Raw genomic sequence first — 114,524 nt, 5'->3', positions numbered from 1 at the left:
CGCATGTTTGCGCAGACCCGGGGGCCAGCTGTGTGCCAGGGCATCCGTGCCGAGCGTGCCGCCGGTCAGGGAATAAAACCACTGGCAGAGGGCAGTTTCCGGGGAGGCAAACAGGACTACCTGGGCCTCGCCGAAACGCTGCCAAATCAGCTGGACCGCCTGGGGGTGGAGCCGCCACTCGCCCGCAAGTAGATGCTGCCGTGACAGCTCGTCGGCTGCACGGTTGAGCACACCTGAGACACGAGTGGCCCGAAGGGACCTCAGATCCTTCTGACTCCACAACAAGAGATGGCGGGCGAGTTGCGACATGCGACGGAAGCGTAGACCACCTTGACGGTCGATGTACGCAACGGCCGCAGTGCTGTGTGAGCGGACTAGAACGTGCTTGCCTGACAACAGCTTCTTGAAGCGGGCCAGCGCAAGACGAACCGCTAGCAACTCGAGGCAATTGATATGCCAATGCAGCTGAGGCCCCGTCCAAAGACCTGTCACTGCATGCCCGTTGTACGTGGCCCCCTATCCCGTGGCAGAGGCATCTGTGGAGACCACAGCGTGCCTGGACACTCGTTCGAGGGGTACTCCGGCCCGCAGGAACGAAGGGTCCGACCACCGGACAAGGGTGCGACGGCAGCTCGGTGTCACGGGGACACGGAGCGTGCCGCACTGCCACGCCCATCTCGGGACCCGGCCGCGGAGCCAGTGTTGAAGCGGTCTCATATGAAGCAATCCGAGCGGCGTTACCGCGGCTGCAGATGCCATATGCCCCAGGAGCCTCTGAAAATCTTTCAGTGGAGCCGCTGTCCTGCACTTGAGCGAGCTCAGGCAGTTCAACACCGACTGGACGCGCGCCTCTGTGAGACGCGCAGTCCGTGCGACCGAGTCTAGCTCGAGACCGAGACAAGAGATCCTCTACCCGGGGGCGAGTTTGCTCTTGTCCCAGTTGACCTGAAGACCCAACCGGCTGGGAGCTACAACCATGTCGGGTAGGACTTTGTACTGACATGCCCGACCCTCGAACGCAGACCGACCTAGGAAGGGTCTGTGTCGAGGCAGAATCGAGGCATGAAAGCACGTGTCCTTCAGGTCCATTGCTGCAAACCAATCCTGGGGACGGTCCAGGATTGGCCGTAGCCCACCGCCCTTTCTCGGTACAATGAAGCAGGGGCTGTAGAACCCCGACTTCATATCGGCTGGAGGGACCGGCTCGATTGTATCCTTCGCCAGGAGGACAGCAATCTCCGCCCGGAGAACAGGTGCATTGTCCAACGACACCTGAGTGAAGTGGACAGCCCTGAAGACCGGGGGACGCCGGGCGAACTAAATCGCATAGCCGAGTCTGATAGTACGAATGAGCCAACTGGACAGGCTGGGGAGCGTGATCCACGCTTCCAGACACTGAGCCAGCGGGACCAAAGGCACCACAGACGCACCGGGGGTGGGGCAGCAAGGCAGAGAGGGACCCGACCCGGACGGCTTGGGGGCGGCCCGGAGTGGGGTCGGACTCTGCGAGGCAGCAGTGTGCATGGGAGACAGCGCACGGGGCACGGTCTGCACCAACACACTGCCACCTGCTGGCGAATGGGGAGGGAGCTGTCAGCGGCGAGGCGGAGCCTGGCACACTGGCAGACACCCCTTGTTGTGACCTGGAGTTTGAGGAAACTGCTCTTTTTGTGAAAAAGTGGGTACCGCTGGACTCCGGAGAGCCAGCGGCGGTGGACAGACAAACACAAATTCCCCCCGGCCCTCCTCCGGGGGTGGGAGAGATGGTGGAAAACTCTCCCGAAGAGCAAGATCCTTCCCCTCCAGGTTGCCCGTCTCAGTGCCGTGTCTTGCTCTTACGTTTACCACCGGGCTTAGCGGAGACGGGCTGGGCACCACGCCCGCGACCGGCACCCTGCTGTCTGGCTGGTGTAGGCTGCTGCTTTGCCGTCTTAGCAGGGGCGGAGGACGATGCAGGCGGGCGCCCTCGGCGACGAGCGGGCTGAGGCTGAGCCACGGGCGGCTGGGTGGAGGCAGCAGCGGACCGCCGTGGCATGACGTGACTGATAGCCTCAGCCTGCTTCTGTGCAGCGGAGAACTGTTGGGCGAAGCTCTCCACCGCGTCGCCGAATAGGCCGACCGGGGACACGGGGGAGTTCAGGAACCGCTGCTTGTCGGCATCCCGCATGTCCGCGAGGGTCAGCCAGAGGTGGCGCTGCTGGACTACCAAGGTAGACATCGCGTGACCAACAGCGCGTGCTGTCACCTTCGTTGCCCGGAGGGCAAGGTCAGTGGCAGCGCGCAGCTCCCCCAGCAGCTGTTGGTCAGGACCTTCCTGGGGCATCTCCGACAGCGCCTTTGCTTGGTGAACCTGCAAGAGGGCCATCGCGTGCAGGGCGGAGGCAGCCTGCCCACAGGAACTGTAAGCTTTCTCAGTCAGACCGGCTGAGAACTTACAGGCCCGGGACGGGAGACGCGGCTCACCACGCCAGCCGGTGGCTGTTGGACACAACTGCATCGCAACCGAGCGCTCGACTGGCGGGATCCTCGCGTACCCCCTGGCTACCCCGCCGTCCAGGGAGGTGAAGGCGGACGGGGGGCCAGGCCTGGTACGGGCACTATACGGTGTCTGCCAAGACCTGGTCACCTCATCATGCACCTCCGGGAAGAAAGGCATTGGGGCGGGACGCTGGGGCTGCCCAGCGCGACCCCCCCCAAGTACCAATCATCCAGCCGAGATGGGCCGGGACAGGGTGGAGGGTTCCACTCGAGCCCGACGCACAAGGCTGCCCGAGAGAGCACAGCCGAGAGTTCGGGATCCGACTCGGCCACCGCTACCGTCCCGGAGGGCGGCAGCGCGTCCGGATCTTCCTCTCCCGAATTCTCAAACTCGCCTTCCGACGCAGCGACCGACATCTGATCCTCCGCCGGCGCACCGAAGGTAACGGCTGGACAGTCCGAAGAGGGCCCAGCGGAAACCAACGGGCGAAAGATGGGTTGCGGTGCTGGCGAGGGGGCAGGGGCCCGAGGAGCGTTTCCGCTCGGCGGGGGAGCCCTGACCGTTATCCTCAGGCCGCCCTCCCTATACAGCGCCGTACCGTCCTTCCGGTTCCCACCGGAAAAAACGGTCGTACGCGGCATAGGAGAGGGGACTCCCGCTTCCTGAGACTTCAGGAAGGAGAGCCTCGACCTCAGCACCGCGATGGTCATGTTCCCGCAATGGGAACATGAACCATCCACAAAAGCTGCCTCAGCGTGCTGAACGCCCAAACACGAGATGCAGCGATTGTGCCCATCAGCAGGGACCAGGGAACGACCGCACCCAGTAACGCACAGACGAAATGACATACTGTCAGGGTTCGTCTGTAAAGCTCTTTTAGAAGGGGAAGTCAACTCACTCGTGCTGAAGCACCCAGGGAGCGACGCGATGTGTCAGGTACACCACTCCCTGACACACCGAGGAACCGGCCCAAATCGCTCACACACACACTCTTTGTGTTGCCGTGAAAACAGCAGTTTTAGAGCTTATAGCTCAGCTCCTCGGACACTCGCGACCTCGCTGAACGTGCCCTCTTCACCAGCACTGAAGCTCGCTGTAATCCTCTTCTTGAGGCAATGTTTTAATTCAGAAAACAACGAAGAAGGAGTCTTCAAACAGGACACCAGTAAATGGCTCCGAAGCGAAAGACAGAGTGCGATTGCATCCGCTTCCTATTTATATACACCTGTCGGGGGCGGTGCGCATTATGCAAATATCGCACGCCAATTCCATTGGCTTGTTTTAGTTTACACGAAGATGATAGGGCTCTCTAAGCGATATCCCAATTCGTCGGTCACTACTGACGTACGTCGAACGTGACCGACTGAAAGGGAACAAGAAATTATTAACTTAAAAAAAGTAAAAAATAGAAATGTAACCAATATAAAATAATTTTAACTGTTTAATGGCAATAAAAAAATAAATAAAATATATTGAAAACAAAAGCACATAAAATTAATAAAAATTAAAATGAAAAGTTTATAAAAGTGAAAAAATATTAACAAATATGGTAATGCAATAAAACAGCAATTATTGAGCAACATTAACTTACAATGTTTTTATTATATTTTATTATATGTTTTATTATTAACAGTTTTTATTAATTTTTGTTAATGTTAGTTACTAAAAACAATCATTCATTGTTACACTGTAAAAAAATATATTTTCATGATTTGTTATCTCAACATTTTTTCTTTGTCAAATCACTTTAGATAATTAATGTGGTTCAGATAACATAATCGCCTTCATTGAATTAACTCAATTTTTTATTTCAATTAACTCAAAATTTTAAAGCAACCAGGTAACTTACAAGAAATCTTTTTTACAGTGTAGTACATGTCAGCTCAGGTGCATTAAATAATATTTTAATACTTTTGATTTTAATAAATTAGCTAAAATTAACGTTAACTATAAGATTCATAAATGCTTTCATTGACATGACAAATTGCATGACAAAAGTGTTACCAATACAGAGAGTGACGTGTTTACTGGTAATATAATGAAATACAGAAATGTATTGCAATGTGCTGAACAAAGTCTGGCAGGTAAAATGAACTGAAATCACAGCTTATTCATGCGGATTACTTGCATTAAGATCAGAAACGAGTTAAACCCTCTTGACAGCAATTATGAATCAATTAATAACGAACTATTGTGTTTCTCAGTTCATCCCGCACAATCCACAGAACATCCCATATTAAACAAGACATGACGTGTAGGTTTGATCTCCACTAATTACAGTGTAATTCTACAATTAAAGATCAAACGTTAATGAATAAAATATTCAAGACTCGCACTGTGTTCAGGAAGGGCTTGTTCCTTCTGTTTCTCTTTGATTAATCATTTCTGTGTTGGAAGCAACATTTTATTGTTTTCTAGCTCATTTCTTTTGTTTAATGTGTAATTTTGCAGGTCTACAACCCACTTTGTGTTGTTACAATGTTGGTAGTTGGCTATGTGTAAGTGAACAATGTTTACTTGTGTTACCTGGATCGAGAAATTCATGTTCATTTGTCAGCAAAAGTCAGCTGGATGATGCAAAACATGTCACTTCTGACAGCTCCAGGGTTTTTTTTAAAACTGCAGATTATACTTCCACATTGTTGTATCCCTGCTGACGGACAGTCTGATCGATGGAGGGTTATTAACAGAACAGTTCTTATAATAGTAGGTTTATCACTGAAAACTGTGTCATACTTCTTTAAACAGCATTGTGGTAAACATGGAACACCATGGCAACAGAATTCTTGCCTGCATGCGATGGCAGTTTCTTTCAGTTTCCTTCCTCTGTTTGGTATGAAAGCTTGTTTCCTTCATGAAATAAAAAATAAAAAAGGTATTTGTGACTTTTTATCTCACAATTCTGATTTTATGAGATATAAAGTCAGAATTGTGAGTTATAAAGTCAGAATTGTGAGTTATAAAGTCAGAATTGAGAGTTATAAAGTAAGAATTTCGAGTTATAAAGTCAAAATTGCATGTTACAAAGTCAGAATTGCGTTATAAAGTTAGAATTGCGAGTTACAAAGTCAGAATTGCGTTATAAAGTCAAAATTACGAGATATAAAGTCAGAATTGTGATATAAAGTCAGAATTATATAAAGTCAGAATTGCGAGATATAAAGTCAGAATTGTGATATAAAGTCAGAACTGCGAGTTATAAAGTCAGAATTGCAAGTTATAAAGTCAGAATTGCGAGATATAAAGTCAGAATTGCAAGTTATAAAGTCAGAATTGCAAGTTATAAAGTCAGAATTGCGATATAAAGTCAGAATTGCGAGATATAAAGTCAAAATTGCGAGATATAAAGTCAGAATTGCGTTATAAAGTTAGAATTGCGAGTTACAAAGTCAGAATTACGAGATATAAAGTCAGAATTTCATTATAAAGTCAGAATTGTGATATAAAGTCAGAATTGTGAGATATAAAGTCAGAATTGCGAGATATAAAGTCGGAATTGCTAGATATAAAGTCGGAATTGCGAGATATAAAGTTAGAATTGCGAGATACAAAGTCGGAATTGCGAGATATAAAGTCGGAATTGCGAGATACAAAGTCGGAATTGCGAGATACAAAGTCGGAATTGCGAGATACAAAGTCGGAATTGCGAGATATAAAGTCGGAATTGCGAGATACAAAGTCAGAATTGCGAGATATAAAGTCAGAATTGTGATATAAAGTCAGAACTGCGAGTTATAAAGTCAGAATTGCGAGATATAAAGTCGGAATTGCGAGATATAAAGTCGGAATTGCGAGATACAAAGTCGGAATTGCGAGATATAAAGTCGGAATTGCGAGATACAAAGTCGATATTGCGAGATACAAAGTCAGAATTGCGAGATACAAAGTCAGAATTGCGAGATATAAAGTCAGAATTGTGATATAAAGTCAGAACTGCGAGTTATAAAGTCAGAATTGCAAGTTATAAAGTCAGAATTGCAAGTTATAAAGTTAGAATTGTGATATAAAGTCAGAATTGTGAGATATAAAGTCAGAATTGCGAGATATAAAGTCAGAATTGCTAGATATAAAGTCGGAATTGCGAGATACAAAGTCAGAATTGCGAGATACAAAGTCGGAATTGCGAGATATAAAGTCGGAATTGCGAGATACAAAGTCGGAATTGCGAGATACAAAGTCGGAATTGCGAGATACAAAGTCGGAATTGCGAGATACAAAGTCGGAATTGCGAGATACAAAGTCGGAATTGCGAGATATAAAGTCAGAATTGTGATATAAAGTCAGAACTGCGAGTTATAAAGTCAGAATTGCGAGATATAAAGTCGGAATTGCGAGATATAAAGTCGGAATTGCGAGATACAAAGTCAGAATTGCGAGATATAAAGTCGGAATTGCGAGATACAAAGTCGATATTGCGAGATACAAAGTCAGAATTGCGAGATACAAAGTCAGAATTGCGAGATATAAAGTTAGAATTGTGATATAAAGTCAGAACTGCGAGTTATAAAGTCAGAATTGCAAGTTATAAAGTCAGAATTGCAAGTTATAAAGTTAGAATTGCGAGTTATAAAGCCAGAATTGAGAGTTATAAAGTAAGAATTTCGAGTTATAAAGTCAAAATTGCATGTTACAAAGTCAGAATTGCGTTATAAAGTTAGAATTGCGAGTTACAAAGTCAGAATTGTGTTATAAAGTCAGAATTATGAAATATAAAGTCAGAATTGCAAGTTATAAAGTCAGAATTGCGAGATATAAAGTCAGAATTGCGAGATGTAAAGTCGGAATTGCGAGATATAAAGTCGGAAATTGCGAGATACAAAGTCGATATTGCGAGATACAAAGTCAGAATTGCGAGATACAAAGTCAGAATTGCGAGATATAAAGTCAGAATTGTGATATAAAGTCAGAACTGCGAGTTATAAAGTCAGAATTGCAAGTTATAAAGTCAGAATTGCAAGTTATAAAGTTAGAATTGCGAGTTATAAAGCCAGAATTGAGAGTTATAAAGTAAGAATTTCGAGTTATAAAGTCAAAATTGCATGTTACAAAGTCAGAATTGCGTTATAAAGTTAGAATTGCGAGTTACAAAGTCAGAATTGTGTTATAAAGTCAGAATTATGAGATATAAAGTCAGAATTGCAAGTTATAAAGTCAGAATTGCGAGATATAAAGTCAGAATTGCGAGATGTAAAGTCGGAATTGCGAGATATAAAGTCGGAATTGCGAGATACAAAGTCGGAATTGCGAGATATAAAGTCGGAATTGCGAGATACAAAGTCGGAATTGCGAGATACAAAGTCAGAATTGCGAGATACAAAGTCAGAATTGCGAGATATAAAGTCGGAATTGCGAGATACAAAGTCAGAATTGTGAGATACAAAGTCAGAATTGCGAGATATAAAGTCAGAATTGTGATATAAAGTCAGAACTGCGAGTTATAAAGTCAGAATTGCAAGTTATAAAGTCAGAATTGCAAGTTATAAAGTTAGAATTGCGAGTTATAAAGCCAGAATTGAGAGTTATAAAGTAAGAATTTCGAGTTATAAAGTCAAAATTGCATGTTACAAAGTCAGAATTGCGTTATAAAGTTAGAATTGCGAGTTACAAAGTCAGAATTGCGTTATAAAGTCAGAATTATGAGATATAAAGTCAGAATTGCAAGTTATAAAGTCAGAATTGCAAGTTATAAAGTCAGAATTGCGAGATGTAAAGTCGGAATTGCGAGATATAAAGTCAGAATTGCGAAATATAAAGTCAGAATTGCGTGATATAAAGTCAGAATTGTGAGTTATAAAGTCAGAATCGCGAGATATAAAGTCAGAATTGCGAGATATAAAGTCAGAATTGGTGGGTGTGGCCTTGGATGGCAACATGCCCAGTGCATTATGGGTGTTGAAGTTTTCCTACCTAGGTGACAATAGCCTTTTATCTCTGTTTTCTCTAGTGTGGTAGCACTGATTTCATTTTGCCAGCAGTGAAAGGGTTAGTTCACCCAAGATGAAAATTCTGTCATTAATTACACACCCTCATGTCATTCTAAACCTGTAAGACCTGTAAGACCTTCATTCATCTTCGGAACATAAATGAAGATCTTTTTTTGATGAAATCCGAGAGATGTCTGACTGTCACTCCATTGACTGCATTTCAGGTCTTAGTATGGATAAAATATTAAACTGAATTTTAAATAATTTGGTTGGAGTGGATGTCCATGTCTCCGTTTGCTGCACTAACTTCCACAATGAAAAACCGTCTATTTAATATGAAATGTTTCAGGTGTTTCATCATTTTTTTTTTTCATCTAATCAAGCATGTTTTCTTGGAAATATTGATTTAGTTGGTTATTAATTTATAGGTTTTGCCAGGTCCTCAATATCACTTTCCATCATGTTAGTGTTTTGCAAAACCCCTTTAATTAACACAGGTTCCTTAATGACATCATCCTCCAGGAAGTGATGCCATTTTGGTGGGAAAACAACCACACAAGCAGTAGCAATGAATTACACCTCATGTAAACAATGTGTCAATCATTTACTCAGTAATTAAACTTCTTTTTTTCCTTTTTTTTGTCATTGTGTAAATAATCAAGTTAAAATGAATAAAGTTGAAGTGTCTCAACCAGTGTCCTCATTGTTAACTAAAACTATTACAAATCATTTTCATTATTTGAAATAAAGATTAAAAATATAAATATTAGATGAAAAATTAAAACAAAATAAAATGAAGTAAGTTTTGAAGTATTGAAGTGAAAATATTAACATATTAATATAAAAATATTAACAAACACTGTGGTAACACTTTCCAATAAGGGCCCATTAGTTAATATTACTTAATGCATTAAGTAACATTAACTAATTATGAGCAATACATTTGTTACAGTATTTATTAATCTTTGTTTATGTAATTCATATTTGTAATTTATCTTTGTCATTGTCTGAATATTCAAGATATAATGAATAAATTTGAAGTGTCTGAACCATCGTATTCATTATTAACTAAAACTATTAAAATCATTTTCATGAATTGAAATAAAGCAGAAAAAATAAATATTAGATGAAAAACTTAAACTTAAAAAAATCTTTAAAATTACAAATAATTAACTTAAAAAAATAATTGAACGAATTGGAATTTGCCTTGGCAACTAACCAAAATAAAATAAGTTATTTTTAATATCAAAATGACTAAAAAATAAATATATAATAAAAATAAAGGTTAATAGAAATATTTAAAAGTAATACAAATGACAAAAGTGTATAAAACATGACTAAAATGAACTAAAATTAAGTTAAAAACTGAAAGAATAAAAATAAAAGCTAATTTAAAATATAAATATATAAACTATATATATGTAGTTTATATATATATATATATATATATATATATATATATATATATATATATATATATACTTTAAATATACTATATATACTTATATATATACTATACTATATACTTTACAACAAACCATTTTTAAAGTTAAAGTTCAGTTTTGCATAACAGGCATGACTCTCTTTTTCATCCAAATTCAACTTTTGACCTTTTTACAATTGTCAGCTGATATATGAAAAAGCCAACAGTGCACTGCAGATGTTAATTAAAGTCCTATCTGTGCAAGCGAACAGGCCGATAAGGTAGAGACGTCACACCGGAGCAGGTGAGCGTCTCTCAGGCTGATTCTCGCTGGCTTCAGGGTCAGAGCGACTCCCACGCCACAGACCGGCTCGCTGATAGCAGCTTAATCAAAGTGTCTCTTTCAGCTCTGGGAAATCCTGTGGGAGAGAGAGAACAAGAATGAAAGAATGAGTGTTTGTGTGAAGGGAGGAGAACACCGAGATCCGCTGCACTGAAGTGTGTGAGGAGAAGGTCAGGTGGCTGGAACGGGACGGAGAGATGGATGACGGACGAGAGGTCAGAGAGGTCAGCCGCGTCTGTGATTGCAGCGACGCTTGACCGGATGCTTGTGCTGTCTCTCGTATGAAACCCCACACAACCCTAATGAACAGAACTTACACTGATCATGAATCACAGCTCTGGGGAATGTGGGGAGTTGACGTGAAAAAGTTTGGGGAAGTTGACAGCTTTATAGGCTACATGGAATAATTTGTACTTTGTCTACGGTCCATTTACTATGAACTACTGAAGGTGAAAATGGTGATTAAAATGGTTTAAACTTCAAAACTAATACATGTACATTCATATATGCTTCAACCTAAAATCTTGATGTTGATTAAAATGAGATGAAATGAGAATATTTTGTAACTATTATTTAAATCTGACTAATTTTCAAATTGTTTGTCATAAATCAACATCTCAGGAAATTGTTATGGTGATTCAAATCAGAATATGACTTTCTGTTATGAAACAGGAGATCGATTTCAAACGTCCACTGTGGACACCAGGACTTAAAGCATGCAAATCAGGCATTTTGGGAGACACAAGTGAATAAGGAAAGAAATTATACATCAATATTCCTATGAAATATTAGATATTCATAAGAAAATGTTGCCAATTATTACACTTATTTTTCATTACATGTTGCTCCAAGAACAAATTAATATGCAAATTTACAATGTATTAATGCACTGTGTAGGATGGAAAAACCTGCCTATGGCCATTTTACACACATATTGCATAAAGTAAAATAGTATATCAAATCATTCTGTTATGTTCTGAGTCCTGGAGTCCACTACAGTACAACACATGAATAAAATATCTTTTTTTCAGTAAATATATATATATACTGAAGGTGAAAATGGTGATTAAAATGGTTAAAACTTCAAAACTAATACATGTACATTCATATATGCTTGAACCTAAAATCTTGATGTTGATTATATATATATAATTGATTATATTTTTTTGAAAAAAGATATTTTATTCACCTTAAATAAAAGGTATATATATATATATATATATATATATATATATATATATATATATATATATATATATATATATATATATATATATATATATATATATATATATATATATATATATATATATATATATATATATATACACACTCCCGGTCAAAAGTTTGTAATAATTACGATTTTTTTTTTTATTGTTTTCAAAAACAATAAAAATAGTAATATTTTGAAATATTATTAAAATTTAAAAAAAAAAAAAAATGTATTTGAATATATCTTAATGGGTCATTTATTCTCGTGATCAAAGCTGAATTTTTTTGGATTTTTTTTAATTATTTGAAACTTTTGGCCAGTAGTGTGTGTGTGTGTGTGTGTGTGTGTGTGTATGTGTGTGTGTGTGTGTGTATGTGTGTGTGTGTGTGTGTACTAGTGGGTGCAGGACACTATAGTTCATTTATGTAAGTGAGGATAGGAAAATAAAGTAAACTGTGACACATTATACCCAAAAATTCTTCATACAGTGGACTAGCAGTAAAACTGATAAAAAAAATTGGAACAAAAAATTATTCAGACACTTTGACCTGACCATGTTTAACTCTGAGATCTTGTCATATTTTATTGCCATTTTTTTAAACTATAGTGAATAAACTGTATTAATGAATGAAATGTTCAAGGTGTCTGAATACATTTTGGTTTGACTGTATATATACATGTTCAAAACATCTTTCTTTTAAATCACTGAGTTCATCAATATAAAACTGTTATTTTGATGAAGACTTGCCTGTCCTAAAGGGTTAGTTCACCTAAAAATGAACATTCTGTCATTTATTACTCACCCTCATGTCGTTCCACACCCGTAAAACACAAAGTTCACGTTCAGACGTAGAACCTATTAAATATTTTACATAAAAAATATCTTAGTTTGTGTTCTGAAGATGAACAAAGGAAGGTCTTATAGGTTTGGAAGGACATGAGGGTGAGTATTTAATGGCAGAAATCTCTTTTTTGGGTGAACTAACCCTTTAAGGTTGTAGTTTGAAGGTTATACAGAAGCTTCAGACAGATAGACAGTTTAACATCTAATGCAATGACATTCAGATAGTTTTAAGTGTGATTTAAGTGTCTACTTTTTAGGTCTGCATTATCAAAAATATCGAAGCATCAAGTAAAGCAGCTCCCAATTAAAATCTGTTAAAAATAGCATGACAATTTGAGCATTATGCTGGAGCAGCTTTTAAAAGACTGAAGTAATGAAATGATTCCTGGGTCAGAATGACCTGCACAGAAACGCTCCCGTGTAAAAGAGGCATTTTCTAACAAAAAAACTGAAATTAATGTTGAAATGTTCAAGCATATAAAGCATGACTACAGTAGCTTTGACACACACCAAACAGGTACCAGTGAAGCATTCAGATTTCTGAAGGTCACTCTTCATTCAAGGTTATTGTTTGTGTTTGGCTGAAGGTAATGAGCTGTCAATCACAGCACACGGCGGTCACGGGGGGACGGCGTCCATCAGACCCTGTTTAAAACACTGAGTGGAGATGACAGCTGAAGGAGGCATGAAAACACACTGATCATCTCTGTCATCTGTCCTGGCATGTGAATCGTGACTCAGAGGACGTTTACTGTAACGCTGGCTAAAAGACGCGTCTGCTCTGGCATTTCTCTCCTGAACCACTCGTGACAAAAGGACGGATGAATGTAGACAGCGTCTCTTTTGTTGTTTTGTTTCATTTGAATAATGGTTAACCGAGGTGAGTGTCCTCTGACGGGCAGACACTGAGGTCACACTGTCTGTCAGCTGGGTACGGAGCGCCGCCTGCTGGCTGCCTGCTTCATCACTGCTTTGATGCAAAGTAGTACACTAATATTATGAGCATGCATATTGTGCAAATCATTTGTATGCATGAAAAGACGTGTCAGTAATCCATGGTTTTACATTGCACTGCACATACTGTATCCCACAATGCAATAAATGAAACAAAAGTGATATCAGCCCAAATTTAAAACATTTTGCCTCAACATGTGATCAGAATGTCAAATGTTCTTTTTCTCTGCAATCAGCTCACTGATAATAAGGTCACATGACCATAATGACATTTACTGTTGCATACTACTTTACTTACTACACTGAAAAAAAGTGGCAAATAACACGTCGGAGTCCTATTTCAATGATCAGAATCCACTTTTGCTAGTTTAACGGCAGAAAAAATGGTCCAAAAGGGTTGTCTCTATTTTCTTAATGAGTCATGGGAGTGTTTTGGGCGTAACGTGCAATCAGAATTTCATCTCCCATTCCTTTTAAAAGCCAGATGCGCTTGCACCATGGTGGATTCGCTATTTACGTGGTGGAATATAGACACCCACAACCTGACGAGTCAGTTTAAATACATGTGTGTATTGCCATGATTGGTCAAATAGTTAGCCAATTTCATTCGTCATTACTGCAAATAGATCATTATGATACACGCAATGACTATCCATTATGACATGTAGGCATTTTTTGTAGACTTTAGAGCAGGTTTTTGTTGGTCAGTGACGCAGTCGTTTTTAGTTGCTAACACGCCAACAATGCACCTGAACACACCTCGTTTTCAGACCAGCACACCCATGGGCGAACAGATGGGTGCGAGTGCATTTGCTATTTAAACAATGTGATGCTGGATGTGACAATGATAACTGCGTCGGGCTGAAACTAGCAAAAAACACTTGCGTCGCATTGCGCCGGGTGTATGATAGGGCCCATCGAATTAAATGTGGAATTTTGAAGCAGAAAGACTGAAATGTAAAACATACTCTAATAATATTTGTTTTATTTACAACTTCGAAACCACATTTCCCAGGAGTCATTTCATCTCTTCAGTCTTTTAAATGTTGCTCCACCATGATGCTCAAACATTTTTAATGGTATTTTTAACAGATGAACTGGGAGCTGTTCTGTTTGATATTTATATAGTATGCTTCGATAAAAACTATCTGGACACTTAAATCACACTTAAAAATATCTGAATAGCATTGCAGTAGATATCAAATTTATATATACTGTATTTAATATATATATATATATATATATATATATATATATATATATATATATATATATATATATATATATTACACACACACACACACACACACACACACACACACACACACACACACAGCCTTTTGCCTTCAGAACTGCCTTAATTCTTCATAGCATAGACTGAACAAAGTGCTGGAAACTTTCCTCAAAGATTTTGGTCCATATTGTCATGATATCATCATGCAGTTGCACTTTTTTGGGGCTTCAAAACATGTCCCCCGTTCACTACCATTATACAGCTTGTAAGAGCCAGGATAATTTTAATAACACCTTTCTTCCCCATTCTGATGCACACACATTTGTTTTATTCATTTATTCAACTACAAAATAATTTTTACAGTGTACGTTTTAAAAAATAGTAAATAGTGTGCTAGTATTCGATTTGGAACACATCCCAGCTCTTCATATCTCTTTTCCAGCTCCAGCCCGAGCAGGTGTTGCCATAGTGATCAGAGGAACATCAAACACGTTCATTCCTTCCTTCACTGCACATGCAGCACATGCAGCTCAGAGATCACAACGCAACTCTCTGCTACATCACCGTCTTTATCCGCTTTTCCAGGAAAAACATCTAAACAGCCTCAAAAGAAGTTCAATTTGCATAAGAAAAATTGCAAAAGATGTGACTTTTATGCTTGAGAGTAAAAAATGTGCATATACTAGAAGAAAAAACATTAGCCTTAATGAATGAATCTCACAACACATGTCCATTTATCACCGCAAAATCAAAAGAAAGTAGTAAGAAATTATAGTTCCATAAAGAAAAGGAAGCATACTTTTTTCCTTTGCATTTTGACATTGTTTTAATGACAACTGAAAATATTTACATGCAAAATTCTCATTACTTTATGTGCAGTATTTTGTTGTAATGCATTCCAGTAAAATACAACAATGCAATGATTAGATATAGGATAAATTAAAGTCAGAATTCATTCATTTCATTAAGTTATCATCAAATATTTTTTGCATTACACAAATAAGGCTTAGATGGTTAAATGTGCTTAATTGTCACAACGCAAAAAATGGCACATTCATCTAATTTTAAAAGCATTTAGATATCTTTACTGGACGCTGTCAGACAGGTTTGATCATCACAGCTGTGTGTTTATGAACGCACGCTTCATTAACACGTCAACATAAATGCATCATTTCAGCCTGTTAAACATCTGATGCATCCAACCGCCTCGCACACATAAACTCAGATGCATGCACGGATTCAATGCATCTGTGATGAATTATCTGTCTGCTTTCAGAAGCTCATGACTGAGATTTCTAACATTTTTTCAATCGATTCATAATATGCGGCTGAAGGCCACTGCTTCGTTCTGCAAAGCAAAAACGGCACAGGAAACAATATTCACCCTCCCTTCTTTGTTTCCTTTTAATTGACTTTTTAACAAGGTAACGAAGCGGCAAGGCAGATAGTGAATGAATGGAAGCATCCTCTACTTTATCACTCTGTCTGAGAGAGCAGCAGACGGCACAGAGACATTCATTAACTCACTTATTGTGTTTCTGTACATCCAGAGAGAAAGAGTGGAGGAAAACAATGCTTCTGAAGTGTGCACGAGTGCCTCGTCTTATGTGGAACGACACATGCATCCTAAAGAAATGAGAGGCAAACTGAGAATGGCACTGATTTAGTGCAGCATGCTTTTATTTGCTTACAGTTTTGTCTTCCCTTTTATGGGTCTTCAGATATGTGTGCAAGCATTCATTGATTTACTGCTGCAGCTGCATCATACATACAGTCGGTAAAGATGCACAGACACGTTTTACAATCAAAACATCTGACAAAAATAAGTTGCGAGGTTTGACCCAGCTAACAAATATATGCTCTGAAGAACATTTTGCTAACGTTATTTCTGAATGTTCTCTGAAGGTTTTTTTTTTTTTTAAACCCTCTGGGCCTCTTTGATCAAAAATGACCGAAAACTTTTACATTTTTTTTTTTTTTTTTTTTGCTTCATGGGATGAAACTTGGTGAATTTTGTCGCATTAGCTATGTGAACACAAAAAAATCATGGACATATATATGAACTAGCACAGAGCAAGCTTTTGGAAATGTGTGAAATAAAATCAATAATTCAGCCACAAAGCAGTAAAAAACAAACAGCAAGGAAGAAGTTACACTCCAAAACATCAAGAGTACAAAACAGACACACCCACTCAAACACACACGCAGACACGCAGACACACACACACACACACACACACACACACACACACACACACACACACACACACACACACACAAATGAACTGGTGTGGCTGTAACAACATGGTAAAATTAAGCCAAAAGACTAAAATAAGAGGTTGAAATCAGATCAGACTGATTTATCAGATTGATAAAACATACCTGTTCATTTTTTGTTACATTTTTATTGAATTTTGATGTTGTGTAACAAAATGTCCTCTGTGTTCATGTTTGACTGCAGTAAAAATGAATGCAAAATCTGACACTTCAAAACAACATTTTAAATAAAATGACAAAACCTTGACAAAAAGTAGTCTTTGAGAATGTCTACATATAAATGCAAATCCACAATATAAAAAAAAAATACATATTTATGTCTAAAATATTAAAAAATAATATTAGAAATAAAATGTGTATTATTTTCAATGGGGAAAAATAGCTAATAAAAATTGTATAAATATTGCAAAGTATCATAAAATACCCTCAAAATTCTACATAATAATAAAAAAATATTATTAAACATAAATATATTACATTGGTTTTCCTGAGGGGGGAAAAGTTACATTTTAAGGCTTCGGTCACTTTTGACTGTGAAGAAGCAAAGTGTGTCCCCTAAACAAAGAGGACCAGAGGGTTCTAAAAAGGTTTTTATGCAAACATTAAGAGAACATTCTATTTCATCATTCTTCAAACACTATGAGGACATTACTTTTGAAGTTCCTCTGAACATTCCGAAACAAGTAGTAACATTTAAAAAATGTTAGACGAACATTCTGAGAACGTTTTCTGTTAGCCGGGAAAATACAACAGATGCTTTGTGAGAAGCTTTGTGTCTCTTTGTACTTCAGGTTAATGTAATGAATCCACTGAAGATGAATTTACATACCTGCAAATGTGCTTTGCTCTTCGACAGCATCGATATATTGAGCTCCGTGAATCCTAAATGACATGACAGAATAGATTTAGCATCCCGAAGAAGAGAAGACTTGCCTTACAGTGTCCAAGTACTATTGGAGGTCACTGCGTGTCAATGCAAACTGGGTTAAAACACTTGTGGAATCAACTTCACACCTTTTATGATTCACAGATGTAGTTAGGAGGTTGTATATGAACTGTATTGTTGTGAACTGAATTATTTATGCAGACGCAGTACTGTAGTTCTGCCATTGCAGACAATAACAGCATATGAATGTGCTGCTGACTAAACGCATGGCTGAAGGAGGTTCATGCTAATAAATAGACCCAGAATCTGTGTACTTCTTTTTGTGCATTTTAGGAGTAAAATTTTGTGTGTCAAACGGAGCTCTCTAATTGAAAGCATCATCAAATGAAACAAAGTGGTGATGAATGTCTGCACAGGCTCAAAACACAAAAGGTAACAGCTATTAAACAAGCGTGCATGCAAACATAATCCATTAAGATTGCGTGAAGAGTTAACAGAATTAAAACTAATGGTTGTGAATCCACGCATGTGCAAAAGCGAGCGCCTGGAGCATCACATTTACATACCTGCAAACCTAAGTTATTCGTGCTTCTCTCCTTGACAGCATCGGAAACAGTGAGCTCGGTGAATCCTAAATGAACTGACAGGATGGATTTAGCATCCCGAAGTCAAGATACGCATCAGATATCATCATCATAATCATCAGCTCAATTACTGAGAGTGAAAAGCAGCCGACGGCAGAGATGGAGAATACGGTTACACTGGGAACGAGGGATGAGATAAGGAGAGAGATTATAAAGATAGAGAGAAACAGAGATGGAGAGACAGAGATGGAAAGATAACGGCCGGATACTGAGTGGAGTGTCCTATTTTCTTACACCTATCCTCTGATCTCCACATACTCTGAAGCGTTCTGAAGAAGAAAGAAGAAAAAACATATTTTCAGAGTGAATGTCAAAAAAGCTTGTCCATGTATCATTGAAGAATCAAAAGTAGCAAAAAATTATAATTTCTTAAAGAAAATGAAGCTGTATTTTATTCTTTGCATCATTTTGAAAAATGCAAAATGCAAAATTCTTTAATCAGTAGAAATACAATAATGCAATGATATTATAGGATGAATTAAAGCTAGAACAAAAACATATTATGATGATACATTAATTATTTTTTTTTATAAATTTTTTTTTTTTTTGCATTTTGACTTTATTTTGATGACAATTAAAAACATTTCCATGAAAATTCTCATTATTTTAATGCAGTATTTTTTTGTATTGTATTCCAGTAAAAATACAATAATGCAATGATTAGATACAGGATAAAAAAAATATTATCATGATGTATAAACACATCAATTACTAATTTATCATCAGTCCTTTTGTACTTTATTCCAGTAAAATACAATTAATGCAATGATTAATTAAAGTCTGGAAAAAATATCATAATGCATAAATACATTAATTAATATTTTATTAAGTTATCATCAGATTTTTTTTTAATGGTAATTAAGGACATTTCCATGCAAAATTCTCATTACTTTTTTTAAACTTTATTCCAGTAAAATACAATAATGCAATGATTAATTATAGGATGAATTAAAGCCAGAACAAAAATATAATGATGATATATAAATACATTAATTCATCATTTTATTGTTATCATCAGATTTTTATGTTTGCATTTTGATGTTATGTTGATGACAATTAAAAACATTTCCATGAAAAATTCTCATTTCTGTAATGTAATATTTTGTATTGTATTCCAGTAAAAATACAATAATGCAATGATTAGATACAGGATAAAATTAAAGCCACAACAACAACAAAATAATAATATCGTGATAAATAAATACATGAATAATTTCATTAAGTTACCATCAAATATTTTGCATTACACAAACAAGACTCATCAAGTGTCATCAAAATAAAATCTTATTTGTCCTTAAATAGGCTGCAGTGAATATGAGCTGAACCCTGATGTTTTATAGCACATTCATCTCATTTGAAAGGTGTTTAATTATCTTTACCTGACAACAAAACAAAGACACTGTCAAACAGGTTTGATGATCACAGCTGAGTGTCCTATTCTCTTAAGCCTTTATTAAACCTCCACACAGTCTGAAGAGTTAGCTGATGGTCTGTCTGTCAGGACACTTCTGGACTCATGATGTTCACATGCATCATTCATGTCTTCAGTTTGTTTACCTCAGAGAGTCTGTACACGAGTCTGTCAGAGCGTTAGTCAGACGTTTGAGTTTTTATTCAGGCCAAGAACCACCTGAATAGAGCCGAACCTCACATCTGACATGTAAAATGACCGATAAGAGTTCATTTCGTTTTTTATATGGGGTTTACATCGACTGAAACTGACACCACAATAATAGTCATGACATGGGAAAATGTTCATATCAATTCATCTGCGTGCAACTTAGCAATGCGTGTTGACACATCAATCAGACTTTCTCAGAAACAAAGTGCTTTTGGTACTAAATAAATGCCTCAGACTAAATTAATGCTTTTAACCTGGGAAACTGGCAAACCCAGTGATTACTACTTCATAATAGACTATTGATCCAGTGCTTTGAAAACAGGAGATGCAAGATAGAAACCAAGACTTCTTTCAGTGTTATTGTCGTTAACTAAATCGGAAATTTTTTTTTTTTGTTCATTTAAATGAAATAAAATATAAATATTAGTTGAAAAACTTAAAATAAACAAACATTAGAAATGTCGAAGCACTAAGATTGTTAACTGGAAATAAATAACAAAAATAAATATCAAAATCACTATTTAAAAAAACTAATAAAATGACAAAAGCACATGACCAAAAATGTAACCAAAATTAACATGAAAAATATTTATAGCTAATTTATAGCTATCGAAATATTATAAAATGGCCGCTGATTCTGATTGGTTGAGCCGCATATGAAGCAGTGTTGCCAAGTCCGTGATTTTCCTGCAGAATTGGGCTACTTTTTACACTGTTGCCGCTTGTTGTTTTTCATGTCGGGTTGAAACGAACCCAAATAACATGATATTTAGTTCCTGGAATGCAAATTTTACCAGGGGAACCCAGCCAAAAACTGAAGATTTTACACTCTGGAACGCGATTTTTAACAGGGGACCCACTTTAGCATTTTCCTTCAGGTCAGTCCTATGTTCATAATAAACAACCCATTTGAATGTCCACTGTGATCTTGTCCTTTTAACATTTAATGGGTTTTCCTGTGCCCTGCTGACAATGACAGCGCTAGTCAAAGCATTAGTCACTTGCTTAATTTAATTTTTTGTATTGTGTAGTAACTGTTTTATAAAAGCATAAAAATTTACAGCTCCACATCATGCTCCTTAGCTGTTATAAATTCAATGTAAACCACGTTTCTTGGGGCTTATAGCTTTGATAAAACTGTAATAAAACACAAAATAACCAAAAATTTCCCAAAGAATTTTTTAGTGATTTTCTTTGCATTTTTTCCCCACAGACTCGCTTGGTGTGATGAAAATTTTACCCATGCAAATGCAGTGAGATTAATTGAATCATTTTGGTCCTTAAATGTTTAAGGTACACTATGGGAATATAAATATTTATCAAACATTTTCTAAAAGCATTCGATTAAACAAGGATATCATGTGAATCATGCTGGAAAAGCTCCAGTTGTTTGGCATTTGTGTTTCACAGGATCAAATCTGAACACCCGGCCTGTTTTGAGCGCCAAATCAGTTCATTAAAAGTTAGCTTTTACTTTCAGATCCGGAAACGATTGCAGACAAATGTTTCCCTGAACCCAAGCTCTGGTTCCGCGGATCACATCAAAAGTCAGTCCTCTGCTGCGAGCTATAAAAAATAAATCAACAAACATGTTAATAATTAATGCAAACCAATGAAAAGCCCTTACTATGTAGAGCTCGGTGTTCACAGCATAAATTTGCTTGTAAGAATTTTAAAGCTTCCGAAGACTGAAGGAGAATACGACAGAAAGCTGAGGAAAGCAGACTAAATATCTCTGATCTTTCTAATGAACAGCATTAATGTGAGCAGGTCAGCGAGAGGTCCTCATTAAAATACACTAATGTTACAACAGCTCTTAATAAAACACACAAAATGAAAAATAATAAGAGCAACAGAGAAGAAGAAGAAGACAGTCGGTGCATTTTCCTTAAAGGTGTGAGGAGGAGGAGTGTGTGCTTTTGAAGGTCTTTAAATCACTATTAAGATGCGATTTGCTTTCTAAAATAATGATTGGCAGGATGTCTGAGACTTCATGCACTGATGAGGATGGGATTGAGAATGCTGCTGTTTTTGTGCGTAAGATTTATATACACACTACCGTTCAAAGGTTTGGGGTCTTTTGGAAAGAAATGAATACTTATATTCTGCAAGGACACATTAAATTGATCAAAAGTGACAGTATAAAGACATCTATAATGTTACAAAAGATTCTATTAAAAAAAAAAAACGCTGTTCTTTTGAACGTTCTATTCATCAAAGAATCCTGAAAAATCAAATGTATCACAGTTTCCACAAAAATATGACTGTTATCAACACTGATAATAATCAGAAATGTTTCTTGAGCATCAAATCATCATATTAGAATGATTTCTGAAGGATCATGTGACACTGAAGACTGGAGTAATGATGCTGAAAATTCAGCTTTTATCACAGGAATAAATTACATTTTACTATATATTCACATAGTGAATATATTCTAATACTATTTCACAATTTTTTGTGTATTTTATATCAAATAAATTCAGCATGGGTGAGCAAAAGAAACTTCTTTCAAAAACATTAAAAAATCTTACCATTCCCAAACTTTTGAATTAGTGTACACAAATTTAAATTTGTCATAACTTCTTTCTGTCAGTAATTTTTGTTTTATTCTTGGCAAAACTCACCAAGTACGTCATAAAATTGACTCTGAATATATATTATATTATACATATTACAGCTAGGCATCTAAATATAAAACTATTTAAAAAAAAATATTAAAAAATCATAACAGATGCATAAGAAAAATGAAAAAATATGATATAATCTTCTTTTTATGTTAGACAGGATACCAGCAACTGTTAATTTACATGGTTAAATAAAAAAAAGCGCAATATAGCTGCTCTTACTTTGTACGTTTTGCAGAGCTGTTCGATTCAGACACTCACAAAGAGTGTCTAAAACATCCTCAGTGAGAACTGGTCCTGTCCGAAAGAGCATGTTTGTGTCAATTAGCCTGTAAAAGCAGAGTGTTTGACCTGAGCACCGTCCCTCTCTGCTGCCGACGGCTGCGTTCACTTCCAGGTGAGTGATCGTGGAAACACACAGTGGAGCAGACAGGTCACGCCAGGGGTCACGAGGTCACTGCCGAAACCACAAACATGCACGAGAGCTGGGAGAAAGAAAGAGACAGAGACCTACTTTCAAACCGGAGCTTTCCAAGCTGCTTATCTGGTGCTGTAAGTGATATTTTTAACATGCAAGAAAATGTCACTATTACCTGACAGATATCACTCGAACAGATGTCCTGAGAGTCTCTGTGACAGCTGCAGACTCAAACACAGCAAACAGGATTGAATAGAATAGAATAGTAGTGCACTATATACACTGTATATTTAGGGGTCAAGCACTGAAGGTGCGTATATAGGCACCTATTGTATCTGTTAGCGTTCTTTTTCCTCTTCTGCTCTGGAAGTCTATGGCAGCCCATAGAACTGCTTGCGGGAAAGTTATAAAATTTGGCACACTTACAGTGGCCAGTCTGAACTGTCACCATGGCAAATTTAGAGTCTCTTACTCAATCCCTCTAGCGCCACCAACTGTCCAAACCTGCACTTATATTTGTGCTAATAATTTTTAACCATAAATGGGCTAACTTTTCCCGTTATTTTGAAGTTGCATCCCAAATGACGCACTATACACTATGCACTTATATACTATGTACTATGTATTCATCCATGTAGTGCACGAATTGTATAAGGTTATTTTGTCATTTAACATCGGAGTCTGATACCTTCTCCCCCTCCGCTACGTAATTAAAGCTGCGACAGTGAGTGCATGAAGTGTCCAACATTCCACACTTTGTTTTTTTCCGTTAATTTAGTGCATCATCCAGGTATTTAAAGTGTACTTTTTCTTTTTGGAATTTTCAATGTGAACAATCCATTTGTGCTATATTTAAAAATGTCACAGAATAGCGCACAAGTAAAGCGAATTGGGATTCACTTTTACTTTTTCGAACTCCTCCTAGGATGTTGCTCCGATTTTTACAAAAATTGAACCAGGTCATCTTCAGACCTTTGAAAAACGTGCGAATTAATTTTACGTAGCGGCTTGTGAAAATAGACGTAAGGCTGTATCTCCGCAACATTTTATCACATCGGTCCATGTCATCACAAGCATGACCTGAGGTTATGTACTGCGTTTCAGCACCACCTATATGAAAAATTATAACTTAAAACTTAATTAAAACCAAAGTCCCTTTAAGACAAGTCATTTCACTCGGCGGCCATCTTTGAAACGCCCCTTGGGCATCCTGGGCATCATGCAATCTCTTTGAATGGGGAAACATCAAATTCTCCAAAACTGTTTGCCAACCTTACGATTAAATTTCATATTTGAAATCACCAATGAAATCTAACAACAACCGGCTCATAAATTTAGTTTCTAAACGCTCGAATCATGACAAAAAAAAAAACTATTTTTCAGGCTGGATCAAGCTAATGCGCATGCGCAGACCTAAATGCGCGTCTGACTGTTTCTATAGAAACCGGTGATTCTGACTTTACCAGTCGGCGATTGGCTCTTATTTAGAAGGCGGGATTTATTCCACCATAGTGCGCATTACACTTTCTCCCATTCAAAACAATACGAGTGACACGTCTTGTGTTATTCTATAGTCTTTGCTAAAACTTATAACTTCTGAACACTTTGTCCAAAAATCATAAAAGTTGTCTCATTAGATTCAGGGCATCATGCCAAGTCGCCAACCAATTTTCCCATATCGGCCATTTTGGACATCGGCCATTGTAGTAAAATATTGTATTTTACGAACGCATGAATGTATCATTACGTAACTCGGTATGGTTCATCGGCACAATGCCCTGAAGGAGTCTGAGAAGTTCTGGTAATAAAAAATTATTTACATGCTTATAACTTTGGATGTGGTTGACTCATTTTCATGTTAGGTTTCACCTTATGGTTAGTGAAATTTTGTGATATAGCGTTTAACGTTATAACATTTGCGAATAACATAGAAACCGTTAGTATGATCGAGACGAAACCACCATAGGAAAATATGAAGCATAGGTGGTTGACTAAACTCTAATGGCCAAATGTCAAAATGTTGATAGTAAGTGGCAAAAAAATGCAAAGTCAGGTGTGGGTGTTCACACTATATTGCCATAAGTTTTGGGACGCCTGCCTTTACGTGCACATGAACTTTAATGACATCCCATTCTTAATCCGTAGGGTTTAATATGGACTTGGCACAATGCAGTCAGGCAAGTACCGTTATCCTGACAACCGCCAAACCCAGACTCGTCCATCGGATTGCCAGACAGAGAAGCGTGATTGGTCACTCCAGAGAACACGTCTCCAGTGCTCTAGAGTCCAGTGGTGCCGTGCTTTACAGCACTGTATCCGACGCTTTGCATTACACTTGGTGATGTAAGGCTTGGATGCAGCTGCTCGACCATGGAATCCCATTCTATGAAGCTCTCTACACACTGTTCTTGAGCTAATCTGAAGGCTATAGGAAGTGTGGAGGTCTGTAGCTATTGACTCTGCAGAAAGTTGGCAATTTCGCTCTGTGATTTTACGTGGCCTACCATTTCGTGGCTGAGTTGCTGTTGTTCCCAATTGCTTCCACTTTGTTATGATACCACTAACAGTTGACTGTAGAATATTTAGTAGTGAGGAAATTTCACGAATGGACTTATTGCACAGGTGGCAACCTATCACGGTACCACGCTTGAATTCACTGAGCTCCTGAGAGCGACCAATTCTTTCACAAATGTTTGTAGAAGCAGTCTGCATGCCTAGGTGCTTGATTTTATACACCTGTGGCCATGGAAGTGACTGAACACCTGAATTCAATTATTTGGAGGGGTGTCCCAATACTTTTGGCAATATAGTGTATAAATGTCAACAAAATGAAATATTTTCACCAGATTTGACGCTTATGTATGGGGCACTCTGAGGACACACAAAAAGCGGTGGGACTGCACCACTTGGTGGCACTACAATTGAACAAAACAAGAAATTGGCTCTAACTACAGCACCGCTTCAAAATTGACATGCAGTGTGTCTCAGTTGCTATCATGGTCCATAATGACATTGTTAGTCTGCTGCTAGCTTCCTTGTTTGCAGCTTAATTGCTGCTTGTAGCTATATTCCAAAATATTTTTGTATGCACAGTGTGAAATACTAAGCAGTATGAAGTGATAAATGTTTCAGCTATAGTAGGGTACAACGTTGTCACACAGCATAATCCCAGTGCATATTTGATTAAACTACTTATAGTTTGGGGTTGGTAAGATTTTTTAATGTTTTTTAGTGTTTTTGAAAGAAGTCTCTTCTGCTTTTCAAGGCTGCATTTATTTGATCAAAACTACAGTAAAAATTGTGAAATATTATTACAATTTAAAAATAGCTGTGTTCTATGTGCATATATTGTGAAATGTAATTTATTCCTGCGATCAAAAGCTGAATTTTCAGCATCATTACTCCAGTCTTCAGTGTCACATGATCTTTCAGAAATCAATACACAGTTCATGTGGATTGTATGTGAAATGCTAGTGTTGTGAAAACAGCTGAATAAATCTGTAGAAACACTGCTTTTAGTTAGTTTGTTACTCACGCAACACCACAAACTAAGGCTGTTTTTATTCCTGAAGATGAGATACTGTACACCATTTTAGAAAACACACAGAGCAACACTTTTAAGACAAACCTTCAAAGCCTGTAAAGCTCAAGAGAACATATTAAAGTTCGGAATTGACAGTGTTTTAGGGATCAGTGCGTGTTTGGAATCGCTTTGTCTCTCTGAATAGGAATATGATCCTTTCTAATCTGCATTTTTTAACACGCACATTACAATCACAGTTATTCATAATTTATAATTTGGCAACTAACTGAAATAAGTGTAAGTTGATACCATAATTATGATATTTCAGCATGTAAAAAGCATAAACATCCCCATATAGGTCGTAATTACTCCTACTTGTACCACCTGACCTGATAGATTAATTTAGGTGTTAATAGTGTTGCCATAGAACACAGAGATATGGATGCTTGTCAGAATTGTGATATAAACCTGAAATTGTAAGAAAAAAGTCAGAATTGTGAGAAAATTGCAAGATAAACTCACAATTACATAGATATGGAAGCTTGCTTCCACCACTGAATTAAAAAAAGGTACTTGCGACCTATCTGAGATAATATATATATATATATATATATATATATATATATATATATATATATATAAAGTCGCAACTGCCTGTTTTAAACAGATATAAACCTTAAATTGTGAGAAAAAAAGAGTCAGAATTGCGAGAAAAAGTAAGAATTCCGAGAAAAAACTCAGAATTGTGAGATATAAACTTGGAATTATGAATAAAAGTTGCAAGAAATTGCAAGAAAAAAGTCAGAATTGTGAGAAAAGGTCAGAATTATGAGATATAAACTTGTAATTGCGAGAAAAAAGTCGGAATTGAGAGAAAAAAGTCAGAATTGCGAGATATAAACTCTCAATTGCAAGTAAAAAGTCAGAATTGCAAGAAAAAAAGGCAAAATTTTGTCTTTAAAAATTATCTTTTCATTTTTTTTATTTTTTATTCCATAGCGGAAACCAGCTTCCATACATAGAAGAGTGATCATGGCATGAACACGGTAAAATTAAAAACTGAAGTAAAGCTAAAACTGAAAAAAAAAAAAAAAAAAAAAATGAAAACCATTTAAAAATATTTTTAAGAACCAAAAAATAATAAACATGAAAAAAGCATGTGAAATTCTGTTCAAGATGAACATTCAAAGCCTTTAAAGCTCAGCGTGTTTAAAAGCTCGTGTTTGGCTTCATCTCTCTGCAATGTTAACGCTGCGCTCTTAACATTCACTTCACAATCACGATTATTCATGAATATCTGCGGGTAGAAATATCAACGAAGCCACGCTGACGTCAGCAGCGCGTTCAGATGAGAGGTTTGATGTGACGTGAAGAGTTCAGAAGGCCACGTGTTCTGAACCGCAGGATTTGTCAGTGTCTCGAGTCATTAGTGAGTTCAGCATCAGCGCATAACTCTCACACTCAACCCAGAGCACCTTTTATAATCCCAATCACTCTTTAACAGAAACAGACACATGCTGAACTGCTGCACAGGCACACACATGCTAAACAGCAGGTTTCAAAAATCGTGAAAATGGGGAAAATGATGAGTTAGAAGGAAGTGGAGATTGAAATCAGCGATAGGATGTTAGAGGAGAAGGGGAAATAGATGGCGAAGATAACGAGCGGACGCTATTTTCTTACTCCAATATCCTGACCTCTCCAATACTGGTAATCCAGTCTGAATCTTCAGTTTAACTGCTGGCTGTCAGGACAATGCTAGTTTCAGACTCGGGTGCATATTGCGTGCAAAAATGAAATGAAAAGTGCTGCTGAAATTGTTGCAATTATTAGTACATCAGATGATTCTAGAGATTCGAGATCAGAACAGTTATGTGGGTGAAAATTATCAGTACCTTTTACTTTTGGGCAACAAAAATTCTGATCACAATATATTCTGCACTGCAAGGGTATTTTTCCAAGATCTAATATATATATATATATATATGTATATTGTATGACACTTAACTGCATAATTGACCATTAATGTGTCATATCATTTTACGCTCTTTCTTCTTACATAATAAAATAATTTCAACTGAAATCAACATTTTATGTGCATTGATTTGGCAAGTACAGCCATGCAATAAGGATCATTTACATTTAGACCGTCTCTGTCACAAAATAAACCTTTTCAAGGTTTTTACCTCTTGTTTACCTCACATTTAGACCTTGTACTGACTATCTTAATGCATGTTTAAAAAAGCAGAGCTGAAGAAACGGACAAGATATTCAGGGCCTATTTTTGGAAGCAGAACCATTTATTATCAAGTACAAGAATATCAAACAAACAGAGAAAAAGAGAAAAAAAAAAAATGATTCAGTGTTCACCAGATTTGTCTCAGGTAACTTAGTTACGACAAAGACACTTGACAGCAAAGATCCTCTCACAGTCACTGTTTTAATATCATACTCGTCAGATTGAAAACGTGATTGTTCTGAAGTCAGTTTGTACGGTCCATCAGCTATCAATCAGCCACTCAGCTGGGCTGTGATTGGTCAGAATGCGTGTTCCAGACCCTCCCACTACTGCCAGTTAAAGGTACGTCCTATAAGCCGGTAGAAGTTCCGATTGTGTTGGCGCAAGTACAAGCGCAGCTGACGCAGCACGGTGCTGTTAACAGGAGGGTGCGGACGTCCTTTTGACTCATGCAGGCATCTCTCGTGGCCATCACTGCGAATGCAGTAGAAGCCTTTGGTCTGGTTAAAATAGAAGTTGGACGCCACGATCCGAGGCGGCAGATCCAAGAAGCGTTCGACTCGCTGGAGCTCCGGTAGGGGGTCGTGGATCAGCGTGTCCCCGTCCACAATGTGGATCTGCTCCAGTGGAAAGTGCTGGAGCCAGTTCCTCATGTGGACATCATAAAGACTGCGTTGGATCGCCTTGTAGCGTGTGTTCAGCGCGCCGTTCTTGACCAGCATGTTCTCGATGGCCTGCACGGGCTTGTGGTTCTCCAGACGGTTGAAGTAGACTTGTGTGTAGTCCGAGATGACCCTCTCCGTAGGGTCTCTCAAGATCAGCAAGAGTCTGATGGAAGAGTTCATAGCGTGAATCCGCGCAGGCGCAACGGCAGACGTGAAATACCCCGGCGTCTTTTCCACGGTGATCTGATTAGGGTACGAATACGGCATTTGCTCGCGGTACCACTCGAAGCCTTTGGCGTAATTCTCGTCCCAGTCGAAGAAGTGAACTTCGGTGGCGGCCGCCGCCACTTCGGGATGGATATCCAGCATCTCGAGCAACGCTCTTGTGCCTCCTTTTCGGACGCCGATGATGATGCTGTGAGGCTTGTGCTTGCTGGTTCCTGGAGGAGGGACCAAAGAAGGGGTGACCGTCTCGTTGTCCGCATCTCCCGGGGCCGGCGTCGACCCGCCGGGCCACACTTGGATGTACTCTGGCGGGGCGGCGTACGTCCGGAGCACCAGGAACAGCACATAGCTCAGGAGGTTGGCCATGAAGAGGGTTGCAAGAGACAGAAAGGATAAACGGCGGTCGATTGCGGGTTAGTGTCGAAGAGGCTACGGTTTCTGTTTAGTCACAATGGCGAGTCAAGCATTGGCGGCCTCTTCGAGTTGGGCGTTCAAGGACGAGGTGTGGCCACCAGTCCAAAGCGCATCTGGAAAACACAACAGAGAAGACAGGCTGCGTGAGATTCTCCAGCTTTGTTGTTGTTGAGCTGTTAAAGCTCCGCCCTCTTCTGGAAAGGGGGCGGGAGCAGCAGCTCATTTGCATTTAAAGGGACACACACAAAAACGGCGTGTTTTTGCTCACACCCGCAAATTTGACAAGCTATAATAGATGATCTGTGGGGTGTTTTGAGCTGAAACTTCACAGACACATTCTGGGGACACCAGAGACTTACATCTTGAGAAGGGGGCATTATAGGTCCTCTTTAAAACAGCTTGTGAGTCCACCTGCTTCTTAGACCGGCGCACAAACACGCGCTCAACTCAAGGTGGCGCTATATGCAGCTAATTTATATGCATTTATATGTATTTAATTATTTCTTATCTAGTGAAAGGCATATACATATCATATCTGGCATCTAACATGCTCATGTTGTCAACTTCTCCAAGAGTTTCTCAGTGTCAGCGAGTCTGAGATGTTTCAAATGTCAAGAAGTTGTTTCTCTCACGGTCTGACATTTTGGACAGATAAATAGAAACAGAAACAGAAAGTGAATCTATTTGGTTAGCTATGTTTCCATCCAACTATTTTTTATGGCATTTTGGGATATTGCATTAAAAAGCTCTGGATGGAAACGGCAATTCTAAGAATGCACATTAAAAACTTGTGCGTTCAATTGAGGCCAATATTTTTTTTTATCCAAAAAGACATGCGCATAAACTAAATCCCTCGATTCACAACAATAAACTCATGTGACTTTGCCTCAGCAGAGAATGTGATCGGATAACTGGACTAACCAGCAGACCAATCGCATTACAGCATCTCAAATGTTGGTTTGATGGTTCTGAAATGCCTGAGCCAAAGGCTGTCATCAGAATGATTTGGTTTAATTCCCTCCCAGAAGCGTCTCACATTGCGTTCTCAAACACCAGCATCCGAACTCAAGAGAACATGACAGGGTTTACTGCACTTTGTCTGAGACACAACTCATTTATGATGGAGGAAAAAAGAGCCAGATTGCAGCAACTTCCGTTTTTATTACTGACATTTTGTTCCAATTTTCTAGGAAGTGATGATTTTGTTTGCTTGAACATATGAGATGGAAACACTGCTTTATTCACAAATGTTTTATGCGCTATTCCAATTTTGCACATAAGTTAAAACGGAAACATAGCTAATGTCTGCAATGGATCTGTTGAAGTTTTCAATGTTTCCATCATTTCGCATTTTTGAATTTCCCAGTTAAATCTGCTTTTTCAATCTCATCCTAGGCCGCCGATCCACAAAGATGGGCATAAACCATCTAAAGACCCTCCTGAGAAAATGTGACCAAAATTATTCAGATTCCTCCAAATAGATCCCATATTCAAGCCAGTTAAATTGGTTTTATGTGTGGCCAATTTGATTTGCAACTTAGTTCACACGGACACTCTGAGCATGCATGCAATATTACTGAATCCCAGTCATAATGGCTGCTATAACTAACAAAAGAAAGCCCTCAAAATGTATATGGAAAGTGTTACAATGTTTATTAAAATGCATCGCAATTCTAAAACACTTGGCATAAGATTACCCGGCATTGCACAATCAGTTCTAGTGTAGCTCAAGAGCAGATCAATCCTCTGTCTTCTCTTTAACAGGTAACAGACCTTTCTCAGATCACATTTGAAAGCTAGAATGCTACACGGTTAGTGTTATAGGAGACTGAACAAGGTTGAACAAGCACTTACTATACAATACTAACTGAATGTCCCTGTGTAGATGCATAGACGTGTATCTTTTCACTTTTATCGCTTCAGCGAACTTAAAGAAGACCCAAGGTCAAAATCACAGGAAAGCAGTGAAACGAGGAGGAATATGAGAGTGAAACAAGGCAGAATGAAGAAAAAAAATCCTCTAAAGGACTCGCTGATTGAGTTCAAAGGATCTTTCAAGTATCCCATGCAAATGTGCGAATTCGCAAACATCTTCTGACCTTTACGCTTCATCAAATTCCAAAGCGTAGCAAACAGAGACACAGTTAACAGACCCTCTTACACAGACCAAACAGCCAAAGCCTCCAGTCAAAATATTCCGAAAGTAAAAGGTCACTTCCATGGCATTTACCCACCGCACTCAAAACTGATTAAACCTTATGACTCTATTACAGATTACAGGCATCTGCACTCTTTCATGGAGACACGATTACATGACTTGATTTCAGCTCTGAGAACACTTTATCCAAACTCCACTTGGGTCAAGTCAAGTAGATATTAATCACATGTTAATCATTGTTTTTTTATGAATTGCCACTTCAAACCGCTATCACTGATTGAGTCCTTGGACGCTCACTGGTCAAGCCGGTTCACTTTCATATCTGACCTGCAGCGGTTACAACAAACCCTTTAAATGAAGAAAACCCTTCGATAATTAAAACAAGGGGTTTCTAGGGCCCTACAATGTGGAAAATGCAAACCGAATCACAGAATCCAATCATAAAAATGGAATTTACTGTATGATGTCATGGAAGTTTGGATGAGTAAATCAAAAGTAGTGCATCAGAAGATTCACAAACCCAAAGCTCTTCACGACAACCCGCAAAAAAGTAAAAGTTCAGTTTAACTTGAAATTGCGACAGAAATACTATTGTCTCAAAGTAATAATAACATTAATAATACAGTTTATTAAAACATAATTTTAAGGAATATCACACATTTTTTCATCTATTTTTCAAATTAACAGTAATCTATTTTGCAGCACTTTCTTAGTTATTACATTTTTTAGGATTAAATTGTTAGATTTATGGATTCATATGATTTCATTAAGATTTAGATTTGTATTAAATCATAACAAAGAATTTTTGAAAAAATAAAACATCTCTTAGAGGCCAATTTTTAGTAAATTATTAATTTAATAATTTGATAGGACATCCTTTTTGATTATTAAAATTGAATTAATTCATAACGGAATGCAGAAAAATGAAAAGAGAAAACATGGAATGTGGAAAAAAAAATAAAACACATTTCATAGAGCTCTATTAATGTTAAAATTTAATAAATTATTAAATTGTTAAGTTGCATGAATTCAATTGATTAGACATCCTTTTTGGAGATTAAAATTTAATGAAATCATTAAAAATAGACTCCAGAAAAACTAAAACAGTAAATATGGAATTTGGGAAAATAAAATTACATTTCATAGCGCTCTATTATTGCTAAAAAAAAAAAAAAAAAAAAATGAATTATTAAATTGTTAAAGTTGTATGAATTCAATTGATTAGACATCATTTTTGATCATTAACATTTAATTAAACCATTAAAAATGGAATCCAGAAAAAAGAAAACAAAAAATCATGGAATTGTGGAAAAAAATGAAACTGTCTTCATAGGTTTCTTGGCTTAAGGTGTTTGTTGCAATGTTTTCATGACTTTCACCCTCCTGTGCAAAAGTAGCTCAACTGTACGGCAGTGAAAACTTTATTTCCTCCTTCCACAAACTGCTTCCCATTTCTCTCTCTTTCTTATTCACATCTTCTTCTCGCAAGCTCAGAGAGTGACACTTGTTTGTGTCTCTGGCTGTAATCTGTGAGCGGGGACGGAGGGGCGCCCGCAGGCAGATGGGATGGATGGACAGATGAGGAGCGGAGGGGAGTGAAGGTGCTTCAGTGTTCGGCTGAGAAGAACTGAAGTAGCTGATGCGCTGTGACGTTTCTGTCTGCCTGTCAGCGGTGTAACAGTAGAGGAGCTGCCAGGCCTGATGCTAACAGCAAGACGCAAGGCCAAGATTACTGTCTAAACCAATCCAGCTCACAGGAGCACTGCATGCAACAAACCACTAAAACCAGCCCGTGATCTCTCGGATAGTTTCTGGGTGGTTCAGCAGCAAAGCACCAAAATTACTCTTACACGTGTCTGAATGTCATTGCATTAGAAGATACCAAAGCAAGTGGCATATGCAAAGAAAAACAACTTGCAACAAATCAACTTTTCGTTGCAATAATGTTTCTTTCAAGTTCACCCAGGTGATTTACCTTTACTTTCAATGCAAATACCTTCCCCGGCCATGCATGAACTGATAAAATGAGAAGCTTCAATGCAATGTAAGTCGCTTTGGATAAAAGCATCCGTCAAATGTATGTACATTATAGAAGTATGTCACTGGTGTTGCATGGACATTTGTGACCCTGGACCACAAAACCAGTCATAAGTCACACAGGTATATTCGTAGCAATAGCCAACAATACATTGTATTGGTCAAAATGATCGATTTTTCTTTTATGCCAAAAATCATTAGGATATTAAGTAAAGATCGTGTTCCATGAAGATATTTTTTAAAATTTCCTACCGTAAATATATCAAAAATGTATTTTTGTGAGTGGATATGCATTGCTAAGGGCTTAATTTGGACAATTTTAAAGGCGATTTTCTCAATATTTTGATTTTTTTGCACCCTCAGATTCCAGATTTTCAAATAGTTGTATGTCGGTCAAATATTGTCCTAGCCTAACAAACCACACATCAATGGAAAGCTTATTTATTCAGTATAAATCTCAATTTAAAAAAATGACCCTTGTGACTGGTATTATTTTCCTGAGACACATTTGCAAAAAGGTTCAAAATTTTATACATAATATTACAACTATGTATACATATAGTTAGAACTAAATGAGACAAATAAATAAATAAATAAATACATCACCAATTGACTATCATGTAATGGTCAGCAGAATATAAAAATAATTAATAGCTATAAAATAATTTTAAAAAATCAAAAGCTGATTATCATATTATGGTCATGAATATATTATAAATAAAATTCATAGCCCACCCTGAAAAAATAAACAAATAAATAAATAAATATACAAATAAATAACATCACAATCTGACTTTCATTGCTGAATGTCAATGGTCAGAAGTATATAGCAAATAAATAAATAAATAAATTAACAGTTGACTCTCATGTAATGGTCTGAAGAATATAAAAATAATGAATAGGTATATAAATAAATAAAATAATTTAAAAAAATTATCATATTATAGTCATGAGTATATAATAATTAAAATTCATAGCTCACCCTAAAAAAAAAAAAAAATCATTACTGTTCGTATCTGTGTAAAAAGCGCTGAGGAAGAGCTGAAATTCAGATGCTAATGGGTGTTTGATTTCTGACCAATCACAGCAGACTGGGCCGTCTGACCAATCAGAGCAGAGGAGGCTGTCAGACAGGCGGGGTTTAGAGAGACTGAATCCTTAACTGGACCTTTTGGCCCTGTTTCCACCTGGTATTAAGATGCATTTTGGTCGATCGGATCACAAGTAGACAATGGAGACACATTCCCGTTTACACCTGGTGTTTTAATCCGTCTCTTTTATCCACTTTCAACCACTTCTGCCCTGATTTCTTCGAGGGAGGGTCTATGGGTGGGTATGTGTTTTTTTTCAGATGTTTCAATCTAATGGACAAAATCTCACGCAATTTACATATGAACGCTACCGGAGACGACGGAAAAACATACGGAGAGCATCAGCTTTCATTTCTGCTCTGACAGCCGCAAGTCCGGCCGAACGCAGTGAAGTGGTGAGAATGGTTGTGCTTGGTACATTTTTCGTCTTTAAACCAAACTTGTGTCTTCAGCTAAGAAAGTTTAAGTCCCATCTGGCTAGCGTGCTTGATAACAGATGGAAACAGGGCCTTTCTGACACTGAGAAAAGAGCTGATGCTTCAATGTATATTATGAGAAAAAGAGTTTTTGACCTTGGATGCATGTAAACCTGTTGTAGGAGACTCCAAAACAAAATTAGGAACCTTTAAAATAGAATAACAGGGGCACTTTAAATTTTCATTACAATTACATTTACAGATATTTAGTGTTAAACATATATAATATAATATAATATAACACAATTCCTATCCTTTTTCACAGTTGTACACGTGTCTGCTTCTGTCAGCTGGATCTATTTACAGAAGCAATCTGTTAGCAGTTTTTGATATATTCCTCTGTCTACACACACTATGAGTCTCTGACTAAAGTTCAGTCATGATAAATGCGTCGGTTCACGCATGCACTTGGTGTGTTGAGCTACAGGTCTCTCCACGGGACACAAAGAGCCACTATTTCATTCTTCTTCTTTCTTCAAGACTAGATGAACACAGCAGGCAGTGTGATGCTTAGCAGAGCCTCATTTGAGAGCGATTAGCATAAAACAATAATTAATCCAATGAAGCCTGATATTATAGTGCTCTTTTCTCACAATATCACAACTGTTTTTACAGCCGTTAACGAGGATTTGTGGAGATGAGCGGGCGCGAATTGCAATCAGAGTGCGAGAACACAATGACGCACACCGAGACGAGGTGAAACATTTCAGTTCTCAGACTAGAGGATAAAGCAGGTGAGGAAAATGTGACAGTCTAATGGGAAGCAGAAGGAACAATTCCACTAATCATGTCATTTGGAAGATTTTGCACCTTTAAAAATAAAGGTTCCGAAGAACCTTTAATATCCATGGAATCTTTCCATCACACGAAAGGTTCTTTAGAGTGGACAAAGTTCTTTAGATTATTAAAATGCTCTTTATATAGGGCCCTATGAAATCAGTTTTATTTTTTTCCAAATTCCATTTTATTTTTTTCCCCAAATTTTGTTTTTTGTTCTAATTTTTCTGAATTAAATGTTTTTTCCCCATTAAATTTTAGTAGCCTAATTAATTGAAATCATGAAACAATTTAACATCAATTTATTAACATTTTATTGAACAGAAATTGCATTTTTAACAGCCCTATATGTTTTATTTATTTATTTATTTTTTGTCACAAATTTTAATTTTCCCTGAATTCTGTTTTCTGCTGCAATTTCTAACGGTTTGCTTAAATTTTAAAAATTAAAATGCACATCTGATCTATTGAATTCACAGAACCTTAACAATTTAATATTGTATTACATTAACAGTAATAGGGCATTATGAAATGTTTTATTTTTTAAGAAATCCTTTTTCTGGATTTATTTACTGTTAAAATTAAAACACTGTGATAGTCATTGACAAGTTTCTCATTTATTATATATGAATGCATAATAATTTATTTTTATTATTATTATAACATTTTGTGGATTAAAGGTGCAGTAAGATTTGAGATCACCAAAACAAACACACCCCTACCCAAAAAGATCACACCCCTATCTGGATAGCCCCGCCCCCAAATTTACCACCACACTATGCAACACAGGCACCTCCCCCCTAATGAGTACGCCCCTTTCTGCTGATTGGCTACAAGTGTGTTTTGGTGCTCGGTCCGAACAGCATTTCTCAGAAATCACTTACTGCACCTTTAATATTCATCCATATTTGCCAAATTCTGTGACATTCCACATTATACAGTAAATTCCATTTTTAAGGTTGGATTCCATGATTCTGTCCGTGTTTCCCACATCCATCCAACCTTCCAAGGTTCTTTATGGTGGAAAAAGATTCTTTAGATTAGGGTTATTAAAATGTTTTTCACACTAAGAAAAAGTCACCAAAAGGTTCTTTGTGGAACCAAAAATGGCGTCATTGCGAAGCCCTTTTTTGGAACCTCTATTTTTAAGGGTGAGAAGACACTCAAAGTATCACAGTTGCTGAAGACCTTTAACATCAGTCATTTTATTCCAAACTGGACTGCTTCTCGATTCTCAACCCGACTGGCGTGTTTAAAAGTGCATGTTCGCTCTCACACCAGCTGTAAACTAAACACACAGTTTTATGACACACGTGCGCTGGATGCCCTGCGGCAAGGCTGCTGGGGTTCGTTACTTCAGCCGTATGAGAAAGAGGTGAAAGATACAGGCATGGGATGCTGGGAGGATAAAATCCTGCCAGAACAGAGGGAAGGAGGTGTGGATACGGCGCTAGATTACCCGGCCACTGGAGTTCCGCCTGTCTGCAGTGATGCAGTGTATTAATCCTGATCAGAAGGGATGATGGGATATCCTCTCCCGGGTCAGGCCTCTGTGAAATCAATCCTCACATGTACTCTCTCTCCTGCTCTCTTTTCTCTTTGTAAAGCCCTTTCCCCTCTCTGCTCCCTGTTTACTCATGCACTCTTTCTGTCAGTCACACTAACAGAGCGCTTCTTATATTCTTACACTTTTTCTTAACATTTCTGGTCACATTTTTAGGTCACATTTCACCTAAAAACAAAAGAAAAAGATATTGAATAGTAACAAAAGGAATTTTTGCTCTTATGCTCTTCAATATACACACACGCTCTAAAAATGCTGGGTTAAACAGTTGGACAAACAGTTGATTGGGTTGTTTAATTGGGTTGTTGTAATAAATGTTAATTTCCAACATATTTTGGGTCATTTTAAGCAAGCAATACAGTAATTTTTAAACAATAGTTGAGTTAAATAAAACTACCCAGCAGGTTGGTCAAACATTTAACCCAACCATTGGGTTAAAACAACCCAATGGCAGGGTTTGTCCATTTTTAACCCAGCTTGGGTTGTTTTTAACCCAGCATTTTTTATAGTGTATATATACATGTGAATTGTTTTATCCCTTCTGATCTGTGTTTTTGTGTGTGTGTTTGTTAATCATGATTGATTAGGCTTGGCAGTAGATTTTGGAACTGACTATTCTGAGGCAATTTCTGAGGCAATACTTGTATATGTCGTCTCAATCGTGTATTTATTGTTTTGAAAAGTGTTTATCTGGATGTTAAAGCCATGGTTAGCGAGCTCTAGAAGACATGCCGTTAGTTCCTGGTCCCTGTTCTTCTTTAGATGAATTTGTGGACTAAAAATGCACAGCACGCCCTCCGGCTGCAAGTATGAATTGAAAACACAATATCCAGCGCTCACAGTGATGACAATAAATATTGAATAAATATTACTCCTCTGTATAGAAAATTGACATAAACATATGAGAAGACACTTTGCATCACAGAAATACATTATATTTTAAAGTATTTAATAGAATACCATTATTTTAAATTGTAATAACATTTCACAGTATTGCTGTTTTTTCTGTATGTTTGATTTACACCATCATGAGCTTTGAGACATGATCACAGAGGGTTTTTTCACAGCCTATCTGACTGAAAGAGCTCATTATTTATGCAGCTCATTAGAGCTCTTTATGCGATTCTTTTGTCTTCTCAGGTGAGAATCACCCATTATTCATGATGATTCACGCCTCCACGCATACTGTGTTTCTTGACCAAAGATGTTTTAGAAAATTTAAATCTCTCTATTGTTTTATATGAACAAGCAGGCAGCATAATTTTAACTCATTTTGAAGCAAAAACTCTAGTCTACAACCTCCAATACCCAGAATCCTTGTGAAGACAGATTTAATATACTTTTTTTGGCCTTATTTCAGTGACTTAAGTTTTTTGTTTTTTCAACAACCACACATAAACGTTATTTCTTCAAAAACACAAACATGTACATACATGTTCCTCACATATTATTGTAGCCTAGTTTGTGCTGAATACAGTGTAATGACACTTTTTCCATTAATATGTTTATGAACAACTGAGGGTTAAAAACAACCCAAGTTGGGTTGTTTTAAGGCAGTGGTTGGGTTAAATGTTTGCCCAACCTGTTGGTTAGTTTTAATTAACTATTATTATTTACTAACCCAAAATATGTTGGAAATTGACATTTATTAATAAGTTTAATTAATAATAATTAAACATTTATTAAATTGCTTATTAATAAATGTTCACCTTTTGATTATTATTGTTGCCTCAAGTAATTATGTGTCTGATTATTAATTTCCAACCTATTTTGAGCCAGCCATATAGTAATTTTTAAACAATAGTAAAACTGCCCAGCATGTTGGGCAAACATTTAACCCAACCGCTGGGTTTGTCCATTTTCAACCCAACTTGTGTTGTTTTTAACACAGCATTTTTTAGAGTGTAGTGTACCTTTAATATGAAAATAATTTCACAACTAAAAAAGATCTTAATGGTTCATAAAAAACATTTTTTGACTGAAAACTTTTGTCATATTGCTTTAAAAGTCACTTTATTTTAAATACTCAAGACCAATTTTTAAGGGAGGAATATGTTTTTCTTTTGCCAGTTTGTGTAATTTCAAAGTTGTTTTTAATTTATGAAATAAAACTAATACTTTTGGCAATGCTTGACGCTTTTTAGTCATTCAAATAATACATAATTTTACAATGCATATGTTTTTTGTTTTGTTTTTTAAAATCTTGTAACAACTTAAGAACTGTAATCCCTGTAGGCTACCATTCCTTTTCTTTATGCAAAAAAAAACAAAACAGCAGCTTCCTTCTTTGATTTCGGGGTGAATATGACACGGACACGTTCTTGGCAAGCTTTGTGAGATTCACACACATACATTTTTACTCTATTCTTTGTCTTTTTGGACAGTTATAGTTCACACTTTCACAGCCTTCAAACGCTGTAACGATTCCCATAGTGCATCTTTCCCTCAAAAGACAATGTGTTTCTCTCCTTCTCACTCGTTTTCGAGGATCACAGCAGGGCAGAAATTTTCAACCAAAACAGAAAGCCAGTTAGAGAATGTAATGAAACCTTACAAATATCTGACCACATGAAATCATCATCGCAATTCACAACAGAATGATAAAAAGACGTTTCCTAATGCAGCTGAAGTGTTTGTAGGTTACCTGCGAGAGTACTGCACCCATGTTGGTTCGTTTGAGGAAGAAAACAATGCTTTGGGGAAACACTCTTTCAAACAATCCCCAAAGACACACCTACAGTAAACATCCAGAGGCTGAGGGTGCTTTTAGTACGGCGGGACAAAGACTAGAGCTTTGATTCAAAACCTCACAATAAACAACACCAACAGCGCTCATGAAGTTCAAGGGAGACTCCACTTACTATTGCTTCCAAAAGAGCTTGAGTATGCTGCAAAGATGCATAGCACACAAATAATGTTAATAATGTAGTAAAATAGTCCTTATGTAATTAAACAATTTCATAGATATATATATATATTTTGTACTAAATGATGACTTGTCCATTATTGTAATGCATTTTCTTAACCACAAAAGATAAATGAGATGCTGCCTTAAAGAGGACATATCAGAAAAATCTGACTTTTTCCATGTTTAAGTGCTATAATCGGGTCACTCGTGCATCTACCAACCCAGAAAATGTGGAAAAGGACAACCCAGTAAGCCTTTTTTTGTAAGCCTTTCTCTGCAGGAATGTTAAATAATGAGTTGCTCAGATTTTGCTCCCCTTTTGACGTAGGAAGGGGATCTTATTATAATATTACCGGCCCTTAATCTGCACGTTTCCAACCACGACGCCGCTATTTTGTTTTCACAAGCATCAATGGTGTATCAGTTCTAACGCCATTGCAAAAAATCAAGCAAAGCATGCTAACTGTTCTGTCCTGAGTCTCTCCATCAGTGTCGACTCCGGTTTGAACAATGTAAGGCTGAACACCGTTACTGACAATCCTCATTTTGGCTGCGTGAGATTCTCCAGCTTTGTTGTTGTTGAGATGTTAAAGCTCCGCCCTCTTCTGGAAAGGAGGACGGGAGCAGCAGCTCATTTGCATTTAAAGGGACACACACAAAAACGGCGTGTTTTTGCTCACACCCAAATAGAGATTAGCAGGGAATGCATTAATATTATAATAATTTATATAATTGTTTGCTAAATGCATGTATGTAAATGCATACTTAAGGTAATTCCAACACAATAACAATAAATGTAAATCCAGCATTACAATTCGGCCACAAACAAGCTACATAACGTTGCTGCCTACCTTTTGCAAACAGCCTTCATGTTGGAAACACACATATTATTCCTGTAAACTCTTAATTTCAATCAGAGCAGTTGCAACAGTCCAGCATCTTAGAGCTTCGCAAGGAAACTGTGTGTACAAGAGAAAACGGAAATCTTTTTACAGGGAAAAGCTTCACTTAGGCGGCAAACCTGCCAAATGAATTTGCATTTTTTATTAGGCTTTGCATTATTTTTCAGCAGCTCATGTAATTGGTTTTCCCTCTGCTGAAATGGTTTGAGGGTGAATATAAAACACTGCTCAGTGTTGAAAATAGCATTTTTCATTTGAATTGCAAACCGTCTATTCTGCATTGCCTCACTTGGGAGGGACGAAACGTATTAAAATGTGCTGAAGTGTGTGTGGCTCGGGAGAATGTGAGACCTGTTAGCAAGTTTCACAAGAACGTTTTCATCTCCAGACGCTCGTAATTCCTGCCATTGTAACGCCCCCAGGTGGCGGAGGGGTTCAAGCCAAAATATTACACATAATATTATAAAGAAATGTCTCGCATGCCACCCAAAAAGATTTATGCACCTGCTGAGACAATATATGTGCATTTATATGAGCCACATATATGAAACTCGTTGTACCGACGTTCATGTTTTTTAGGAGGCAAATCAATTACTTTTGAATTCGGAAAAAGAAAGAGCGATGTGTCAGAACAATACAAAAAGTGTGTCATTTCACAAAAGCAGTTATCAGGCTCTCGTGGGCTCCTGGCCAAATAACACGTTTAAAAAAAGAAACGCAAAATAGATCTGCGAGTAATAAGGCAATTTCTGCTCTCGATGAGTCTGCGAGCGCTGATGAAGTAACATGCAGGTATGGAGCCAGAAAATGTGTGAAAGTTAGCGATGGGGAACAGAGATGGATATTAAGCTATTTTAGGAATGAGTGAGTAAAAAGACACAAGATCCAAACACAGCAAACACCTTCATTATTTGATAGAGGACAAAATATGAAGGAAATAAAATGAGATTCCACCAGCTTGCTAAACACTTAAAAAGTCTCTTGAACTGTTTTTGTGGCTTGTTTGTTATCTGTAAGCTTTAAATGCATCAAAATAGACCTATTACTTTCTTAATTCATATTCCTGAAACTACTGTAGTGTTAATTATTTTTCTATTATGGTATGAAACACGCAAACAATCAAAATAGCTTTCGGAAACACAATAAATTTGAAATTTGAAACCGAAATTTGGTTTATCACTACTTTAAAATCAGGGTCCAAAATTATCAATTTTTCCCACACCTACCAATGGCAGATGAAATAGGGGAAAAAAATACTGAGCATAAATATTTATTACAGACCATGAAATAGTATTTTGCAAATGTATTATTATAATTGTATTATTATTGTATTATTATTGTAATTATTATTTATTTTAAATTAACAATAATCAATATATATTTATTGCTGACCATAAAACTGTAGTGTTTGTTTGTTTGTTTATTTATTTATCATTTTTAAATAAATTAATTAATAAATAGTGCTGGCCATTAATATTTATACTAGTCATGAAGCTATATTTGTTGTTGTTTTTAATTCCATTTAAACAAACACGCATAAACAAACAAATAAAATAAAACTGGCCATAAATATTTGTTACTGACCATGAACTGCATTTTGCATATTTATTATTATTATTTTTAATATTATTATTATTATATTATTTATTTATTTATTTTTAAATAAATAAATAAATAGTACTGGCCATAAATATTTATACCGGTCATGAAGCTGTATTTGTTGTTGTTGTTTTATTCATTTTAAACAAACAAACAAAACAGGCCATAAATATGTATTACTGACCACAAACTGCATTTTGCATATTTATTATTATTAGTAGTAGTAGTAGTAGTAGTAGTAGTAGTATTAATTGTTTATTCATTTATTAACATATTTATTTTCGAATGAATGAATAGTACTGGCCATAAATATTTATATTTGGCATGAAGCTATATTTTACATATTTATTATTGTTGTTGTTGTTTTTAATTTATTTTAAATAAATAACGCTGCCCATAAATATTTATTACTGACCATAAAACTGTATTTTGCATATCATCATCATCATCATCATTATTATTTTAAATAAATTAATAAATAAATTCTGGCCATACATATTTATTACTCACCATGAAACTTTTTGTGCATAATAATAATATTTTTTTTTTTTTTGTTATTTATATAATTAACTATGCATTTTAATTCATTAAAATACATATATTTTTGTCCTTGTGACAAATTATTTTTTAGTTAGTTCTTTTTCATTAAAATTAGTTTTTAAATTTTCGGGGTTTTTTTTACTTGCATGTGGCCAGTGTTAATTTTGGCCCCTGCTTGTAATGTTTCTGACCGGTTCAAACCAAATCTCTACTCCCCATTTCGGTTAATAAAGACACTAGCTGTGTTTTGCTGGTTTATCACCAGACCTGAACATGAGGGCAGCTCTTCTTAATTAAGCAGACGTTCACACCTCCCTCTGCGACTCCAGCAGCGCAACAACACAATGTATGTTCACAGGGCAGATGAGCGGATCTTCTGTATCACTGTGTCTTGTGACAGTCATCAACCCTGCAGGGCTCATACACTGAGGATGTGGCTTAACATAATCTGGAAACTTCAGCGTTAAAATCTTCCGCTGTGAGGGACTAGAAGGTTATGTGTCAGAATCTCTAAATGCGCATATGCAACTGTAAAACTAATGTGATGTAGACTATCAAAACCCAGTGAGCTCCCAACCTAGACAGCACTTCAAGGCATCATAGGTGCACTCCTGATACAAAGACTGTTCAGATGCCTTCTAAGATACCCAGCAAACAAAAATATGTTCTAAGATCATTTTGCAAACACACATTAAGTTATGAAAATGTTTATAGGTGTTTTAAATCAGATGCTTATGAGGTTCCATTTCGGTTACAATATACTAATACACTAATTCTAATTAATATTATAAAATGTTATATAATATTTAGGATGCCGCCTATGAAGGTGGCAGACAGTGAGGAAGCTCACTAGGTTTGGGAACAGAACTATTCCATCACTTCAGCGTGATTTCCGACACACCGCACATGAGGCTAATCTTGAGCGACGGCCCGTTTTCCCACAGGGAAGTAAAGTGAAAACACCCAAACAAAACACCTTGAGATACGCGCAATCAACTGTGCCATGGACGAAGTGACGTTTACACACAGCCCATCAGAAAGCCAGAGAAATCAATTAAACTGTCTGTGGCCGTAACATTTCCATATCCGAAAAGAAGAATCCTCCACATATTACTGCTCATTTAAAAGAATCTCTGCTCTGACAAACAGCAGCTTTCTGCTGGAAAACCTTGAGAGCCAAACAATTATCTGCAAGAGGAAAAACAAATGCCAGCGACTGCAAACATCATTTCATCCCAAACAGAAAATGCCTCTGTGCTCTTTGCTTTACGATTAAAACCTCTCTCTTACAGATGACCTGCTCAGTGGTCAATATCTCGAAGCGATGATGTTTCTCTGTCTTTTAATTACCTCAAGTGCACTAGGAAATGACACCAGTATGCAAACCTCAGTACGCAAACATCACTATTGCTCATGGTCAAAAAACAAAAACTTTAGAGAAAAATAGGATAAAAAAATGCATAAATAAATAAACACATTTGTAGCCGTGCGATATGGCTGTATATGAGCATGGCTGTGATTCGGCCGTAGGCAATCGCACGGCTACGAGTGTGATATTGCATTTATAAAACAGTTCAATGGCACAAGTGTGTAAATAAATAACAATGAAAAATAACAACGGCGTGTCTTTAAAACCCTCTTTTGTGCAGAACTACTTCCTTCCGCCACGGATTCAAATCTCAAGTTCACAGTTTGACCAAGCCTCCGTTACTAATTCTAAAACATCACTTTAGAACTATAGGAATGTTGAGTCCCTCCATTGAAACTCATATTTTGTACAGTATTAGAGAGAGAGAGAGAGAGAGAGAGAGATAACCTGAGTGAGCATTACCTGTGTCTGATATAACATTCATTCTTCAGGTAGATGTCCACAATATTATATCCATTATAAAAATCTGTTTGAATGTCTGCTGAGAAAATAGATCTTGTCCTTTTTACAGTTTACAGCACTAAAACAATGTCCTTTGTTTACAAAAGTCCCTTTCAATTTAAAGTCTCTTGTGACTAGGGTTGGGAATTTTGACAAATTTTCCGGTTCCGGTTCCGGTTCCGGTTCCAGTTCCGGTTCCGGTTCCATTAAAATAATTAAACAACTAATAAAAAATAGCAGTAAGGGAAAAATGCACAATACTCGACTCAAACAGTCCTTTTTGTGTTTATTATTCTTGTAAAATGAATTTAACAGACTGTTAATCTCAACAAATTCGCTAACACTTTACAGTAAGAATCATTAGGTAACATTATTTAACTACATTAACATGATCTAATAATGAACTTCACTTCTACAGTACAGCATTTATTAATCTTTACTAATGTTAATTTCAACATTTACTAATACATTATTAAAATCAAGAGTTGTATTTGTTAACATTAGTTAATGCACTGTGAAGTAACATGAAAAAACTATGAACGGATTTATTTTAACAAATAGATTAACAAATACAGTAACAAATGGTTAGTTCATAAATGAACCTTATTGTAAAGTGTTAGGCCTACCAAAAATTAGATAAGATGCTTGAACACACATGTAAGATTCAGACAGATGAAACAGTATATTTTTGTAAGTTGGATTCATAAAGACTTATTTCTGAAAGAATGATTCAGTGATAGACACATTTTTAAACAGTAAATTTGTTGCCACCTAGTGGCGTAACAATGCAATCGATACAGTCGTCACTTTCAGAACAGAAGGTAATCTATTATACATAAACATCAGCGTTTCTATCTGAATAGTAAACTTTTGTATACTTCTGTTATAATTGGAATAGGCCTATTTGTCACACTGAAATAATGATACTGTGCATTTGAAAAGATTGTTTGTGAAGTTGTTTATATCTACACATGACAACTCTCTTCAGATCAACGGCAGCGCGAACGCAGATTTTATTTTTGTCAAAGGTTTCATATACACGGGTGAATCATTGTCATTTAGGAATTAGATCATGTGGGTCATGAAATCGAGAGTGAGATCTTTTAAAGATTAATCGTTTTAAAGATTCGAACCGTTTTCGGAACCGAAACTTAGAAATCTTGCACGGTTCCGGTTCTTTTAAAAAAACACTACCGGTTCCGGATGAGAACCGGTTCTCGGTTCCCATCAGTGATGCGCGGGTTGATCCAAAATGAGCGGGTGCCTGCGGTTACGAGTCATCCAAAAATATTTTTAATGATATTCGGGTCGCGGCCGGTCGGGTCGTTTGAAATAAAGATGCCAATTAACCTTTGTAATTTATATAGTACTAGACACAATTTTCTATTAAATACATAGGCCTAGACTTTATTGGCTGAATAACTTGCGCGAAGATGACGCACGAGCTCAGTCTGCAGGTAGAGATGGAAGCGGCAAGAGAAAAGGTGAAGACTGGGGAGTGGAAGCTCCACAAATACACAAATAGAAAGAGCAAAGTGTGGGAGACATTTGCCGAAAGAATGAAATAGTAACATTATTAATGTTGAGCGTTATTGACTTTTGAATAAATGCTGACGCGGGACAAAATGCCCGATTTCCCAACACGTTGAACTGAGAAATGCCATTGCACCATTTTAATAGGCTACTTTTAAACGCATATAGCTCAGTAATGTCAGTTTTATGTATTTTCTGAGAGGGGGCAGGATTTTTGTTGGGAAAGTCGGGGGAGAGACGCACACTTCGATTAGACTGGATAAACACATGCAGCATCTTAATTGTTAAGAAAATGAAACGAAATAAATGAATAAATCAAGCCTTTATTACATAACACTATGCTATATCATACAGCATTCAGAAGAACAGTTTGCGCTCCTAAGGGCTGTCGTACGTTTCCAAATATGGCCCAATGACGCTACGATGAGCATTTACTAGCCTACTTTTAAAAAATGCGGGTAAGGAAGCGGGTACAATATTTTCTTTCTTTTTTTTGCGGTCCGAGTTGCGGGCGGGTTAGTTGAAAACGTCGGTCGGGTGCGGGTTGTTTATACATTGATCCGTGCATCACTGGTTCCCATCCCTACTTGTGACTGATTGACTCATTCACTCGTAAAGTTTGCCGCCATCTAATGGCGTATTAATGTAACTTTCACTCAATCCATATTATGCACTAATGGACCCTTTCTCAATACCAAATACAACATTTTATATAAAATAATATTTATTGAACAACAGTATTTAAATGAACAACAATAGCCATTATAAATAACAAATTGATTTAATAATAAAGCAACCATTATGGTAGAGCTCTGGATGAAACCAGTAGCACTTCTGAAATGTTCATTTTAGTTTGTTACGTCACAGGATTAAAGAGGAAGCATTAATTGCATGATTATTTGAATGTCAATTTAAATGAAAACCATTTATTTAAGTTAAACTAAAACCATTCATTCAAGTTAAATGAACACCATTGATTCTAGTTGTACATAGTTGATTCTGTTTGGTTTTACTTGTTTCAATCACATGGAACCACTGTCCATGATTGAATCACGTTCAGCCAAAGAGCTATTTTTATTCAATTTGCTCAGAAACAAGCAATAGATTAATAAGACCAAAGATTGCCCATTTTATGTACCCAAAATGAATTATATCTCATGTTTAACAGCAGCAAATCCCCGAAGCACTGGCCGAGATGAAGCTGTTCTCGGCGGGTACTCGAGCACTGAATGGCTTGCATTTGCAAAAGCATCAAAACAAATAGTAAAAAAGGCGCTATGATTAAATATGAGTCACATATTTCAGGTCTAAACAACTACATTCTCTTAAAACTGCAGTATTTGTAAAAAAATACAGTGGATTTTCTCATCTGCCATGACAGTCGCTTCAAGCGGAGTGATACAAACGGTGAAAAGGCAGAAGTGCTGTTATCACTAGAATATCACACTGCTATCAGCCAATGAGATTCAAGAACCATAAAGAATGATGTATGTATAAATATATAAAACGATAATCATTTTAAAAACATTATTAATGTAATTATTAAAATAAACAACCTAAAATTAGCCTGATAATAGATAAATGGTAAATGCTTTAACTGATATATTTTTATATAATTTTATATATTCACACTTTTCTATTATCTGTGGAGAGTTTTTCTTAGGCAAGTGCTGTTCGCATAATCTTCAGAAAAGGAAAAAATACAGTTCGTCTTTGAATTAGCTCGAGTTTTGAAGAAAACGATTAGTGCTGTTCAGGTTTTACGTAATTGCACATTTAGCATCTCACAGTCTTTGAGACGCCACCGCATTCTCATCAACTCTTCAAACAGACGTTTCTTATCATTCAACTTCATTTTGTCACTCAACTCTTCTTCATTCAGTCTGAGTTTCTCTTTCTCATTCAGCCCGAGACGCATACATACATACATAATGAATGAATGACTTAATTGAATGAAAACTAGAGCTTCTTCAGATAGATGGCTGTGAGGGTGTAAATGTTTGATGAGGCCCATCAGATCATTAATGAGGGTGATAATACACAGACTTAATGACAAAAGACAGAGAAACAAGTTTTCGGCAGATATCGTGACGAGAAGACGTGCCGTGTTTACGTTCACCGTCAGGTCTCCTGCTGCCAAAGTCAATTGCACATTAAAAGTGTAAAATTTCAACTGGCAAATGAAGTCGTATAAACGTGTAAAATATTTGCTCAGAGGACACAATTACACTTAACTGAACACACAGTATTAGGAGAGGTTGAATGCGTTTTCGCTGTGTGTTGCTTCAAGAGCAGCCGAGTCCCCGTGAGACGTGATTGTTTGATATTGTGCACATCTCTGCAGCTGGGATCACACAGATATAGGCATTAATGTGTCACTAATCCAGTTTCTGCCTCCTGTGTTTGTTCAGGCGTCCTGCGCCAGGCTTCACAAACCCACCTCTATTCTACCAGGAGTTGCGTGCTCGTAAATATGTACTTAGTAAATGCTACAGATAAGGCTGGGCAGAGACAGAGCCGTCTGTGTGGGGATGCTGACTGCCAAGCGATGGGACGGATCCATCACTAAAGCTGGGAGGAGACACTCTGAATTTATCAGGGCTGCAAACAAAGATTTACCTTGGAGGAAAAGAGAGGGGATATATTCAATATTTGAGCTGTGAAGGAGAGCAAAGACCAAATTAAGTTTGTTACACCTGCAAGTGGTGACAGAATCTATACGCTATAAATGGTTCATGCCACAAAACTGTATTTTGCATTATTTTTATTGAAAAATATTACATACAATATATTATAAAATTCTTATTTGTAATATAAAATGTAATATAAAATATATACAATAGTAATAATAAATACACATATTTTTGTATATATATATATATATATATATATATATATATATATATATAAGAATAACAATGATGATGATAAATTTATGATTATATATATATATATATATATATATATATATATATATATATATATTTTTTTTTTTAAATATATATTTAAATATATATAATATATATTTTTAGAAAATAATATACTATTCTTTATATTATAAAACAATATACAAAGCATGATTTGTGTGCTTCATCATGGTTTCACCCTGGTTTCACCGCGGGGTTGGCAGATGATGTTCACGTCGCGTAATTACATCACTTCATAAGGTTCCCATGGAAATAGGGGGAAAATAATGGCGCTTTACTTGTGTGAAGTAAATGCAACATTTTTCAACTTTCTGCTAGATATATGTGACTTTTTTGCAACGAAAATACAGGGATTATGAAATCATGCTAGCCCCGCATATTTTGCTTGCTGAAATCGGCAATTTATGCGGCGAAAGTGCGGCATATTTGAAAAAATGCGAACCCTGCATAAATATGCGGACTTTGGCTGATTATGCATTAAATCAGGCGATCGCATAATCACGTTTTTCTGGAGGGACTGATATATATATATATATATATATATATATATATATATATATATATATATATATATATATATATATATATATTAGGGCTGCACGATATATCGCATGAGATTGTCACGCGCATTTCGTCAGTAAAGCCGGTTCCCTGATTACCGCTAAATGATATATATACATATACACACACACACAATAAAATATAACATAAGTATCTTAATAATAATGCTTCAGGAAGCATCGGAGCATAATGAATCAGCGTGTTGAATCTGCTGTTCGGAGTGCCAAAGTCACGTGATTTCAGCCATTGGCAGATTGACACGCGATCCGAATCATGATTCGACACGCTGATTCATTATGCTCCGAAGCTTCATGAAGCAGTGTTTTGAAATCAGCCATCACTAAATAAGTCTTTATTTTGTTTGTTTTTTGGTGCACCAAAAATATTCTCGTCGTTTTATAATATTAATACTGAACTACTGTGAACTGATTTAAATATGTTTTTAGTACATGAATGGATCTTGAGAGAGGAAATGTCATTGCTCCCTCTGCAGGCCTCACGGAGCCATCGGATTTCAACTAAAATAGCTTAATTTGTGTTCTGAAGATGAACGAAGGTCTTACGGGTGTGGAATGGCATGAGGGCGAGTAATAAATGACAGAATTTTCATTTTTGGGTGAACTAACCCTTTAAGTGCATGACAAAAGGATATCAAAAACAGTCTTTATTAAATCCACATAGAAAACTCATGAGATCACAGGAGGAAACAATAAACACAACCACTTTTAACACTGACGATACTGGACAAAGGAACTACAGGGCTTAAATACACGAGGAGCGTAACCAATATCAATGTTATGAGGATACAAATGTGTATAATAACATGGGTATTATAACGTAATTACACTTCCTGTGTCCTCGTAAACCTAATGAAAAAACATGCTTAAAAAACATGCTTTTTGAAATTCAAAAAATGCAGATAGTTTCCTGTGATGGGTAAGTTTAGGGGTAGAGGTAGTGTAGGGGGAGAGAATATACAGTTTGTACAGTATAAAAACCATTATGTCTATGAAGAGTCCCCATAAACCATATATACAAGTGTGTGTGTATGTGTGTGGAGGTAAGAGGGAATTTTTAAGTAGCAGCAACACCAAAATCTAAGTGATACTGAGCGCTGTTTACCGGGACACCTCATGTCCCGAGAGAGCGAGCCATCAGAGCGGTAACTAACCTTCACGTGACTTCACTGTAATTTTACGCCTGTGAGCGAAGCAGATCTCAGCCAGCAGCCTTATCTATAATGACGATCTGGGATGCTGCACTTCTGCTTCTTGGTGGAGGTGATATTGAGGTTATGAAGAATGAGAGAGAGAGACAGAGAGACAGAGAGAGAGCAAGAAAAGTGATGTTAGAATGTTGTGAGAATATTGTTACTATAGGTTCCTGTGGTGTTCTGAGTGGATCTTAGCATGTTGCTAGGGTATTATGGGTTGTTGTCAGGATGATGCAATGGTGTGCTGTAGAGCTGCTCGATTAATCATTAAAGGAACATTGATTATGATTTGACTTTAGTTAGTGTGTAATGTTGTTGTTTGAGCATAAACAACATCTGCAAAGTTACAACACTCAAAGTTCAATGCAAAGGGAGATATTTTCTTTTACAGAAATCGCTTTTTAAGGACTACAACAAATGACTGGTAGGGACTACAACAAGCTTCTTCCTGGGTTTCATTCTAAAAGTTGTAAAAAAGTTGTAAAAGTCTCTCCATCAGTGTCGACTCCGGTTTGAACAATGTAAGGCTGAACACCGTTACTGACAATCCTCATTTTGGCTGCGTGAGATTCTCCAGTTTTGTTGTTGTTGAGCTGTTAAAGCTCCGCCCTTTTCTGGAAAGGGGGCCGGGAGCAGCAGCTCATTTGTATTTAAAGTGACACACACAAAATCTGTGTTTGTGTTCACACCCAAATAGGGACAAATTTGACAAGCTATAATAAATGATCTGTGGGGGATTTTGAGCTGAAACTTCACAAACACATTCTGGGGATACCAGAGGCTTATATTACATCTTGTAAAAGGGGCATTATTGGTACCATCTAAAATATTGCTATCTTGATTCAAAAACCCACGCAATCTTATTCCTGAATGTCAGTGGATATAAACACTGATGTCTACGGTAGCGATCAAAATAGAGTAAATCACCTTTTTCAAAATTGACTCTTGAAATAAAGATTGTATCGTTGCAAGTCACTTTTAAAAAATGTATTTGTCATCAAATCATTCATTCATGAGATTCGTTCAAAAATGCTGATTCATCCAGTGATGAAACGAGTGAAGTCTTTATGAGTGAGTCATTGAATCATTCACTCAACCAATTTTTTTTTTTTTATTAAATTAAATATAAAATATTTATTTATTTATTTATTTATTTTATATTTAATTTAATTAAAACAAAAACAAATTGGTTGAGTGAATGATTCAATGACTCACTCATAAAGACTTCACTTGTTTCATTTATTTATTATATATATATTAAATATTTATTTATTTAATATATATAATAAATAAATATAAATAAAATATATTAAATATTTTAAATTAGACATTTGTTAAGTTGTATATTCAGAATTGGTTGCCGTGGTTGCCAGGGTGTTGGTATGTGGTTGCTAGGGTGTTGATATGTGGTTGTCAAGTGTTATGAGTAGTTTCTTGGTGATTTCTTTCTACCCCACGTGAAAAGCATCTCTTTCACTCCAGCACACCCTCAAGTCTCTGTGATCTTTTGGTCTCTAGGTCGCTCCTGCAATGCTAGAGCGTGGGATTTTTTCTACCTGTTTTATTTTATAATCTCCTCAACAAGCCTCATGATTTGAGGTATCCTGCATGTCTGTAGCACAAACTGTGTGGGATTAGTTACACACTGAAGTTTAATACTTACAGTAAGGGTTTTAAAATATCCCTTTAGTATGAGCAACAGTCAGCGTGATGCATGCCTAAGCAAACACAGCTAATAAAGAACGGAATAAGGCCAGATGGAGAATATGAGAGTGAAGGAAAAGCAGAAAATCTAAAAGAAGCTGACAAAACGAGAGAGAAAGAGAGAGCGACAGTATGAGGAGGTGTGTCGAGTACAGTCTGCTGTGGCTGTTGCACATTTGCATAAATGCCTGGAAAGCATCAGCGACGTCCCTTGACGAAAAGAGATTTGAGAGAGTCAGGCCGTTGATCCTCACAGAGATGAAGATCTCTCAGCAAAACACACCCACTCCAAAACGACTCTCTTACTCGCACTCACAAAGCCTGCTGATGCCAATATGTGTCCAACACTTTACATTCAAATTCATCATGGCAGAATTCAAATAAGATTCAAATCGACAATGAAGTTTCTATTCAAAATCAAACTGGAAGAAAAGCATGTGTTCATTCATCACTATATGAATGACAGAGATCATGAGCCTATCTCACGAAAACATTACATATTTCAGTATAAAAATATTATACTATATATACAGATACATACATAAAGCCTATACACACACATCATATATTTCTTATTATATAAATCATACAATAATGTAATAAATATATTTATAAATATTATATAAAATATATTTCATTATAACATTATAGTTTTAATAATTTTACTTAATCAACAAAATAAATGAATATATAATAAATGCTAATAAATACATTTATTAGTATAGATAGATAAATCTGTTATAGAAAACATAAAAATGGTGTAACAAATCAATTAAATAATAGAAATTATATATATATATTTTTTTTTTTTTTTATATATTTATATAATATGTATAAGAAAATATATATATATATATATATATATATATATATATTTATATATATATTTTCTTATACATTATGTTTAATAAACCATATTCCCCCATATTTACACCACATTCACAATCAATTCACATTGACTTCATTTATCATGTTTTCACATTATGGCCATGACAAATGAGCAAAAGTGGTTTAATTGTCATGAAAAAGCAAAACACAATTAAAAAGATCTTAATGGTCCTGAAAAAAAAAAACATGCTTCATTATCTTTGTGCAAAACATAATTTCGTATTTCCTCCTTTGGATTTTGGAGTGAAATATGAGTCAGGCATGTTCTGGAGCGATTCACCTCGTGAGACTCATATCATTATCGCGTTTTACTAGGCGAGCAAAATAAAGCTCATTCATTTACCACCGAAGAGCTAAAAGCAAAAACTCTGCAGAAATAATTCAGCTCCACCTACATCGAAACGATATCATGACAACAGAGTGAAATGGACCGCGAACCGCGAAATGGACCGTGCAGGAAGTGCCGATGGCTTTTCAACTTTAAAAAGGCAAAAAGAAAAGAGGCCTTATCACCATAACAAGGGCTTATCAGACAACAAACTTCTCTTCCCATGACTTTCATCTTCTGCACTTGTTCCACTGATCTTATGAATAAATCATAAAGGCCGTACCCCCTTCGGCTCGGAGCAGCGTGTGCTGCCTCCCCGGCCCTGTAAAACACAGAGAAGTGTTTATGGGAGATAAGAGCCAGAGAGGTTGCCTTCCCAATAACGCTTTTTATCACTCCTTGTCCTCCCCGAGCATCGACTTTTACGACGCACACCCACAGCAGCAGAATGGATAATTAGGGGAGTTTGTGGAGTCGACATTTCGGCCATGATAGAAGAGCCCAAACAAAGCCATCTGCTGAACCGCATTCCTCCGGTTGTGCTCACTGCGTCACGGTGTCATCCAGGGAGACATTAACGCTTAATACCTGCCGCTAAACACTGCAGTTGTGTTAAATATAAATGAGCGCTTTCTGATGGGCTTGATTTCATCCTATCTGATGAGGTTTTCGTCAGGACCGAGGCAGAGAGCAGAAGGGGAGCAGAAACTTAAAACCCCACAATTGATCTGGCAGAACGTATTGATCATTTCCTGTCAGACTCAGACGATCGATAGACCAAATGATCTCAGGATAGTTTCCTTCTTGACCGCTGGACCTCAAACAAAAGTGACATGAACCGACACACTAAAACCGACACTTTTTTTGTTCGCAGAACACAAACACGGTTCACAAGACGTGAGCTCAGATTTAAAGGAACACTCTGGGAACATTTGTGTTGTTATTGTTAACTTAAAATAAAACCAAAACTATTAATTGTAATTGTAACAAAGCAGGAATGTCATAAAAACTTAAACATAAAATTTTTTAAATTAGAACTATTTACAACTAACTGAAATAAGAGTTGAATTACTAAAACTGCTAAAAATGAAAAAAATAATAATAATAATAAATAAATAAATAAATAAATAAAATAAAAATAAAACAAAAAATTTTATAATTCATATTTTTATATTGTAGTTTTAATATTCTTAATTATTAAACAAAAAACATTTTTACAATAAATTATATAATAATATTTATATACATATAAAACTTTAAAAGTTGTAATATTTTCTTTAAAAAAAATTATATATATATATAAACTTAATTAATAAAAAGTAAAATTAATTAATAGTTAATAAAAGTTATAAATATGATATATTTTAATATTAATATTTTATATTGTAGTTGTAATATTTGTAATTATTAAACAAAACATTTTTTATAATAAATTATATAATAATTATATATAGCTATTATATGCAGTTGTGGTCAGAATTATTAGTACCTTTGGTAAATATGATCAAAGATGACTGTAAAAATAAATCTGCATTGTTTATCCTTTTGATCTTTAATTCATAAAATTGGCAAAAATCTAACCTTTCATTGAAGGAAAATAATTGAAAATGGGGGGAAATCTCATTATGAAATAAATGTTTTTCTCCCAAACATGTTGGCCAAAATGATTGGCACCCCTAGAATTTTTTATGAGTAAAATATCTCTGAAGTATATTCCCATTCATATTAACATTTTTTTTTAGCACACCAGGGTGATTATGAATATGAAATTGTCCAGCCATGACTTCCTGTTCCACAGGAGAATAAACATGAGGAAACACAAAAGCCCAAATTCCCTTAATAATTGATCACAATGAGAAAAACCAAAGAATATAGTTCTGATGTGCAGCAAAAGATTGTTGAGCTTCACAGAATAGAAAATGGCTATAAGAAAATAGCTAAAGCATTGAAAATCCCCATTTCCACTATCAGGACAATAATTAAGAAGTTCCAATCAACTAAAGATGTTACAAATCTGCCTGGAAGAGGACGTGTGTCTAAATCGTCCTAATGTGAAGTGAGGAGGAGCGTTTGAGTGGACAAAGACTCTCCAAGCATCACAGCTGGAGAATTGCAGAGATTAGTTGAGTCTTGAGTCTCAGAAAGCCTAAAAAAAATTATCAAACAACACCTACATCCCCACAAGTTGTTTGGGAGGGTTTCAAGAAAAATCCTCTGCTCTCATCCAGAAACAATCTCCAGCATATTCAGTTGTCAGACAAGACTAAAACTTCAAACTGGACTGGCTTCTATGGTCAGATGAAACTAAAACAAGAGCTTTTTGGCAGCAAACCCACCAGATGGGTTTGGTACACACATGGATAAAAAGTACCCCATGTCCACGGTTAAATATACTGCTGGATCTTTAATGTTGTGGGAATATTTTTCTGCTGGAGGTCCTGGACATCTTGTTCAGATACACGGTATCATGGATTCTATCAAAAAAAAAAAAAAAAAAAAAAAAAATCAAAACCTGACCGCTATACCCATCCAATAATGGGCCATGGCTGGATCTTCCATCAGGACAATGATCCAAATCAAACTTCAAAACCAACACGGAGCACCAGCATGGAGCTGGAATCTGAAGGATCTGGAGAGATCTGTTGATCAACAGAATCAACATAATGTGATTTTCCCCCTACTTTCCATTCTTTTCCTTCAATGAAAGGTTAGAATTAAAGTTCAAAATGATAAACAATGCAGATTTATTTTTACAGTCATCTTTGATCATATTTACCAAGTGTGCTAATAATTAAAAGTTATTATAAAATTATTATTATACAATATTTTTTATACAATATTTTTATATTGCAGTTTTAATATTTTTAATTATTAAACAAATTTGTTTTATAATATAAGATGCATTATATCATTAAGACATATATCTGAAATACACCACATTGAGTAAATATAAAATTAAATTAATAAATACTATAATAGTGCATAAACAATAGTAAAACAACACTGTCTGGGATAAAAACAAGTCCACTTTGAAAACGAAAGTGCATTACTTGAAAACATGATGATCTTTGCTTGTTTTTACAAAATGAGGAAGGAGACAAAACTATTTATGCTAAGAACAGCATATCACATATTCCAAACATTTGGTTTAAGTCGTTTTAAACACAAAACATTCCTTCAAAACCCCAAATCATGAAAAGCAATGCTGATTCGCTCGAGTGGCTCATCGACTCGGATGTGAAGTAACCTGGACTGCTTTTAATTAGCCGTAGAAACAATTTTCAACAATCACTAATAAGTCCACTAACTACAGACACAGAAAGAAACACAGATAGAGAGTCTGGGAATGAACAGAGCGGAGAAGTGCTCATTAATTCCTCATTTTTTAGCGATGGAGGGAAGTTGCGGTCTGTGATTGACTAGACTGACCTCCAAAACCCAAATACCGTAATCATCCCGACTCAGCTGTCGCAAATTAGCGGCGGTGGATTCTGGGTCTTTACTGATTGCTGTAGAGAGGACACGTTTCAAGCCAGACATCTGCTGCGAATACACCACAATGACACTTTCCATCAAACTGCCAATAGCTGTATTATAGACAAACAACCTCTTGTTATCTTGGACCACTTCAGATGTGGAGTGACTCATTGTGTTGTTCTATAGAAGCCCTTGGGTTTGAGATGATGTACTATAGCCATCCCATTTGCGGTGGCCTTAAAGACGATGACATTTAGCTTTACTCATAGCTCCTTCCTCAAAAAACGTCTTCATTTGTTTTTCTATTCTCAGTGATGACCTTTAAAAGTAGTGTGCAACTCTAATTCAGAGGTGAAGTATTGGTGTCATATCACAACCCAATACAGAACATGCATTGCTATTTAAACAGCACCAGAAATGTCTGATAAGAAGGCCTGAGATCTGAAACACTTGTATTTTCCTCCATGTGTTAAATAAAATAACATAAGATTTAGTAAATCATGAGGAGACACACAAACAGCACTATTTCCAGCGAAAGCCCCATGTATGATTCTGACATTTAAGTATGATATACAGTAAAAGCACCGCTGCGCAAAGAAATGACTGTAACCTTTAATCCACAAAGAGGAGCTATAACTGTAAAGACACTGACGTCTTTAGGTAGAGCTGGAGAAGTAAAGAGAGACAGAGACACAAACCCATTAGCAATAATCTTGAGTGAATCAGAGAACAGACTGGACTTCTATTATTTGCTGTGCTCTACAGGAACAGCAGGTACATAAAAATGACAAAGTTGAGTGATTAGGATTCAGGACTGGACCGATACGAGTCACTGACCCGCTACTCCCATCAGTGCGCTTTCACCGAGACCGACAGAACCTCGATATTTCATTTATCTGTCAAAGCTGAAGCTAAAGAATCAAAACCAAAGACAAATCTTCAACATCTTAACCACATAGACATATAAGAGTGCATGCAATCATCTAAGTCCACAAATGATCATGCAATTCAAGACCTCTTGAGACCTAATTACGACAACATTAAAGGGAGAATTCAATATGTAGAATTTAGACATCCTTGTCATTATCGACACCGGTGGCCGTTAAGTGAACTGCAGCTAGCAACTTACTGCTTGTGCTCGTACTCGTGCATATTTAACGTACAACTGAATGCGATTCAATGCCTCGATATACACAAGTTGGAAATACCTTTGCAGTGATATACTTTTAATGAACATCCCAACATAGTCCACGCTGCTGAGAGTGACGTTTCGATGAATATGTAAATAAATATGTGATGTGTGCTTTCCTCTCAATAACAAAGTAAACGCACAACAAAAATGACAGCGGTGAGAAAAAAAGAGTAAATCACCTTCTTAAAATAACTTGACGCTTCATATAACGACTGTATCGATTACATCGTTAGGTGTATTTGTATTTGTATTTGTCATTGAATAACTCATTCAAAAGATTTGTTAAAAAATGGTTATTCATCCAGTAATAAAACAAGTGAAATATTTGAGCGAGTCATTGAATCATTCATTTAAGAGATTCGCTCAAAAACCCTGATTCATCTAGTAATGAAAAAAGTAAAGTATTTATGAGTGAGTCATTGAATCATTCATTCAAGAGATTCATTCAAAAACCCTATTCATCCTGTAATGAAACAAGATGCTTGTTCGAGATGCATCGGCGCTGCGCAGACCAATCGGCGTATGACGTCAAAGTACCAAAGTTGATGTCATATGCCGATCGGTCTGCACAGCGCCGATGCATCTCGAACAAGCCTAGGTATTTATGAGTGAGTCACTGAATCATTCATTCAAGAGATTTGTTCATAAACAATGATTCATCCAGTAATGAAACAAGTGAAGTATATATAAGTGAGTCACTGAATCATTCATTCAAGAGATTCGTTCAAAAACCCTGATTCATCCATTAATTAAACAAGTGATGTATGAGTGAGTCATTGAATCATTAATTCAAGAGATTTGTTCAAAAACCCTGATTCATCCAGTAATGAAACAAGTGAAGTATTTATAAGTGAGTCACTGAATCATTCATTCAAGAGATTCGTTCAAAAACCCTGATTCATCCATTAATTAAACAAGTGATGTATGAGTGAGTCATTGAATCATTAATTCAAGAGATTTGTTCAAAAACCCTGATTCATCCATTAATTAAACAAGTGAAGTATGTATTAGTGAGTCATTGAATCACTTATTCAAGAGATTTGTTCAAAAACCCTGATTCATCCAGTAATGAAACAAGTGAAGTATTTATAAGTGAGTCACTGAATCATTCATTCAAGAGATTCGTTCAAAAACCCTGATTCATCCATTAATTAAACAAGTGATGTATGAGTGAGTCATTGAATCATTAATTCAAGAGATTTGTTCAAAAACGCTGATTCATCCAGTAATGAAACAAGTGAAGTATTTATAAGTGAGTCACTGAATCATTCATTCAAGAGATTCGTTCAAAAACTCTGATTCATCCATTAATTAAACAAGTGAAGTATGTATTAGTGAGTCATTGAATCATTCATTCAAGAGATTTGTTCAAAAACCCTGATTCATCCAGTAATGAAACAAGTGAAGTATTTATAAGTGAGTCACTGAATCATTCATTCAAGAGATTCGTTCAAAAACCCTGATTTATCCATTAATTAAACAAGTGAAGTATGTATTAGTGAGTCATTGAATCATTCATTCAAGAGATTTGTTCAAAAACCCTGATTCAGCGAGTCATTGAATCATTCATTCAAGAGATTGGTTCAAAAACGCTGATTCATCCAGTAATGAAACAAGTGAAGTATTCATGAGTGAGTCATTGAATTATTCATTCAATCCAATTTTTAAAAATTAATTAAACATTTTAAATAGACTGCAGCAATTAACATTTTGTCAGAATCTCTAGTAAATTAGCATACATGTTATTTTGATTAGTAGTCCGTTCAGAATCATTGGAGAATCATGATCTCTATTTGAAACAAAAAAATCGTGACTCTCAATTTATCCTGAATCGTGCAGCTCTACACCAGCATCATTTCGACAGATGAGGTATTTAAAAATACACTGTTATGATAATTTGATTATAAGTATATTTGAGACTTTAGACTATATAGATCTAACTACGTGAGACTATACTTTGAATTAATCTCTAGTCTTTGCACGACACATTGATATTACAGTACAGAATGGCTCTTTCGGCATTATCCTTAACATTGTACAGGCATTCATTTCATGTGTCATAGAACAGAAGAGAGGCTTTCTTTTTGATTTTTCCATCAAAAACGTCTCGAGCCCTTCACATAAAAATCAGTCTAGTCTTTCATATATGGGCAACCTAGGAAGTCTTTTTTAAGCATTTTTTTAAGCATTTTTAAAGTTTCGTTAAAATCTGTTCACACATAAAAAGTGATTAATGCATGGAAATTCTTACATATAGCCCCTTTAATCAATCAACTTCAAAACATTTCCCAATGATCAAAACCCATCTACATGCAAACCAACGTGCCAAAAACAGCACCCATTTTTTAAAATCCTGTAGTTAAGCATTTTGCACGAGGGCCGGCAGTGATCGAGCAGGTGATTTTGATCTCAGGAGCTCTCCAGTTCCCGGGTCACCCGTCCATGGAATTAAACCGGCAACCTCTGCGACAGCAGCTCACTTTCTGAACTATTAGACTCGGAGAAGCAGCAGTTCCACCCAAAGACTTCATCAGTCAGACTCTGACAGGATAAATAGGCCAGCGCACACATCTCAGTTCAAATATCATTATACTGCAGGCACTTCAAACACAACATGGATCCATTGTGCCAAATGCCACTGCTTACTGCACCAGGCTAGCTTCAAAATGAATACACTTCAATTTAGTCACTTTAGTAGAGGTTTCGAATGGAATAGATATGAGAATGACAACGTGCAAAGTCGTGTTAACACCTTAAATGCTTTTCTTTCATCAGGGAAAGGACATAAACAGTTTAAACGAATCCTACCGCTAGATGTTACCCCAATTTCGCTGTGCATATAAACACCTTGATCAGCTTTCTGTTTACGTTCCGATTTCAAGGTCCAGGATGTGCAAATGTATGCTAGACAGCGATTAGACACGCATGGACGGAGCTCAACAGAACGGAATCTGGTTTATTTATTTATCATTTAACACTATATCAGCATCAAACTATATTCAGCATGGCAAACTCAAGAGCAATAAAATTTTAAATAATCATAATAATAATAATATTTCAATTAATTGTATACATTCAACATTATTTAACAATATTATCTCCATAAACTAAACAAAAATATAAAATTAATAATAATAATAATAATAACAGTTAGATATTTGATATAAATTCTAATATTTTCCCAGGTGTAACCTTTTAAAAATGTCCATTAATGTACTTTGTGAATAAAAACATTGCCTAATATCATTTAAAGCAGGACATACCAATAAAATATGACTTACAGTCAAGACTTACAAAAATCACAGAAAGGCAAATCTTCCCCTTACAATTTCAATAAATATGCATGGGTTAGTCTTGTGTGACAAATTCGACATCTCATATATGCAGTCTGGTCATTTCTATTTTCAAAATGAAAACAATGCTTAGGTACTGGATTAAACATAATCTGGTCTTTTTTAAAGTTGTTGTGGTGTTTTTAAAAGTTGAAACTATATTTCATTTGACACAATGTCTTTACCTTTAAATTCAGAAGAAATCTGGCAAATGTTTATTATGTGATATTTGTGCTTTATATTTTGCTTGCAAAAAATGTTATTCGGTCAGAATACAGGACTACTTTTAAATGGCCATCAAAGTAAAAAGATGCAATTTTCTCCCAAATAGTTATATTACTGCATCTACCAGAACACATTTTCTGAAAATGTAAAAATAAATGTAAAAATATCTGCCAAAGGGGTCAGAAAAATAAGTTTAAACTTGGTTTAAACATGCATTATGTAAGAATCTTTCAGTAAAATATCCAAAAATCACTAGGCCAGTGTTATATATTTTGTTCAGTTGAGTACTTACAATATCCCAAATGTTTGCAACTATTTGTAAATCGTGAAAAAATGGCAATTTTAACCAAGGCTCCGGGACGTGTGAGGAGTCGCCTGTCAATTGCGTCATACCCGCGTTACCCTCGGTCTCCGCTTTTATTTTGTAGAAACTATGGAAACACCAAAGACACTTTAATATTTACATGTTTTAATAGACAAGGGAACAACTGTTTTGATGTATTTATAGACAGAAAACTAATTATTGTTATATAGCTCAAAATGTTTAGTCTTATTGTTTAAATCTAATTTTCTTGATTTTTTGCGAGTACCATGCTTTACCATGCCACAGAAAAAAAAACTATTTTGTGAAGTAGCTAACATTGCATAATCAGATGCAGCTTTATTTTTAGTAACAGTAATACAGCATTTTCTCCATCATACAATAAGGTTTAATTAATTCATTTAAAAATTAATTGCATCCCATTAATCAACACAAGCCATCCAGCATTTAACATGATATTCTAAAATCGATCTATCTTACTGCACTGTGAATGCACAGAGTAACGTTATAACATTTTCAACACGCTCAAATGTATCTAATATGATAAAAAGAGCTGTGTTACCTCATACTCATAACCGGAAATGCAGAAGCAGCGCCGGCGACTGTGGCATAAAAAAAGTCCCGTTGCTCGTGGCGTGTTGATCAATCACTCCAGCTCCTCGTTCAGCTCCACAACACTCGCTCCTGCTCTGCTTCATACTACAGTAACGTTAATAATCGCATCCATGAACATGATTTCTTCCCGAGTCCTATCCCAATTCTATTCCACCGTCCGTTGAGGTGAAGAACACATGTCCCAAAATTCCGCGCTCAAACTTGGCATCATCAAGCCTTTGTTTTGAATAGGCCTCTAGAGACCTCTAGCAGACAGAAAATATTACATATTGCATCTTTAAGTTTAAACTCCCTTAATTTTGATTTATTTTATAGAAAAAAAACAGACAGTATCTTATGCCATTTTGCATCTCAAGTTGCCTTGAAAAACGAGGAAGAACATCACTTGCACTTTGCATCCTTAATTAACCTGCTAAACCTTTGCTTTATTAGTAATATCGTGAATAAACAATAACTAAACCAACTAGAAAGCAATACGAGGAAAGACAATCGCTGTGACCAACAATGCATGGCATAAAACAAAGCTCTACTTCACCTGAATTAGAATTATCTAGAAAGCGACACTGTGCCACACACATACTTACTTCAAAAGCTCTTCTCAAGTGCCTTGCTGAGAGCCACGCTGTGGAAAATGTGACTGAAAATCACTGTAAGAGGTCTTGTGCGAAGATCGGGCTCAGCAAAGGAAGACGGGCGGCAAACAGCTGCATCCACTTTCCATAAGGCTCTTTGATAAAATGGTTCAGACTCTTATGTAATGAACACAGGTGCTCATGTGCAAAGCAAACGTCTGCCTCCAGCTGAGGTCTCTTCATAATGCTAACTCTGACACTGACATCCATCAGATTAAACCACTACATTTCCATGAGTAAGCGCTTACATTGGCCACTTTGTGCGGACTGAGGAAATGAAACGCAAAGCAGATGATGATGTGAAACTATTTACAGGCAGCATTCTGGAGATGCATTGAGGCTTTGTAGCGTATGACTGGACACAAAATATATGTTATTCATAAGAGCACGGCACTAATGTCAAGGTCATGGGTTTGATTCACAGAAAACACACATACTGATCAAATGTGAAGACTGAATGCACCACGAGTCACAGTGGAGGAAATAAATGTAAAGCACATTCCCTGTTGAAAAGAACACCATGTGTTCTCAATCATCACTGACAAGCAATTCACACTGGTCTAAGCCGGTCTTTTCAGTAGAGTTTTCTGAAGATAATGTGATGATGTTCATTGTCACCATGTTGCTAGGGTGCTGCTATGTGGTTGATATGTAGTTACAAAGGAATTCTGAGTGGTGTTCAAATTGTTGAACTAAGCTGTCTAGGGTAGTGTTTAGAACGTTGCTATGTGGTTGCTATGCATTGCTGGGCTTTTCAGTTACTAAGATCTCCTGAGTGGTGTTTAGAACATTGCCATGTGGTTGCTATGGTGTTGCCATGGCTTACCGATTCAGTTACTAAGCTGTCCTGAGTGGTGTTTAGAACATTGCTATGGTGTTGCCAAGGCTTTTCAGTTACTAAGTTCTCCTGAGTGGTGTTTAAAACATTGCTATGTGGTTGCTATGGTGTTGCCAGGGCTTTTATCTTCAGTTACTAAGCTGTCCTGAGTGGTGTTTAGAATGTTGCTATGTGGTTGCTATGGTGTTGCCAGGGCTTACCGATTCAGTTACTGAGCTGTCCTAAGTGGTGTTTAGAACATTGCTAAGTGGTTGCTATGGTGTTGCCAAGGCTTTTCAGTTATTAAGATCTCCTGAGTGGTGTTTAGAACATTGCTATGTGGTTGCTATGGTGTTGCCAGGGCTTTCATCTTCAGTTACTAAGCTCTCCTGAGTGGTGTTTAGAATGGTATGTGGTTGTTATGGTGTTGCCAGGGCTTACCTCTTCAGTTACTAAGATGCCCTGAGTGGTGTTTAGAATGCTGCTGTGTGGTTGCTATGGTGTTGCCAGGGCTTATCAGTTACTAAGCTGTCCTGAGTAGTGTTTAGAATGTTGCTATGTGGTTGATATGGTGTTGCCAGGGCTTTCATCTTTAGTTACTAAGCTGTCCTGAGTGCTGTTTAGAATGTTGCTATGCGGTTTCTATGGTGTTGCCAGGGCTTTTCAGTTAATAGGATCTCCTGAGTAGTGTTTAGAATGTTGCTATGCGGTTGCTATGCATTGCCAGGGCTTACCTCTTCAGTTACTAAGATGTCCTGAGAGGTGATTAAAACATAGCTATGTTGTTACTACAGTGTTGCCAGGGCCTATCTCTAAGATGTTCTGAGTGGTGTTTAGAATGCTGCTGTGTGGTTGCTATGGTGTTGCCAGGGCTTATCAGTTACTAAGCTGTCCTGAGTAGTGTTTAGAATGTTGCTATGTGGTTGATATGGTGTTGCCAGGGCTTTCATCTTTAGTTACTAAGCTGTCCTGAGTGGTGTTTAGAATGTTGCTATGTGGTAGCTATGGTGTTGCCAGGGCTTACCGATTCAGTTACTGAGCTGTCCTAAGTGGTGTTTAGAACGTTGCTAAGTGGTTGCTATGGTGTTGCCAAGGCTTTTCAGTTACTAAGATCTCCTGAGTGGTGTTTAGAACATTGCTAAGTGGTTGCTATGGTGTTGCCAGGGCTTTCATCTTCAGTTACTAAGCTGCCCTGAGTGGTGTTTAGAATGTTATGTGGTTGTTATGGTGTTGCCAGGGCTTACCTCTTTAGTTACTAAGATGTCCTGAGTGGTGTTTAGAATGCTGCTGTGTGGTTGCTATGGTGTTGCCAGGGCTTATCAGTTACTAAGCTGTCTTGAGTAGTGTTTAGAATGTTGCTATGCGGTTTTTATGGTGTTGCCAGGGCTTTTCAGTTAATAGGATCTCCTGAGTAGTGTTTAGAATGTTGCTATGCGGTTGCTATGCATTGCCAGGGCTTACCTCTTCAGTTACTAAGATGTCCTGAGAGGTGATTAAAACATAGCTATGTTGTTACTACAGTGTTGCCAGGGCCTATCTCTAAGATGTTCTGTGTGGTGTTTAGAACGTCGCTATGTGGTTACTATGGTGTTGCCATTGCTATGTGGTTACTATGGTGTTGCCAGGGTTTATCTCTAAGATGTTCTGAGTGATGTTTAGAACGTTGCTATATGGTTACTATAGTATTCCCAGGGCTTATCTCTAAGATGCTCTGAGTGGTGTTGACAGCAAACACCACCAACAAGAAACTCACATAAGAGCACCAGAAAATAGTAAATAACACAATCTAAGAACGGGATAACATTTATGCAGTTCATTAAACTAAACCTGAATAATGGCTTTAGTAATAGTGGTTATCATCTTCAAGAATCTAAGATTCAATCCCACTGTGCTGCTCTCTCTCCAAGGCTACTACAGAATTCACTAGAGTTCTTCCTGTCGGAGCAAAACGCGATCAATACGGCCCAGTGACTCGTGATTGCTCTGTGTATTTTCAATGATCCAACAGAGATGTGTTTAAGCCATCAAACACCTTCTAATCATCATGCAACAGGGACTTCAATTTAGACTGGACTGTGTGTTCTCAGCCAGGTCGATTATATCTGTTCCATCTACCGGCAGCTTCAATTCTGTTTCGAGTAGTCTTGCTACTATTTGGGCATAATAAGCCTCAAATTGATGATTAACCTTTGTAATCCAGCGAGCACATGGAAGACGGTGTGCTCTTGTCATCCGAGTGGCTGCAAGAAAGATGCTGCATTATCGTCTGTGGGAAAATTGAGGGGTTTGTGAGCAAATGAGGCAGCGTTATCTGCACGAAGCCTGCTCGAGTATAATGAAGACGCATCTCGAGAAAGAAGAGTCTTTTAATAACAAAACAGACTGTATTGTGCACGCTTTAATAAAAAACTGTCCACGTCTGCGTACGTTAAGCGCCTATCCGTGAAGATAGAGGCTGTTATCTCGGGAATGCAAGGTGAATTAGCATCTGGTGCAGAGTGTTGGCCATTGTTTATGGCACTCTATTATTTGGTAATCAGACATTAAATGAGTCATTTCTCTACATTTAACTCCAGCCGGTGAGCTAATGGCTTAATCTGACCAACGTGGATGATTTACCTCTTGTTTACTCTGAATCACCATTAGACATACTATTTGTGACTGCAAATGAAGCAGGGAACAATTTCTAAAAACGTGCACTCTGACTCCTGAAAGGATGGCCAATCATATGCATCAATATGCTTTCACCACCCTGTGATATTTGCAGCGTGTTTTGACGGTTGTTTCGTAAGGGCAATGGTTATAAAAGGCTTGAGGCTCCTTTATCAGAGGCCTTCATCAGTTGGTATTTCATATCTATCATATTTGTGAGCGCAGACTGTCCTTTACACATCACCTTGTCAAAGCGCCAGACAAGCAACCTCCTTCATTATCTTAAAATCTCTAAGGACAAAAAATAAGATCTTTGTGCGGAGTCTCATTTCAATGAAATAAATTTAAATTAAAATAAGGTCCTAAATTAAAGCTTAATATATTCCACTCTGGGGGACAGAGACAGAATCAGGGCATACTTCAAAAACATGACAAAATCAAAAGTAAACTTTTAAAGTTTAGAAACGTTTATTTGTCAAAGGGTAAAGGCTCACTGTTATGCCTACGCCAGTCTAAGTTAGGAGTAAGTAAGTAACATTAAATGAATGTGGCTCAAATATTCAAGATAAAAAACAAAAGATGCAACAATTTTTAACAAATGTATGGAAGTTAGCTTCAGGAATGGGCAAGGCCAAAACAACAAACAACATTTAAAAAAACAACAACAGGATGAACATCCAATTAATATGTTTCAAGATGATGAACGATGTATAAATAATTGGGGTGTAACGGTACACGTATTTGTACCGAACCGTTTCGGTACAGGGCTTTCGGTACGGTGCACGTGTGTACCGAAGCATTACATTGCAACCAATATTCACCACCAATAACCGCAATAAGCTCTGCGTTTTGTTACTTTCGATAAGAAACAAAGTGTCATCCTTCAAATTCTGTCCACGAAATCATGAAGTTTAAACAGAAAATGCCACAGATCACTGTACAGGCGCCTCAGTTCAACCGGCAGCGCGAGCGCGGAGCGCAAGTGAATGTGTTCATCTCTTCCTCCTTAATACTAGTTACAGAATAAACATGAAAGAACATCTGAAGGTATGTTGCAAGATTCAGTACAACTTACTGAAACGGTCATATCTCATGTAATCGCTCATTCAGTGTTTCAACGGTGGAAAGACATCAATGAAAGCTTCCGTATTCAACAATATGTCATGATGCATTTACCTCAGAAAAGCCATTCAGTGTTCACAGCTTGTTAGTTCGCTAGAGAAATGAACTCTTTCGCTTAATATATGCACTGTATTAGCCAATATATTCATTATTTTACTTAACCTTTTAGTGATATCCTGATTAGGCTATTTAATGTATGTTTAAATAAATCTGATGTTAAAATAACAGCCACTGTGTAGAAATGATTATATTTCAACAACGAATTGGAGTAAAAACATTTAGAAGTTAATGCAAAAACTGCCTTAGGTGCAGCTTACAGGTTTGCATACAATTTGTTATTTGAGTGTTGATTATTTTGTCTAAAAATAAAAAGCAATTGAATTTAGGCTAATAGTTTGGGCTTCTTTCAAGTTAGGGCTCCCTACATAGTTTATAGCATTAGCAGAGATCATTTTTTTTATCCTTAAGAAACTTTTAGTTTTAATTTAATTTAATATATTTAAAGACAAAAACACAATTTGTTCAGTAAACCTCTGTTTAATAATAAAAAAAAGCAATTTTATGTTTAGTTTTCTCTCCACCTGCTGTACCGAAAACTGTACCGAACCGTGACTTCAAAACCGAGGTACGTACCGAACCGTGAGTTTTGTGTACCGTTACACCCCTAATAAATAATGTTTTTTTTTTTTTTTTGTGCTAATGCTATGAGAACATTATTAAAGACCTGGGGTCTCATTTATAAAACTTTCCGTAGATTTTATCCTAAAAGTGTACGTACGCACAAAAGCTAGATTCTGCAAAAGTTTTCAGATTTATAAAACCATGTGTTCGCCAGAACCTGTGCAAAAATCCCTTTATAAATCCCAGTCAGCGGAAGATTGTGCGTACGTGCATCTCCACCCCTAAATGACCATATATGGAGCTTACAACGCCCAGTTTTACTATGCATAACCTCATCTGCATATCATTTCCATGCATATTTCCATCCACGTGACACCATCAGAGGTACAAGACATTGGAAAATATTGATGCCATAAATGCCATTTGTGCCATACACATTACATTGCTAAAAATCAAATAATCTTTGTTATGTTTTAGAATAAATATATCAATATATCCATAAAAACCAAATTGTATAAAATACTTGTCAGATAACATTTTTAGAATAGAATAGAATTGATTCATTCATTTCCACTGGCCAAATAGTATTTTAATTGTTTTAAACAATTCAAATCAAATCATATTTATGCATTTATCTTTTAGGAAGTTTATAGGCTATTTTTAGTGGAAACAGATCGGCCTTTGTATTTATTCTAGTGTAAATACAATTGTCTGACTCGGCGCGTCCCTAACAAAGAATTTTAAAAAGGAAATGTGCACGTTTTCTTCAAGTTGTATCCTTCAAATCCAGTGGTATTTTTCATAATTGTTTAAAGATGCCTTTACGCAACATCAGCACCTCCGTGCAGCTGCGGTTGTACAGTAATTATCATTTGACCTATTCAACCTGGACAATGGACCGTTCGACCACCGAATCCAGCAGTGTCTGTTGAAGTAAGTGTGCATCACTGATCATCATTCTCACTAAAAATACTTTGTCATAACATGAGATCTGCAGTTTAGTTTAAAGAGGAATTATTGTGCTCCTATCACTCCTCGCTGTCATTAAAACAGCGGATCACAGGAAAAACGATCAAAAGTAGCACACCAGCTATCCAAATTCATATCATTTTTGTGTAACTTCTGTGTAATGACTTTATGTAAATTCAGTGCTTATCACCATTAAAGGGTCAATTCACCCAAAAATGAAAGTTATGTTAATAATTACTCACCCTCATGTCGTTCTACACCCGTAAGACCTTTGTTCATCTTCAGAACACAAATTAAGATATTTTTGATGAAATCCGATGGCTCAGTGAGGCCTCTATTGCCAGCAATGTCACCGATCCAGAAAGGCACTCAAAAAATATTTAAAACAGTTCATGTGACTACAGTGGTTCTACCGTAATATTATAAAGCGGCAAAAAAAAATAAAGTAACGACTTTATTCAACAATATCTAGTGATGGGCGATTTCAAAACACTGCTTCATGAAGCTTTGAAGCTTTACGAATCTTTTGTGTCAGTTGTTCAGAGTGCCAAAGTCACATGATTTCAGCAGTTTGGCAGTTTGATACGCGATCCGAATCACTGATTCGATACAAACGATCCGTAAAGCTTCAAAGCAGTGTTTTGAAATTGGCCATCACTAGATATTGTTGAAAAGTATTCTCGTCACTTTATAATATTAAGGTAGAACCACTGTACTCACATGAACTGTTATATTTTGAGTACATTTCTGGATCTTGAGAGGTTCGGTGACATTGCTGGCCTCACTGAGCCATCGGATTTCATCAAAAATATCTTCATTTGTGTTCTGAACAAAGGTCTTACGGGTGTAGAGTAACATGAGGGTGAGTAATAAATTACATTATTTTCATTTTGGGGTGAACTAACCCTTTAATGAAAGTGGAATATTAATGTAAATGTGTATATCAAAATGAAAACAGTTTAAAATCTCTAGCAAAAGAGTTTGTACACATGGTCTGGAGTTTCTGTACGGTGTGCACATATTTACGGCAAATTTATTTTTTATAAATCCTGATGTGTGCATGGAAAATGCCATAATGCAAAATATCAGTTTTATGGTTTTTCTAAGCACTGTGTCAGTGATCAGTAGTCAGTTTGTTGTTGTAATGATAGCAAGAAAGCACAACGGGATCATGGGTGATTCAAGTTGATTGTTTGCTTGAACAACTAGTCAAATAATCATCTAATAATGTTTAGGAAGCTCTGTATAGGCTGGTTTAGAGTTTGTCTGACCCGATCAGACGCAGTTATTAGAGGGTGTTCACATATAATATGTTCTTGTGTTAAAAAACAGAGGAAAAAAAGCACAACAAAATAGAACAGAATCTTAAATAGCAACGTTTAAAAACACAAAAACAGCATGTAGTGAAAACGGATCGGTACAAGAATGAATAGCACATTACAAAAATGTAATACTTTGGTTGAAGGGTTTTTTTCAGATCTCTCTAATCCCAAAGTATAAGTACCACTAATAAAAACTTGACCTTTATGCTGCTGTTCAAGCACAACCTCATTAGTTTTTACTTGAGTACTTAAAGTATTCTCTCGAGCGAAACACCTTTACTCCTACTGAGGCAGAGGAAAAAAACTACTTTTGTTTTGCTAGACTCTTCCAGCTTTACTTTCTCCACTGTTCCATGAAACAAAAAACCTTTTATGAAAGCCTGAAAACAAAAAATAATAAATAATAAATCCAGTAACACAGAATGGAAAATCTAAGACGTGCAGCATAATAAAGTAAGCTGCAAAATCAAATGACTGCTGTTTCTATGAGCTTTAATCTCTGGATAATTTCATTTCACACTACACAGTACTAAACACCGCAACACTAGAACAATATTTTGGCTCCTTCCTCTTGCAGGTATTTGAGAAACAGAGCCATTAAACACACATCTATTGTCTAATTGAGTAGCTGAATAACAACACGTGGAGCTGCCGCTGCAGCGCTTGTAAGGTGAAATAAAGAGCAACACAACATGCGGTAAAGGAGGCTTTCTCTCTGATCCGAAGAGAACGAAAGCCATGAATAAATGTCTTTTCGCTCATCAAGTGGAATGATAAATTCACCCCATAATGCATCTGCCTCAGAATTCGTGATGAAAAAATATTTTAAATTAGGTGTCAAAAGCCTCATACTCAACAACTCCCTCTCAAACTGCACTCCAAACGCGCTACCGTCCAATTATTTGAAAATGACAGCAAATTGAACAGAAGAAAGTACAAAGCCGTCATTCAGAGGCTCACATCCAGGAAGCCTCATCGGAATACATATACCATTAATGAGTCTGTCCCATCAGCGCGGCTCATGTGAGATCATCTGATGCTGCTATGCGAGTTTAAGGGGGGTTATGCGAAGGAACACAATCAATACACTTATCCAGATGCACTGCACAGCCATCGTAAGACTAGGGATGGGAATCGTTAGGAATTTAATGATTCTGGTTCCGATTTCAGTTCACCCAAAAATAAACATTCCAACATCATTTACTCACCCTCATGTCATTCTAAACCCATATGACTTTATTTCTTCCCAAGGAGATGTTAAGCAGAATGTTCGCGCTGCTCTTTAACATTCAATGACCAGCAGCTCCAAAATAGCTTTGAATTAACAACAGACCACAACTTTGAATCAATATTCATTTATATTTTTGCTCTCCACGGGAACTTAACCTGGGGAATTTTGGAAATATTCCAATTTGGAAACTTAACAGGAATTTATGGGAATTTATGGGAATTAACTGGAAATTTTGGGAAATTTATACAGATTTATAATATTTATATTATATAAAATGTATCATATAAAAACAAATATAAACATTTTATTTGGTCATAACATGAAATAACAGTTATTTATTTTTCGCATTCAATTAATTCTAATTTAGTAAATATGTAAATTAAATATATTTTTATTGCAGCAATTGTTATGCGTTATTTCAGGGTCACATGATCCTTCAGAAATCAGTCTAATTTTGCTGATTTGATACTTATTTGTTATTATCATTGTTGGAAACAGTTGTGTTAGCATGTTAGAATGATTTCTGAAGGATCATGTGACACTGAAGACTGGAGAATTGATGCTGAAAATTCAGCTTTGATCAAAGGAATACATTTTTATGTGTATCAATTATTATACCATCATTTTAAATTGTAGTTATATTTAACAATATTACAGTTTTTTTTCTGTATTTTTGATCAGATGTTGATGTTATGGAGTGGGGGAATGCAGAGTGCATGCAGGGGGTGTGGCCTCAATAGCCCTGCAGTAAGTAGTGTGCTGTGTGAGGAATGTGCAGGGTAAAAATAACAAAAACAACTAAAATTGCATTAAATATGGTTGTTTTAACCAAAATTATGTTGCAAGATGTTTTTTTCCAACTACATTTAAGTACCCTGTTATAGGCTAACCTGCAATTTTGCAAATTCCCTGTTTATTCCCGTTAATTCCCATATATTCCCGTTAATTCCCATGGAAAGTTTCCAGCTTTGAAAATTCCCGAAATTTTGCAACCCTATCTCCAATCATATTCATGTTTGCACATATTCAAATACACTTTATTTTCGATAGTCCACTTTAGACATTCTACTAACTGTGAGTAACTTTGCAACTACATGTAAACTAGCAGTCATTCAAGGGCCAGATTTACTAGCAGCTTGCGCCAGCGCAAACCCTCTTTTGGAGTGCAAAAGTACTGAGTTGTTTTTGCGGGCTGACCTTATTACATATGCATTTGTAGGAGTTTCCCTTTCAGACGCAAAATTTATGGGAGGAGAGTATTTAAATGAATCACGCAACGTGATTTACTAATGTTTGTGCTCATCAATTTACTGGTTTTTGCACCATTATTTAACACCTTAAAAAAAGCATGTCTTAACCTATTTTGCGACATTGCAAAAATATTTTTTCACTCATATTAATTTCTTTGGAATGACAGAGGAAGACGTTATCTGAACATATAGTTTGCCAAGCCATGTTATATATATATACAGGCCTGTATGTGTACGTGTTTGTCAGATTACATGTAACAAGTTGCGCCTGTGGCGACCCGCACCTGATGAGAGCATCAGCTCTGCTTATTTGCGACCCAATGCTAATTTGTGCTGCTCTTATTAGATTGCATTGGTCATTATGTAAATTATTGTGACTGCGTCTGTGTTCTTTAATTTGCGCGTCAGCAGTAGATCGCGCACAAAACTTGGCACTCCCATCGGCGTATTTGTGGAATTGTGCTCACGCTAATTTGCCCCGTTTAGTAAATCTGGCCCCAAGTATTAATAGACTGTCTGCTTAACCCTCTTGTACTGTTTTTTTTATTTTTTTTACTTATTCTGAATGGTATGAAACTTGATAAAGGTTTTGGCACTTGCTCTGTGAACACACACACACACACACACACACACACACACATAAAACATGGGCATGACTTGAAAAGGTTAAATGGTCCTGAAAAACATTAGTCATACTTGTATTGTTCTTGGTCAAAAACGAGCACATTGGAAATGAATGGGAGATGAATTTCATCTATTGGAAACGTTTGGTACTGCGCCCAAACAAAATCTTACTGAAAGCTCATTTTTTGAGATATCAAGTTCAAATTTGGAACATAGCTTGTTTAGATTTATAGCTTTGATTTTCTCACAGTCTTAGAGTAAAATGTGTTTTGGAAAATATATATTTCATATGGAAATTGAAAATGGTACTTTTGTGCATTTTTTATAATAATAAATGTAAAATTGTATCACTTTTTTCAAGTTCACTTTTTAAAACTTTTTTCACTTCAGCAATAATCTGCCATGTGTCATCTTAAAAAAAAAAAGACCAAACTAAAGTCTGTGCTCCAAAGAATTCAAGCTTTATGAGAGTTTAAGTTGGAAATTTCATTTTCAGGTCCATGCTTTAAAAAGTGAATAAATAGATTATAACTACTGCATAAATATAATTTAGTAGCACAAAATCCCCTAAAAATACAAAATATTAATTCAAAAACATTATCAAACTAAAATATAGTACAATCATTTCATTGAAATAAAAAAATCTGTCATTTTTTTATTTTGATGCTCGCCAACAGATGTTCTACTGACTATGTACACTTTGAATAATGACTACATGTCAACTTATTCTAATAACCCAAAACTCTCACACCTAACCCTAACCTAACAGGCTACAGTCTACTAATATTCTAATAAATGTCTAAAGTGGACCATCGTAATAAAGTGTAACCTATGAATATGCACATTATACAGTAGATTTTCATTAAGTAACAACTTAAATTTGGGTCTGTTCCATAGTCAAAGATAGTGAACAGCTTCAGAAGACTGGTATATATATATATATATATATATATATATATATATATATATATATATATACACGCAAGTCTTTTTGACCAATTCATTGCAAAACGACCAGCTAATAAGAGTGGGACAGTGGAACATTGCAAAAGACAGATGCGTTTTTGTCTTGGTACAGTATTGCTTTTCTCTTTTACCACATTCAATCTAGTCTGAAAACTCACTCACACATAATTTTTTAGCACAAGATATTCAAGAACCATTTACGAAACTGAAACATCAAAATAATTCACTTTTGGTATTTTAAAAAACTCTACTTACAAAGGTAAAGGTGGTAAAGAAAAGACCCCTGTACTCTCATGAATAATGCAGTTAGTCTCAAATATGCAAATCTATGTATTAGCCTAGTTATGCTCCATACCGTCACTTACAGCAAGTTATCTATTATATATGAACGAGACTTGGAATGGACGACTCATTGGCAGCTAACTTCAACCTCGCAGTGCTAAAGGACTGGATAACTTGTGATCCAGCTCCAAAATGCTAATGTCTACTTGACTAATAAATGACATCCTGTGAGAATTAGCTAGTAGTACGCGGATATGTCTTGCAGCTATTAAAGACAATGATGTCGTTAGGTTTGGGAGGCTTGTGAGATGGACTGAGGCGAAGCACAGCGCTGTAGCTAATCCTTCTATTTTCCCTAAAGGGCTAATCAGGAATCTGCTCCGACTGATCCCATCCATCTACATCTGAGGCAATTTAACAGAAAGAGTTCACGAGGAGTCTCAGCGGGCACCAAATGAGCCGAATCTAGGCCAAACTTTTAAAGACATGTATGGCTAAGTTAATATGTGGGCTGGGGAGGAAAAGGGTTTAACATGCAAAAGCAAGAAAATTTTCATGAGCAGAGTGTTCAGAGTTTCATGAAAGTCCCCAACAGAGAAGTACTGGCTGCTGAGAGCATGAAGCCACCAAAGTTCGAAAGATATTTACTGTAGAAACTAAATTGTTAATAATTGTGCATATTATTGAGCATATGCAGTCCATAGTAATATTAATGCATTCCAATGTTTGCATGTTGTAATGGTGTTGCAATGGTAAAATTTGCATTTCAAAGCACTGTAACTCTGTAACTTCAAGAAACACTAGTAATCCATAGTAGATCGCACATCTTTATTTAGACCAGGTGATCTAGAAGTAGCCCAACCACAACATAAGACAATGCGTCGATCACGGAGTGACACTGACATGCTGCTTGGCTAAAGCTATAGCACTTCCGGAATCGACGCAGTGTTTTGCAAAGTCATTTGAAAGTTCAACCAATGGAAACTGGATCTCTGTAAATAGTTAGTCATTTTCCAAAAAATAATGAAATGAAATAAAAATAATTTCATTATTTCATTAAAGGGTTAGTTCACCCAAAAATGAAAATTATGTCATTAATGAATCACCCTCATCTTCGGAACACAGTTTAAGATATTTTAGATTTAGTCCGAGAGCTTTCTGTCCCTCCATTGAAAATGTATGTATGGTATACTGTCCATGTCCAGAAAGGTAATAAAAACATCATTAAAGTAGTCCATGTGACATCAGTGGGTTAGTTAGAATTTGTTGAAGCATCGAAAATACATTTTGGTCCAAAAATAACAAAAACTACGACTTTATTCAGCATTGTCTTCTCTTCCAGAATCCTTTCCATTGAATTGATTCCATTGAATCCTTTCATCTGTCGGCGTTGGTAATGCACTTTTACGTCATTGTTTTTGGCGATTAGGACATCCACGACATGCACACTTATGCACAATTTTAAAAAATATAGCAATACTAAAATACAAACAATGTAGAATAGCTTGAATACAGCGTGCGTCTCTCTCAGACTGTAAACGAAGCTCAGGCGCACCGGATAACACGTCAGCAGCGTCTTACATCAGCAGCGTCACTGCAGAGTCGTGAACCACACTCCGGAGCAGAAGGGGGCGGTAATGCACCAATAAGCTGGATGCCAACCGCCGTAAAACAGGAAAGGAGAAGAAGAAGAAGTGGAGTCGTGAACGCGGATTGACAACAGACCCAGAAGAGAAGACAATGCTGAATAAAGTCGTAGTTTTTGTTATTTTTGGACCAAAATGTATTTTCGATGCTTCAAAATGTTGCGGATGTCCTAATCGCCAAAAAACAACCACGGCGACGTAAAAGTGCATTACCAACGCCGACAGATGAAAGGATTCAATGGAATCAATTCAACGGAATCAATTCGATGGAAAGGATTCTGGAAGAGAAGACAATGCTGAATAAAGTCGTAGTTTTTGTTATTTTTGGACCAAAATGTATTTTCGATGCTTCAACAAATTCTAACTAACCCATTGATGTCACATGGACTACTTTGATGATGTTTTTATTACCTTTTGTGGACATGGACAGTATACCGTACATACATTTTCAATGGAGGGACAGAAAGCTCTCGGATTAAATCTAAAATATCTTAAACTGTGTTCCGAAGATGAGGGTGATTCATTAATGACATAATTTTCATTTTTGGGTGAACTAACCCTTTAATGAAATGAAATAATTTGTAATAATCATAATAAACGTCTTATCACACTTATATAACTTTATTTAATTAGTTAAAAGAATGATTAATTGCATGGTCAATTGCAGACATTTTCATAGTTTTCACTCTTCGCATTTCACACACTTGGTCAGTTTCTATGTCTGTCTGTTGGTTTTGCAAATATTTAATTAAAACTTGTAACTCCATTGGCTCCTCAAACTGTCAGTCAAACCTCATAATTCCACCTTTCTCTACCATGGATTAAGTATTGCACACATTTTGGAGCATCTCTGCTTGTTTACAACATATGGGTAAATGAACTGTTTCTTTGAATAAGTACAGCGTTTTCTTTACTCAAGAAACACTATATATATATAAAAGCTGATGTTTTTTTGTATTTGAGGAGCAGAGAAGAGTGTAGCATTTGTCGTCAAATCATAGCCAGAATGAAACTGAGTGCCAACATAGCTACAATATACTTTATAACCTGTGAGATGATGAAAAACTAATGTGATGCACTTACTGCCTCAGATACAGGCGTTATATGACTGACAAAACATGCATCTTTGATGTTCTTCGAAATTCGCTAGTCAAAAACCTCATAAATCCTGTTTGAGCTTGAGTTTGGTAAAATGTGAATAATAGGCTATAATGACACACGCTAGTGTCTGACCATATATAAAGACATAATTTAAACTGTGACTTAAACTTTTTCAGTGATTCATTGTTTTTAAAATAGTGTTTTTCCATCTCCTGAAAGGTTTTTGGAGATACAAGGTTTATGTCCGACAGCGACGATATAATATTTTGTACTGTTGTTCTTGTCATTTTGTCATTCATTGATTCATTCGTTCATTAATTCAGGTTGTTTCATTCGGCCATCGATACGTTTGATTGATTAGATTATTATCAATCGTCGATTAATAGTTAGCATCCCTAGGTGTTGGGTATATTTGCCATGATTGATTAACCATTGCCCCGAAAAGTCGTTGCAGCATTTATTGTTCATAAAACAGCAAGGTGCACAAAATGCAATGCCATCTGTACCCGAAACTGTATGCTTAGCTTCTTCTGGATTTCGAAAAGGCCCATAAGTCAGAGAATTGGGCTCAGACAAAGACTGCCTTTAAGCACTGTTAGATCTGAGAGGAAAAGCAAAGAGCATCCCTCAGGGGCTAATCTGTATTTGCCCAGTTCAGCATTAACCATATAAAAGAGAGTTCAATAAGTCGCAGAACAAAACTCAGCTGAGAGCCCTGACGTGTCTGGCCTGAGGGCGTCGCATGAGTTACACATCGCCAGCAGCAAGCAGCTCACACGTCCATGACAAATGACTCCTCTAGTCATGGCATATTACCATGCTCTGTGCCCGTCTCTGTAGAATCCTTCTAGAAGCCTGCCAGGTGCGAGAACATCTCATTCTTTTAGCACTGGAATATTTTGATGTATCGTTCATTTAGGGTGTAGTCCCTCTCATTGCAATGCAAAATGAGCTAAATGAGGCGAATCTCATGAAACCTGTCACAAACACGTCTAGATCATATTTCACCCCCGAATCAAAAGAAGAAATGTGAAATTATATTATGCACAAAGAAAATGAAGGGTATTTTACAATCATATTTTTTGCATTGTGATATTTTGTGATTTGCATGCCAATCCAGCACATTTTATGAAATATATTATGGACAAATTGCTGAAATGCAAACAAAATAATGATTTATTATTTCAAATAAAAAATATTGATCCATCATGCCTTGAATTTCTTTTATGGGCAACATTTTACAATAAGGTTCCATTTGTTAACATTGAGCATTAACAATGTAAAGTACTTCTAAAATTTCAAAATTTGCTGATACATTATTAAAATCAAAAGTTGTTTCTGTTAATATTATTTAATGGACCTGAGCTGACATAAACTAACAATAGACAGAATTAACTAACATTAACAAAGATTAATAAATACTATAACAAATATATTGCTCATTGTTAGTTAATGCATTAAAGGATTAGTTCACTTCAGAATTATAATTTCCTGATAATTTACTCACCCCCATGTCATCCAAGATGTTTATGTCTTTCTTTCTTCAGTTGAAAAGAAATTAAGGTTTTTGAGGAAAACATTCCAGGATTTTTCTCCATATAGTGGACTTCAGTGGTTACCAAGGTCCAAATGTCAGTTTCAGTGCAGATTCAAAGGGCTCGACACGATCCCAGACGAGGAATAAGGGTCGTATCTAGCGAAACAATCGGTCATTTTCTAAAAAATAAAAATGATATACTGTTTAACCACAAATGCTCATCTTGTTCTGCTCTGCGATGTGCCATGCATGACGTAATCATGATAGAAAGGTCACACTTGACGTAGGCAGAAGTACCTCGGTAGGGCGAAAAACTCCATCTCATTTTCTCCTCCATCTTCAAAATTGTCTGACATCGTTGTTATAGCTTTTTTTTTAAAGGCAATTTGACTTAGTCTTTGCACGTTCGTTTTGTAAACACTGGATCGGTATTTCCTCCTATGTCATGTGTGACTTTTCCAACGTGATGATCGCAGGGCTAGTGCAAGAAGAGCATTTGTGGTTAAAAAGTATATAAATTTTTATTTTTTTAGAAAATGACCGATTGTTTGGGATCATGTAGAGCTCTTTGAAGCTCCATTGAAACTGCAATTTGGACCTTCAACCTGTTGGTAACCGTTGAAGTCCACTATATGGTGACAAATCCTGGAAACTTTAATACATAAAAGTTGGAAGATATGGGGGTGAGTAAATTATCAGGAAATTCTGAAGTGAACTAATCCTTTATTGACATTATTGTAAAGTCTTACCCATCCATGCTCAAACAAGCTTAATTTTCATAAAATTCCTATTGTTTTCTTTTGATTTTGGGATGAAACAAGACCAGGACATTTCATTGTGAGATTCCCCCAAGAAGAGAGATACGAGCTAAAACAGCAGAAATAATACAAATTGGCTGGTAAACCCGAAGACATCTGGACTGCAAACTCCCCAACACCCTCCAAACACAATCTGCTCCTATAACAACTGTACGTCTGTACGTCCCAACTCCAGCAGGAGAATATTAATTATCAGCAGACATTAAGGCCTGCAGATTGAATCTGGCACGCATTAAAGTCGAGCGTGTTACCACGATAGCTCGTGGACCTCCTGAGGGGAAAGACGTCTAGATTTTCTCTCCCAAAAAGAGCAGAATACATTTACATGCTTAACAATGTGCCATTCCCTCAGCTAGCAATTTTCCTCCTTTAATTCAACTAACACAATCTCATCAAATATTAATATCGCTCTCGAGTCGTCTCTGACGGAACGCAAGAGAAAATGAGAGGCGATTATGGAGAAATAAAACAAATAACTAAAAACGCCTCTGTTCGAATGAATCTAAAAGAGCAGAACATGATTCACAAGGATTGTTATTTGTTCTTATCAAGGACGCGGTGCTTCGCATCTTTATGTTCGGTCTGGTATTATTAATGCAATTTTGCTCTCCTAATCATGTCTTACAGAAAAATACATTTGATGCAGTTTTCAATTCAGGGCTGCATGTTCTTTTAAACGCAGCAAATTTCTTTCTGTAATTAGGTAATTAGCTGTTCTAATCTCTAAACTTTTAATCTAATAAAGGAAATGCTTGCGTTCCAATGTGATTCATTTTTCCCCAATGTCAATTCTGGCACTCTTTCTTTCTTTCTATAATGATGGCAAGTAAACAAAACATAAGAGACACTGGTTTTTTTTTGGGTTTTTTTTTGTTTTTTTACAAAACTGTGAAGCATTTACAGCACTCGGTGAAGTATGAAAATAATGAGTAAAGTTTACTCTTTCCCTGCTTGAACTCCAGTCTTGGCCCTGTGTTCAGAAATCCATAATAATCCGGCCAAATTTTAATCTAATGCAAGTGATGCTTCAATATAACAAATGGTGTAAACCGCAACAGCCTTTATGTTCTCACAGGTCTAGTTTAGTCAAATCAGCAGCTGTCTGTGATGATGAACCATGACTTTGTAGAGCAGCCATGTCTGCTTTCTTTGTGCCAAAGTATCGGACATCTGAAACATGCTACGGCATTCACGACAGCTGCGTGCATTAAGCATTTAGTCAACTCGTGGACATCTCAGCGCTCGCGCGTACCGCTGGGACACGAGTCTTATTTTAACGGTTCCCCTGGAGACGGATCAAATCCAATACTTTCATTTACAAATGAATCATATGTGGCACAGTCAGGAATCTTTACATTTACTTTTAAAACAGAATGAGCCATATGTCGCATTACTGTCACCTGATCAGAATGGCAGTCTGAACTAAAACATTTGCACTTAATTGAAAGCCTGCTTCAGTAAAATTGTAGGAGCCGCCAGCCTTCCCAAGACAAGCCACAGGGAATCCAAAAATAAACAGCCACTCATTCTTTTAATTAAAGGTGAATCAGTTGGCCTGTGGCAAAATGCTCCCAACCAAACTCCAAACAAATCAGCCTTTCTTAAACAGCTCAATACAAGATGACAGCGGGTTACAGGGCAGGAAAGGAGTCTTGGGATCTCTGGAAGAGATTATTGAATGGCTCGTCCATACCGTCTGTTCCTGTTCTCTCAATACCCTTGCCGCTAACTGTTAAACTTCATGGGTCCTGTCACATCTCAGCCCATCTAATCGGGTTGGACTTAAACAATGAGACAGGGCTAAACCGAATGCACCTGCAAATGAGAATTGATGTAGTGCATATTGCCTCTACCTGTGTGATGAATGGGTCTGAGTAAACTATTGGATGTGCTCAGAAGCATGGACGGCTGGTGAGGGATTGACACGGGAATACTGTGTCTGCTCATTCCCGTTTTCCTGTTAAGCCTTAAATAGCAGGCCGAGACAAAGCACCACAGCAATCCAGGTTTCAATTACATGCTGATGAGTTCCTGAGACATTAATAAGGAGAATTAAGCAAAAAATCTAAACATGCACTTGAACCTACTGAATATGAAGGTTCAATGACTCATGATATCTGATAATAATTTGCAAAAGTTTCAAGCATACAAATTCTACTTTATGAAGCATTTTTGCCTCACTAACGGGTTTGCTGAACTGGCATATAAGAAATCCCTTAAGTGCCCTATACTGCATCTACAGGCAAGACAAAATATCAATTGATTACCAGCAAATACATGCATATATGAATACATGCATGAATACATCCTAATTTAAATAAGGAAGTCGATGTTTGTTCCTTAATATGTTTACTTGAATTATAAAGAAATACAAAGAGTGATAGCGATAGAAACTTTTTAACGCAATTAATATGCAAACACTGTGAAGCAATGTTAGCATAATAATCAGTCTTCTTCACTATCAAATGTAATACCATATTTTTTGGAGTAGCACTATGGCGCTTTCTGTATTAGTCTGGAGTAGCATGACACATAAATATGACAATCATTATACATCAAAATACTATTTTACACAATCAGTGTACTATGATATTGCCAAAGCATGTTTTCTAAGAGGAATATAAACAAATCATGAGAAAACAATAATTGATTATGGCTGTTTTGGACATGGTACCATGGTAATACTGTGTTTTACTGGACATGTATTCATTTAAGTAGCCTACTTTGGATCACCATGCAAATACCATAGTATATGAATTTATTAATCATAAAGTGCCATGGTATTACCATCACTGTATAGCTGCATTAATACAGAAAAATCATGACCTCAGCAAGAAATCGATTTACAATGGTTTTCGGATACTGAACCATGGTTTTATATAGTATGCAGTATTTCCTTACATATATTGGAAGATCATTCAAATATCATGGTATATAAATATGTTAATCATTCAGTACCATGGTATTATTACCATCACTGTACTATAGTACTGGTACATTACTTATAAGTATTAATAAGTAAAAAAGCAATCATGACCTCCTCAGCAAGTAAGCATTTTTAACAGTGTTTTTGGATACTGTACCATCATTGCATACATTGGAGTACCATGCAAATAAAAAGGTAAATGAATATGATAATCATATCAAAGTGCTATGATGCTGCTATAGGCTTCTACTTTCTTTTTAAGTATTAATACAAAACAATCATGACCTTAGCCAAAAAAAAAAAAAAAAAAAAAAAATTACAGTATTGGTAGTACCATGGTATATCTTTACGTACATTTAAGTACCATGCAAATACAATGGTACATCATCATTCAGTACCTTAATGCATAACTAAGAGCCACAAAATTACGATGTCATCACTGTATTATGGTATAGTACTTTTAAAACGCTCGTTCTAGTATAAACATTTAAAGCAATTATTTACCGTAAAGCATGAGACTAAAAGCCCGCACACGTCTGTATATAATGAATGTTCTGCAGGTGACAGAAACGCACCTGTGTTTCCTCGCGAGCGCTGAGCTGAGGAATCCATCGCTCCGCGTCCGGCGCGTGTCTCGCGCACACGGGAACTGTTCTGATCGACAGCTCGGTTCGGTTCTCTCACTGTCGTGTCTCCTCTCGAAGTGTTGGTTCCTCTTAAAGAAGAGCAGAACTAAATCACATCACTCCTTCAGGTCCAGCGCTCCTGTTTCTCCACACGCGCTGAGCGCGAGACTGACGAGAGAGCCGCGCGCGGAGTTCACTGAGAATGTGCGTGCCTGCGAGCGTGTGTGTGTGTGTGAATCTGAGGGAGGAGTCGTTTTGATGCGCACAGCTCAAACAATCTCAGTATGTAAACTATAATATATTTCACTAGAGTTTATATCCCAGTTCATATAATTGGGGCTTACATTGTTTTTGTTTTTTTTGTTTGTTTGTTTGCCCAAAATTAAGATAATTGCAAAAAGCATATACAAATCTTAATCAAGCCACTGGTTACACAATTTGCGTAAATTACACAAAATACCATCTACTCTAATGTACTACAGTAAGGAAAAATGAACTGTATGATAATTTTCAGACTAGTGACTGATGTAACCATGACAAAAAATGGTACATTTTATTATAATATTCATGAAAATACATTTACAAATTCAATTTGACAGAATAGTTCATAATCTGATGATATTAGAATATATCAGAATGATATTAGATGTTAATGAGATATTTTTACAGTCAATGAAGTCAAATTACATGATATGAATTTACAGACTGAATCTGCAGCTCACAAAATAATTCACGATAATCTGACAGATGGATGGCGACATTGAATCTGTGTGTGTTAATTTAGTCTTGTAAGTGTTTTATTACTGGTGAATTATCCATGCTGTACTCGGACAGTAATGCATCACATGATGTGATAACGGATGTTATTGCCTTCTATCTACACTATATTCACTAACCCAACCACTTATGTTCTAATTTTTGATGCAAACTATTAAAATTATCTGGTTAATCACCAGGGCTGATATTCTGAGTTCCTTGCTTTTTGTCCCCCACACTTATCCAAATGACTCCCTAAATGGGGGAAATTGAACTAGCCTGATTTCTTGCATCTCGATGAAAGAGTTCACTCTTAAAACACAATGTGTTTCATGCTTTGAATTATCTCGAGACCATGAATCATGTAAATTCAAGCTATAAGACCATGTTAAACTAAAACGGTCCTGTGCAGTCTATTTCATGTCAATCATTTTGCTTTTAATTGAGCCTAAGCAGTTTTCTGGTAATATTACAAAGTTCTGTCATGAAACTCTAGATGGTGCAGGCTGATAGGTCCTCAACCTGCTTGCAATCACATCATTCTCTATAGGACACAGCTGACTGGTTCCTGCTGTATCAGTAGCCAATGAGCTCGCTGCTCAACCTTCAAATACTTGGTCAGCTTTTGCTGTAGCAGTTGCAGCATGCTTTCAGAAACCCCCCACCTTCCCCAGCTCCACCTGTATAGATATGCTAGAGGCAATTAATGTATGCTTGTACAGCAGCAGCATGTCTTACTTACTCACAGCAGCGTGTTGTGTATGTATTGGCAGTAGAAAGTCCAGAACTTCCTCTGCAGCAGTAGCAATAACAACAGCAGCAATTACCAACAGCAGCAGCAATAAACAGCAGCAGCAATAACCAACAACAGCAGCAACAGCAGCAGCAGCAATATCCAACAGCAGCAGGAATAACTATAGCAGCAGCAATAACAACACAAATAGTAGCAGCAATAACAGTAGCTGCAATAACAGCAGCAGCAGCAGCAATAACAGCAGTAGTAGCAGCAATAACTAACAGCAACAGCAGCAATAACTACAGCAGAAGCAGCAATAACAACAGTAGCAGCAATAACTAACAGCAGCAGCAATAACAACAACAGTAGCATCAATAACTAACAGCAGCAGCAATAACAGCAGCAGTAGCAGCAATAACTAACAGCAACAGCAGCAATAACTACAGCAGAAGCAGCAGCAATAACAACAGTAGCAGCATTAACTAACAGCAGCAACAACAACAACAGTAGCAGCAATAACTAACAGCAGCAGCAATAACTAACAGCAGAAGCAATAACTACAGCAGCAGCAATAACAGCAGCAGCAACAACACTAATATCCAACAGCAGCAACAGCAGCAATAACTACAGCAGCAGCAATAACAGCAGCAGCAACAATAACTAACAGCAGCAGCAATAACTACAGCAGCAGCAATAACAGCAGCAGCAACAACACTAATGTCCAACAGCAGCGACAGCAGCAATAACTACAGCAGCAGCAATAACAGCAGCAGCAACAATAACTAACAGCAGCAGCAATAACTACAGCAGCAGCAACAATAACTAACAGCAGCAGCAATAACTACAGCAGCAGCAATAACAGCAGCAGCAACAATAACTACAGCAGCAGCAATAACTACAGCAGCAGCAACAATAACTAACAGCAGCAGCAATAACTACAGCAACAGCAATAAATAACAGTGGCCGCAATAACTAACAGCAGCAGCAATAACAGAATCAGCAATAACAGCAGCAGCAGCAGCAATAACTACAGCAGCAGCAATAACTAACAGATGCAGCAATAACTACAGCAGCAGCAATAACTAACAGCGGCAGCAATAACTAACAGCAGCAGCAATAACTACAGCAGCAGCAATAACAGCAGCAGCAGCAGCAATAACAACAGCAGCAGCAATAACAGCAGCAGCAGCAACAACAGCAGCAGCAGCAATAACCACAGCAGCAGCAACAACAGCAGCAGCAACAACAGCAGCAGCAACAACAACAGCAGCAGCAGCAGCAGCAGCAATAACAGCAGCAGCAGCAATAACAGCAGCAGCAATAACAGCATCAGCAGCAGCAGCAATAACAACAGCAGCAGCAATAACAGCAGCAGCAGCAACAACAGCAGCAGCAGCAATAACCACAGCAGCAGCAACAACAGCAGCAGCAACAACAGCAGCAGCAGCAGCAGCAATAACAGCAGCAGCAGCAACAACAGCAGCAGCAATAACAGCAGCAGCAATAACTACAGCAGCAGCAATATCTAACAGTGGCAGCAATAACTAACAGCAGCAGCAATAACAGAAGCAGCAAAAACTACAGCAGCAGCAATAACTAACAGATGCAGCAATAACTAAAGCAGCATCAATAACTAAAGCAGCATCAATAACTAACAGCACAGCAATAACTAAAGTAGCAGCAATAACTACAGCAGCAGCAATAACAGAAGCAGCAATAACTAACAGCACAGCAATAACTAAAGTAGCAGCAATAACTACAGCAGCAGCAATAACTAAAGCAGCATCAATAACTAACAGCACAGCAATAACTAAAGTAGCAGCAATAACTACAGCAGCAGCAATAACAGCAGCAGCAGCAATAACTACAGCAGCAGCAATAACTAACAGATGCAGCAATAACTACAGCAGCAGCAATAACTAACAGCGGCAGCAATAACTAACAGCAGCAGCAATAACTACAGCAGCAGCAATAACAGCAGCAGCAGCAATAACAACAGCAGCAGCAGCAGCAGCAGCAATAACAGCAACAACAGCAGCAGCAGCAGCAATAACCACAGCAGCAGCAACAACAGCAGCAGCAACAACAACAGCAGCAGCAGCAATAACAGCAGCAGCAGCAGCAATAACCACAGCAGCAGCAACAACAGCAGCAGCAACAACAACAGCAGCAATAACAGCAGCAGCAGCAATAACAGCAGCAGCAATAACTACAGCAGCAGCAATATCTAACAGTGGCAGCAATAACTAACAGCAGCAGCAATAACAGAAGCAGCAATAACTACAGCAGCAGCAATAACTAACAGATGCAGCAATAACTAAAGCAGCATCAATAACTAACAGCACAGCAATAACTAAAGTAGCAGCAATAACTACAGCAGCAGCAATAACAGAAGCAGCAATAACTAACAGCACAGCAATAACTAAAGTAGCAGCAATAACTACAGCAGCAGCAATAACAGCAGCAGCAGCAATAACAACAGCAGCAGCAGCAATAACAGCAGCAGCAGCAACAACAGCAGCAGCAGCAGCAATAACTACAGCAGCAGCAACAATAACTAAAGCAGGAGCAATAACTAAAGTAGCAGCAATAACTACAGCAGCAGCAATAACATCAGCAGCAGCAGCAATAACTAACAGCAGAAGCAATAATTACAGCATCAGCAGCAGTAATAAATACAGCAGCATAGGATATCAATTCCACCAAGACTAAACATATCAACATTGTCATATCATTATCATTCCAGACACTCTGAGAGTTGTCATGACAGAAATAAATGTCAATGTCTCACTCAAATGTCATATGTCATACTTCTCATACTCACACTGAAAAGTGTGGAACATATAAAGTATAAAATGTTAATTTAGTGGCAGTGATAGCAAACCAAAGAGAATATACTGTAGCAGATGGAAATAACATGCATTAACACATCAATGTGATGCATAACTGTCCGCTGTACAGCCTGTGCTCTGCTCCTCCTAATACAGACAAATCATTCACCAGTAATTTAAACTATCGATTTAAGAAATAAACACTTAAAATAAACACTAGACTTGTGCGTAGATACACACACATATTCACTGTCATCATCATCCATAAGTCAGATTATCGTGAATCATTCTGTGAGCTGCAGATTGAATCTGTAAATTCATTTCATGGATGGTTTGTAATTTGTAAAGCAGTTGTGAGATACACAGGCCTCATTGACTGTAAAAATAGATAAACAAGATTCAGTATCTCATTTAACATCCGTGGAATATAAAATGCTCAAACTTTATGTGTATATCAAAATGAATCAATATGGCTGATCAATATCTTTCCTGTCCAATTTAGACACCATCACAAATCCTTTTTGTATCTCCCTCAGCATAGATCATAACAAACAAGTGCAAGCAAAGTAACTGTTTGTCTTTCTTTCTTTCTTTCTTTCTTTCTTTCTTTCTTTCTTTCTTTCTTTCTTTCTTTCTTTCTTTCTTTCTTTCTTTCCTTCAGCTGTAGTTTTATTCATTTATTCAATAACAGTAAAACCATCTCAGGGTTTTTTATCCACTGTAAATGCCCTCTGGAAGGACAGGAAAGATATTCTATGGGATGAATGCATTTGTAGTCATCCCTTTTAAAAAAAAAAACATGAATAAAGCTTTCAAATGGGGTCAAATGCACCCAGGAGTGATCTCATAATATATTCCATCTTTCTTGTCTTCTAGCCCAACTGTTTGCTGCCGTACTGCCCATCCTCAGCCTCAGTCCCAGTGTTAGCAGGAATATGTGTCATAAAACACGGCGGCTTGTTCGTCTGCGGTGAATGGCAAAGAGAGGGCAAGTAGAGGCCACATTCATTTTTCATCACATCGCCACTGTCACAAGGGAAGTAACATCACAAAGATTTTGATTGGTTCAAATTGTACGCGGTTTGTAAAGCTGCGGATGGTCGTGCGGCCAGAGCAATGGGAGAAAATTTTGGCAGTTATAATTGTCAGTTCAGAGCTGTGACTGAGAGGAGAATACAAATTAAAAATATATTAGGGGTAAGATAAATGTTGTAAGAGTGCTTTTTAAGACAGAAATGAGTGCTATAGAGAAACGATGTTCCATATAAAGAAGCAAATGTGACAATATTTCTATTGTATCTTCATATACTGGGCACTTTTATGCTCTAAATCAGGGGTTCCCAAACCTTTTGTTCCCATTAGATATAAAATATTGACTTGAAAGTAGCCCATTAAAATTTAAAAGTTAAAAGTTAATATTTAATTTAACAACACATTTGGCCAAAAATTTATATTGCAAATATTTTGTCATATATTGTGAATGCAACAATATTTATTTATATATTTTATTTTTAATTCTATGTCCTACTGGGCACTTTTATACTGTAAAAGAGGTTCTCAAACATTCACATGTTCACAGATCTCTGGTGTTAGTTAATGGTCAAATGACATGCAGGTAAAATTTTCAGTAAGTGTTGCATTTTATTTTATGTTTTTTTATCACAACTTGGACAAAAATTATATTGCAATTGTTTTGTCTATTTTAACTGATATTTTATCGCATATAAAATCGTCTCATAATGCTGCTTCTGAAACTAATTAAGGTCCTTATTACTATTATTATTAGATTTAACTCTAATTATAAAAATGAAGACATAAATGTATTACTGTTGTAAATTACAGTTGTATTGTAAAAATAACAATTTAGAGTTGATGCACATTTCTTTTAGATTTGCTTTGGATTTGTTCTACTTTTATGGTATTCTTATGAAGTTTGTTCTTTTACAGCTTGACAGCTCTTGGTCACTGTGACACAGTTGAATGTAAAGGAGCAGCGTAAACATTCAGCTAAACATCTCCTTTTGTGTTCCATAGAAGAAAGTCAAATGTTTTTGTGAATGATGATGGAAATTTCATTTCATAATATATCAGTATTCTGAGATAATCAAGATTTGGCTGTTGTATTTCATACAAACTCTATGAACTGCAACATTGAAGGCTTCATAAATACTCGACGCAGCAGCTGCACAGTGGCCTGTATGCATTAGGAACCCCCCAGATAACCATAATAGCCTCACACATCAGACAGCAGCGCTGAGGGCAGATAACACGCTTCTTTCCATCCCTCAGGCTGTTGTCAGAGATATCGGTGATGAAATGCAACGGCCGTACTGCGCACGTGTGAGTGATTCAGATGGATTGGTGACCATAATCTTGCGTGGCGCAGCGATCGCAGCAGGAGGATTTGCCCTGTCTTGAGCGATAGCCGCTCACTCCGCACAGCTCTTCTCAATTTTTCATTGAAAAGACAGCCAGGCAAGAGTTTGGCAATACCTTCGGGAATGCATTTGCTCATACTAATGGCTGTTTCTTGGAAATACTGACGGAAAAACATCAAGAAAAAGTGAAAGGGAGGTCCACCTGTTTGTGCAAGAGCATTTCATACCCAGAGAAACCCTGGTTTCACAAGCAACATTTCTCTTGGACACTCGTGCCTTGATAAGTCTCTCTAAAAGGAATTTTTCACTCAAATATGCAAATTCTATCATCATTTACTCTTCGTCTTGTCAAATGACTTCCATTGAACACAAAAGCGATTTTGAGTAATGTACTGGTCCTCCTTTTTTCCATGAAATTGCAATGAAAGCTTTCAAGCAACAAAAAAGAATGCAAAATGCATAAAAGTATCATAATATTAGTATATACAAATCATGCATTATATTCCAAGTCTTTTGAAGTCTTTTAAGTCATTATTCACAGTTCTCCTTCGAGCATTCATCAGAGAAATACTTCTATGATGTCTTTTCAAAGACATATGTAGAAGGGTAAATGATGACAGGACTTCCATTTTTGGAGAACTATCCACTTAAATGTGAGTGTATTTGCCTTTTTATACAAATCTGAGAGCAATTGTGCTTTTTTGTAGTGATACTGAAGATCACAAGACAATACTAAAGGTGTACATGGTTCCTAGTTTATCTTAAATGGAGGTGTTCATCTCCAATAGTGGCAATCATTGTCCCAAAATGTTTTTTTGCAAAACTATATGCTGTTGTTGATTTAATGGACTGAAGGCTCGTTCACACCAAGAACGATAACTATAAAGATAAATATAACTATATTATCATATCATCCTTTTTATTCTAAGCACAAGCTGCATTTTTGTTGTCTGTTGCTTTAAATGCTTGAGCTCTTTAAAGTAGGTGGAATCTGATTGGAATCTGACTGTCAATGTATTTATTATTCATTAGCTGGAAAAAAATCGTTCTGAAAGTGATTCCAAAGACGTAGTTTCTCTCTGCCATTCTTGTCATAGTTGTGGTGTGGACTATAAAGTTCAACAGTCGGGAGTACAAAAACTCATTTTCTCCATAAGGGAAATTGTTTTTTTAATGATAACTTAGAAACCTTTTTAGACAGCCCTACAGTGATTAACGAGGTTGTTAATCGATGGTTTATGCTTCTATTGACGCCATCAGTCCGCATTATTTCAACTTATTTTTAAAATGACCATGTTTAATAGTGGAATTTGTGTCAGGGTTCTGCCCTGACAGCCCTGTCTGTTTTGTCTTTGTTTAATGTGTCCATGTTTATGTTATGTCTGAGCACATGGCTTTGTCTGTGTTTGTGTTTGCCATGTGCTCCTCTGTTCCCTCCTCCTTGTTTGTTGTCACCACGCCCTCTGGTCTAGTCATTGTTCAGTCCTTGTTTGTTATTAGTGTTCTCACCTGTTCCCTGCTCCCTTTCTTGTTGAGTCCTCGTTAGTCTAAGTGTTGTCACCTGTTCCTCGTGTTCTTTGCCTCCTTTATATTGTGCACTCTTTCCCTCATGTCTTTGCCAGTTCGTTAAGCTTTGTGCCTGTACTCTAGTCTTTTTGTTCACCTAATCTCATAGTGTTTTGTGTAGGAGATTCTCATATCCATTTAGTCATTGTTGTCTTCCTTGTTCCAGACCATCTAACCACCTGTCTTGCCTAGACCTGGTAGTGTCTCTGGTCTCCCCCGTCCTGTCCTACAGACTGAGGATCCCTGTGGCTGCTCTTGCTCCCCGCCAAGCAGCTATACCGGTTCAGTGCCTGATCGTGTCCGATGGTTCTAACTACTTATGCTGTTTGGTCCTGTCTGGCTCCCGCTATATCTTCGGGCCTCATACTGCGCACCTGCCAATGCTCACCGGCCTGCTTACTACCTGGGCTGTTCTCAGTGGCCGTTCCCTCAGCGTGCTTGTCTTTGTGTCTCACCCCCTTCCTACCGTATGGACTGTGTTCACCTCCTCACCCTCTATATTCCAAGTCTTGTCAATAAACCTGTAAAACTCATCCTGCGTTTGAGTCCTCCCTCACAGATCCCTGACAATTTGTGGTGAAAAACTACATTACCCATGATGCTGTACAGAAAGTTCCACCAATCAGAGGGTCGAAACAAGCAAATTGCACCTCATTAGCTCCACCCACTCCCATGAAGCACTGAGAATAACATAGAGTCGAATTCCCTACATTCTCAAAATACAGAATTATATGCATATTTTGTATATGCATGTTTTATATATCTCCATCATTTTTTAATTCAATTATGCTGTTTACATTGCTTCATGGGATTGTAGTTTTTTTAACTCACTAAAGCCGTTAAGTTCTTGTACTTTTGTATTTTCGTCCAAATTTCAAATACTTTTTTGCTTCAAATCAAATTTTGTGATGTTACGATTTACCTCGTAGATGGTTGGTTTGGTTCATGGCTTATAACATTTTAATGTAGATTTTTATAAATCCCTATGGGAGAAATTAATAGAAAAAAATACTTACGGAACCAGCTGAAAAAGTGGGAGGGCACTGCTGAACTCTATTCTTTTATATTTAGAATACTTCTTAGAATTATATCATTATAGTTATCATCCTTGGTGTGAACTGGCCTCAAAACAATCTGCACTATATTTTCCTCCACCACATGCAGCTCTCATATCGAAGATGGCAAGACGTGTCACATCAGGTTTGACATAAAGAACTATTCCTTAAAAAAAGCAATCATTTGATTGAATATTGTCTGTATACCTGATAACAACATGCACTGATGTATTGTAGTATGTGATGAATGTCATCACATGTTCAGACCTCATTGAAATCTCAAGGTCGTAGCTGAAGGGATGAAGGGTGGGAATGACTCTAGGGGCCTACAAATGAATATAATTTAATCAATGCATTGTAAGTCTAAATAAGTCGTAAAAATAATTAATCTATAAATCTTGCTTTGTTTTGTATTTACTATTTAAGTCCCCTCCGTCCTCTCTAAATAAATAGTTTGATCCTCCGCTTCACTGCATGTCCTGAAAATAAACAGATGTCAGCTGACGCGGCGAGCGAGTCACATTGACAGCAAAGAAATGAAAATCTGCTCAGCATAAAGAAAAGAAAAGGAGGCCAGAAGCAGTGTAGCAGCGCAAGACATGGAAAATAATGTTAGAAGAAAGGCGAATTTATGAAACAAGTCATATTTACAGCTGCACAGGTCAGGAACAAGACCACCATACACTCAAAAATATTAAAGATTAAAAAAAAAAAAAGGAAAATAATATATATATATATAACAATATAATAAAGACAAAAGAAAAAGTCCATACCATACCATACCATACCATACCATACCAGACAACAATAATGGCAGAAATGGTAAAACACATAATACCATACAATACAGTAATGGTAGCAATGGTAAAATTAAATAAATTGCATATTAAAATGTTTTATCAAAAACAAGCTAAAATACATAATGTGATGCAGAATTGTTAATCATACATAAATGAAACGGGTAAAATTTCTTCACTCAAAAAATGATGGCAGAGTTTTTTTATTTGTTATTTTTTATTATTTATTATTATTTTTAGTTTATTTAACTATTTGCATCTGTTTGATTTTGTTGAAATGATCACATCTTCAAGATGCATTAATTCAAATTGCTTAGAATCAGCCTGTTCATTGTAAAAACAATTAAATTAATTCAGTTAAAAAGTATGAACATGGTTAAAATATGATTAAATGTGGAACGAGCAATATTCAATTAGTTGAAACGGAAACAAATAGGATTGATAGATGACAAATATATAAACCTGGTTATTGTACATTTAAAACACAGTCAGTTTATTAGTACTATTGCAGAAATCTGACCAAAATCTTTCATTCATGTATGACTGTCAAATATGCATCACATTAAGTTTATTATAATGTAATCCAAGAGATGGAAATTGCATATGCAATTCAAATACATAAATTTTGACCTAAATATTTTCTGAGTGCATTTATTTCTCACATTGGGTGGGACCATAAAAATAAAATGTTATACAAAGTGTAATAAAGTTTACAATCACCCTTTCCCAAAGGTAGCATTTGAAACAAAAAGGTAAGGGGTCCAGATTAATTTAAAGTCAGTATGCTTTTATAACTTCAAGCTACAGCCCTGTGACTGTGACGCATGTTGATATCAGGTGTAAAAACACCTGTGATCGGATTAACTGAGACGGATACTCAAAACCTGAGGGTCATTTCTAGCCCTCTGATGTGTAAGAAGACCAGCAATAATCTCTTTATTCCCATAAAATGCGATAAGAGTTCAGGGTGAACTCATATTTCTTTAAACTTTCTATTCTTCATTTGTTTTTAAGCAGTAAAGCTCCACTGAAATATGGGTCTAATTAAAAGCCAATTAAAAATGGATGGTGTTTGTGGCCAGAGTGAACTTTTATCTTTAAGCTCCTCTCAGATAATGCCTGACATTTAATGTTTATTTAATAGTTTATATTTGGGAATGAAATGACCTCAGAGAGTGTGGCAAATGATTTTTATGTCTCCCTCTTGTTTCTAGAGGAAGCTTTTAGATTGAAGACTGCTATCATGTCTCTACTGAGAGTCTCTAAAACAGCACTGATGGTCTTTCAAAACTTTAACAATTTTTTTTTCTTTGTTATTTAAATTTTAAGTGTAGGCTTAAAGGAATAATTGCATCATCCAAAAATGATCAAACCTCTATGACTTTCTGTCTTTAGGAATGTTTAGCAGAACCTCAAAGCACGTACCACATGAAGTGGTATATAATGCTCTGCTTGTGGATATTTAGGTGGAGTATCAGGATTCCTAGATTTCACAGGAGAGACTATGAGTATTGGCTTTGTGGCATGAAATCTGTCCTATAAAATCTTGATGGGATTTCAAGACCCATTTACACCTGCCAACAAAGACATGAGCCATTTACACCTGCGTAAGAGCCAACAATATGCACTCGCTTTAGAGGCAACAGTTGACATGCTTGTGAAAACCTCAAATGCAGCAGAGAAAGACTTAGATGAAAGTTCAGTGCCGTGCAGAGATATTACAATGAAAACATCTTTTGTATGAACACTGGAGTCAAAGATAAACACAAAAGATAATGGATTGGTCTAGTGTCAGCTGAAGACGGAGTGAATGGAAATGCAAATCGAGCAGCAACACTGTGATCCGTGTTTGAAGTTTGTCTTAGTGCAATCACATACAGAGATTTTCATTTGCAAGTCAAAAACTCGGTCAGATTTGATTAGAAAGCTATACTGAGTCTTGAATATGGCTTAAGGCTTAAGTATAAGGACATTTTTAAGTGAGTGAGGAAATGCATGAACTGATAAAACATATACCTTAAATACCTTGGATAAAAGCGTCTGCCAAATGCATAAATGTAAATGTTAAAATCCAGACATACAAAGAAACAAGGTTGGGCGTATTTTGACTTGGACCAGTAAGAAAACGCAATATGCAAACAACTGGTGGTGAGATTTATGCTAACATGTTTGATATGTGATTTCTTTTATTGTAAGTTGTTAATGTAAGTCTGTTTAACCCATTGTGCACATGGCGGTCCGAACAAATGCTGTGCCAAAGGTAGAGTTGTAGTACTCGAGACCGATCTTGAGACTAAGGTTTTGGTCAAAGTCTTGGTCTTGTCTTGGTCTCAACCTCTCAAAGTCTTGGCCTTGTCTTGGCCTCAACCCCTCAAAGTCTTTGTCTTGTCTTGGCCTCAACCCCCAAAGTCTTTGTCTTGGTCTCAAACCCTCAAAGTTTTTGTCTTGGTCTCAAACCCTCAAAGTCTTGGGGCCCTATAATACACCCGGCGCAGCACAAGTGTGTTTGCTAGTTTGCGTCCGGTGCCGTTCATGTTTTCCCGTTCAGCGCCACGTCCTTAAATTAGTAAATGCATTTGCGCCAGTTAGTGCGCCCATGGGCGTGCTGGTCTAAAAAAGAGGTGTGTTCAGGCGCATTGCCGGCGCATTGCTATTTTAAGGAGCTGAAAATAAACTGCGCCATAGACCAACTCAAACCTGGTTTAAAGTCTAAAGTCAATGGCGCAATATTTTTTTGTTAGAGCGCGTTGGTAGAAACTGCGCCTCTGGGCGCGTCCACAGTGCGCGTTGACTTTGCTTATTACACACAGGGATGCCCATCACACAAACATGCCAAATATTAAAAACAAAAGGATTACAGTGTAAAAGAATATTATTGTGTAGGCTACATAAATATAAAAATGTAATGATGAATAGTTATTGCGTGTATTAGAATTAGGCTACCTATTTTCAATTCAGCCTATTACTACTTATAATGATGAACGAAATTGTTTAATTAATTGAACAATCGTTTCCTGCTTGTCCCGTAGATGATCTGCTCACGCACGAGCAGATCAGCTTCTTCGCTTGAAAAGCGTTCAGTTTTTCCGCCAACAAATTCCGCCATGTAAATAGCAATCCGCCATGGCGCGAGCGCATCTTGCTCTTAAAGGGAATGGGAGATGACACTCTGATTGGTTTATTGAACGTTACGCCCATTACTCATTAAGAGAATAGGGACAACCCATTTCAAAAATGCGCCCCGGCGCACGGACCGTTTTTCCGTCCTTAAAATAGCACAAGTGGATTTGGACACGCCCTGAGTGCACCTGCGCCGTGCGCTTTACACTTTGCGTTTAGATCGTTAAAATAGGGCCCTTGGTCTTGTCTTGGTCTCAAACCCTCAAAGTCTTTGTCTTGTCTTGGTCTCAAACCCTCAAAGTCTTGGTCTTGTCTTGGTCTCAACCCCACAAAGTATTGGTCTTGTCTTGGTCTCAATCCCTCAAAGTCTTGATCTCAACCCCTCAAAGTCTTGGTCTTGCCTTGGTCTCAACCCCTCAGAATTTTAGTCTTGTCTCAAAGTCTTGGTCTTGTCTTGGTCTCAAACCCCCAAAAAGTCTTGATCTTGTCTTGATCTAAACCCCTCAAAGTCTTGGTCTTGTCTTGGTCTCAAACCCAAAAAAGTCTTGGTCTTGTCTTGGGTCTCAGCCCCTCAAAGTTTTGGTCTTGTCTTGGTCTCAAACCCAAAAAAGTCTTGGTCTTGTTTTGGTCTCAAACCCTCAAAATCTTGATATTGTCTTGGTCTTGTCTCAAACTCTCAAAGTTTTGGTCTCAACCCCTCAAAGTCTTGGACTTGTCTTGGTCTCAACCCCTCAAAGTTTTGGTCTTAAACCCTCAAATTATTGGTCTTGTCTTGGTCTCAATCCCTCAAAATTTTGGTCTTGTCTTGGTCTTGTCTCAAAGTCTTGGTCTCAACCCCAAAAAAGTCTTGGTCTTGTCTTGGTCTCAATCCCTCAAAGTCTTGGTCTTGTCTTGGTCTCAAAACCCTCAAAATCTTGATCTTGTCTTGGTCTTGTCTAAAGTCTTGGTCTTGTCTTGATCTCAACCCTCAAAGTTTTGGTCTTGTCTTGGTCTCAAACCCAAAAAAGTCTTGGTCTTGTTTTGGTCTCAAACCCTCAAAATCTTGATCTTGTCTTGGTCTTGTCTCAAAGTCTTGGTCTTGTCTTGATCTCAACCCCTCAAAGTCTTGGTCTCAACCCCTCAAAGTCTTGGTCTTGTCTTGATCTCAACCCCTCAAAGTTTTGGTCTTGTCTTGGTCTCAAACCCAAAAAAAGTCTTGGTCTTGTCTTGGGTCTCAACCCCTCAAAGTTTTGGTCTTGTCTTGGTCTTAAACCCAAAAAAGTCTTGGTCTTGTCTTGGGTCTCAACCCCTCAAAATATTGATCTTGTCTTGGTCTTGTCTCAAACTCTCAAAGTTTTGGTCTCAACCCCTCAAAGTCTTGGTCTTGTCTTGATCTCAACCCCTCAAAGTCTTGGTCTTGTCTTGATCTCAACCCCTCAAAGTTTTGGTCTCGTCTTGGTCTCAAACCCAAAAAAGTCTTGGTCTTGTCTTGGGTCTCAACCCCTCAAAGTTTTGGTCTTGTCTTGGTCTCAAACCCAAAAAAGTCTTGGTCTTGTCTCAAAGTCTTGGTCTTCTCTTGGTCTCAAACCCAAAAAAGTCTTGGTCTTGTTTTGGTCTCAAACCCTCAAAATCTTGATCTTGTCTTGTTCTTGTCTCAAACTCTCAAAGTTTTGGTCTCAACCCCTCAAAGTCGTGGACTTGTCTTGGTGTCAACCCCTCAAAGTTTGGTCTTAAACCCTCAAATTATTGGTCTTGTCTTGGTCTCAACACACTCTGGTCTTGGTCTCAGTTTAGGTGGTCTTGACTACAACACTAGCCAAAGCTATAATTATGTTTTCATTTCCACATTTTGCAGATGACAGTATTTCCATCTGCTGCATGCAGATGAAGAGCAAGTCGATATTTTGTCATTCATACAATCAACTTCATATGGAAATACCTCTTGCTGTGCAAATGACTTCAACAGTGTGCCTTTGACATGCACCTGTTGAGAAAAATACATCTGTAGGCCTTACTCTTACAACTCTATATATCTGCTTCCTGAAGAACGTACCAGAGTTCGGTCAAAAAATTAGATAAGTAAATAAAAGCCTGAGCTGCAGCTACGAGTGTCACGCCTCGCACGGCACATTTCACTTTTGCAGCCTCCTGCTGCAGCCCTACAGCTTCAAATGAGGGTCATTTTGTTGGGTAATGGCTGCTCTCTCGGGAGACTCATTTAGTTTTGTCTGTAACAATGGGCTGCCTCAGAGAATCAACCTCTCGACAGGGAAGGAATGTAATCATCGCCTCATTTTCCCCTCTCTTCTCCGTCCCTCGCTATATTTACATATATATTTTTCTGTCTGTCCCTCATTTCAAGACTTTCATATCTTGTACTTTTCTTGTCTCGCTCTTCATTTCACCATTTTTCTCACTGAAAGAAATGTACAATCTTCAGTCAGAAATTGCTAAATTTCACAATTAATTACAAAGAAATGGCAAGTAATTAACATTTTGAAGTAGAAAGACTGAATAGTATTTTCTTGTAAAATGTACAAATCTATTTACAACTTTGAAAAATCATTGGTTACAATTTACAATAAGGTTTCATTTATGAACATTAAAGTACATTAGTTAACATGAACTGAGAATGAACAATACTTTTACATCATTTATTAGTCTTAGTTAATGTTGATCTCAAAATGTACTATTACATTTTAAGATCTAAATCTTTTAATATTAGTTAATGTAATGTGAACTAACATGAACATTTTTACTAACATTAACAAAGGTTAATAAATGCTGTAAAAATATATTGCGTATTGTTAGTTAATGCATTAACCAAAATATTGTAAAGTCTTACCAAATAATTTTTTTACATGTTGAATTCTCATGTCGGCTTTGTGAGGTATTTTATACTCAAAATGAAGTGAGCTAATCAATATGATTAGAGACGTGAAGCTTGGAACGAAGGTTTTGCTGATTCATTTCCTCTTTTACAGTATTTCTCAATTGCTCCTTGACAGAAATAAATTTAATTGGAAAGCACAACGAGACATTAAGTCTCGCAGCTAACAAAAATATATTCTAAGAATGTTATTTCTGAATGTTTTTAAAAAGGAAACATTCCATTTGCTAATTTTCCAGACATTATGGGAATGCTACTTTTGAAAGTTTCTCTGAACATTCTGAAACTAGTAACATTTAAAAAATGTAAAACGTTAAAAAATAAATGCTTAATGGACAATGTATAAATAATGTTTTTGTGGTAACGTTTTTGAGAACATTAATAAAGACCAGATAACTTTTAAACAAACTTTCAATTTATGTTAGTGGAAGAATGTTTGTTCATAACTTTGAGAGAACCTTGCCAGAACATTCTGAGAAAGTTCCCTGTTAGCTCAGATGTTTCTGCTGAGAAAGACTTCAGTAATCTTTCATGTCTCTCTCCCAAATCTTCAATCAAAAGCCTGAGATCTCAATATGAACACAAACATTTCTCATCAAATTCTTCCAGTGCTTCTATCTTGCTATATACTAAAATACATCAACTGTTGACTCATTTCTGTCTATTTTTATTTCTCCAAGGGAGTTTTAGGAGAAACATCTGAAACAAAGCTGAGGTCTGCATGAAACATCTGAGGTATCTCATCTAAACATCTAAACAATGCATTTTTCCAGTGGAGTATCATTTTACTTATAACCTTAGTAAATTTACTCTCACTTAAGTTACATAACAAAATAAGTAAATAATATCAGCATTACTATTTCTGAGTCTTTACATGTGAGCAAATGCAGCAGCAAAAAAAAAAGGCTATAATTTGAATCATCAGATTTTTCTCGACACTCAGACTCTAATGTCCTCGAAAGCTGCTTTAACAACTTCAATTAGTGGAGAGTGAGTTAAACTCGCAGTTTGAGAGCTTAACTAACTAACTTTAAGTGCAACTTTATGCAGTTATTAGCACTTTAAAAGTGTGTTGGGGGGAGAGAAGGGGATAAAAAGTTAATCTTCTTAATATGTTTCAAAAACCAAGATTCACATGTGAAGAAGAAGTGTGGATCATGCTAAGTATGTAAATATATGTAAATGCAGATGCTGAAATTTTCCTTTACTCTTTCATCCGCTTGCATGCTGTGAGACCTGTTTTAAATCTTCCGAATATAAAACAAGAATTAAAATAAATTTCTAGAGGTGTCATTTCTGTTCAGCAGAACGTTGAACAGTGTAACTTCATAAAAAAAAAATAATAATAATAATAATAATATGCATTTAAGAAAGTATCTCTGTAAAAGGATACAGCAGAAGTTCACAAATATACTTTAGACAACTTGACTATGTATTTAATGGCACTAAAAACACATAAAGTACTAAAGTTACAGTAAGGTACTGATAGCTTACACAAGGACAACTTAAAGTACATTTTCATATTTTTAAGCTTCTTCTGAAATACTGATTTATTTATCTATAACTGGTTTTATGTTTGATGAAACAGCTAACACCACAAAACATCATAGAATTCATCAAATCCATTGATAACAATTACCGATGCTGTTCTCGCACCAAACATTATGTCACTTCCTGTAGGATTATCTCATCAAGTAAGGCATTTGTTACATGCATCATCCATTCAAACCAAGGTAGCACAATTATTATTTTAAATGACATATTTGTGATAAAGTGACAAGCATCCATATTTGTTTAATATTTTATTCAGTGTTAGTGTACTAAAACATATATGATGGGGACATAAAAATGTATTGCATAACAGGAATGACCCTGAATCATGTTTTATGCATTATTATCTAAGACCTGAATATTTCCCAGATGATCAAACTGGTTTTAGTGTTAAACGGCCGCCTCTACCATGACCAATTAGCTTTGATTAATACTAGTGCTCAGGGAAACTTAACGGCAGCTCTCAAATGTAGATAATTAAGTTCTCTTTGCTTCTACTAACTACCAATTAGTTTGTGCACCTGTTTCTTTGAATAAACAAATGATTCATTGTGACCTTCTGAACAATCCTGAGTAATGCTGGTATTTTTGCAATGTAAGATATTTTTCCATGCACTCATCCTAGATGAAAATGCAAGGAAGCCAAGCAGGTCACAATAACAACATCCTCCATTGACCATTAATGAGAATTAGTCACTGCTCTTGATTTTATTTCATTTTAAGTGTCTTAGGTTCTTTTCTAGATCTGTCACCATGATTTCTTAAAGGGACAGTGCACCCTAAAACATTAAAGTATCAAAAAATTTGCTATACTATTTAATAAAGTTTTATTAAGTATGAGCTTTGTGCGAGAAACCAAAACTGACTTCTTATGGACATGGAATATTGCAAGACACGTGAGAAGTAATGTTATTTGTGCTATTGAAGTTTGTGGAAATGATATTCGAGAGCTGCGGGGAAGACAATTCTACAACATATCTTCTTTTTTTCTTTGATAAAAACAATCATACAGGTTTTGAATGACGATGAGAGAATTTACTTTTATGAGTGAACTGTCCCTTTAATATGAAAGCTTGTTTCTGCCACTAAATAAATACATTAAAAAGGTAATTGCGACTTTTCTCGCAATTCTGACTTTATATCTCACAATTCTGAATTTTTAACTTGCAATTCTGACTTTATATCACGCAATTCTGACTTTACATCTCGCAATTCTGACTTTATATCTCACAATTCTGACTTTATATCATGCAATTTTGACTTTATAACTCACAATTTAGACTTCATAACTCACAATTTTGACCATAACTCAATTCTGACTTTATATCACACAATTCTGAATTTATATCACGCAATTCTGACTTTATATCACACAATTCTGACTTTACATCATGCAGTTCTGACTTCATAACTCACAATTTTGACCATAACTCAATTCTGACTTTATATCACACAATTCTGACTTTATATCACACAATTCTGACTTTACATCATGCAGTTCTGACTTCATAACTCACAATTTTGCCATAACTCAATTCTGATTTTATATCACGCAATTCTGACTTTATATCACGCAATTCTGACTTTATATCACTCAATTCTGACTTTTTAACTTGCAATTCTGACTTTACATCTCGCAATTCTGACTTTATATCTCACAATTCTGACTTTATATCATGCAATTTTGACTTTATAACTTACAATTTAGACTTCATAACTCACAATTTTGACCATAACTCAATTCTGACTTTATATCACACAATTCTGATTTTATATCACGCAATTCTGACTTTATATCACACAATTCTGACTTTACATCATGCAGTTCTGACTTCATAACTCACAATTTTGACCATAACTCAATTCTGACTTTATATCACACAATTCTGATGTTATAACTCGCAGTTGTGAGATAAAAAGTTATTAAAAAAAAGTTATAACTTAATTCTGACTTATAACTTGCAATTTTGACTTTATAACTCAATTTTGACTTTATAACTCGCAATTCTGACTTTATAACTCACAATTCTGACTTTATATCTCGCAATTCTGACTTTATAACTCGCAATTCTGACTTTATATCTCGCAATTCTGACTTTATAACTCGCAATTCTGACTTTATAACTCACAATTCTGACTTTATAACTCACAATTTTGACTTTATAACTCAATTCTGACTTTATAACTCAATTCTGACTTTATAACTCGCAATTCTGACTTTATAACTCAATTCTGACTTTATAACTCAATTCTGACTTTATATCACACAATTCTGACTTTATAACTCAATTCTGACTTTATATCTCGCAATTCTGACTTTAAAACTCAATTCTGACTTTATATCTCGCAATTCTGACTTTAAAACTCAATTCTGACTTTATATCTCACAATTCTGACTTTAAAACTCAATTCTGACTTTATATCTCGCAATTCTGACTTTAAAACTCAATTCTGACTTTATAACTTGCGATTTTGACTTTATAACTCAATTCTGACTTTATATCTCTCAATTCTGACTTTATAACTTGCAATTTTGACTTTATAACTCAATTCTGACTTTATAACTTGCAATTTTGACTTTATAACTCAATTCTGACTTTATATCTCACAATTCTGACTTTATAACACAATTCTGACATATATCACACAATTCTGACTTTATAACTCAATTCTGACTTTATATCTCACAATTCTGACTTTATAACACAATTCTGACATATATCACACAATTCTTACATTATAACTCACAATTGTGAGATAAAAAGTGACAATTACTTTTTTTCTTTTTTTTAATTTCATGATGAAAACACACTTTCATACTTTAAGACTGACTGAATTCTTGCTCTAAGAAAAACACTTCATCAAACCACACAGTGGGAAAAGAATGGAGCTGAATTTCTTTATATGTTCTAGTTTTAAATGTACTATATCAACAAATGACATACACTAAATGCAGCCTCATAAAAGCACATCTAAATGAATAAATTTGTTTGAATTTCATACTGAAGTCCAATTATTTTGAAGCGTATGAGGGATATTATGGAGGATGGAAGCTCTTCACTGTCACTATCAGTTTGATCTTTATCCCTGCATTTACATTTATTTGTTTAATCGTTTAGAAGCTTTTATCCAAAGCGACTTACAAATGAGAATAATATAAGCAGGAGTGATTAAAGCAAGGGAAACAATACTAGTGCATTTGAATACTAGAATATATAACAGTATACAAGATTGTGTGGCATTGGAATTCATCTAAAAGCTCAGATTAAAGTGTTTTTCTCTTTTTCTGTGCTGATTTTTGGGAAATCTCCATAATGAATTTAAATCTGTGGAGTCCAGAAAAATGCAGACTCAAAAACTGATTTAATTTTTCTCCATCTTTCTGTGTTTTCACCCTGAGGATCACAAAAGACACACTTTAAGATGGTTTGATGGGTGGAATTGAGTTGCTGTATAGAGCACCGTTTCGTGCAAGTAATAAAGTATTTAACGATAAAGAAATAAAAATAGGAAGTGAGAGTGTTAAAACAGTTGTGAGGTTCATTTGAGTTCATATGCAACAGAACAAGCCCTTGATTATAATAATACAGTTGTTTTTGTCTCCGGCAGTACGGGAGTTGCTTCATAATGTGCCATTTTTACAGCCCTCTATGAATGTATCATAATATTTTAATGTGCATCTTTTTAAATAATTTCACAGATGTGCTAGACACATTCAGCCGAGGTGATAAATTGCTTTTAAAAACTGCATTCATTTGAAGCAAACATTTTTTTTACATTAACATATTTTGCATTATTTTTTAATCACATTTCATCATGTATTACGCTTTGTTCTTTTTCAGAAACATGACAACCAGAAGATTATTTTCCAGATCTGACCTCCACGAGGAAAGATTCATTGCTCTTTCATAGTTCAGGAAATGTAATGGGATTCTTACATGTGTATGTTTCATTACAGTATCAGTCTGATCTTACAGTAGATATTTCTCCTAAAACATCTTGAGAAGATAATGTAGAAATAGACAAAAATAAGTCAATAGTTCTCATACTGTCAGAGAACAGAACTAAATTACAGCTCAGACCATTTAGGATTTGAATTGCATATAAAATGTGGAGTTTTAAAGTCCCCCTGTGGTGAAAATCAAGTTTTTAATGTTGTCTATGTGGTGTTTTTAATATGCTTTATGACAAACCATGTGCAAATTCATAAGTCAACACCATTGCTGAGGATTTTCTCTTTAAAACTGCAATGAGACAGTTTCAAAAACACAAGTCGCTGTTTTTTCTTATCCGTCACAAACTACCTTGGAACCAATCATGTCAAAGTGCCGACGGGCTATGGCATGTCATTAACTATAACCGCTCTGAATCAAGGGAGTCGTGTAACACATTATTATTAGCATCACATTATTAGCTGTTTGACAATGTAGTCAAGCAAAATGCTAATCATATTAATTACGTTATGTGTCCAAAGTTGTAAAGAGCGATACCATTGTGCAGCGTTTGCCTCAGTAAGTTGACCGAGTGCTAATTAGCATATTCATAGATTCGCATATACTAAATGAAGCAAGGGTGTAGAGTTATATTCAAGCTATTTTAAGGCATGAAGAATTTTTTTTTCACAGGAAAAAATGTTTAAATATGTCATTTTGTTGATCAGAGATTTAAGGGATAAAATTATTGACTACAGGGGGACTTTAACATAAACTAATTAACCTGATGTGATTGTCAGTCATACAGAAATAAAACAGGTCAGATTTCTGTAACAGTAGACCTACTAATAAATTGAATGTGTTTTCAATACACAATCAGCATGGTTTATATATATGTCATCAATAAACAAATTTGTTTAAAGCTCATACATTTAATTGAATATTGCTTGTTCTGCCATATTTTAACGATGTTCATGTAAATAAATTTTTTGTGCTGATTCTAAGCAATGTAAAACAACAATTTTGAAAAAAAAAAATCATATAAATAAAATAAAAAATATGCAGATAGTTAATAATAAATGATGCCATGATTGTCATGAAGTGCAGAAATCCGACCTGTTTTATTAATGAGCAACTGACAATTATGCATCACATAAAGTTTATTAGTTTATGTTAAAATAATTGAAAATTGATATGAGGTCATAAATTGATAGAGAAATCAAATTCTCTTTTGACATACAAGAGGTCTTTGTACTATAAAAATATCCAACAAAAAAGTATTTTATTGGAAACAAGCTCCCAAAACAACTCGTTTTGGATTTTGTCTCACTATGACCCAGTGCGATGAAAGACCGCCTCTGCAGAAGAAGATCGACGCCCACTTCTACATCATTGCCTCTTTAGCCCCGCCCACCAAATTTGTGCATGTTTCATTTATGAATGACTGACAAATATGCATCACATTATTAGTTTGTTCATGTTAAAACTGTATAATTCAAACTGGGCGGAAAATTTCTATGCAATTCAAATACATAAACCTAAATATTTTTGAGCGTATAGAGTCAAAAAAAAAAAGCCTGACTTTTGATGATCAAATCTGAGACATTGTTGAGATCATTTCTGAAACCCTAGAAGAGACGCATGTCTTTTTCTCAGCAGAAACATCTAGTTAAATTCTCCATTTGCTCTTCACTGAATCGAATTGTTCTCTAGGAGAAACAGATATTAAATAAATTCATTTGTGGTTTTTCTTTTCTAAGGACTCCTAGTTAAAAACATTCATGTCACAAACGTATTTCTGCATAATCATCATTTCTTTTCTCACTAAATGTCTCTTTGATGTGATATTCAACTCCCAGCATGCTTTAGTCTCACATGTTCTATGCTCGTTCAGCTCGGCTGCTTTCTTGCCTGCGAACGCACACACTGTCACACAATGGAATTAATAATGTCTGCATAGCAAAACGCGTTCTGCTGCTATGCTGAATTATTCTTCCCAGCTAACCGTTATCTGGTCATGTCTGGCGGCGGTCCAAGCGGCTTTGATCACCTTCATAGTTTAGAATCAGCTCAGCAATGCCACTAAACTGATATCTTTGTAGAGAAAACAAAAAATCCATCCGTGACGCTTTCATTCTGTAGCTGTAAACCATTTTATACATTTTCCAGCATCTGTCTTTTGTTTCATTTCTGGCTTTTGAAGTTTTCTGTGGCCTAGGGCTTCACAAAAGTACTGAAAATGACAACTTTTATTCTTTCTCACTGTCTGTTAACACTCTCACAATAGAACACACAGCGTCCCAAAGTTCGCAGGAACGTGGCACGTTTGAGTTGAGACAATCACATGCGTGCCGCGGGGAGTCTGTGTGTCTTCAGAGTGACTGATAGACAGTCAAACGCTGCCATTTACAGAGAACTAGATTCATAATTAAACAGACATAAAAGTCATGCGTTTCTGTGAGCCATTTCAGATGAACCTGCTTCAAAAAGTGTCCGAAACTGTTCCACTGTTCTGGTTAAACTTTATGCATGCACAATTCACTAAAAATACACTTTAGTTTATACTAATGCATGCTGGCAGTTGAATATCACTTCTGAGTGATGTTTGCCAAGAGTAAAATGATGGTTATGCATGCCAAGAAATAATGAACCTTTAACTTTGTGATTATTGTTCAGCTTTAAGAATTATTTTCCCAAAAGGCTTTATTGAGAACTGAGTGAAGGAAGAAATGACTGAACTCCTCAGGAAACAGTTTTACTTTAATTCAAGTCATCAGTCATCATTATTGCATGCTAAGAAGAAATGACACGACAGTGATATTGCATGTTTTTAACACCGAGTCTGTAGTAATTGGTGTTAACTATGATAAAATACTATTTCAGTCTTTCTACTTCAAAACTTGCAGTGTCTTTGTAATTATTTGTGAAATTCACTAGGAGTTTCTAAAGTTTTCAATATGAACTTGAACATTTCTCATTAAATTTGTCCAAGTTCAAATGATCTGAGCTGACTTTAATGTTGCTGTTTGATCATATATATCTGCAAAGTTATGACACACAACGTTCAATGCAAAGGGACATATTTTCTTTTACAGAAATCGCTGTTTAAGGACTACAACAAACAGCTGGTAGGGACTACAATGAGCTTCTTCCTGGTTTAATAACATCACTAACCCTAAAATTTACATAAACCCCGCCCCCGAGAACACATAACAAAGGGGGCGGGGCCATGTTGAGCTGCTTTAGAGAAGAGGAAGAGTTGTTGTAGTAGAGTGTTGTTGTCATGCCGTCATTTTACACCGGACTGCTTCACAAACGAGTCAATTCAACGCTGGATTTGCACAAAAGATTAACATGACGGCACATGCTAGTGGATGAGTTGAATCAACTCCACAGCAACTACATAAATTTATCCACTAACCATTCAGAAACGTCCAGTTTCATTCTAAAAGTTGTAACTTCTTCCTGAGTCTCTCCATCAGTGTCGACTCCGGTTTGAACAATGTAAGGCTGAACACCGTTACTGACAATCCTCATTTTGGCTGCGTGAGATTCTTCAGCTTTGTTGTTGTTGAGCTGTTAAAGCTCCGCCCTCTTCTGGAAAGGGGGCCGGGAGCAGCAGCTCATTTGCATTTAAAGTGCAATGTGTAAAATTTGGGAGGATCTATTGACAGAAATGCAATATAATATGTTTTGAGTGGTGTATAAAGACCTTACATAATGAACCATTATGTTTTTATTACGTTAAAATGAGCCATTTCTATCAACATACACCTCGGGTCCCCTTTCATGTTAAGTCGCTATTTTGCGGCGGCATGTTTCTACAGTAGCCCCAAATGGACAAACTGCTCTACAGAGTGTGTTTCGTCGCTATGTTGTTCTTCTTCTAAATCATTCATGTTTTTAGAGGCAGCTTGCATCATCATTTTGTTGAATACCCATGAAGGAAAAGTAGTAGTAGTAGTCTGGTTTATTAGAAGCAGAGACCGTTCTTTGTTAGAAGTAAAAAGTAAGAAGAAACCTCATTGCTTGTGTCGGCCAGACGGCCACCGTAGCTTCTCTATGTACTTCATAAGGGAGGGGTGAGCGCTGTTGGTTGCAGTTTGCAACCTCACCGCTAGATGACGCTAAAATTTACACACTGCACCTTTAAAGGACACATAAAAATGGTGTGTTTTTGCTCACACCCAAATAGGGACAAATTTGTCAAGCTATAATAAATGATCTGTGGGGGATTTTGAGCTGAAACTTCACAGACACATTCTGGAGACACCAGAGACTTATATTACATCCTGTGAAAGGGGCATTATTGGTCCCCTTTAACTCTATTCCATTAATTCTCTAGATCTTTGAAAGAGCAACTTCTGAACAATAACATGCAGCACATGCAATCTCATACGGTTGTTTTAATGTTGGCTTGAGAAATTCTCTGACTAAAATAAGAGACTGCATGGTCTTAAAACATTCAAACTTTGAAACTTTCTGGCTAGGATTTCTCAAGCCAACATAATGTTTAAACTTTTTTATACCTAGTCTCATACTAGTATAACTTGCAATCAAGTTGCTTCATATTCTGCACTGCAGATGATTTATGTGTGTTTCACTGCTGTTTTCATTTGCTCTCTCGGCAGCAAATCAGCCCAGTCCACGTTTGTGACGGCTGCGGTCCGAGCTCTATACTCATAACCAAATCACGATACGTGGGCTTTGTGTCGATGCCCCGGTATCGAGGCCATGTAGCTGTGCTATTGTGCTGCTTTGAATTATTCAAATGTTGTTGTTGAGCAGCTGCTGGAAGAGGTGAACTCACACAGCCTACAAATCTGCCTGTGTTTTGCCTCACCGGAAAGCGTCTGAAAGTCTCGGAGATGAGCTCCGCCCATCCGTACAATGAGCAATTAGTGGAGAAAAGTCTTGATGGATAAGATGTTTTTCAGATGGCGGTTGTTCAAAGGAAATGGAGACGGCGGTGCACACCTGTCCAACTGGAAATCACCAATGACACCACATGGAAATCAACACTATCATTTGGAGACATGCCAGAGCAACATGGAAAGTGTGTAAGATCGAGAAAGCACAGGGCAGCGACAGGTCTAGAAGTGCCGTTTCTGAAAGCATTTATTAGACGATAAACGCAACAACAGCTAATTGTCAAACTGGTAAGAATGTACAAGCTCTCACCGATACAGATGTACAAGTGCATAATGCAGATATAACTGCAAACACAAAGAGTTTTTACATTGTCAAACTAACAACAACAAGAAAACCTGTTGGTGGTACCATTTGGTAATACTAGGATATTTTAATTTGTCATTTAATTTACAAAGAAGTACTACCTTGATATTTTGAACATGTACCATGGTAGTACCCTGGAGTAAAAACTACTATTTTCCATTCCATTTAGATTTAATAGAGCTGGTTCCTGCTATTGCTCAAGTGTAAGGGGAGGACCTATAAAAGCTGTTTTTTTTTCTGATTTTTTAATACTGCATTCAAATTTACTATATTTTCTGGATATTCTAATAAAGAGACTGATCATTAAAACATTGCTAAAATAACAAAGCTAGTGGTGACCTAAGACTTTTGCTTATTTATAAGAGCTGTGTGATAAAACAGTTTACATTATGCAACAATATAAACAGAAATTTGAACTTGAGAATCCTAAACTCCATGAACTTGAGAATCCTGTTTGTATTACCAAGGCACTCAAAAACATGATCATTTTAATATTTTTGTGCTAGTATCATCCCACAAATGAAGGGAGCCAGATGTGGCCTCATAGTAGTGCTGTGTGGAAAGTAGGTTATGATCCACCTGCTCATGTGAGCATTGTGCAGGTCATGAACTCTCTCTGACACTGATGTGTGAACGCACTCAGAAATGCAGCTGAATAATTTGTGAGCTGATGTCTGAAGTAGGACAGCAGGGTCCTTCACCCGCTCTCACCCCAGCTGGAGACAACACGCACCTATCGGGACATCACGTCAGATATACGCTCGGTTCCAAACCTAGTGAGCCGCTTTGCTGTCTACATAGGCAGCATAATAATTGAAATGGGACCTGATTTTAAGTGCTCTACATAGGCAGCAGCTGAGCTTCATTCAAGTGAAACATACAAGAAACCTGATTCATAATTGATTTTAATGGAGTTTGACATTTTAGCTGCTGCAAAGATAATGATGTGATGCTCTAAGACAAGTTTACACAGTACACTCTAAAAAATAAAACATTGGTTCAACAAACAAAAAAAAAAAAAAAAAAAAAAAAAAAAAAAAAAAAATATATATATATATATATATATGTATATATGTTAACGTTTTCCACTAGAATTTTTAACTTAAGCCAATTGGGAGAATTACATTAATTCAAAGCAATATTTTGAGTTGATCCAACATAATGTTTTAAGTAAGGTGAAGACGCTTTTTGCCACAATAAAAACACATTTCTAAGTAACACGAACTTAATAATTGTCAACATGAATGCAACTATTTAAGTTGATCCAACATAATGTTTTAAGTAAGGTGAAGACGCTTTTTGGACACAATAAAAGGCATTTCTAAGTAACATGAACTTAATAATTGTCAACATGAATGCAACTATTTAAGTTGATCCAACATAATGTTTTAAGTAAGGTGAAGACGCTTTTTGGACACAATAAAACGCATTTCTAAGTAACACAAACTTAATAATTGTCAACATGAATGCAACTATTTAAGTTGATCCAACATGATGTTTTAAGTAAGGTGAAGATGTTTTTTGCCACAATAAAAACACATTTCTAAGTAACATGAACTTAATAATTGTCAACATGAATGCAACTATTTAAGTTGATCCAACATAATGTTTTAAGTAAGGTGAAGACGCTTTTTGGACACAATAAAACGCATTTCTAAGTAACATGAACTTAATAATTGTCAACATGAATGCAACTATTTAAGTTGATCCAACATAATGTTTTAAGTAAGGTGAAGACGCTTTTTGGACACAATAAAACGCATTTCTAAGTAACATGAACTTAATAATTGTCAACATGAATGCAACTATTTAAGTTGATCCAACATAATGTTTTAAGTAAGGTGAAGACGCTTTTTGGACACAATAAAACGCATTTCTAAGTAACACGAACTTAATAATTGTCAACATGAATGCAACTATTTAAGTTGATCCAACATAATGTTTTAAGTAAGGTGAAGACGCTTTTTGGACACAATAAAAGGCATTTCTAAGTAACACGAACTTAATAATTGTCAACATGAATGCAACTATTTAAGTTGATCCAACATAATGTTTTAAGTAAGGTGAAGACGCTTTTTGGACACAATAAAACGCATTTCTAAGTAACACGAACTTAATAATTGTCAACATGAATGCAACTATTTAAGTTGATCCAACATAATGTTTTAAGTAGGTGAAGACGCTTTTTGGACACAATAAAAGGCATTTCTAAGTAACATGAACTTAATAATTGTCAACATGAATGCAACTATTTAAGTTGATCCAACATAATGTTTTAAGTAAGGTGAAGACGCTTTTTGGACACAATAAAACGCATTTCTAAGTAACACGAACTTAATAATTGTCAACATGAATGCAACTATT

At 36.6% G+C, this 114,524-nt stretch overlaps 1 protein-coding gene and 2 long non-coding RNA genes across 5 annotated transcripts; all 3 read right to left on the bottom strand.

Annotated features, from left to right (window-relative positions):
* Window positions 1-15,861: 15,861 nt before the first annotated feature.
* LOC125277678 lies at window positions 15,862-18,719 on the bottom strand. The gene is made up of 3 exons (XR_007186964.1): window positions 18,144-18,719; window positions 17,521-17,573; window positions 15,862-16,040 (listed from the first exon to the last, which is right to left on the bottom strand). It is a non-coding gene; the product is annotated as an uncharacterized LOC125277678 (long non-coding RNA).
* Window positions 18,720-20,547: 1,828 nt separating this feature from the next.
* LOC125277623 lies at window positions 20,548-23,914 on the bottom strand. Its single transcript, XR_007186945.1, has 3 exons — window positions 23,063-23,914; window positions 22,692-22,954; window positions 20,548-21,408 (listed from the first exon to the last, which is right to left on the bottom strand). It is a non-coding gene; the product is annotated as an uncharacterized LOC125277623 (long non-coding RNA).
* A 4,775-nt stretch (window positions 23,915-28,689) lies between these two features.
* hs3st1l1 (heparan sulfate (glucosamine) 3-O-sulfotransferase 1-like1) lies at window positions 28,690-85,589 on the bottom strand. Of its 3 annotated transcripts, none has more exons than XM_048204019.1 (2): window positions 85,284-85,589; window positions 28,690-30,066 (listed from the first exon to the last, which is right to left on the bottom strand). In XM_048204019.1, exon 2 carries the CDS (start codon window positions 29,903-29,905, stop codon window positions 28,976-28,978), a length of 930 nt encoding a protein of 309 aa, XP_048059976.1. In that variant the 5' UTR covers window positions 29,906-30,066; window positions 85,284-85,589; the 3' UTR covers window positions 28,690-28,975. The 3 variants fall into 3 exon arrangements, with proteins under 3 accessions (XP_048059976.1, XP_048059978.1, XP_048059977.1); XM_048204021.1 differs by lacking the exon at window positions 85,284-85,589 and adding an exon at window positions 64,777-64,963; XM_048204020.1 differs by lacking the exon at window positions 85,284-85,589 and adding an exon at window positions 52,068-52,168.
* Between the last annotated feature and the right edge of the window lie 28,935 nt (window positions 85,590-114,524).

This window comes from Megalobrama amblycephala, linkage group LG10, assembly GCF_018812025.1.
Source record: "Megalobrama amblycephala isolate DHTTF-2021 linkage group LG10, ASM1881202v1, whole genome shotgun sequence".
In the NCBI taxonomy this organism is placed as follows: Eukaryota; Metazoa; Chordata; class Actinopteri; order Cypriniformes; family Xenocyprididae; genus Megalobrama; species Megalobrama amblycephala.
Note: the sequence above shows the minus strand (reverse complement) of the source record. Positions and strands in the feature narration are given on the sequence as shown.

Coding starts and splice junctions, on each gene's coding strand:
- hs3st1l1 (XM_048204019.1), bottom strand. CDS start 29,905: ATGGCCAACCTCCTGAGCTATGTGCTGTTCCTGGTGCTCCGGACGTAC.